Genomic DNA, 144,179 nt, shown 5'->3' with positions numbered 1-144,179 from the left:
CGCGAGTTGCAATCCTTCACTTCCAAATACATCATATCCCAAAATCCGTGCAAATCCGTACAAGTTACCGGCACGTCAGCATCACCTTTTTCGCAGATCAGTATTAAACCGTGAAATTGTGAAAATTTCTTCTTTATTAACAAAGTCGTTTGTCCCACTGCTTGATTGATACGACATCGAATGTCTTCTTTAATGTTATCTCCCGATTGCATTTCCATCCAATGCTCGCAATGTTTCTGAAGCCTATCTTTTTCCTTGTACAACAGATGTTTAAAGTATTCGATGTTCTGTTCCTTTTCTTCCGTTGACACCTCAATGTTTTTCGTCGTAGAATTCGTTGGAAATTCATTACTCGAACATGCCTGACAAAGATCATAATTGTTTAGTTTATTATTTTTTTTTAATACATCATCTTCGTCATTATTTAAATATTCTAAATGAAATGAAAATGTGAGATTTTGTTGTTGTTTTATATTGATTTTTTTTATCGAATTTATTTGCTGCTGTCGCGAAAAATCAGCAGTTTCTTGGTTTATTAGAGTTTTTGATTTCGATGCTTTTAAATTAATAGAATCGATAGACTAATAATAAAGCAAGTTTTAGAGAAATTATGATTCTAGCAATTCGAAGCAATTAAACTGATATTTATATAGAAAATTGTGCAGAAAATCTAATAGCTTCTTCACTCAATCCAGAATATTTGAACAATGCTGAAGATGATTGTTAAAATGCAAAAAAACTGTAGTGATTGTTGTAAAATTATACTAACTGGAACAATTGCTGGAGACTTTATTGCGCGCGCAATTGTAGGCGATATTTGTGTTGCTATTTTAATTGTTGTTTTCTTCGTAATGGTGAGTGGCTTTTTAGTCGTTATCGGAGAAAAATAACGATGATGAACAATGCCGACAACAAAAGGAGGCTTTTTATTTTGAGATTGTTGCTCCTTTTTTTTCTCTCGCTCCGCTTTCCACTCTAATAATTGTCTTTTAGTTTTATCTGTAATATTAATATATACATTAATTAAATTACATATATAATTTATATATACAATATATATAATACGATTATTACGTAATTGATTTTTAAATCAAAATGTTTTTACCTCAAATAATTTTCAGCGAAATTTTATTGACAAAAATAATTACATAATATTTATTATTTATAATAATAATAATAATTGCAATAATTATCATATTATATATTTTACATTGATAAGAAACTTACTTGTTTGCGAATTTGTAGAAAAATTCGATGGTTTTTTCTCTCGATTTTCTTCAAAATTATTTCTTCTTCGCTGTTTTCGTCTTTCTTTTTGTTTGAGAGCAAGATCGTTTTTAATTTTCTTCACATTGCCAAAAGTTGTCGGCGGTTTCTTATATTGTTTCTTCAGGTCCGGCATTATTTCTTTTCACTTTAAAACTTTTCTCTCGAGATCGAATAAATTTTCAACAGTTCAACGATTACGATTCGCCAATGTTTACAAATGTGTTCGACTTAGCTGAGAGAGAGAGAGAGTTTCACTCTTATTAAACTCTTATTATATTAAAAGCATGTAAAGTCAAAGTCGAAAGTATCAAAGTTTATTGTGATTTTTTTTTATTAACACGATTAGTTATCTTTCTCGTTTATTTCGTGAGCTGTCATTAAAATTGCGTACTTCGACAATTTGACGAGAATAATAATTTTATTCGTTTAAATGCACATAAATTTAATACTTTTGAGAAGAGTGAAGAAAATTATAATATATATATACATATATATTTTTTTTTCTCGTTCTAATTTTACTATTTTATTTATTTTATTTATTATAAATTTTATATCAAATGTATCGTCTTAAAACACAAAAAACGTAATATACTTTTTTTAAAATTAATATATTAATATATTAATATATTAAACTATATGTATAATTGCATAAATTAAATGACATAGGTTTATATTCAAACGTGCAATATATATTATCAGTATATATATTTATGTGTGCAAAGATATTTATTTCTTTTAATTTTGAAGTTTTTTAATTAGAAATTTATCTTAGATGCATAATTATTAAATAATATATTTGTTAAATAATATATGTCGTAAAAAAATTAGTTTTTGTGACGCGCGCTTTGTAATATATTCATATTTCGAAGTGATGTCGTGACGCGTCGAATTTCAGTGTTGCCAATTTAAATTCGCTACACTGAACGTAGTCATTTTGACAGATCGAACGCGACTAGGTGCATCCAGCACGCAACAACCGCTCGCTGAGCGCTCAGTAAGCGGCTGATCGTGATTAGTCTAATAAAGTCTAAAGTCTGCCAATCACGATCAGTCGCTCACTGAGCGCTCTGTGAGCGGTTGTTGTACTGGATGCACCCACTGATGGACACTTTCAGATTCGACCAATCATTTTCATTCGCCATTCGAAGAACCGCTCATCCATTGGCTGGCGATAAATAAGGCTGGAGTCCCACGGACTGATATTTTCCGTGTAACGCTACCGCGTAACCAATCAGAGCCGTTCGGCGTTTTCTTTATGCGGAATTGAATGTTCTGATTGGTTACTACGCATTATGGCTTCTGCAGCCAGCGCGAATGTGCGAAGCGCGATATCCAATGAGCGTACAGCTTTTTCGAGAAAGCTGTACGCTCATTGAATATCGCGCTGGGCTACAGAAACCATAATGCGTATCGCGTAACCAATCAGAACATTCAATTTTGCCTAAAGAAAACGCCGAACGGCTCTGATTGGTTACGCGGAAAATATCAGCCCGAGACTCCAGCCTTATTTTATAAAAAGATCGCGAATCAAACATATGATAAGATAATAATTGTCAAAAAAATTTGTCCTTCTTTCCCAGGAATGTCAAGAGTGAAAGGCATTAAATATTGATTGATTTCAGCATTCGCGGAGTTTCGCGCTATGAGACAATCTTTTTTTTTTCTTCATTCTCCTAACCTAAGTTTTACGCGCCAGTCTTGCAATCGATAGCTCTCTGCTCTCTGCTTGCATCACGACGGAGGTCATCCGGTAGGTCAAACCTCATTCCTCGTCAAACTGTCCGTGGGAATTGTCACGCGTGACACATTAGGTGAGTATCACCTCAGCAACACCCGATATATCCGCGGAAAATCGTCGTGGAGATTTTCTTCCGCTTAAATTCGCGTGAGTGCATTTCCTTTTTTCTCTCTCGCACAGTTGAGCTCTCTCGGATAAACGCAAGTGCATCGATTGCATCGTCTTGATATTCATCTATTACGTAGTCGTTAACAATCGCGATCTTGCGAATAAGTATGACTTGTCGACATAAAATGTTGCCCTTAATGCAAATTGAAATACGTTTCTCCTTGAACGACGATTTTTTCGTAGACCGGGCGGGTCAGACTATGACCTTGACAAGGTCGACGTGAAGCTGATCAATCCGTCATGATTAACGATGTTTAATGTTATTCTGTCGATGCAGCGTTAATTCTTAGATATTATTTGCAAGATTGTTCTTTCCAAAAATACTTGATCATTTTTATTGTCGCTTTTTCTCTAAATATTCTGTTATCGCACTATGTAATGTTCTTGAACTCGAGTTCTCTTTCTCTATTCAAGGATTTTCATTACTAATCGATATTTTGTCTAAATTTATTGCATTTCTCTGCCATAACGATGGTTGCGAATTAAATTACATCGACCGAGCTTCCGTATTTGGCGAACAATCATGTTACATCACAAGATCATTCGGTAATAATCGTGTACATTACAATCTATTTATTTATAGTACTACAATCATTTCTTGTAATATACAAAGAGCTTGACACAAAGAAAAAAACTATAGTGTTATAAATATATATATATATATATATATATATACAGCATACAATTTCATCATTTTTAATATATAAAATATTTTGCTTATATTATTGTATTGATTACAGTGTTTTAATCTCAGCAAGGCGCTTTTCCTCAGCAAGTAATTGCATCAAAATGCCCATACAAAGCATCAAGGCTCGTCAGATTTACGACTCTCGTGGAAACCCCACAGTAGAGGTAGCATATTGAATTTTAGAAAAATATATCTGTATTACTTTATTGAACATCCTTTTAATATTACATATGCTCTTAGGTTGATCTCGTCACTGAACTTGGTTCCTTCCGTGCAGCAGTGCCATCCGGTGCATCCACTGGAGTTCACGAAGCCCTGGAACTAAGGGATAATGATAAATCTAAATATCATGGAAAATCTGTTTTCAAAGCCATAGAGAATATTAATTCTATCATTGTTCCTGAATTGTTAAAGGTACGCTGCCTAAATAAGTGTATGAACGCAAAATATTTACGTAATAGTTACAAAATAGTTACGTAACATTTGACAATTATCAAGAATAGATAAAGAAAGAATAAAAAACTCTTGTTTTTAAGGCCAACTTGGAAGTTACGCAACAAACAGATATTGATAACTTCCTGCTGAAGCTGGACGGTACGCCAAATAAATCCAAACTTGGAGCAAATGCGATCTTAGGTGTCTCTTTAGCAGTTTGCAAGGCTGGTGCTGTTAAAAAGGGTCTGCCCTTGTATAAGTAAATATCTCCAATGCTAAATTTAAAAATATCTCTAATTATATTTACTACTCATGAAGACATTTTATACGTATATATATATTTGTATTACAGATATATCGCCGAGTTGGCTGGCAATAACGATATCATTTTGCCAGTGCCAGCATTTAATGTAATCAATGGTGGTTCTCATGCTGGTAACAAGCTGGCCATGCAGGAGTTCATGATCTTGCCTACCGGTGCAGCCAACTTTACCGAAGCCATGAGAATGGGCAGCGAGGTGTACCATCACTTGAAGGCAGGCATCAAGAAGAAGTTCGGTCTCGACGCCACTGCTGTTGGTGACGAAGGTGGATTCGCACCAAATATTTTGGAAAATAAGGAAGCTCTCAACTTGATTATAGATGCTATCAAGGTAAAGATGAGATTCGGTTATACATTATACTATTTTATAATAATTGTTAGCGTGCAATAATTTTGTTTTACGAATATTTGCAGACTGCCGGCTACGAAGGAAAGATCAAAATCGGCATGGACGTTGCTGCTTCCGAATTCCACAAGAATGGAAAGTACGACTTGGACTTCAAAAATGAAAAGTCTGATCCAAGCACATATCTGGAACCGGAAGCATTGAAGAACTTGTACTTGGAATTTATTAAAGATTTCCCGATCGTATCGATTGAAGATCCCTTCGACCAGGATGGTTGGGATTCCTGGACGGCTTTGACCGCGGCCACTCCCATTCAAATTGTCGGTGACGATCTTACCGTCACAAATCCTGTGAGGTAATACTTGAAATAAATGCTTGGTTTCATTGCTAAACTTATATATATCATATATCTTACTATACTATTTACTTATATATTCCAGAATCAAGACAGCCATCGAGAAGAAAGCATGCAACTGCTTGCTGTTAAAAGTCAATCAAATCGGTAGTGTAACCGAATCCATCAATGCGCACAAGCTCGCTAAGAGTAACGGCTGGGGTACAATGGTTTCTCATCGTTCCGGAGAGACGGAGGATACGTTCATCGCCGACTTGGTCGTCGGTCTCTCGACCGGCCAAATTAAAACCGGCGCGCCCTGTCGCTCGGAACGTCTGGCCAAGTATAACCAGATTCTGCGTATCGAAGAGGAGCTGGGCGCCGCCGCGAAATACGCTGGCGAGAAATTCCGCAACCCTCATGCTTAAATAAAATTGTAACATACCTGTAAGAGTACGTTATTACAGAGCCTTAGCTAGCTCTAATATTATGCGAACGAATCGTTTACTTTCGTGATCGCACTGGTGCGATCAGTAATGTAGTCTGAAGACTTATATTATTTTTGTAACCCCCTGATATACAATCGATGCACATTGTATAGAACAATAGAAAGCATGCTAAATACAGTTATCCCAATCAATTGAAAGGAAATTACAGATTTAAAAAAAATAAAGTTTAAAATATCATAGAATTTTATTTTCTTATTTTTATTAACATATTTCATTCTAAATTCGATAATTTTTATTTTTTATTTCCACGAGTTATATGTTACAGAGACTTGATAATATTATATAGAGAGTTATGTGTATATGTTACAAGCTCTATAAATTCAGCCTTTTTAAAAAAAATCTAAGCTTTTTATAAAACGTCGATTTACAAAGATTCGGTGTTTTATAAAAAAAACTGATTTTACAAGAAGTTTACAAAACATATGTACAAGGAAAAATAGAAAAGAGGTATAGTCCGAAAAAGATAATAAAATTCTATTCCAGTATAAGTCATAATATCACGTGTGAGAATCGATAATATAGACAATATCGATAGATAGATTGTATTAATAAACCCTACCGTTAAAAAATCATATCTGTAAAAGTAAAATAAATGGAAATACACGAGATGTTCGAGAATTTGAACATTAATGTATTATTTTGGCCGGCTTCTCTGTCACCCCAAGTTGGCACAATTAATTTATTAGACGATTATATTATATAATTAAATCGATTAGTTTCTATCAAAAAAGTTCCGTTTTATTCACAAATTTCAGTCGTAAAATTAGAATTTTTCTTCCCTATAGGTATAAACAATATATGTATATACGAATATAGCTATTATACGTAGTTTTTTTACTTACATAATTAATTGCATAATTTTAGACCGCTCGTCAACGTGATATGTTCACAGAGAAGACATCTTAAAATACTAACAAAATATAAAAGTAACAATAACAATTATTATTATATCTATAATAATATCGCAGTCGTGTATAAATTAAATATTATTCGTTTTTATTTACACATTCAAGATAGAGAAATTAAACGCTCAGGCAGAAGCACCGTTTACAAGCACGAATGCATCCCTCCTCATTCGTGTTCTAGTTATCCATAGGAGATTACTTTGCTGTAGAAACATAATTACGTTGAGTATGCTGTCTCCATGATTAATAAGCTTATCTAATTTCATAAGTTTTCTTACTTGGAAATAATCTTCGATCTCCTGAAGTGTACGATCCTTCGTTTCTGGTAGAACGAAGTAAATAAAAATAGCTTCCAAAAGAGCAGAGAGACCGAAAATAGCGAAGACTCCTGTTACGCCAACAGCATCATTTATCTTAAAGATTATTTAATATTTTTTAAAAAATATAGAAAATACGTAGGATATTTCAGAAACTTTCAAATACGCGCACGTATATGTGTATTCAGTAGAGTAGAAACAAAAGTATATCTCTTAAAATAATGAATCGAAAAGAGACTGTGATATATAAATACAAATTCAGGATGAAAAGAGCCAAGTACAGATATCAGCATTATTTTGTAATACTAGAACAAGTGCGCACCATTCCTCGATTTTATATAAATAAGAATGATATTATATAATATTATATAAAATTTGTTCAAACTCGAATAATATTTTTTTAAACATTTTAAATACATTTTTATAACACATTATTTTAAAATTTAATTAGCAAATTAACGCTTTATTAATATTTTTTGACAGAAATTGACTGATTAAAGCGTTAATTTGATAATTAATTTTTTAAATAAGAATAATATGTTGTAAAAATTAAAATAATAATATGATTTAAATAAAATGTTATAGTACTTTAAACTCGATTAACATTTTTTGACAGTTATCAGCTGATTTCTGTCAAAAAATATTAATCGCACATAAGGTATTATAACATATTATTTACAACATATTATTATTTTATATTTTATAACATATTATTTTAAAACTTAATGAGCAAATTATAACGCTTTATTAATATTTTTTATGAATATATTTTTGACAGAAATCAGCTGATTAAAACGTTAATTTAATAATTAAATTTTTAAATAATATTATGTTATAAAAATTAAAATAATAATGTTTTAAATGAAATGTTATAGTACTTTAAATTTGATTAATATTTTTTGACAGTTATCAGCTGATTTCTGTCAAAAATATTCAGCTGATCAACTGTCAAAAATATTAATCGAGTTTAAAGAGTTATGACATATTATTTATAACATATTATTATTTTAAAAATTAATTCGCACAAATTAACGCATTAATCAGCTGATTTCTGTCAAAAAATATTAATAAAGTGTTAATTAGCTAATTAAATTAAAAAATTTTTATACTTATTTATTACAAAATAAATATAGAAAAATTTAAAAATAATTTTATTGCACCTAATATTTGTATCTGGCTCTTATTAGCTTTTTCCATACCTGAATTTGTATTTAATTAATATCTTTTAAGATTTTCATCTCGCACATGCATTACAATTAATTGTTATAAATATTACAATGCGATATGTCATATATACCCATGGAAAGCACTTGGTGACGAAGAACATAAATAAATTGAAGACGAAGAAGTTGCATCCGCCGCCGATACCTCGGGCCCTGAGGGGCATCAGTTCACCGGACATCAATCCAGGAAGTGTCAACATACCCAGGGTGTTCGCACCGACGTAAAATAACAAACATACGGCTAACACGTAGATCTGAAATCGTCCGTAGTTAAATTTTAATGGAATCGGAGAACAAAGTAAAGTAAAATCAGGGGATATACTTACGTCCACGGAAGATCCCTCCTGCCTGGCGATCATATATCCTGCGAGGGTCAACGAAGCCAAGGACGTGCCCAGCGCCGAAATGATACCTAAGGGTCGTCTGCCCATTTTAAGTAGTAGAACGCAAGAGACAATGGAGAAGATAAATCTGATGGTCGCCGTCACGACGGCCGCCAAATAATTATCGACATCGCCGCCGCCTGCGAGATGAAGAGAGAGATATGCGATATAAGAGATGAGTTTCCGTCTCTTCAGCGCTTTGCTACATCTACTTTAAAGATTCAACTCGAACGGAAATTAAAGTTTTCGCCGGAAAATGAAATTGACACTCTTTCTTACCGATGTCCTTGATCATATTAACGGCGTAAAAGACGACAAGATAAGTTCCGCTGCACAATTGGAGAATATTGAATATGTTGATGATCATGAATGGTTTCAGCACACTCGGATCGCCCATCATGGACACCGCTGAGGAGATTCTTTGCTTCAGTGAGACATTTGCAGGGGTCTCAGTCTGCTCGGCTCTTATGTTCGCGTTCAGGACATTTATTTCCGCGTTCACCTAATTAATTAAAAACAGTTTAATCACATATCATTGTGCGATACTGTCGAGCCAATAGTTATAGTTTAGCTCGTTTAGCTTCTTTATATATATTTTTGAAATACGCAAGTTTACGAGGTTCTATACCTGATCTATATCGCCGCCTCTGAGCCATAAAAGGGCCTTCTTGGCTTTTTTAATCTTCTTCCGTCTAATGAGCCAGGCTGGACTTTCAGGCACCAAGAGGAGAGCGATAAAAGCCAGAATAGGAAGCACGATGCCGCAAAAGGCTACAACGTCCCAATTAAAAGAGGCGCCGAAAGCGTAAACCAACAGTATTCCGAAGCAGTACGAGGCGAAGGAGCCGACTATCAGAAAACCACGTAGGCCGGGATATGCCATTTCTGCTACCAGAACCTAGTGAATTTACAGAGCAAAGTGTGAGACTTAGAATAATTACACACTATATAGTTTACAGCCAAATATTATTTTAAACCACACAAAGTACTTCTTATAGATTTTTGGGTGCTGAAAACGATGCCATAAACCAAATTTTACTAGCACGTTAGATTTCCAAAATAATTAAGGTTTAATTTGTAAAAAATGGCTTTTTTGCGGTAGTTGAGATTTTTTTTGTACAAAAAAGTTAATGTTATATAGTCTGATCAAATATCATGAATGTCCTCTATAAAATGCATTTTTTTATTTCAATATTTTACTATTTAGCCATATGTTATGAAAGATTAAACCTGGAAACTACTCATATGGAGATGCTCTTGAGAAAAAAAGATTTTTTGGAAAAAAATTATTTTCCAAAATTAATTTTACCATTATTTGTCTTTCTTTATATCATATTTTTGTCTGGAACATTTTTTTGAAAATGCATTTGTTTCAAAAAATTCAAGGTGGGCAATTAAAATGAGACATCTTATATACAAATATACATTTAGTGAAATCTATCAGGATAGTTGTACTGTATGTGTATCGATAGCCCTAAACTTGAAATTATGAGTAAAATTATGACTTCATCATCATAAACGGAATATTTCCTATTTCAGCAAAACTCTGTATTTGTAAATCCTTTCTAATATGACTAAAAAGTAAGATATCGAAATAAAACAAAAATGCATTTTATAGGTGAACACATCATGAATACATTCATGACATAACGTTAATCTTTTTCACAAAAAAATCTCAAATATCGCAAAAAAGCCATTTTTTGCATATTCAATTATTTCGAAAACCTGACGTGCTGGCATGAAAATTGGCATCGTTTTCAACATTCAAAATTCTATAAGAAACACCTTGTTTTTAAAATAATGAAAAAAAATATTTGTATATAAACTAGTTTTTTTTTTCAAATAATATTAAATCATTTTTTAACAAGTTATATGTTATATAATGAAATAAATATAAAAATCATGTCGATAAAATCAGTAGCAAAACAGTTACACACGGACTAAATAGTAAAAACCCTTTATGGTCAGACCAAGAAGAATCTAAAGAATTTTTAAATCAGAAAAAATTTAATTAAAAAAAATATAACTTGGAAATATAATTTAATTAAAATATTATATATATATATATATATAACTACAAAGTATACTCTTTAATTAGAAAAAATATAAATAGATATTATAATAGATATTATAACGCAAAAACTGAGTCGACGAGTCGATTTAAGTATAATAATTTTTCGTTATAATGTTCAGCTTGAAGACTCGCGCGAAATTTATTTCGAAAACTTCCGCTGATGTTATACGTCATCATCAAGACATCATCAGAGAATAGAATACTGTACCTGTACGGGCACCGCCATTAATCCTACAGATAAACCGCAGACGAATCTTCCTATCAAAATAGCGGTCACGCATCTCGAGAAACCGATGATCAGCCAGCCTACGCAGATAGGAATTGCGCTCAATTGGAGACTACCTCGTCGGCCGATCACGTCTGACAACGGTCCAGATAAGAGCGAACCGATAGGACTGGCCAGACTATGAATGGAAGCTGCACAAGAAAAGACATTCACCGCTTTAATGCCATCAATCCATGTTCTACGAAGAAACGGAGGAGATCAGAATGTCTTTAACATCTCTCCTCTTTTAGACAATTCTGACTTCCCTAATATTGTTTAAGCAAGAAGATAACTTTTAAAGAGTCTTTTTTTTATTGTGAATCACGTGAAAGATGAACGGAACTGAAACCTGAAAGCGTTCCATGAAAAATGCAAATTTATACGTTTAATAAGCGTATCGAGCGATATATATAATATACATATGTTGACATATGTTAACAGTTCAACCGTAAAAACATTTCTCACAAGCATCTTCATTAAAGCATTGTTCATTAAGGCATCGTAGAAATAAGCAATTAACGATCTATTTACGATCACGTGTGTCTATATGTTATTATTGAACTGAGCGTAGGACGACGCTTTGTTTATAAATGTTAAAAGTTTAAATTGTTTAACGACACGATCATAATCGCATATCATCGCGTTTTATTGATATACGATGTATGTGTTTGCGCAGAAGAGAATCTTTAAACATTTCTACCGACTCGGTAGCAAAAAACTGTCGAAATTTCTGTCGCTCGATTAATTCGTCGACTTTCAACAGATAAGATTACAAGAATATCTCTCGCTGAATATTATATTAAATGCGGGGACGATTATCAGCATGAATAAAAATTTTGCGTTCTTTTCTTCCTTGAAAATGAGAAGAGAGCTCGCGTAAGAATTTACATTTTATAATTAAAAGAGTATCACGGAAAGCTTCCAAAGTAATAAACTATTTTAACTTGTCTTCTCGCGCGAGAAAAGAGAAACTTTTCAAATAACGCAATTATTACGTGTCGATGGTTGATTCTCGCTATTGATTCTTTATTATCAGTATCCAATGCATTAATTGCGAAATTGTAGAATGTTTGCGGTATCGCCTGAATGCAAATTGCGACTCCACTTTTTCTCTGTTTATCGACATTCCCGTTGCATCCATAGAGAGGAATGCAATCACAGTTCACATGCATCAATCTTGTTTTTTTTACATTGTTTTAATGAAAAGGATCAGCACACGCATAGCTCTGTTGGAAAGTTTTACGGATATCTAGGTTCAACACGCGAAATTAGGTAGAAATGAAATAATTCTTCTTCATGAGTTTTGGAAAAAAAATAATTCGAAGGAATATAAGAAGGAAAGCAAGAATTAATCTATAATTTATTTTATTATTCATCATAAAATATATATTTTTATATGTAAGATTTATTTAGAATTTATTATATACAATATTATACACTGAGAGAATTTTCTTTTAGAATTTACCCTGAAAGTCATGATAATTTTAAGAGAATCTCTCTGCGATTAATATTTATCACAATAAAAATAATAATATCTATCACAATAAAATATAAAACATGTTTGATTAATTATACTAAACTGCATAGTAATAAATATTAATAGAGAATTCTCATAAAATTCTTTCCATATCATATTTTTACGATTACCATGATTTTCAGGGTAAATTCTAAGAGAAAATTCTCTCTGCATACAAATTATAGATACTTAAATCATTTCTACCGTAAAACCTTCAATTAATTGATTCGTAAGTGTTGAGAAATATTCTTTACGACACATCGGGCCAGAGATACACGCGATTGGGACAAAATATTTCAATAATGTGATGACGTAACGAAACGTCGGATAATGAGATGCAGCGACTGATGATTGCGAATAATGATCCCTTAGGTATACTTAGAGAAACGGAACATCGATCACAATCGGATGCATGTCGACTGTCGGCCACATTAGTCACTCGTGATGCACAGCAAGATAAATCCCGGACCATAATGGTCCGAAATCAACCATGCGAGAACCAACCACGAAACTACGAACGGTTCACAGGATGTGAACCCGGTTTTTCGACCTCACGATATATCCCAATAAACTTTCAACACGTGCGTGACCCACATATTCTAAGGCTGGCTTCTCTAAGCTCATCCGATCGCCTCTTACGTCGTGGTCTTGTGGACAGAAGCGCGAAGAAGAAAGGGATTTCTGGTCGAGCATCCCGCTTTTTATTGTTCTGAATAATTGTGAAAAATGAAAATCCAACGAAACGCTAAATAATATCGTCGAATCGTTCACCCTCGTCTCTGCGCCACTTTTACTAGATTTGCGGTCTAATTTGTGGTCGAAATTCATGAATGCAATAGATATTATCTCTTCACACGATATTATTTTTCATGATAAAATTGACCTGAATCACGTATCGCGATTTCTACGTGAATTTATATGTATATAAATGCACGATCTTTAACAAGTTGCCACCTGCAAACCATAAAATATCTAATGTGCTGAGCGTCGTGAATTTTACGACATACTAAAACGTTGTATGTGGTACTAAAAGAAAAAAATAGAAAAAATGATAATTATCGCATGCTGACATTGTGATTTCGCCGTGTGCGCTGTCCGTTTAGGAAATGATAAATGTATGTGCAAGATACATAAGTGAAAATAAGCATAAAAGGAGCTATTTCGAAAGTTCGCATTATACAGACGGATAGATTTTTTTTTCGCCTCGGACGGATTTTTTAAAAGACCGATTTTAATTGGCACTTACGGAAGAGATTTGCGTTTTTTTTTTTACGGGACACGATTGGTTTAATTGCGGCCTCTTATCAAGGCTCTCGTATATAGGCTTTCAAACGGTATCCTTCGCGCGCGAACTTGGCCTTGATACTCATTGATAAAAATTATCCAATGAGACAGAGAATTATATAGGTCAGTTACTGCATTCAACGACGGACGCTTTATTTGCGCGAGGGTCAACACTAAATGCAATCTTGAACCTGCACGTCGGTTCTTGAACTCGCAACATCCGAGAGAGAGAGAGAGAGAGAGAGAAATAAAGGAGATCTATCTCAATTTCGCATATAAGCAACAATTCGTCTCTCTCGACTCGATATAAAGGACCTCGCACAAAATACATAGGATTTTGACTTTCGGTGGAATTGGCTGAATTTTTGATACGTTGGCGCAAATTTGGTGCGGAGTCCTTTGTTTCGCGATACGAATCGTTTTATTCATTTTTGAGAAGAGAAAGAAAAGAGTTCGTCAGAATAATTTGTATTAAAAAAATATCTTAAAAATTAAAAAAATCTATAATTTTTTAATATATTTTTCTTTATATATTATCAAGTAGATGTACGTGCATGTTCTTACCTATCCAGGAGCCGACTTCGTCGTTCACGTAGAAGGTACTGTTGTTTCTCGACAATTGCGGCAACAATACTGCACTGTAACCAATAGGCATTCCGCCACCCGCCGTTAACAATAATACTGCACCTGTTACCAAACACTGCAAACAATTCAACCGTTAATTATTTCGTTAATTGTGCTCGCTGTAATGGAATTGTTGCAGCAGAAAATTATTTCATTTAACTTAACGTGTGTGAAATAACAAAGAAGTGTACCTACAATTGCGATATAAAATTCGAGATCGATATTCCAATTATTGCCGAAATAATGCAGTCTTCAATGGTTGATTAATTTATTTAATATATGGAGGTACGAAAAATTGACAATTGTAAAATGCACGTTTTTTAATCAGAAAAAAAATGAGAGAAGAATTTCGCAGCAGAAAATTATTTCGAAATATTCGATTTAATTTAGTATGAAATAACAAAGAAACGATATACAATTTGAGATCGATATGTCAATTATATAATACAGCCTAAATACAGCCTTAAATTGCGTTGATTAATTTATGGAGGTTCGAAAAATCGATACAGATAAAAATTGACAATTGCTAAATACATTAAAGTATTTTAATCGCAAAAAAATTGCGAGAAGAATTTTGCAACAGTTTCCAGAGGTAGATAGAATAGGAATAATTGTGTACAAAAGCGTACAAGCTTGACCGAATTGAAAAGCGGATAAGAAACATGTGGTTGACATGTAGCCAAGATTTACTATCACTCCGCTGCATTCTTACTGTATAAAACTTGAACACAGCTATTATAGCATTTTTCTCGTTTCTGTTCCGCACAGATATACGGGCTTTAAGCTGCTGGAGGATATTTATATGCGAGGCAAAAAGGATACGCTTATAACAGAAATTTCCAGATACATGGATGGATATCTTCCGAGAAACGATAAATAACATCGAGAGGGAGAGATAAGTATACGCAAGTGTATATGAGTGCAATTTTACGCCAAAGGGGTTGTTCATTATGACGTAATGCAAATTGCATGTTGCAGATATGTATTTATAAACATATTTTACGCTCAACTTATCTTATTGAACGCTTTGCAGTTTATTAAAAAACGTGATATTTTTGCTGGTAATTTTATGTGCATATATATATATACTTTGCAATCCCCAGATTTTAGAAATAACATTTATCTTTTATACTTTACATATTTACGTTACTGCATATATACCGCATTACACATTTTCGCAGCGAAATAACAAGAAGAAAGCGCGATGAGAGATGGTAGGCGCTGCGTTTTGGCAGCTTTCTATCTATTTTTAAACAGAAAAATGTGTTCTGGCACTAATCCAGAATATATATCTCCGTCGCTCTCTCGCATCGTTGAACACGCGACTACAAGTTCCCTGTTTGCATGAAAGTTAGCAATTCACACGCTGAGTGATTGCGGCAAAAAAAAGAAAGAAATGTGTCATACACGCGATAAGAATAATTTTTGAAGTAAACGTTTCGAAAGATCCTCGATTTTTCTGTGTTTTTCATTGCGCGGATGTTTCGACAATATCGTAAAGATAACAGAGAAAATAATTGCGTGAGAAAAATCGCCTACGATTGTGTTAAAGGGAAACATACACCTACATTGAGAGAATTTTCTCTTAGAATTTACCCTGAAAATCATGGCAATTGTGGGACAATATGGTGTGAAAAGAATTTTATGAGAATTTCTCTGATTAATATTTATCACAATAAAAATAATAATATCTATTACAATAAAATATATAAAATATGTTTGATTAATTTTACTATGCAGTAAAATTAATCAAACATGTTTATTTTTATTGTGATAAATATATAAATCAGAGAAATTCTCATAAAATTCTTTCCATACCATATTATCCCACGATTACCATAATTTTCAGGGTAAATTTTAAGAGAAAATTCTCTCTGGTAGAGATACCAGAAATAGCTCTATATTCATGAATTTTTTTCCCAGAAAGTATTATAGGATTATCGAAGTGAGGTATCAGTCATATGTATTTATTAATATAAAGTAAAATTTTTATTGAAAAATATTAAAAATTTACGGCAGATTTACATATCTATATATACTAGATTTATCTGTATATTTTAAGAATTAATCGAGTTTTTTGTTTCACAATCAGATATAGATTACACATTGGGTATCGCAACAGCATCTGACGTCAGCAACAATATCTGCCGTATTTTTAAATATTTTTCAATAAAAAATTTACCTACCTATATTAATAAATATATATATAATAGACTGATCAAACCCCACTTTGATAATCCTAATACTTTTTGGGGAAAAAAATCATGAATATAGAGCTATTTTTTGATGGCTTTAGGTGTCCCTATTTAAGAATTAGATGAGAACAAGCGATTGTGTGCCTTTATTCACTATAAAAGATTTTTTTTTAATTTAGTATCTTACCTGTGCGAGCACTCCTCGTGCATTCGAATGTAGTATGGCCGTTTCTTCCCTATGCAAAGGGCCTTTTTCACTCTTGACATTGTTATTATTATTGTTATTCTCTTTGTCCAATGTATCCGTATAATTTGACGAACTGTAGTTCAACATCGGATGCACTGCCTCGTTTAAGTGTGACGATCTTAACAACAAGTATACATTTTCTGATTTTTTTTCATTTCTATCGGTATGATTTGACCGTCGTCCCGAATCAGTTGATACGTACCTCGATTCGAAAGCCATTTTCGTTTGACTGACTAATCGCTCTGTAGCTGCTATAAAATTCTCAAATGTCAATATGATAATCCGTAGTATCTAGGGTCACGAGATGACGTCTATATCGCTACATTTATCATTAACAAGTTCATTCGCATTTCATACTGACCGCTGCTGCTTTCGTACTGAGTTGTGTAATCGAAGACACTCTGTCTCTTGCTTTAATGGCCTTCACTCTTGGAATGCATAAGTACCTTCTAAAAAGAGTAGGATAATGTGTATCCACGTGAAATGCATACGTAAATCTGTTTCAAGTTAAGCTGTGATAATTTTCATAGTCACATAGAAAAATAAATGTAATTAAATAATTATATCCTTGTTGGCGCACATATAAAATAATTTTTCAATTTAGAGATGAAAAATAAAATTTAATATAAACATGTGAAAAAAACATATATTCCGTTTTATTGAAACGTTTTATTTGAAAAGGCAGATTGGACTAATTTGATTAAAACGGAGAGGTAATAAAAAAACTAGATATATTTTTATTCTAGCATCGTCCTTACAATTATTACAAATATTGATGTAAAGTAATTAACAATAATGAAAAGCAAGATGGACGCATCCATATAAAACATTGTTATTTATTTATCTCTACTGTTATTTTCCGAGAGTTCGCGGTATTTGACGATCACGTCGAATAATTTAGACTGAGGAAACAGATTTAAGATAAAGGCGATATGTATATTTTTTGCAGATTTATTTCGAGTAGACTGATCGATTTTGTTTAACACACAGTGCATATACATAAATCTTAAGTAATCACGAGAAACACGAGAAAAATACATTCGCGAATGCTTATGCAACCGTGAGAGACATCAGTTGTTAACAGACTGTCAGTTAGAAAAACTATCGCAAATACATGTGCTTTTGAGGGTCATCTTATCGAGAGATAGCAGATAGACACGATAAAATAAGATATCGAGTCGAAATAAGATGATAAAATACTTCAGAATTTAAAAATTTATAAAGGAATTTATAAAGGAATCTTCGGTAAACTTGTAGGAATTATTGAATTTACTAAACACATCTTAATTTACAAATAACTGCTATATTATTTATCTGCATATCTACATCTTGCTGCTAATTTATATCAGAATTTTTTCGTATTTAAATTTTATATTTATTTTTTTTTATATATAAATTTTTATTTTCGATTTTCTTTTATCAGTTTTATCTCAAGAAGAGGAACTTTGTCATCTTTTCATCGATTTTCAGAGTTTCTTAGCCAGATTATAAGTCGTTAAAAATATGTCTTATATTTCTGTAAGTCTTTAACTTTGACGTAATATACTCGCACGTGTCAGAAATTTACTATGCATTCTCGGGATTATCTTTCTTCTCGTGAATTATCGTATCGTTAAAACGTCGTTCTTTTACTTGACAGGTGTTTGCAATCATTATGCATATTTGCCTATCATAATAATCTTAAAGCTTCGATAAAATTAATGAAACTTACTTGACTCACTTTTATTATTTATAGTGTCTTATCGGAATATAATTTTATTCATATTTTTTTGTATATTAAACGGAATTGATAATTGTTGATAAGAAAAAATGTCGCGCAAAAATCTAAATATTATAATTTTTATCTCTTTTTATTGCATATTTTTGATCGCACGTAGTTTTTCACTGACAAAGATTATCTATATATGTATCTATGTATATAATTTTTATATTAAAAAAAAAGATAAAACAGGAAAAGAATAATTTTTAATTTAGCATTTATTTCTTACGTAGATATATGTAAAATGATTCTATACACTTTATATATAAAAAAAGTAATTACATAAGTGAACGTTATATCATGCGAGGAATGTCTGAAGGACTGCTAGAAAATAAAAAAAGGATACTTACCAACTACTTCGATCCGGCCGGACTTTCTCTCTGACGTTTCGATCTCTCGGTCGAGAATCGGAGTCACGTGGCGTCGCGAGTCAACTCATTCATCTCCTTGAAGAACATTGAACTTACGTCTGCGAATCGTCGTTCACGCCAGCACTCTCTCTCTCTCTCTCGTAGAAACTTGGACTCGTCTCGTCTGTCAGTCTCTCGCTACTTTTTGGAAGGCATCTGTCCGAAACACGAGACGTAATCCTTCGTCTCGTGTGTCTTTACGAGCCAAGTTCACGAAAACACAAACGACGAGAGATAAGCGGCAATTGGTTCTCTATCGTTACGATGACTAACTAAGCCGAATTAATAAAAGCGAATTAATTACGATTGCTCAAGTCTACCAAGTCCAAGTGTCTAGCGATCGATTATGGTTATTCGTTAAGGCAGAAAGAGAACCTGCAGCTCTCAGCCAACATGTGTTTCCAGCCGTAACACAGCCTTTTGAATAATCGATCAAGTCGGAAGCGCCTTCGGTAGCTGTCATCATATCTATACGCTGCTTAATGTATAGTCCGAGTAAATAGACTTTGAACGTTGATGACGGGAAAGAAATTCAATGCGCGCTTATGCCTCGGCGATAATCTAATTTACATACTAGGCAGATCCGGCTATTATAAGTTGCATATATGCGTCGTAAACATGTTTTAGAACGCGTTCTGCAAAAACGGACGATTGGACGCAGAAAATATATCCCGAAGACGAGAGTGATTCTGATTTTTTCACGCGCCGGCGAATCTTTTCAAATTCTAGCCGAGCTGGAGGATCTACGTGTATTATCACTATAATCCACCTTTACAGACGTGGGCTCAATTCCAAAGCCCCTCGTTTCTTTACGGATTTGTACACGCGCGAGCACTCGCACGATGACGAAATCTACATACTGATAGCCGGCTTTTACGTATTTCGTATCATTATAGCCAGCTTGCGGATCCTTGATGACGAGTGGCAGTTCTTGGTTTCGCCTCGATTCCACTTTTCCCACAATTTCTGCGACTTGGATATATCTTTCCCCGGCGCTTTCGAAATGTGCGATATAATCTTGCTCCAAAATATGTTCCAGATGTTGCGGATTATCGCCTCTTCGTCGCCAATAAAACACAGTCGGAGCACAAGACAGTTTCTTGAATCAGCTGATCGACAAGCGAGAATAGATAATCGCGCGCGATTGTCGCAAACTCGCGCCTTGGCTTATATCGCCGACTCTACTGAATGAGACGTCTGTCCGTGGCTCGCTCTTATAGGCCCCGCTCCCTTCGATTAGGCCCCTTTTTTCGACGACGACTGAGCCGGTGTCCACAACGTAGGCCGCGGGAACCTTGGCTCGCTCCGATCTCCGGGGGAAAAATGTCCAGGGACTCTCTTTCCTCAATGACGGCCTCAAGAGGAAACCGGCTCGAACGGAAGTCGGAGATATCTAATGGAGCGATGGATGCGCGAGATAAAAATAGCGCGATATTTCGATACACAAGCTTTATTCGAGGACAAATGAGAAAATTATTATCACGCGACCTTTATTATGTGGATAGTATTCTAATGAAGAGACTTACAATTAGTTCAATGCAGGGACCCGGACCGAACCGGAACCAAAACCGAAAACCGTTCCCTAATCGTTTTTTTTAGTAGAACCGAAACCGTAAATCGTATTGAAATTCTATTAAATTTATAACACCGGAATCATAACCGAACCGTTAAATTATTTTCGGTTTACGGTTCTTTTCGATATTTTTTTCTACTTTTGCGCAAATGACGGAAATGTCATGATAACTGCCTGCTTAAAGTGCAATACAATTAAAAATTAGTTATTTTTTAAATGTTCTGAAATACATGTATTCGCGATAACGATAGCTGTGAGGATAGTATGTTTTCATACAAGGTCTTCAAAATGGAAACTAAAATATTTCGTAAACAATGCATATTAAAAAAAAATGTTTCAAACAAGGTCAAGGTCAACTTAATTTTTTAAAATATAAAGTGTTGTTTATTTATATGTCATAAAAATTAATAATAATTGTTTAAAGTAATATAATTTAGAAATTAATTTAATTAGAAAAACGAAAAGTAAAAATTTTAAAAACCGGAACTGGAATCGAAAAAATCGTAATTTAAACGGTTTCCTTTATTTATCAAAAAACCGAAACTGGAACCGGAACAGTTATTAAATATTTTATTAAACCGTAACCGAAACCGAACCCTCTAATTTTGTTTCGGTCCGGATCCCTGATTCAATGTAAGGAAGAAATGCTGTAATAATTCTTATGTTAGAAAATTTGGTGTCTAAATATTTCTTTTTATTTTAATAGAAAATTCCATTTCTTTTTTGCTAAACTATGAATAGAATAGGACTTTAACATGACGGAAATAAAAGCTAACGATGTATATTAATTACGCTAATTGAAATATTTTTATTATAAATAGATCCCACATAGAGCTAATATTGAGTAAAAAAATTGACAAACAAATTTGATATAAAATAAGTCTTTTGCTGCTTTAACAAGAGCTTCGGCATTATTATATAGCGAGAAATACTTTTAACACAGTATAAATTTTATTTACTGAAAATAGATTTTTTCCTCGTTTTGATAATAAAATTTTTCTTCCATATGCAAAGATAAGTCTCTGATGAAGATTCAGATATTCCTATCTATATATATGTTATTACAGATATATATCTATCACATATTACTCTTGATAACTCGATAAATTACTTAATTAATTGTGTATGTGATATAAAATAAAGAAGTTTCAGAAATGATTTAATTTTATAATTATTTTCGAAACTTGAAATCTGATTTTATCTTATTTTCTCTTTATTTATCTTATCATGATTTTGTTTTATTTTATTTAATCTTTGTTTTTTCTTGTTTTGAATTACTAAAGTTAAAGATTAGACACAATACTATCCATCTTCCATAATATCTCTAACAATGTCGCGCATTCATAATTGATATACGTGATAAATTGGCGAATGCAATTTGCACGGTATACAATTAAGACTTACTATTAATAATATATACAAATCTCTCGTAACAATGATAAACTGCGCCAGTAGTTTCACATAATAAGGGAGATTAATGAAGGTCTTTCTCCTTATCAACGCTTGGGGCAACTTTAACGAGTCTAAGGTAAGGAGGGAGAGATCAATTATTTGAAATAATTAATGCTGGATTATCTATTTTTTCCGGATTATAGTGTCCTGATACAAAAGAGAAAGAGAATGAAAAAGAGAGGGAGAGGAGGAAGAAAAATTAATTAATCTCAGGCTTATATAATGTTGCAAAAGGTGCTTATATAAGGTTTAGCAAGGAATTACGCGCTGTATACTGATTGGACACCGAGGGATGTTGCATATTTCCCAGTTGCCACATCTATGCCGGAGGTGGGTCCACGGGTACTCTGTAATTATCCCTAATTGGCCGACGGCTATTTGGAAATTAATCGGGTCACTTGGGCTGCTCGCAGTGACAATCAATGTTATAGTTACGATTGCGAGTTTGATTATTTGCAAAAATTGTTCAGTTTTACCTTCTATGAACGAGATTTCCTCGAATCGAACAGAAGTGACTACTAATTCGCAAAAAACTTTGTTTCTTTTCTAAAGAAATATCTAAATGTGAAGAATCCAATTTTGTGGAAAGAAGAATGACAGAAAATGTATTGTTTTGGAAATAAATAAAACTTCTAACTAATAATTAATTTCTCTCTCTCTAACAATTCTAACATTTCTATGATAAATATATAGAGAACTTGTAACTTGAACTAAGGAGCGAGAGATCGTGTTTTGTGAGATGTACCGGAAAATGTAGTTAATTAAGGCTTCTTGTTTGGTCTATGTTTTAGTCAGATGTCGGTCTAAAAGGGGCTATGGAATTTCTAATCAACGTTAATTAACCGAGATGATTGAGTTGTTGGTGTAATAAAAAATGTGCGCTAATTAATTATACTGTGTAAATTTATAAAATTACAACCAAGCGAATCGGGTCGCTTTTAGTCGCTAACTATTATTTACAACAATGCGAAATTGCATTTATTTCGCAAAATTTCGTAAGGGGGGACGAACCACTGATGGGTCATTGCATTATTGTGTCCACATTAACGATGCTCATCGTACAGAGAGAGGATTCCCCGAATTCGGGTTAATCGATCGACGTTTCCGTGATCGACATTATTATCCAAATACCCATGTCGCTAATTATTTCCCGTTTACACGACTACTGAAATTGAATATCCCTCATGATGCGATATCCGCTTACTCTAATTATTAATTAAAATAAGGAATTACATGTCATCCACGTGCGAATGTGAATATACATGAAAGATCGTTTTTATCTTATAACATGATTTATAAAACACTTTTAAAGCGCCCTTTCAATCCTATTATTTCCGACTGCGGCGGATAAATGGATTTTCGAGCGAATGGCCCTCGGGTGACCGCTAGCTTCAATTGCAGAAACCGACACAGAAGGGCCGACACGAGGCGACGCTCGTTCGAGCCAAGTGTCGTCTTTATCGGTCATCAAGAATCAGCCAGCCGAACGTTCGCCCATTAACGTCTGCTAACCTTGACCCGATATTCAGATAACTCGTCGACAAGGCTAACGACTCAGCCTGACTGATTAGATTCAGAGAGAGAGAAGAGAGAACCGAATACATATACGTATGTACGATCATTTGTATACATGCACATTCGTTGATTCGCGGAGGGTCTGCCATCGGGCGCGCAGCCTCTTCCTAGATTTATGGTCCCGCAAAGTGGTCCAGGGTTGCGTCTATGCGCTGTTCGCTGATGCAGACGAAAATGAGAAGCCGCGATAACAATTACGACAATTTTATCGCAGCCTCCCTCAAGTACGAATCATGATCAAGTGCGAACGTAACTTTTCATTATTCATTTTAAGTTATACCTCGATGCCTCGGGGACGAGGCATCCCGTCCGCGAACTATTGAAGGAATATTTTTACCCGATAAAAATATAGAACCAGCAAGTGTCCCTTTATCGATTACATCCTTAATAATTTTTTAATAATTTAATTAATTTTTTTAATTATTATTTTTTTATTCTATCAATTTATTTTAAATATTTCTCCCAGTCTTTTTATTCGGATAATAAAATAATTTATATTCTCTGTATAAAGAATAAATCATTTTGCGAAATAAAATTAAATTCCTTTCATTTTCCGCAGACAATACATCCAAAATCACGACGGTAGAGTTGTTTGACGTGTCAGCTTTGTATTTTATATTTACGTACAATTTTCCAGGATGAGTCCGATCGTTATTTGTAACTGCTGAAGCTTAAAAGTTTAGATTAGACAGCAAAGGTAGCGTAGAAAATTGGAAGATCTTGCTTGTATATCCCTTACGACCGTATACTGGCGTATAAGATAGGATTGCTGCGTCAAGGACCGTCTTGTATAGAGTAATCTCTTGTAATCCGCTCTTGCAGCTCGTATTTTTTATTTTAACTCGCTCGCTCTAACAAACGACGTACTGCATCGGAGCTTTAATTTTTGCTTCCTTTCATTACACACAGAAAGTTGATGCTCGATCAAAGAGTTAAAAAATTGAAAGAGAAAAACATTTTTTATCAATTCTTTGTACACATATTTTCTCTGAAATATGGATGAAAAAGTTAGAGAATTTACTTCGTTTTATCATCGTCGGATTTTCATGTAATTAGCTATTATTATTTCTTATTGCGTGTTATACATGTTAAGCAGAATGATATATGCATTTTTCTGCTTGTCGAATTACATCATTTACAAACGATGTTTGTGAAGAACCTATCGTGTGAAGAATGATAAGGTATGTTTACTGAATTTTTCCGCTGATGTAACGATTTATATTTATCACAAGTCATATAAATTATACGAATTAATTGTATTCGTATTAAGAATGCTGATGGTAGAAAAACTTGTCGAAGGATACGTAGATTAAAGTCCTAGCTCATCTTGTACATACATATACATATACATATACATATCTATATCATGTAAAAGCAATGTATATAAAAGCAATCTACGATTGCGGGCAAACTGCCACGAGAGGAATTAATCCTGGGTCTACCGTTTCCTAAACTTCTACAATTTCGCAAGCGAAATATTATATTCACGTTTGTCATACATTTCCATAAACCATGAATAAATGCATGCGCATTAGTTTCTTACGCGACAAATACAGTTAGACTCCCTCGCAATTGCTGTATATTATATTGCGAAACAACATTAAATAGCGAAATAACATATAAAGACATTATTATCTTGTCAATTTTGAATTTTTATTATATTAAATAATAAAATTAATCGTAAATACATTTAATTGCAGTGTATATATTCTAATTAATAAAATAATTAGAAAATAATATCCATCTTACAATGCAACATATTAATCTCTATGCATTATTGAGAAACAAAGTTTGTAATAACATTATATTTACTCAATCATTAAGAAGATAATCATTTGCATTCATGAATTGATTAAGCAAAACAATATTGCATTATCTTCTTATTATAATTTATGCAAGATCATAAATTAATTTATCTGATGTACATATTATTACGTTCTCGTCTATTTATGTAATTAGATTAATCGTTTGCTTGTCCTCAAAACAAAATTTTTATACTTTGCAGAATATCTCGAATCGTAACTTTCTTTTTTTAACTACAAACACGTTTTTACATTTTATTAACTAAAAGCAAAGATAATGCGGTATGCAAATTGACATAATTGGTGTATTAAGAAACACGGTTTCTTATGTCAAGTCACGCATAACAACAGAAAGGTATATTTATCTACGCGAACCATCCAGTTGCAAGTATTTTAGACTTATTAGTATTTTAGATTATTTACTCTCTTAAAAGAAAAAAATCAGTTTGATAAACAAATCCTACACGCATTAAGAACTTCTGAAGAGTGTTTATTAAATTAAATTAAATTTAATTTAATCCGTTTATTAAATTAAATTAAATTAAATTAAATCTTTATTATGGAAGTTATCCTGCATTTAACATCAATTTATTTATATAAAAATATAACAATACAAAATATTTTATAACATTACAAATTAATTGTATTTAAAAAAAAAATTTTTGTAAAAGATCCATTTAAGCTAAAACCCTTATTAGATTTATATATATATATATATACATAATACAGTTTTACATAAGACTCTTACAAATTTTTTTGATGATAAGATAATACTTTTATTGATAATTATATACATTATATTTTTTACTCTTAATCGTTACTTTTATAGAAATTAAAATGACACTATTTTGTAGAACAGTTTTTGGCAACATTATTATTTCTTTTACAATTTTTATTTTAATTAAAATACTAAAATATTGTTCTACAGTGTTTTCTTACAACAGGCACGTGTGGACTTGGTGTCCCTTTTTTTACCTCTATTTGAAAAAGTATTACATCACGTTTCGTAGCGTATTTCACCTGCCCTACGTGTTCCGTCGTTTTATTTCTAGAATGCGCGTGGCACGAAGCCAATAGTAAGTGGCGAACAGTCCTATCGCTCGTAGAATATCAAATCATCCAGGTAAAATCTTCCTGCGACAAAACACGCGGTGAATCATGATGAAGAGAGCGAGTTGGAGAACGTGAGAGATCTCGACAGCGTCTGCGATCGTCTCGTATCGCGTTTAAAAACTACTCGCGCTCTAAACTACATATATACACGTGTCTCTCCGAATCTCTCCATACGGGAAAGACATCGTAAAGCGACACGTCGCCTATAAATCCATAACGCCAAGCATTTGTCCCCGCGAATCGCTCGTAAAGTCAGTCTAGCGTCCCGATAGATAAGGTGCATCCCCAGCGGCAACCTTGGGAACGTGTAGTCCATAAAACATAATGATCAACCCCAGGCAAGTAAGTGGCCGCACGAGATACCGTCATCCATCACGCGCGGCTGACAATGCGTAAGAAATACTCGGCGCGACGCGAGAGATTCAACCGAGGGGACGAGTCCGTTCAGAGAGATAAATGGACCCAAAGTTCACGACAAGGAGGAGGAAGAAGAGGAGCAGGAGGAAGATGTGTGCGGAAGAAGGGTTCGGATGCTCGGTGACATCTATCGAAAATCCGCGACCGTATTGTCGGAAAATGATAGCTTCTGCAACCTGGTCTCAAGGGGTTGCATACTTTTGTTGCGCACAAAAATGGCCTATTTTCGGGATTTTTTTTTCTCAGTAATGTAGTAATCAATACAGGATTTTTTTAGTTTATTTTATCTTTATCATATTTATTTTATAGTTATATATATTTAAGTATTATATCAATTTTTTAGTTATATATTCAAGTATTATATCAATTTTATACATAGAGAGAATTTTCTCTTAGAATCTACTAAACTACATAGTAAATTAATCAAACATTTTATATTTTATTATGACAGATATTATTATTTTTATTGTGATATATTAATCAGAGAAATTCTCATAAAATACCATTTATTGTAAATTTTAAGAGAAAATTCTTTCAGTGTAGTTATATATTTAAGTATTATATAAAAAGTTATAATTTTTTTTATGACAAGTTGCATTTGCATTAATAATGATTCCAGTGTCTGCATGATTTTGCACTGCAAATCTGAAAAATAAAAATATTTTCTTGTAAAGAAATGTTATAGTTATGAACTGTCGCCTTTACCAATTTTCTTGTTTTTTTTATAACAAATAGAACAACACAAGCGCGCGCTACGCGCGCGCCATTCTTCGGTTTTATGTTTATTAAAAAATAATATAAAATTTGTTTAAACTCGATTAATATTTTTTCATAGAAATCAACTGATTAAAGCGTTAATTTGGTAATTAAATTTTAAAATAATATGTTAAAATATTAAAATAGTAAAATGTTGTAAAATTGTAAATAATATGTTATAATATCTTATTCTCGATTAATATTTTTTGATGGAAATCAGCTGATAACTTTCAAAAATATTAATCCAGTTTAAAGTATTATAACATATTATTTAAAACTAATATTATTATTTTTTTAAATTTTATTTTAATAGTACATTGATTACAGAATTATTTGGTACCAAGCAGACACCAGCGTACAAATTTTTTAATATGATATACATAAAATAAGGATGCGTCGCGTAGGGTCAGCGGTAAAAAAGTATCGGTTTCTAATATTTTAAGACGAGCCAAAAATTCATCGATTATACATTTTAATTGTACATTGATTACAGAACCATTTGGTACCAAACAGACACCAGCGTACAAATTTTTTAACTTGATATAAATAAAATAAGGTTGCGTCGCATAGGGTCAGCGGTAAAAAAGTATCGATTTCTAATATTTTAAGAAGAGCCAAAAATTCATCGATTATACATTTTAATTGTACATTGATTATAGAATCTATTGGTACCAAACAGACACCAGCGTACAAATTTTTAACTTGATATACATAAAATAATGTTGCGTCGCATAGGGTCAGCGGTAAAAAAGTATCGATTTCTAATATTATAAGACGAGCCAAAAATTCATCGATTATACATTTTAATAGTACATTGATTATAGAATCTATTGGTACCAAACAGACACCAGCGTACAAATTTTTTAACTTGATATACATAAAATAATGTAGCGTCGCATAGGGTCAGCGGTAAAAAAGTATCGATTTCTAATATTTTAAGACGAGCCAAAAATTCATCGATTATACATTTTAATAGTACATTGATTACAGAATCATTTGGTACTAAACAGACACCAACGTACAAATTTTTTAACTTGATATACATAAAATAAGGTTGCGTCGCATAGGGTCAGCGGTAAAAAGTATCCATTTCTAATATTTTAAGACGAGCCAAAAATTCATCGATTATACATTTTAATAGTACATTGATTACAGAATCTTTTGGTACCATGCAGACACCAGCGTACAAATTTTTTAATACGATAAACATAAAATAAGGATGCGTCGCACAGGGTCCGCGTCAAAAAAGTATCAATTTCTACTATTTTAAGACGAGCCAAAAATTCATCGATTATACATTTTAATAGTACATTGATTACAGAATCATTTGGTACCAAACGGACACCAGCGTACAAATTTTTTAACTTGATATACATAAAATAAGGTTGCGTCGCACAGGGTCCGCGTCAAAAATGTATCGATTTCTAATATTTTAAGGCGAGCCAAAAATTCATCGATTATACATTTTAATAGTACATTGATTACAGAATCTTTCGGTACCATGCAGACACCAGCGTACAAATTTTTTAACTTGATATACATAAAATAAGATTGCGTCGCATGGGGTCAGCGGTAAAAAAGTATCGATTTCTAATATTGTAAGAAGAGCCAAAAATTCATCGATTATACATTTTAATAGTACATTGATTACAGAATTATTTGGTACCAAGCAGACACCAGCGTACAAATTTTTTAATATGATATACATAAAATAAGGATGCGTCGCATAGGGTCAGCGGTAAAAAAAGTATCGATTTCTAATATTTTAAGACGAGCCAAAAATTCATCGATTATACATTTTAATAGTACATTGATTATAGAATCTATTGGTACCAAACAGACACCAGCGTACAAATTTTTTAACTTGATATACATAAAATAAGGATGCGTCGCGTAGGGTCAGCGGTAAAAAAGTATCGGTTTCTAATATTTTGAGGCGAGCCAAAAATTCATCGATTATACATTTTAATAGTACATTGATTATAGAATCTATTGGTACCAAACAGACACAAGCGTACAAATTTTTTAACTTGATATACATAAAATAAGGATGCGTCGCGTAGGGTCAGCGGTAAAAAAGTATCGGTTTCTAATATTTTAAGGCGAGCCAAAAATTCATCGATTATACATTTTAATAGTACATTGATTACAGAATCTTTTGGTACCATGCAGACACCAGCGTACAAATTTTTTAATACGATAAACATAATATAAGGGTGCGTCGCATAGGGTCAGCGGTAAAAAAGTATCGATTTCTAATATTTTAAGACGAGCCAAAAATTCATCGATTATACATTTTAATAGTACATTGATTACAGAATCATTTGGTACTAAACAGACACCAACGTACAAATTTTTTAACTTGATATACATAAAATAAGGTTGCGTCGCATAGGGTCAGCGGTAAAAAGTATCCATTTCTAATATTTTAAGACGAGCCAAAAATTCATCGATTATACATTTTAATAGTACATTGATTACAGAATCTTTTGGTACCATGCAGACACCAGCGTACAAATTTTTTAATACGATAAACATAAAATAAGGATGCGTCGCACAGGGTCCGCGTCAAAAAAGTATCAATTTCTACTATTTTAAGACGAGCCAAAAATTCATCGATTATACATTTTAATAGTACATTGATTACAGAATCATTTGGTACCAAACGGACACCAGCGTACAAATTTTTTAACTTGATATACATAAAATAAGGTTGCGTCGCACAGGGTCCGCGTCAAAAAAGTATCGATTTCTAATATTTTAAGGCGAGCCAAAAATTCATCGATTATACATTTTAATAGTACATTGATTACAGAATCTTTTGGTACCATGCAGACACCAGCGTACAAATTTTTTAACTTGATATACATAAAATAAGATTGCGTCGCATGGGGTCAGCGGTAAAAAAGTATCGATTTCTAATATTTTAAGAAGAGCCAAAAATTCATCGATTATACATTTTAATAGTACATTGATTACAGAATTATTTGGTACCAAGCAGACACCAGCGTACAGATTTTTTAATATGATATACATAAAATAAGGATGCGTCGCATAGGGTCAGCGGTAAAAAAAGTATCGATTTCTAATATTTTAAGACGAGCCAAAAATTCATCGATTATACATTTTAATAGTACATTGATTATAGAATCTATTGGTACCAAACAGACGCCAGCGTACAAATTTTTTGACTTGATATACATAAAATAAGGATGCGTCGCGTAGGGTCAGCGGTAAAAAAGTATCGGTTTCTAATATTTTGAGGCGAGCCAAAAATTCATCGATTATACATTTTAATAGTACATTGATTATAGAATCTATTGGTACCAAACAGACACAAGCGTACAAATTTTTTAACTTGATATACATAAAATAAGGATGCGTCGCGTAGGGTCAGCGGTAAAAAAGTATCGGTTTCTAATATTTTAAGGCGAGCCAAAAATTCATCGATTATACATTTTAATAGTACATTGATTACAGAATCTTTTGGTACCATGCAGACACCAGCGTACAAATTTTTTAATACGATAAACATAACATAAGGGTGCGTCGCACAGGGTCCGCGTCAAAAAAGTATCTATTTCTAATATTTTAAGACGAGCCAAAAATTCATCGATTATACATTTTAATAGTACATTGATTACAGAATCTTTTGGTACCAAGCAGACAACAGCGTACAAACTTTTTCATTTGCTATACATAAATTAAGGATGCGTCGTATAGGGTCAGCGGCAAAAAAGTATCCATTTCTAATATTTTAAGACGAACCAAAAATTCATCGATTATACATTTTAATAGTACATTGATTACAGAATCTTTTGGTACCATGCAGACACCAGCGTACAAATTTTTTAATACGATAAACATAAAATAAGGATGCGTCGCACAGGGTCCGCGTCAAAAAAGTATCGATTTCTACTATTTTAAGACGAGCCAAAAATTCATCGATTATACATTTTAATAGTACATTGATTACAGAATCATTTGGTACCAAACGGACACCAGCGTACAAATTTTTTAACTTGATATACATAAAATAAGGTTGCGTCGCACAGGGTCCGCGTCAAAAATGTATCGATTTCTAATATTTTAAGGCGAGCCAAAAATTCATCGATTATACATTTTAATAGTACATTGATTACAGAATCTTTTGGTACCATGCAGACACCAGCGTACAAATTTTTTAACTTGATATACATAAAATAAGATTGCGTCGCATGGGGTCAGCGGTAAAAAAGTATCGATTTCTAATATTGTAAGAAGAGCCAAAAATTCATCGATTATACATTTTAATAGTACATTGATTACAGAATTATTTGGTACCAAGCAGACACCAGCGTACAAATTTTTTAATATGATATACATAAAATAAGGATGCGTCGCATAGGGTCAGCGGTAAAAAAAGTATCGATTTCTAATATTTTAAGACGAGCCAAAAATTCATCGATTATACATTTTAATAGTACATTGATTATAGAATCTATTGGTACCAAACAGACACCAGCGTACAAATTTTTTAACTTGATATACATAAAATAAGGATGCGTCGCGTAGGGTCAGCGGTAAAAAAGTATCGGTTTCTAATATTTTGAGGCGAGCCAAAAATTCATCGATTATACATTTTAATAGTACATTGATTATAGAATCTATTGGTACCAAACAGACACAAGCGTACAAATTTTTTAACTTGATATACATAAAATAAGGATGCGTCGCGTAGGGTCAGCGGTAAAAAAGTATCGGTTTCTAATATTTTAAGGCGAGCCAAAAATTCATCGATTATACATTTTAATAGTACATTGATTACAGAATCTTTTGGTACTATGCAGACACCAGCGTACAAATTTTTTAATACGATAAACATAATATAAGGGTGCGTCGCATAGGGTCAGCGGTAAAAAAGTATCGATTTCTAATATTTTAAGACGAGCCAAAAATTCATCGATTATACATTTTAATAGTACATTGATTACAGAATCATTTGGTACTAAACAGACACCAACGTACAAATTTTTTAACTTGATATACATAAAATAAGGTTGCGTCGCATAGGGTCAGCGGTAAAAAGTATCCATTTCTAATATTTTAAGACGAGCCAAAAATTCATCGATTATACATTTTAATAGTACATTGATTACAGAATCTTTTGGTACCATGCAGACACCAGCGTACAAATTTTTTAATACGATAAACATAAAATAAGGATGCGTCGCACAGGGTCCGCGTCAAAAAAGTATCAATTTCTACTATTTTAAGACGAGCCAAAAATTCATCGATTATACATTTTAATAGTACATTGATTACAGAATCATTTGGTACCAAACGGACACCAGCGTACAAATTTTTTAACTTGATATACATAAAATAAGGTTGCGTCGCACAGGGTCCGCGTCAAAAAAGTATCGATTTCTAATATTTTAAGGCGAGCCAAAAATTCATCGATTATACATTTTAATAGTACATTGATTACAGAATCTTTTGGTACCATGCAGACACCAGCGTACAAATTTTTTAACTTGATATACATAAAATAAGATTGCGTCGCATGGGGTCAGCGGTAAAAAAGTATCGATTTCTAATATTTTAAGAAGAGCCAAAAATTCATCGATTATACATTTTAATAGTACATTGATTACAGAATTATTTGGTACCAAGCAGACACCAGCGTACAGATTTTTTAATATGATATACATAAAATAAGGATGCGTCGCATAGGGTCAGCGGTAAAAAAAGTATCGATTTCTAATATTTTAAGACGAGCCAAAAATTCATCGATTATACATTTTAATAGTACATTGATTATAGAATCTATTGGTACCAAACAGACGCCAGCGTACAAATTTTTTAACTTGATATACATAAAATAAGGATGCGTCGCGTAGGGTCAGCGGTAAAAAAGTATCGGTTTCTAATATTTTGAGGCGAGCCAAAAATTCATCGATTATACATTTTAATAGTACATTGATTATAGAATCTATTGGTACCAAACAGACACAAGCGTACAAATTTTTTAACTTGATATACATAAAATAAGGATGCGTCGCGTAGGGTCAGCGGTAAAAAAGTATCGGTTTCTAATATTTTAAGGCGAGCCAAAAATTCATCGATTATACATTTTAATAGTACATTGATTACAGAATCTTTTGGTACCATGCAGACACCAGCGTACAAATTTTTTAATACGATAAACATAACATAAGGGTGCGTCGCACAGGGTCCGCGTCAAAAAAGTATCTATTTCTAATATTTTAAGACGAGCCAAAAATTCATCGATTATACATTTTAATAGTACATTGATTACAGAATCTTTTGGTACCAAGCAGACAACAGCGTACAAACTTTTTCATTTGCTATACATAAATTAAGGATGCGTCGCATAGGGTCAGCGGCAAAAAAGTATCCATTTCTAATATTTTAAGACGAGCCAAAAATTCATCGATTATACATTTTAATAGTACATTGATTACAGAATCTTTTGGTACCATGCAGACACCAGCGTACAAATTTTTTAATACGATAAACATAAAATAAGGATGCGTCGCACAGGGTCCGCGGTAAAAAAGTATCGATTTCTAATATTTTAAGAAGAGCCAAAAATTCATCGATTATACATTTTAATAGTACATTGATTATAGAATCTATTGGTACCAAACAGACACAAGCGTACAAATTTTTTAACTTGATATACATAAAATAAGGATGCGTCGCGTAGGGTCAGCGGTAAAAAAGTATCGGTTTCTAATATTTTAAGGCGAGCCAAAAATTCATCGATTATACATTTTAATAGTACATTGATTACAGAATCTTTTGGTACCATGCAGACACCAGCGTACAAATTTTTTAATACGATAAACATAACATAAGGGTGCGTCGCACAGGGTCCGCGTCAAAAAAGTATCTATTTCTAATATTTTAAGACGAGCCAAAAATTCATCGATTATACATTTTAATAGTACATTGATTACAGAATCTTTTGGTACCAAGCAGACAACAGCGTACAAACTTTTTCATTTGCTATACATAAATTAAGGATGCGTCGCATAGGGTCAGCGGCAAAAAAGTATCCATTTCTAATATTTTAAGACGAGCCAAAAATTCATCGATTATACATTTTAATAGTACATTGATTACAGAATCTTTTGGTACCATGCAGACACCAGCGTACAAATTTTTTAATACGATAAACATAAAATAAGGATGCGTCGCACAGGGTCCGCGGTAAAAAAGTATCGATTTCTAATATTTTAAGAAGAGCCAAAAATTCATCGATTATACATTTTAATAGTACATTGATTACAGAATTATTTGGTACCAAGCAGACACCAGCGTACAAATTTTTTAATATGATATACATAAAATAAGTATGCGTCGCATAGGGTCAGCGGTAAAAAAAGTATCGATTTATAATATTTTAAGACGAGCCAAAAATTCATCGATTATACATTTTAATAGTACATTGATTACAGTATCTTTTGGTACCCTGCAGACACCAGCGTACAAATTTTTTAATACGATAAACATAAAATAAGGATGCGTCGCACAGGGTCCGCGTCAAAAAAGTATCAATTTCTACTATTTTAAGACGAGCCAAAAATTCATCGATTATACATTTTAATAGTACATTGATTACAGAATCATTTGGTATCAAACAGACACCAGCGTACAAATTTTTTAACTTGATATACATAAAATAAGGTTGCGTCGCACAGGGTCCGCGTCAAAAAAGTATCGATTTCTAATATTTTAAGGCGAGCCAAAAATTCATCGATTATACATTTTAATAGTACATTGATTACAGAATCTTTTGGTACCATGCAGACACCAGCGTAAAATTTTTTAATACGATAAACATAATATAAGGGTGCGTCGCACAGGGTCCGCGTCAAAAAAGTATCTATTTCTAATATTTTAAGACGAGCCAAAAATTCATCGATTATACATTTTAATAGTACATTGATTACAGAATTATTTGGTACCAAGCAGACACCAGCGTACAAATTTTTTAATATGTTATACATAAAATAATGATGCGTCGCGTAGGGTCAGCGGTAAAAAAGTATCAGTTTCTAATATATTAAGGCGAGCCAAAAATTCATCAATTATACATTTTAATAGTACATTGATTACAGAATCTTTTGGTACCATGCAGACACCAGCGTACAAATTTTTTAACTTGATATTCATAAAATAAGATTGCGTCGCATGGGGTCAGCGGTAAAAAAGTATCGATTTCTAATATTTTAAGAAGAGCCAAAAATTCATCGATTATACATTTTAATAGTACATTGATTACAGAATTATTTGGTACCAAGCAGACACCAGCGTACAAATTTTTTAATATGATATACATAAAATAAGGATGCGTCGCATGGGGTCAGCGGTAAAAAAAGTATTGATTTCTAATATTTTAAGACGAGCCAAAAATTCATCGATTATACATTTTAATAGTACATTGATTATAGAATCTATTGGTACCAAACAGACACCAGCGTACAAATTTTTTAACTTGATATACATAAAATAAGGATGCGTCGCGTAGAGTCAGCGGTAAAAAAGTATCGGTTTCTAATATTTTAAGGCGAGCCAAAAATTCATCGATTATACATTTTAATAGTACATTGATTACAGAATCTTTTGGTACCATGCAGACACCAGCGTACAAATTTTTTAATACGATGAACATAATATAAGGGTGCGTCGCACAGGGTCCGCGTCAAAAAGTATGTATTTCTAATATTTTAAGACCAGCCAAAAATTCATCGATTATACATTTTAATAGTACATTGATTATAGAATCTATTGGTACCAAACAGACACCAGCGTACAAATTTTTTAACTTGATATACATAAAATAAGGATGCGTCGCGTAGGGTCAGCGATAAAAAAGTATCGGTTTCTAATATTTTAAGGCGAGCCAAAAATTCATCGATTATACATTTTAATAGTACATTTATTACAGAATCTTTTGGTACCATGCAGACACCAGCGTACAAATTTTTTAATACGATAAACATAATATAAGGGTGCGTCGCACAGGGTCCGCGTCAAAAAAGTATCTATTTCTAATATTTTAAGACGAGCCAAAAATTCATCGATTATACATTTTAATAGTACATTGATTACAGAATCTTTTGGTACCATGCAGACACCAGCCTACAAATTTTTTAATACGATAAACATAAAATAAGGATGCGTCGCACAGGGTCCGCGTCAAAAAAGTATCAATTTCTACTATTTTAAGACGAGCCAAAAATTCATCGATTATACATTTTAATAGTACATTGATTACAGAATCATTTGGTACCAAACAGACACCAGCGTACAAATTTTTTAACTTGATATACATAAAATAAAGTTGCGTCGCACAGGGTCCGCGTCAAAAAAGTATCGATTTCTAATATTTTAAGACGAGCCAAAAATTCATCGATTATACATTTTAATAGTACATTGATTACAGAATCTTTTGGTACCATGCAGACACCAGCGTACAAATTTTTTAATACGATAAACATAAAATAAGGATGCGTCGCACAGGGTCCGCGTCAAAAAAGTATCAATTTCTACTATTTTGAGACGAGCCAAAAATTCATCGATTATACATTTTAATAGTACATTGATTACAGAATCATTTGGTACCAAACAGACACCAGCGTACAAATTTTTTAACTTGATATACATAAAATAAGATTGCGTCGCATGGGGTCAGCGGTAAAAAAGTATCGATTTCTAATATTTTAAGACGAGCCAAAAATTCATCGATTATACATTTTAATAGTACATTGATTACAGAATCTTTTCGTACCATGCAGACACCAGTGTACAAATTTTTTAATATGATATACATAAAATAAGGATGCGTCGCGTAGGGTCAGCGGTAAAAAAGTATCGTTTTCTAATATTTTAAGACGAGCCAAAAATTCATCGATTATACATTTTAATTGTACATTGATTACAGTATCTTTTGGTATCATGCAGACACCAGCGTACAAATTTTTTAATACGATAAACATAATATAAGGGTGCGTCGCACAGGGTCCGCGTCAAAAAAGTATCGATTTCTAATATTTTAAGACGAGCCAAAAATTCATCGATTATACATTTTAATAGTACATTGATTACAGAATCATTTGGTACCAAACAGACACCAGCGTACAAATGTTTTAACTTTATATACATAGAATAAGATTGCGTCGCATAGAGTCAACTGTAAAAAAGTATCGATTTCTAATATTTTAAGGCGAGCCAAAAATTCATCGTACATATATTTCAATAGTGTATTTTTTGCAGATTATCTTTGTACCATAAGCATACCAGCGTACTACCTTTTTTTTCTAATATGCGTTATATAAATCTGCGCCCTATGGGATTTGCGGCTTAAAAATTTTAATTTTCGATATTTCAAAACTTGCAAAAAATTAATCTTATGTACATTTTAACAGTACATTGTCTGCACATTATTACGAATTATGCGTGACTGCATGCATATATCGCGGTAATATATGTCGAAACTCATTTCTACTGCGCATTCGGAATTCGAATTATATCAAGATTATCGAAAAGTGTCGGACGAAATATATTTGTGACTCTAATTAAGAAAATAATTTTTGTTTTAAAAATTATATCTACGAAACCTTAATTGTAAATTTGTATTCATGTCTCACTTCTATTCTTAACTTAATAAATATATTACTTCTTAATTAAATAAATATATTAGAAAATATTAATATAGTAAGGTAATTAAATTTTAAAATAGTAATATGTTATAAAAATTAAAATAGCAATATATTGTAAATAATATGTTGTAATATCTTATCCTCGATTAATATTTTTGTTACAGAAATCAGCTGATTAAAACGTTAATTTGCTAATTAATTTTTAAAATAAGAATATGTTATAACATTTAAAATAATATGTTTTAAATAATGTAATATATAATTCCTTAAACTCGATTAATATTTATAACAGCTATCAGCTGATTTCTGTCAAAAAATATTAATCTAATATTAATCTAATATTAATCTTTTTGGTCTAATATACGTAAAATGAATCCGCGCCGTATGGGGTTCGCGGGTAAAAAGTTTTAATTTTCAATATTTTAAAGCGAGCCAAAAATTAATCTTTCATATATTTCAACAGTACATTGCCTGCACATTATGATGGTACCATCACCATATCAGCCTACAAACTTTTTGGTCTAATATACGTAAAATAAATCCGCGCCGTATGGGGTCAGCGGCTTAAAATTTTAATTTTTAATATTATGCGTAACTATATACATATATCGCGGTAATAGATGTCGATACTCATTTCTACTGCGCATTCGCAATTCGAATTATATTAAGATTATCGAAAAGTGTCGGACGAAATATATTTATGACTCTAATTTAGGATATATTTGTCCTTAAAAATTGCTACGGAACCTTAATTGTTAATTTGGATTTATGTCTCACTTCTATTTTTAACTTAATAAGTATATTATTTTATAATTAAATGAATAAATTAAAAAATATTAATATAGCGAGCTAATTAAATATTAATATAGCGAGCTAATTAAATATTAATATAGCGAGCTAATTAAATTTTAAAATAATAATATGTTATAATAATTAAAATATATAGCAATATGTTGTGAATAATATGTTGTAATATTTTATTCTCGATTAATATTTTTGTTACAGAAATCAGCTGATTAAAACGTAAAATTGCTAATTAATTCTTAAAATAAGAATATGTTATATCATTTAAAATAATAATATGTTTTAAATAATGTATTATAATTCTAGGTATAACTGTAGACGACCCAACTGGCTTAATTGATTTTTATTAATTCGATGTCATATAAAAATACAGACATCGAATTATGACATCGAAATATGACATCGAATTAATAAAAATCAATTAAGCCAGTTGGGTCGTCTACAGTTATTCCTAATTTTATTCTTCACTGGCTATACAAAAATACTTGCTATGTATTATAATTCCTTAAATTCGATTAATATTTATAACAGCTATCAGTTGATTTCTGTCAAAAAATATTAATCGCACAGATAAGGCATTATAACATATTATTTATAACATTATTATATTAAATTTTATAACATATTTTTATGTTAAAATTTAATTAGCAATGTAATGCTTTAATCATCTGATTTCTATCAAAAAATATTAACCAAGTTTAAACAAACTTTATATAAAAACATTAATTTTTTATTTAAAATCGAGGAATGGCGTAACGCGCGCTTTTGTTATTCTAATCTTTTTCTAAAAAAGACATTAAGTCGATTCTCGCAAGTATTTTTGCCTTTTTTCCGCCAAAATATTAATCAAGTTTAAAGTATAATAACATATTATTTAAAACATTATTTTATTTTACTTTTTGGACTAACTGTCAAACTGCTAATTGCTAACCCTCGCGATGACAGCCTTTCGATGCTACGAATATAACACACAACGCGAATGTCAAAAATATTAATCAAGCTTAAAGTATTATCACATATTATTTAAAACATATTATTATTTTATTTAATTTTATTTTAGACTAACTGTCAAACTGCTAACTGCTAACCCTCGCGATGACAGCCTTTCGATGCTACGAATATAACACACAACGCGAATGTCAAAAATATTAATTAAGCTTAAACTATTATCACATATTATTTAAAACATTATTATTTTATTTTATTTTATTTTGGTCAAACTGCTAACTGTTAACCCTCGCGATGACAGTCTTTCGATGCTACGAATATAACACACAACGCGAATCGACAGAGAACCAATCAGCATTGCGGAAAAGAGGCAACAATACTTCGAGACTTTCGAGAATCGACTTAACATGCACTTTTTAGAAATGGAAAAAGTGGAAATATTTTGTGATAAAATTGTGACTTTTTTAGTGAATTTTTATAAATTAAAAAATCCCCTTTGACAGTTCGTAATTACAACATTTCTTTACAAGATAAATTTGTTATTTTTTAGATCAAACTAATCTACAGTGCAAAAGTTTCATAAAACTTAATAATTGTTTATACAGATACACAAAAATATATAACAAAAATGTTTAAAAAAAACTTTAATTACTATGTTATTTACTAAGAAAAAAATTTCCGAGAAGGCCATTTTTGTGGGCAAGAGAAATACGTAATCCCTTAAGCACTTAGCGAACGATAATGAGGTATCGTGAACGCGACAGAAGAAGTGCGCAAGGCGGAACAAGGTATCCGCCATCCGGAAAATGAGACGACGACGAAAATAAAGGGAGGACAGGTGGACGAGAAGAAAGAGGGAGGTAAAGAACGACTAGGGGATAACTTTTGCCGCGAGTCTGTTTGAAATTCCAGCGAGGGAATGCGATCCCAGATGGAGCATTTCCCGCGCACTTACGTGCCCCGGCTCGAAAATGGGTGCGCGAGAATAACGGGCTCGCTTCCTCATCCTCGCGTCAGAAAGACGACGAAATAGTCTTCTCGGTCGAGACAAGAAAAAAGAGAAGCGCGAGGGAAAGGAAGTGCAAGGAGAGAACGCTGATGGAGAGAGTAAACACTCTTCCGCAGGGTGTACTTAGCGAAGGCGGCAGCTCTTCGGAGAAAGCGGAGCATCAGTGGGCGGGAAAACTTCTCGTCGGGAAAGCTTCTCGAAGATGAAAAATCATGTTCATGCACAAATTACGTGATATTCCGCGGTCGGGGAGCAAATTAGACAACAATCTTCAGTAACTTGATGAAAGTGGAGATTTATTTTCGTTTATACGACGCAAAGGAAAAGAGAGAACGACCTACTTTATAACGCCGGTGTAAAAACTCTTCGTAAAAGCGTGCGATCCGAAAGAAAAAACGAATCTCAAATTGATGAATTTAACTGGTAAATCGAGTTATGCGCGAGGAGTTTTTCACCCGAGTTGGAGAACACCGCGTTGCGTAGACAGGGTTCGAGAAGCTCAAAGCCCCAAATAGAATCTCTAAATCGAGTCTTCAGAGAGGAAGGAACCTCTGGAAATTCGATTGCCACTCGAGTCTCGCTGATTGCACGGCGAAATTTCGTATATATGCATGCTTCTTTGCATAGGGCATGCAAATATAAATAACGCGTACGTTTATAACTAACATGTGTATAGTGGTAAATAATAAAATTTTCAATTCGCTGTATGTGGAAAAACGAATTGACAGAGAATATCCGAGAGAAATATATCCCCGTCTGACATTTCGATTGAATTTATTCAATATGCATACGTTCCCCGGGAACTTGCGGATGAGATTCATAGAACTTTTGCGAATCCTCGTCGTCGGACTTGTGTACGAGTTCGCTGATTGACTATTTCGAGGGCCAGTATAAGGGAATATTAACTTGCGCTGGGTTCGGACAAAGGGGATTTATTGGAGCCCCGCTGGTTGTCTATGTAAATGAAATTACTCGACTGAAAGTTATTGAAGTCTCCAGATGTAATAGAACTGGGATTTGAGAATTTTTAAATATATATAAAAGAGAAGGGAAATGAGAGGCGATAAAAAGGAATGTATCGAACGAATTAAAATAATGAAGATCGATTGCTCAGACCCAATCAATCATATTACGCTCTACCTTTTCTTGTTTTCATTATTTAATCCTTTGTTATTATCTGCTTGATTTAATCATCCATCGAAGAGCAAGACTTTATCCTAGATACAATATGTCAAGTCGTTGCGAAAAGCAGCTTAGTCAGAGATAATTCATGATCTTTCGTCATTTCGAACGATACAGTGCGATGATGGTGCAATTTCTGTTATTACCGTCTCGTATTCGATGACATTGCAAAATGTCGAATTTAAGATGACACAAAACATGCTGACGCACGAGAATGGAGATACGTACGTAATGAGTATCGAATCTGATAATAATCCAAGAATATTCTGGCTTTGCTTATCCGGAATTAGACTGCCGATAACGAGAAAATATACCTAATGTAATTCGCGGATAGAATTATAAATAAAATTATATATATAACGTGATAATTATGTATAAAATTATATATAAATTATACATATATTATTATATTCCGCGGCAGAAAATAAAATTGCGAGAAAATTATATATAACATTATATATATAAATTATATACAGATTAAGATAATATAATCGTTAAGGTAATTAAAGGTATAATCGTGTAATCACTTTAATCATTTTCATCGTTTTCATTATTTTGTTTATTTTGATCACTTGATTATTTTGATCATTTTGATTATTTTGATCGTTTTAACCATTTGACTAAACATATCTATATCTTTTCCATATTACAATAGAGATTTATTATATCAGGCACTCAAACACACGATAAACTACTAAGTTTACTGATCAGATTAATAGCTATTATAGATAATATAAAGTCAAGTTGTCGAATCTTTTACATTGTTGAATTATATATTTATTATTTTAATGTGTGAACTTTCTCAATAGTGAAGGATTACGCTTTAGCAAATTTAAAATGTTTATTGAGTTGTTATGTAACTTAAAATATCATTATGTGTACTCGTTTAATTTATTTTAATGTCCTCTACATTATACTATTAAAAAAAACACGGTAATTCTATTTTAAAAAGTCTAGGTGGTCTTGCTATTTTATTCAACAAAAAGTGTTCGGCAAATTTTTATTATTACAATTCGATTCAAAACTAATAAATTCTGTTCATGACATTTTTTGTCAGATTATCGTAAATGCCTTAAAAATCGTGGCAAGAACCACCCTATATAAAGCACGAGAAAATTATATATAAAATTATATATAATTTATATTAAATATATATTTCTTTAGCTTTATTTCTTTAGATATTAGATGATACATTAATATTTAATAGAGTGAGAAGTGTCTAATTAAAGGACGAATAACTTCAAAGCGAATATTCCTGCTTCGTTGTGAAAGAAGCGATTATATTTTTTCGGAAGCTAGCGCGTATCACATACTTTTGCATATCATTTATAACGGAATGTCATCGTGAGAAAGGAGAGAAGGCTTTTCCGGTGGTGCTCGGATTCCATGAGAGCTTGTTCCTTTGTTTCCGCCAGATTAGGTATCAAGGAGATGCAATCGTATGTTTTTACCTGCGTCGTATGTTAGACGATCCTGGATCCTTGGCTTTTTTTATCGACTACCTTTCCACCCTTGAAACTATCATGTAATGCTACCCCTTATCAAAGGAAAGGTCTCCCATCTCAACGATCGGATATAGCTAATTTTAGATTCGCGTCCGCTTTTAAATTAAATTTGTATACGTAAAATTATGCGAACTATATATTTCAAGAATAATTTTTAACAGTTACATAAACACAAAAAATTGTGATTATATCTTTAGAATTCAGAGAGAATAGTCCACCTAATACGTTTATAAAATTAATAATGATGAAAGTTTTCAAAGTTTAATAATTCTTTAAAACTTTAATTCTTAAAGTTTTTTTTTTTTAGACAAAAGTCTCTTTACCGTCTTTTATCGGATTTTCTGTGTCTCGTGATATTTTTTTATAATCAACACAGTTTTCTGTAGCTGAAGTTTTATCCTAGTTAGTAAAAGATGCTGCGAACTGCAAATAACGCGATGAGTAATAATAAATGTCATTGTAAATTAAGAATTTATCTGTTTTTTCAGTCATCCAGTGTTTAATATTAATTTACGATCAAAATAAGCTAACTATATGTGTAAGATGGATAATTAGATTGGAGGTACAACGCTTATTAATGTGGGAACATGTCCACGGAATATTTAATCAATTTAAATCCATTAACATTTTATATTATCTCTCTCTCCCTTCTATTTTAACCCGTGATATTTAGTCGCACAACGTGCTGCTGTATATATAATTAAAAGGGATTATACATTGCTACACTGTATAAAACACAGAGATGCGTACGCGTATATTATTTTCGCACTAATTATTTTCTACAGAAATTAATTTTTTAATATAACGAAACATAGAGAATTTTCTTCCTGATGTTACAACTGCGCGACCGAGAAAATATATAATATAATACTAATATATGTGTGCGAAAATCAGTAACTTTAAATAAGTAACTTTAAAGTTTGACTTCTTCTGTGTTATCGCTTTCCTCATTAATTATTCCAATCATTAGTCAGTCAGATTCCTTTTAAAGTTCTTTATTACTGATCCCTTTATCTGCTTTTTCTGACGAGAAAGAAGTTTCTTTCGGACGTCGGACGTCGAAGAAAAATTCGTAACTTTGAAAAATGAAACATGAAAAATGTCTGTTCAGAGAATACAATGGAGTGTTTTCTAGGGTTTATCAGGAGTTGTGTTAAAAATGTACACAAAGGTCAAACTTTTATAAAAAATGTTTCTCGCCACAATAGATTTGTCAGTACAAAAAGCTGACGGAAGCGATCAGTACACACTATCTCGAGCAAGCTTCTTTTCACAGAATAGCGGCCATAATTCACTCATCGTAGAGTATTACATAAAACCAGTTAACGTGCGCCTTGTAACGCTATTCCGCATCCTCGGGCCCATAAACTTTTAACAAGATATAAAGAACCAGCCAGCGAGTCTTGGAAGATGGATCTCTTCGTCGACTTCGCGCGTCGACTCAGAAACGACGGCATAATTCGGTTCATTCGCAGTCCCCTTTCGCCCACCAAGGGTAGAATTGTCATCTGCCGAGCAATTTACGGGCTACAAGTTCACGCGTCGTATAACTTCCAACGTGTCGAGACCAGAGCAGCACGAGCGAACTTACTTTGAAAGAATCGAAAGATCTCGATTCCCTCTTCGATCAAATCCAACAGTTTTCTCCCTCGTAGAAAAAAGAAACCATTATATATAATTATAAAGTATAATTTTATAATTTATAATTATATATAATTATAAAAGACATCATATTATTATATATATAATTATAAAATATATTATACAATATTATATAAAATTATAAAATATATTTTATAATTCTACATAATTATTATAATTATAAAAGAAACTTATTATAAAATTGTAAAATATAATTAAAATATATTATAATAGTTACAGACATATAAATCACTTTAAAATAAAATGATAAAATAGAAATGCAATATATAAGTGGATTAAGGTGTTTCTGGAGAGCGATAAACTGATTGCGCTCTTGAAAATGATATAATCATTGTAGTATTCTCGTTCTAAGAGGAACCAGTTGCCAAAGCAGATAAGAATCTCTGTTCTAAAATTGTCCGCAACTTAATTAAGAGTCTCTCTCTGCCGGAAGCCAAATGGAGCTGTCTGATGAAATTCGGAGCCTCGGTGGCTAACGAGCCAACATATAACGACGTGACGATTAAATGAAACAGTTTCACCAAATCAAGAATAAGTCACGTATACAAACTTTACGTTGGCCAAATTTTCAATTTGGACCACGAGAAGTGCAAAGTATACGAGATCTTTAATAACTCTTGACGAAAAATTGATTTTAATTTGATCGCCGAATATTTATGGAGTGTGTAATCCTTTATTTTGAGTAATCTGCATAAATGCAAATATACATATATAATTGACCTTTTTTTATCTCATTTCTATCTCGCTCCAACGCTGCTTTCTTTCTTTAAATAGTTAGAGTGCTATACTTAAAGCGGACTGAGGTTAATGAGACCAAGCGCCGAATGACGTCAAAAGAGCCTAACATAGCTCAATATAGCGAATTTCGCCTCAAAGTTGTGGTTCGCGAGCGAACATAAACTTGACATAAAAAAAGAGTCTATTATAGAAAATTATCTTGGTCGGAAAAAATTTCGTACACCGGGATCAAGCGCTGCGAAGGGTCAGCCTTCTTATTTATAAAGCCACGAGTATATATCCACTTAGATGTGATGGACTTTAATATTTATAGCCGAAAGCAAAGTATGCGCGCGCGTATATAGACAATTGGTATCTTCAATCCGTCCTTCGAGAAGTCGCGCAGATTTAACTCGGAATTTTATACTCCGTAGATAGGACTGAGAGTTAAGTATTTCGTGCATCGTAACCCGGGAATTTACGTCCTCCAGGTGATATCCCGTCGTCTTTTTACAGATCGTAAGAAAGCGAACCGGAGTCGAGCGAAGACGTCGTTGAGAACAGCTCGGCCCCTCCTTGAGTTGGGTGTGTTCGTCCATTTTCTCCTCTTCTTCTTTTTTTTCTTTCTTCCTTTTCTGGAAATTCTCCTGTCAGCAGCGCCTATATATATGTATTTCAGTCCCTTTCGAAAGCGAATCTTTTTGTTTTTCGGCCAAACATGCTCGGTATTTCGCGACCGTGAAAATAAACGTCATATAGGAATTTGCGGTGGAAAAACAGAAAGGTGGAAAAATGCAGGCGATTTCTAGCCGTAAAAGTAACAAGGGAACATATTTAAAATTATAATAAAATATTTTTAATTATATTTAATAAAAATTTTTTAAATTATATATTAAAAAAATATAGAAAAAAAATTGATGAATGCAACTAATAAAGTTTTGTTATTTTTAGTGTAATGTGATTTCTTATAATAATTATTAAACAATTATATTTTATTAAACTGAAAAGTTTATATAAACTAAAATAAAACAATAAATATACATAATAAAATTATTTATTATGTATATTTATTATGTTTTATTATATAAACTAAAATTTAAAAAATCATAGTAATAAACTCACAAAAATATAATTTGACATTAATCAGCTGTTTAACTGTCAGTTACATCATAGTATTCTCTCTTTCTCTCCCTCTTTCTCTTTCTCTGTCTTTCTCTTATTGGTTCGAATCTATATTGATTGTAAAATATTTTGTGACATTATGTAAGAATATCGGAAGCGATATAGTAAACTTGTACTATCGGATGTGAAATGATGTCAAGGTGAGGCGTCGTGTCCTTCAATCGAATCATCCTCAATAATCTTTAAAAGGAGGGCACTTCACCGTCACCGCCACCGTCGTAACTGTCCGACCTTCATAAATCATATCTATTTCATTGTCAAAAACAGAGCTTGAGATTGTTTCCTTCCATCATTCCCGCTAACTCGCCTAATTGCGTAATACAGCGCGCGAGGGGGGGTTATATATCTCTTCAGGTTAAATAAAGTCCACTTTATGATATTTATTCATGGCGATACAAATTTTATGAGAGCCCTACGCTTACTTTAATTTTATTGCTCTTTGACTGCCCTGAACGATTTAAATCACGAATAAAATATGCTTTGCGATATAAATCATAAGTAGCTATTATAATTTATTTACATTATCGCAGTAAGAAGAACTTGAAGTATTACATGTATCGCAAAGAAAACTCCTAAATTTTACCTTACTAAGGAAATAAAAATTCCTCATATTAATTAATTTCTTAAATTTGTTATCCAAAAAATTATATAAAAAGAGAAAAGGAAAAATTATAATAATTTTCAAGATATAAATTATAAATGAATCTTCTTTGAATTATAAATGAATATCTTTTCATAAAAGACAGCTACGAAAAAAATACTGAATAGATATTAATATTATGTGATTTTAATATAATTTATAAATTAAAAAGTTTCTACTACTTGAAAGTTCTCTCCACTTTTCCTTCAGGAGAGCTGCCAAGTTTAATAAAATGCATGACACATTTAACGAAAAACGTGACTTACCTTCCAAAAAAATTGAACATCTTCTGGGACACATCTTCTTTCCAGCGGTTGTTTTCTGTGCCCTGTCACAAAATGTCTCTGCGAAACTTTTGATAGCTGCCCGCGGACTTCTTCACTTCTTCACCGCATTTCTTCACGAGCCCCTCATCTCGCGAGTCCACCTGCCCCCGCTACGCCTAGGGCTTCGTTTTACTTTCTCCATCCCTTTTGACTGCACACCACAACAAAGAAATAGTTGCCCTAGTTTCCAGTTCGTCCGAAAACAGTCGGAAAAGGCAAACAGTCTTAAGTTGGAACGTGTCGATGCTGATTTTGCTAAGCCCACACAAAATCCTACTTTTTGCTTTCGATTCTTCCTAGGTCATGTGTGCTATTCGAAACCATTTTGATGTATGGAAATCTTGCAGCTGTTAAGAATCTGGGAAAGTTTTCTGGGAAGTCACTATAAAAAAATCGATTATCTTCACGAGACTTTTTTTTCAGTTTCGTAAGCTAATGACAAATTTAAGGCTCGCATAATTAATGAAATTTCTGAGGTACGTATATACTAAATTAATAAAATGCTTATAAGTAGTTTAAAAAAAGATAAAGTAAGAAAAGAATAAGGATTCTAAGTTACCGCGTATTTTTTACTAGGTAGTTTTGTTGCGCAAAGTTAAGTTATGAAATTCTTATAAGGCTATGCTCAGCGAGGAGAAATTTTCACGAGAAAACGTTAACTCTAATGATAATCACACAGCATGTTACCGCCAACCTGTGTAATGTCTTCGTCAAACACGGAATGTGAAATATTCGTAAAATTCCCGCGAGATAAATAAATAAAAGTTTTCAGATAAAACGGCTCCAGGCAACTAACGTTCTCATCCGAATGAGAAAACTTTAAGTTTAAAATTTAATTCAAATAAAAAATAGAGAAAAAGTCATTAAATTCCTCTGGCTACGCAATTTTTATTCGGTTTATTTTTAAGCATTAACCTTGTCCATTTTCAAATAGACCAAACGAATGCTTGAAAATAAATTAAATATAAAAATAATATTAATAAAATATAGTAAATATATTTCTTAAAAAAATGGTAAATATATTTCTAAATATATATATAAATTCCTCTGGCTACGTAATTTTTATTCGGTTTATTTTTAAGCATTAACCTTGTCCATTTTCACATAGACCAAACTAATGCTTGAAAATAAATTAAATAAAAAAATTATATTAATAAAATATAGTAAATATATTTCTAAAAAAATAGTAAATATATTTCTAAAAAAATAGTAAATATATATATAAATTCCTCTGGCTATGTAATTTTTATTCGGTTTATTTTTAAGCATTAACCTTGTCCATTTTGTCAAATAGACCAAAAACTAATGCTTGAAAATAAATTAAATAAAAAATAATATTAATAAAATATAGTAAATATATTTCTAAAAAATAGTAAATAAAATAAATAAAATAGTAAATATATTTTTAAATATATATATATATAAATTCCTCTCGCCACGTAATTTTTATTCGGTTTATTTTTAAGCATTAACCTTGTCCATTTTGTCAAATAGACCAAAAACTAATGCTTAAAAATAAATTAAATAAAAAATAATATTAATAAAATATAGTAAATATATTTCTAAAAAAATAGTAAATAAAATAGTAAATATATTTCTAAATATATATATAAATTCCTCTGGCTACGTAATTTTTATTCGGTTTATTTTTAAAGATCAACCCTGTCCATTTTGTCAAATAGACCAAACTAATGCTTGAAAATAAATTAAATAAAAAAATAATATTAATAAAATATAGTAGATGTATTTCTAATGTGTTCTCGTACCTTAAACGCTCACGTAACATTTCTGTCTTTCACGTTCTCTCTTTCATAGAATCGTAATTGCTTAATCGCGCGGAAATAACGAGCGTTTCGCAGACGGCAGAAAACCGCACCCTGGTAAACTACAGTTTTGTTTGCCGCGTACAATGATAAACATCGGGGATGTTATCTCTCGCGCAATAAAAGATAAAAGAAAATGTATGACGAATTGAAGGTATGGAAGAAAGATTAAATATTGTATGCATCGTTTAGCTATATATTGACGTTTCGTCGATAATATTGATAGGTCGTATTAAACACATACAGTTTGAGGCGTCTGTTTCCTTCGCGCTCAAATAGTTTACTGCAATCGTAAAGGTAATCCAGGCGTGGACGTCCAATCGATATCGAAATATCACGCTAACATAAGTGTAATACGGAGAGATAGTTCTGTTGCAATTCCAGTTTTCAGTCGAGTCTCCCGTTACATATGAATTAAAATCCAATCAGTTTGACATCAATAGTCTACAACTGTCATGACACAGATTTAAACTTTTAGAAATAAACGAGTTATAAAAAAATATAAGATAAAACAATGACTATTAAATAATATGCAATATAAACGCAAAGGGTCATCCCTAAATTATTACATGTAAGATTTTTTAAATGTTCTAATAAAAATTTTTTCGCCCAAAAATCATGAAAGTCCTCATTTTCATTTATTGATTAGTCGTTTTCAATTAATTTTAACTATTTTATAAAAATAATGAAAATGTAATTTGATATTTTGGAAAAAGATTTACTTTGTATAAGTGTATTCAAATTTTATATCACTTACATTTAACCAATTCTTTATTTCTAAAAAAGAGTTAAACTATTAAAAGAACCTTATTAGTAAAATTGTAAAATATTACATAAGATACAAGAGTAGGAGATTTTTCACAGAAAATCTAAAAAAATCTTACGTAATTTAGAGATGGCTTTCAAAATGTATATTCCTGAATTTTAAAGTTTGGAGAATTGGATGGAAAAGAGAGCTTTTTCACCCTTGCTTCGTTCGTGTCTCTTTAAAAATCCGGAGGCTTAGGGATAACGAGGCTCATAATCATTGTGCGACAGGCGAACTGCGGTCTGCCGGGATATTTTGAAATTGAGGGCTTTTAGGAAAATTTCCGGTCACCGAAAGAGTTCGCTGGTTCCTCGGCGAAGCCTTGTGCATTACTGCTGTTCCATTGTCGCACTTTATATCGCGAACGATGGCCGTCGGGCAATTTTTGCCCATCAGCTGTTCGCAAAGGCACGCGCGTTTTATCTCTGGCGTATCTCATTTTACGTTCTTCTGGAAATAACAACGAAGATAGAATAATCCGAATGATGGAATTAACTCATTAGCGACCGACGTTTAAAAATGGTTTCATTAATGACACGCGAGAGGGAAATTCTTTTATGTTCGAATTTCGAGAGAGACATTTCTTGTTTTCTTAAGAAAAAAACCCTTATTCCCGATATATCGTTTCAAATAATGTTTATTTGTAAAAAAGTCATATCCGTTGTAACATATTCATAAAATTATCCTTCCCTACAATCTAAAAGTTACACACTTACAAAAGTTGCTACAAAAGTTACGCAAATAGTTCGAACTAACGCATATAATAGTAAATTGTAGGAAATAAAAACCGATGATTAATATATATTGTATATCAATTAATCGGAGCTTTTCAATTATTTATAATTATCACCTTCATGCAATAAATACTTAAAAATTTGATATTATTAAATAAAATTAATTCGCCCAAAACACAGATTATAATATGATACATAAATTAATTATGTAATAAATACATTTTCATTCCGAATCTCGTTTATTCGGTCACTCTGGATAAATTGAGATTCTTCTTAATCATTTATGCTTTCATTCCAAGCATTATTCTCATTCATACATGATGCTTTGATATTATACTCTTTTTTAAAATCTTTATAGATTAAGATAAGAAAAGATTAAAAAAAGAAGAAATTAATTGCATAATAAAAACATGTAATAAAGTTTCGTAGAAATTTTCAAAAAATCTCAAGAGTGCAACATCAGAAATATTTCTATCATTATTTCTATAATTAAAATTATTTGGCAATCTCTATATTTTTAAAATAAATAAACTTTCTCACTTGTCAAAATAGAGGCTTAACAAAATTAACGCAACGCATTATTTTGCAATTTTTGTGAAAAAATGCATATATTAGTTTTACGTCTTAACACTTATTGGACTTATCTCTATGAAAAATACACGTATCCTTAGAATTCTTTTGATTGGAACAGTTTGACAATGAGTCGTTGAAAGTTTCAAGTAAGAACATTGCATTAGGACAGCTTTCGAAATGTGAAGTCACGAAAAGTAACGTAAAATCTATATAAATAGTCTCTTTATACTAATCTTTATATATAATATCGTATAGTCTAAAAATTTAAAGCTTATATTTGGTCTGAATGTGACTACATATGTATATATACCTCATTAATTATCTACGTCTCATTATTGACTAATTAGAAGGTTCCCTTGTTAATAAATTTCGATCTGAGGAAGCTAACTCTATTCGATAAAATTTAATAATATAAAGATAATACACGCGTTTCTTTTTCTCGCGAGTAATAGTATATATTTCATTTTACAAGAGCATATCATCTCTTCTCTAATTATAATTGATCGGTTTAAGACAACAACGTATTAAAATTGCTGTAAGCATGCTTTTCCTTCAATTATCTAATTGCTACAATTATGTCAGGGCCAAATTAACATCGGCAAAGGGAGATTCACACTCTCACGTTTACAAATATAAATTGCGCACGAGAATGTTACACAGTAATATATCTTGTTTTATTAAAGACTGTTTCCTCTGCGTTGCTTGGAATTAAACATGCTTACTTCTTTTCCTTTTTACACGATGACTTTGCTGCTGCAATCTTAATTAAATTGTCAGAGAGAGAAAGAGAAAGAGAGAGAGAGAGAGAGAGAGAGAGAAAGAGAGAAAGAGAGAGAGAGAGAGAAAGAGAGAAACGATAGTCTTTAATAAATGGAAAAACGTCCACATTAAGTCTAGATCTTTTATTTCTCTTTCAACTCTCTTTTAGCAGACTTTCAGGTTGAAAGGAGATAATATATATTTATATCAACGATTCAAGTGAGATCATCTCCTTAATTTCGCATTTGCTACAAACACTTGTATTATTAATCTTGCTAAGTAAGAACCCTCTCTAGCACCGGACGCGGATCTTGTACCATATATATATTCTCCGGTATCTCGAATAAACTATAAGTCTAAGTAATCTCATCAAGAGTGAAATGTTCGTTCCTTATCTTGACAGATAAAAATATGTAGGCCCTCCAAAAATATCTGACATTATAATTCCCGCGCATATATGTATGTATGGTATATATGTGCATATATTTCGTGTAAATCTATCATTTATTTAAAATATGTCATTTTGTTTCGTTATATATTCCGTACATAACTCGGATATTCGTGGATATGACGGGCGAGTATTATTAGTTTCTCTATTGCGTTCAGCGATGGCTTTATTAGAATAGGTATGTATATGGTTCAAACGATTTTGTACTTTACGAGTAGCATTAAATTGCGGAGAATTGTGACATTTCCGCGAAAACCGAAAGGGGCAGAATCGCAAACGTATTAAACGCAACAATAATATTTTAATGGCCCTGTTACGCTGTTAAACGTAAACATCAGCTCGCAACACGCGCGAAATACGTGTATCTCGCACATTTTAGCATATATATTGCGTTTCGCGCATTAATTCGGCTATAAAAACGCGATTAACGGATGCGCGTCAGGTATTAATCTGTATTCAATATACCCATTAAATTAATAGGCTCTGTGTTTATGCAACGACGTTTGACACGTTGACTGCCGAATATATAGAATGTAATTGAAAAAATATAGAGCACACCATCAGATTCTGTGGATTTGGAAACGATTTTTCCTCAGCGAAAATGTCGAGGAAGATCATTATTTTTTGTCATCATGTATCTTTGTAACTAAAAGTCTCTTAAATTAAAATTCTATTAAAGTAAACTCTATCTGAAATTAAATGAAAAATGTAGTTTTGTTAATATTTTAACTTTTAACTCCTCACAAAGTTTAGTGTTTACCTTCTTTTTCAATCACTTGTTATTTATTGGTGCTTCGACATTTTGATTAGAGAAAAATCGTCTCCAAATTGGCCAGAGAATTTATGTATGTTTGTTCAGTTACATCCTGTATACGAGTTAACTCATAGTCAGCTCGGCATGTTCAAAGAATTTTCTGCTCCATATTACAAGTTAACTCAATTAAAAAAAAAAAAAAATTTATTATAAGTTTCGATGAAAAATTGAAGTAACATGCTAATATGGTGTCAAAACAAAGTTAATTTTTACGGCGGCAATCAACGTGTAAATTGCGCGAAGAAGAACTGATCTGCGCTTCGTGATTCTATATAAAAATGACAGACTATATTCCCGAAGATTTTTAAATAATCCCTGAGCACATGTCGTTCTTTTCGTCGTATAGGTTTGATGCTCGATGACATTGACAAGTTTCGTAGATCGAACGAATTGAATTGCGCTATTGCGCGATTTCCGCTCTGCTTCGTGTGCAGACAATTTGCGAGAGCCTGTATATACATACACTGAGAGAATTTTCTCTTAGAATTTACCCTGAAAATCCTGGTAATCGTGGGACAATATGGTATGGAAAGAATTTTATGAAAATTTCTCTGATTAATAAACTAAACTGCATAGTAAAATTAATCAAACATGTTTTATATTTTATTGTAATATATATTATTATTATTATTGTGATAAAAATATTAATTATATTACCATGATTTTCAGAGTAAATTCTAAAAGAAAATTCTCTCTGTGTACGTTTAGGAGTAGAGAAGATGCGAAATCTTCGAAGAGAATAAAGTAATCTCTATATATATAAGGTTCGCGCTCCTACGACAGATTACATTTCGAGGAGAAGAAAGAGAAAGGAAGAAAATCTTCGTCTATAATTATGTCTTCAAGAATAAGGAGAAAGGGAGAGGAATGAAGAAAAAAATTGGTCAATTAATTTTAAAAGCTTCTTTCTCCCGTAGGACGAATTATAACTCATTAGGCTCTGCGAATTAAACATCCCAGGCCACCTCGAGAATCTCGTCGATCTCGCGATCGCGATAATTTCACGTATTTGCTTTTGCGGGAACAAATTACTACTCGCGGCTATTACGTTTCCCTTCGAAGTCTTTCATTATTCGGCGCAGAATTCTCGACAATATGTACGGTTAACGAATCGTCGAGTAACGAAGGAAAATTTAACGCCGTTTCCATATCCCCGGCGAATCCATCCCCGTCATGTATCATTCATGAAGCCGGGTAGAATCGAAGCGCGGTAGGTGGTTTCATTACTACGTGTGTGGCCCGCGGCGCAAAAAAAAACACAAAAATAAAAACACCCCTCGTTGTTCGCCTGTTTCGTCATCAGAAATTTTGCGCCAAGATTTTGCGGAAATGAGGGAAACCGACATTTCGAAAGCCATAACATCCTGTTGGAGAAGACTAGTTGCCGCACCCTACTTCGATAAGAGTTTTCGGGTATAAGGGCTGGTGATATACTCGGGTACTCTTTCTCATAAAGAATATAAGAAATATAGGCGACAAAGGTGTCGAGAGAGAGAAAGAGAGGCGAGGCGAGTAAGGACCAAAGGATTTTTTCACAGCCGTATTTCGTATTTCCAAAGTAGATCACTGGAGAGACCCAGTTGTCAGAGAGAAACCTTATTCAACCCCCGGACGTAGTTGGCGAATTAAACGCACGTTGCCTTATATCCGAGAACAACGTCGGGCGTTTTGCTACATGACGGACGATCAAAGTGGTGCACCGAGCTGTTCCTCTCTCTGATCGCGCTACATCTCGCCAGACTATCCTGGCGGCTGTCGAGCGCGTTGTTGGCGCTGCCGCGAAAGTCCCTGGGCGACAGGGATCTCCCGAGGGTCTCGATCTTATCAACGTTACTCACGCTCAGTCGTTGATCCCGCTGCAGCGGGTTCCTCCCGCACCCAGGCGGATCCTCGTACCTCTCCGGGAAGTTGCACACGCTGACGCGTCTCTCCCTCAGCAGAGATTTGCCTGGCGGGAACGTGGGTCTCGCAAGAACGTCCGTCCTGTCAAAGTGGCAGATGCTGTTGCCGCGATCGCGCTGCGGCCTCGCCGGAATGTCCGTCCTGTCAAAGTGACAGATGCTCATGCCGCGCTCGCGCTGCGGCGGCGTCGGCCTCGCCAGGACGTCCGTCCTGTCGAAGTGACAGATGCTCATGCCGCGGTCCCGCTGCAACGTCGGCCTCGCCAGAATCTCGGTTCGGTCGAACTGACAGATGCTCATGCCTCGTTCCCGCTGCAACGTCGATCTCGCCAGAACGTCCATTCGGTCGAACTGATTATAGGCGCTGCTGGGTCGACGCTCGCGCTGCATCAACCGCGACGTCTCGCCGATGCACCTGAGGGTCTTCAGGGTGTCACCGTCCCGCTCCTCCTCGTCCGCGCACTCCGCGTGCACCAGAGACTGCAGATCGAACGCGCTCTTGGCGCGTCTAGGGGTCTCCTGGCTGGCCAGCAGCAGCGACGCGCTCGAACCCACGAACACGCTGTTCTGCCGCAGCCTGGCGACCGGCCCGCCCGATGAAACGCAGCTCACCGGGTGCTCCATACAGTGGATGTTGAATTTCGAGTAGCTCCGATGCTGCGAACAGAAGCCCGAGCGAATCCTGACTGTCGCGATATCTCAAATAAGAGGATTATCATATCGTTATTTGTATTTAGCGAGTTATATTTCGAGCGTGAGACAGCCTGATAAGAATGAAACGCAATGCGGAATTATGTATAGATTAAAATTTTTATCTCAAACGATTTTAAGTTCCTTTTTTTATTGGAAATGTGTCCACACATATCTGGAATAAAATACATACAAATAGTAATTTAAAGTTTATATATAGACGTGTTCAGATTATTAAACTTAAACATTTTTACTGTTTTAATAATTTATTTATTGAGCAAGTAATCTTAATTATGACATTCGCAAAATTTTTTATATTTATATTTACAGCGAGTTATATTTAGAGCACTGGCGGATCCTGGGTGGGAAGGGGTTAAACCCCCCCCCTTGCAAATTAAAAGAAAACATATTACATAGATATAATATATATTATATATATATTATATAGATACAAAGAATTTCGCCTAATTATTTTTGTGCAAAGAAATTATCTCATCATTTCGTCCTATGTCTGACTTAATCTAAACTTAACTCCTTGAATGCGTAATGAGTATAATTTACAGTGTATCTTATACATACATATTGTATACATTATATATATATATATATATATATATATATATAAAGAATTTCGCCTAATTATTTTCGTGCATGAAATTATCTCATTATTTCGTCCTATGTCTGACTTAATCTAAACTTAACTCCTTGGATGCGTAATGAGTATTATTTACAGTGTATCTTATACTTTTATATATATATATATATGTTTTATATATATATTATATATATATAAAAGTATAAGATACACTGTAAATTATGCTTATTACGCATTCAAGGAGTTAAGTTTAGATTAAGTCAGACATACGACGAAATAATGAGATAATTTCGTTGCATGAAAATAATTAGGCGAAATTCTTTATATCTATATAATATATATATACATACTTATATATATATATATATATATATATATATATATATATAAAAGTATAAGATACACTGGAAATTATACTCATTACGCATTCAAGGAGTTAAGTTTAGATTAAGTCAGACATAGGACGAAATGATGAGATAATTTCGTTGCACGAAAATAATTAGGCGAAATTCTTTATATCTATATAATATATACAATATATATTTATAAGATACACTGTAAATTATACTCATTACGCATTCAAGGAGTTAAGTTTAGATTAAGTCAGACATAGGATGAAATGATGAGATAATTTCGTTGCATGAAAATAATTAGGCAAGAAATTTTTTATATCTATATTATATATATATACACTGGCGGATCATGGGGGGGGGGGGGGGTTAACCTTCCCTTGCAAATTAAAAAAAACAGTTTTGCTGAATTTGTTTAAAAAATATAAATAAAGAAAAACAAACATTAAAGAGCTATCGACATCGTTGATCCTGGAATAAAAGCTAATCATGAAACCAAAAATATTAAATAAAATAATTTTGCAAAACCTCCCCCATTATTGACGTCAGGATCCGCTAGTGATTTAGAGCATGAGAGTATTTAAAGAGCCTGATGTATAAGAATGCAATGGTATACGAAATTACGTATAGATTAAAATTTTTGTCTCAAACGATTTTTTAAATCCTTTTTTTTTTTAAGTGTCCACGCATATCTAAAATAAAACACATAACTAGTATTCAAATTCAGAATTATACATATACAGACGTGTTCGGATTATTAGACTCAAATATTTTTACTGTTTTATTAATTTATTTGACAAAGAATTTATTTATTTATTAGAATCATAATTATAACATACAGAATATTATATTTTAATATTTAGTAAACAAATCATTTTCCTTCTCCAAATCTTAAAATTTTCACGATTGTTTAAAAATATTATGTTATCAAACAACAATTATAATTCAATTAAAATAAGATAAATTATTTTTTATAGTGTATAAAATTGATCAAGTTTGTATAAAAATAAAACCAATCGATAGTAGCATAATATAAAAATAATAACATAAACATCTTTTTTTAGACAAACAATGTGCAGTAATTGTTTGTTGATGCAATATCGATTTTTATTATTAAAAAAGATGTTTGCGAATAATTTCCAGGTCAAAAAATTATAAAGAAATCTTCAATCTTTTATACAAAAAAGTAAAACTAATTTATTTTAAAAAGTAAATGTAATTATTAATAAACGCAAAAACGCATAACTGTAAAGTAATTTCAACTTAATAATATATTTAAATCTAATAATCTGAACATTTCTGTACATAGAGATGTAAATAGAAGAGAAATTAAATGTTTTTTGTGAGAAAAAACACGACAAACTCAATTTTTTTTCAAACGACGTATAATTTCGTGTATATTGCAATATAGTCATTATCATATCATAACTCTCTTAAATTAATCAGTAAAAATATTACTGATGAAATAGTCTTCAAAAAGATCAGTTATTTTCAATCAAAATACTCAGCTTTCCCATCATAATTTCACTGAATAAAAGACATTATAAGATTTCATTGAAAAATCAACCACTGTCACTAATTGATTTTTTTCAATGAGATTTTATTATAATTAAAATTTTTAATCAGTAATATAATACACTGATTCCATTAAGAAAGAAGATGACAAATTAATATAAAGTAACAATAAATCTCATCATATACATATATTTCACTATAAATATAGCATTATAAGCTTTCAAACTGAAAAATCAACCCTTATCACTAACTGATTTTTCTCAATGAGATTTTATTGTTTTCAATAAAACATACTTATTTATAACACTGAAACTACTGCTCATTAGTAATAATACACTGATTTAAAGAAAGGAGATGACAAATTTATAATGCAACGATAAAAATCATCGATAAATATTAAACATAATTAAACAAATTTGAAAAAAGCAAATTATAAATATTGCAATTAAACGGTTAAATGTCACAACTAGCATATTTACAATTATATTGATCGAAACAGGACCACGTGTAAACTCTGCTAAACATTTGTCTCGCTCAAAGCATACTAAAAAAAATTGTAAATTTCTTCTCCTAGCGCGATGTATGTACATACATTCTTCCAAATAATTTGTATGTATATTCATAACTAAAGCTGTGGACAGACTCGACGATGGTATTTCCGTAGAAATATCTCTACCAGGGATACGTATATGAATTACACGGCCGGGGTTGTCTCTCGGTGAAAATGTATTGGGCGGATGTGACCCGGAAACACGTGTGGTGTACATGTACCGGACGCGTTGACATGATTTTCCAGCAGACACCGCGCGCATCTATTTAACGATCGTGACAGTATTGTGTCTGATAACGAGAGGAAATTTGTAAAGCCGACCCCGGCTTAATATATTGTTCCTTCGTCGGAAAATGAGATTTTCCCCCGACAAAAGGATTCAGAGTTTCGACATCAAAACTAGACGCGAAATGGGTTAACGTCGTTTTATCGAATTCTATTATAACGCACGGAAAGGAGAGATTGCTTTAGAGAAGCTTTCCTCCGAGGGACGCAAAGAGGGCAACTTAAGAGTTCGGATTTTGCGCTATCGCTCGACTCTCTCTATGCAGCTCAACCGGAAACACTCTCGTATGCAACGTTATTCCGCAGACGCTGGCTGCGTAAAGTCGGTATATCGCGTCGCGTTTTATGAGAAAGAGGCGCGTTTGCATCTTGCCAGATTACGGGGACGGTGTCCCGAGACCCGTTGAGGGAGCAAGGATGATGCCTGCATTTACATGTATTATGCAAAAGCGGATGGGAACTTTGCGATACTCCAGTCAATTTAAGATCCTTTGCCTTCGAAGTAATTCGATGCAGGGCGCGTCAGACAAACAAAATTAAAATATGCCGATAAAACGTCGGGCTATGTAACGACGAAAGTCTCTTAAGCTCTCTTAAACTGGAAAATGTCACCGATCAAAGCGGTGATTTTACAAGCTTTCACCGAAGATCAGACCGATATTGAATGAAAACACTCCTGCATTCTATGTCCCACCAATTATGACAGCGAGATTTCACTGAAAAATTATTTGCAGAATGTTTTTTTAAACAATTTTTTTATTTATTTTGGATTGCTATTTTTTTGGAAAAAACATTCACACACACATACATCTGGAATGGAATAACTAGTATTCAAATTCAGAATCACACGTAGAAATGTAAATAGCAAAAAAACTAAATATTTTTTGTGAAAAATAATATGCTGCGCTTTTTTTAAATTTTTCAGATGTGTATTTAACATCTTTCTATTTTGATTATTACAAGTTGATTTTTCATTATTTTTTATTTTTTAAGTGAAAGATTTAAACTATATTTTTAAATGTCGCATTGAAATTGCCTACATGTAGGCAATTTATATTAAATTATTATTTTCAATTAGACAAGTTTTTTCAAACATAAAAATTGTATATAACATGGTATTTTTTATCGCAAAAGTCCCATTAATACATTACAATTACTTTCGAAAGATAAATTAAAAATATAAAAACTTTAATTTTTTTATTATATTATATAAAGAAATATAAAGAAAAATAATATTATATTTAAAAATAATTAAAAAAAACAAATCTGTTTTTTTTTTTCAACTCGAAAACATATTACTTTTATATTAATCAAACTCAGATATTTCTTTAACAGAATATTGCTATAAATTTATTTCATATAGTGATAATATATATATATATATATATATATATATATATATATGTATACATATATATATAATAAATTTTAAAATATCACCGCGATTAAAAAAAATACTATCTCTATCTTTCAGTGACATTTCACTGATTTGCCGCATTGCTATATTTAAAATTGAAACCATTATGATTATTCATTGCTTTTCAATGATAACATACTGATTCCATTAAAGAGAATAGGTCGGGATATACTATATAAAAATTTTATCTCGATCGATGAAGAGAAAATTTTTTTCCTATCATATAACTACATTGCGTTCGCAACCGTGCAGTGAAAACGAATTCGCCGAAACTAATTACTCAAATCCCGAATTACACGATCGAATGCTCGGAACGAATTCTCTCACATGCCTAATTATCGGAAAATGTTCGACCAGCATACGAGATTTTCAGATTCGGCAATGAAATGCCAAACACATCGAAAGCTTTTGAATATCTTCTGCGATATGTGGGGCAGGTCATCTGTCATTAACTTCGCGCGTCATTTTCAATCATTGTGCTATTCATAGAAGGAATGTACAGAGCATCGCTGTGAATTATTGCATAATCATGTCATTTATTGCAGTGACGCCAGAAATGCAGAAAGTTATGTCTCTTCGATTAATTAATTTATATCCACGATTTATTTCATCTCGACTTCTTTATCGTGCTGTTGCAGCACTAAACTTAGCAAGAAAATATCCACGCGAAATGGATTCCCTTGTATGATCGAAAGACACAGCGAGCCTATTATCCGCCTAGTTTCCCCATCAATCATGAAAAACTGCACGAGAGACAGCGATATCGCTTAATGCGGCTGCATCGGATTACGGATCTGAGGGTGCATCGGGTAGAAGACGAGATAATATTTTCTAAATGAAAGTTTGTATAATATATATACAATATATACAATATATATATAGTGCGACATTGTGCTGGCGCTTTGATGGAACGATGTAAATGCATATACACCTATATATATGTATGCGCTGAGAATGACAAATTGCACGTTTCGTACACAGGCGTATTTAGGATCTGGCACATTATACAGATGCTGCCTTGAATATTGCATGTAATATCGTACCATTATTCGCAGCATAATTGTCCTGCCTTACACAGGTAAGAGGAAGACTCGGACACGATCAACTATTGCTTCGACAGATTTAATTTTAGAATCTAAGAACTCTGTAAGGTGTTAAAAAAATGATAACACAATTTAATTTATTGTATAGACATCACATATTCATATACAAAGTGATTCTGAATAAGCGAAAAATTTTAGGAGATGATTCTTTGTCGAAAATTAAAGAAGGGTCTTTTTAAACGTATATACTTCTATATCTCTCTCTTAGGAATTACACTGTTCCAAAGAGGGAGGTAAAAATTAGATTTTTATTTTTTTTCTCAAATTTTGTTTTTGTTTCATCTTTTTCAATTTTTATTATAATTTTGTTTTGCCGGTTTTTTTTTAGTCTAACATTTAATTTCTCGTAACTCGAAATCTGTGCCATTTAGCATCGATCTGTGCATGAAAATGTATTTTAATTTTTCTCTTGCAAACTATTTTGATTTTACGAAAATAATAAAAAAAATAAAAAAATTTTTCTAAAGGAATCAAGCTTTCTATAAACGCATATTTTTAGATAATCCGATCCGTTAAAAAGTTTTAATAAAAAATTGAATAGGGGTTGCTAGTTTCATCCCCTTTTAACGATACGGGAGAATTAAAAAAATATTAATAAGTATCCTTTTTACTAGTAGAAAATGTCCATCAAATTTCATTTTTTTAACTTGTTCAACATTTAAGAAAAAAATAAAAATCATTTTATCTCCTCTTTAAAGGAGTGTAACTCCTTAGGGAAGGATATATAGGAGTATGTTTATACTCCCCCTTAATTTTCGACAAAGAATCATCTGCTAAAATTATTTGCACTAATTTAGTATCACCCTGTATATCTCTTAGTCGGTAAAAACATAAATTGTTACACTTCGATAATTACAAGATTCACGAATCTACCAACACGCGAAGGATCTGCGGGATTTATAGATGTATTCCGAAGTTTGCTTGATTGAGGTGGGGAAGATATTCGTTTGCACAGGGTGGAATATGTATATGACAAGTGGTCGTCCGAGGTGTTAATATGCCAGTCTGTGTGTACGCGACACGAAGTTGCCTCTAGAGCCTCCGATTGCGGATTGTAATCCCTCGAAAGCTCGCCGAGTACACTCGAACAATTTAGAGAGAACAATAGTAAATCCCATTCGCGCGCATATATATACATCCCGATATCGCAAACGAGCGATCAATTCTCCTTTGAGAATATTGAATGAATTGAATATCAGAAAGTTTCTTTCTCTCTCTCTCTCGACGGATTCTCATTTCGAGTTCGATGCCCAGAATCCCGATGTGAATACTTCGGTAATTTGTCCAGGGATCGACGACGTCCCGGACGCGTTCGAATACCCCGAACTGCAATTTAACGTCGCGTCGGGACGAAGTCTTACTAAACAAGGACATTCGAGACGATAGTTCGCAAACTCTGGAACAGTTTAATCGAATTACGTGAAGTGTGTATTTCGAGAGAAAGTTTCATTTAGTTTCAAAGTACCGGCAACTAATTGGCTCGTGAGCGACACTATGGCTTCAATTTTTTACGTCAACTAATTAATTTACGCGGGTTATTAAACTCATTGTTTGTCGATTGATCGATTGTTTGTTGAATTGTATCTCTACGACCTTACATTTTCACCGCATATCACGAGTTTTTAATATAAGTTCAAATGTGAAAATTTTAACTGAATTTTTTATACATATTCGCAAATGAGAAAATAAGTCAAAATCACACACACACACACACACATATACACATGCTTAACTTTCCTCGAATTTTGTCCGCAAACCGATTTTAAGATATCTCTCCGATTTAATAGAATCGCGATCAGCTGTTTCTGACATTTCAATGGAATCGAACGTTCCCACGATTGAATTACCATAGACATAGAAATACATATTGGCAAACGATGATTCCTATCTAAAAGTAATTGCTCGGGACTCACGGATGTGTGACACAATTGTTCGTATAACGTTGTGTATGTGCGTTTCTATCCACACAGAGAGAATTTTCTCTTAGAATTTATCCTAAAAATCATGGTAATCGTGGGACAATATGGTATGAAAAGAATTTTAAAAATATATTTTACCATACTTTTAGTACATTTTACTATACTTTTAGTAAATTTAATCAAACATATTTTATATTTTATTGTGATAGATATTATTATTTTTTATTGTGATAAATATTAATCAGAGAAATTCTCATAAAATCCTTTACGAACGAAAAATTCCCCCTCTATCAGAAATATTTTCCATATATTTTAAATATATTTTATATATATTTTAAACAAAGCCCCTAGGATTACTTTGCCGCTTTTATACACCGCTACCGATTGAAATTGACGCGATAAAAAATACAATGTAAATATTTTTACATATCGGAGAGATAAATCTTACGCGCAGGACAAATGGATGACGCCGCAACGAGTTTGTAATCCAATCGACGCATGCAACAACGGGATGATCGAGTTTCCCGTAAACCTCGTCGAGCATCCATTTTGTTGGACGTTTCCCATTCACATTGTGATTTGTATATTCCGCTGCACAGGTAAATCCAATATCGATACGAAAATGTTCGACGCACCCTACGCTTAAAAAGCCGATTCCAGACGTGACGTATTGTTCGCTCGCGAAAAATTTTCACTAAGCCGCGTCACATAAATAATAGAACGTATATGCGACAATAAAATACATTGTCTCAAAAAAATTGTGAATATATTTTATCATGATAATATATATTTAGTATACAGAAAGAGATCCACTAATTCTGTCCATCCAGAGATCTTTTTGCTTTGAACAATAGGAAAAAATTGAAGCTAGATGATTTTGCGATTTCGAAATATGTCATATAGTTTTTTTTTTTTTTAATAAAATGACAATTTTTGATGATAGAATTCCATAGAACGATAAATTCTAAAAGAAAAAGTATTAGTAAAAAAGAAAATTAAAAAAAATATTAAATTGTAGTGTATTCAATGGAATGCTATGCATATATAATAAAAAATGTTTGTAATGATGATCATTTGCATCGATACAGCAATCTTTGAATCACATGCGCGTGATTATTATTTTATTCTTGCAACACATATCACAATTCATTGCCTCGTATTTTTCGAGGTGGTCCGGTCTTTCTTGATATACCATGTCTTTTTTTAATGTTCCCTAGAGAGAAAGAGTCAAGTGTAATTAGATCGGGTGAAGATAAAGTGGCCACAAAATTAATCCTCCACGCCCTATTCGCCTATCAAGTTAAATGTCATTAAGAGCATTTCACGTGTTAACTTTATCGTCTGAATACGCAATTGTCGAGCAAATTAAAAGCATATAGTGACTAGAAAAAGTAAAGGTTGAATATTCTTGGAAAATATTAATTTTGATACACGTATTTTAACACTCTCTTTTTTTCTCAAAATGTTTTCGCTCTATAGAATTTCATCGTAAAAAATTGTTATTTTATTTAAAAAAATAAATTTGATTCTCAAATCTCTTTTATGCCTTCATTCACAACGAAACTTTCACCACCAAGTGACATGCAGCTCAAAACCGTAAAACTCACTATAGTTTCATTTTTTTTCTATTTAAAATTGCAGAAATATTTTTGATGGACAATGTTAGTAGACTACTCTGTATATGCATTGTATATGTTTGCTTTGAAAGCATAGATTTCAAAGCAAAATCGAAGCGTCCGATCCGGAGATTCGTGCTTATGAATAATCCGCCTCAAACGCGGATATCAATTATGCTGTTACCAAGTAGCAACGTAGCCGATCGAAGATGAAATAATCCCAGGGCGCTTTCAATGGTACATCGATCCATATTCGCGCATTGTTATCCTTTGTGTAATAAAATCATGAAACATAAAGGATGTTTCACTAATTCCGTTGTACATCATTTTCCAAGGAACTATGGAAGATCTCGATTTGAAATTTTTCTTAAATTTTATCGAATAAAGAGCTCTTTCATGTAATAAATAAATGTAATAAATAAAATTTTAAATTTATTGTGTAAGAGATTATTACTATTATTGCAAGAGACTATTAATTTATTTATTTCGATAAATGTTTAAAATAATTTCCATTAAGTTCTGAATATTTATTGACGCTAAATATATTTATTGACAATAATAAAAATAACACTTGAAATTTTTATAACTATCGATGTATCAGTTATTATTAAAAATTCTTCTAGTAAAAAATATTCTGAATAAAAGGTTTTTAAGAATGTATATGCTTGTTTATAAGAATTTAACCATGTTTTTATTTAAAATTTATTATTATTTTATAGTTGCTCTTCTTTTGCTCCTTTTACAACAGAAGAATTTAGAGAATTTTGTTTATTACATAATATAAAAAAGACTTTTTATTCGATAAAATTTAAAACAAAGTTTATATTAATATCTTCAATTGTTCCTTAGAAAATAGAGTTAATAAAACATCATGTATAGACATTTGAACGAGACCGAATGTCGTTATGAAACATATATTATCTGTGATCAAAGAAAAATACCCATTTCAGGAGAAAAAAAAGGAGAGAAAAGGAGAATATTGAAGGATATTTCACAAAAAACACACAGCGTATTAAATCTTTGCTTATTTCGCTGATCTTCCAATAAATCAGTCGACAGAAATGCAGTTTGGCTCGGTTCGCTAAAAAAACAATACAAGAGATTCAGGAAATTCCCAAAATACGCGAAATCGCGTATGCGAGAATTAATGATTCTGACGAATTTGAATTATTGCATCTGCATTCAATTTCATCAAAGGGTCACTGCTGACGTATACAAAGTACCTTTTGCGCAGAGATTCACTCAGCGTCCGTTTAAAAAGCAAAACTGATATTTTTCGGAGATAAAAATCTGACATTTTGCGAAGAAGTCAGAATCAATTTCAATTTTCATTCTTTTTTTTTTTATAATTCGTATCTCTCTTCTTATGACGCGATTGCGCGAAAAAGCACACCGTTTCGCGGCGATTCCGGACTCGATTCATATAAAAATGGCACGATCTATAGCTTGACATAGCATCGCCATAAGAACTCGATAAAAAAAGATACGAGTGAATTTACGCTCGTCTACATAGAACCGACCAGGTTTATCATCTACGTGACCTGGTGCATAGAAAACGCGTTATTCCTGGCGTTTGCTAGTGTCACGTCCGAGCTATTGCTTGCTTATACCGAGATATAGGGAACATCGTGTATGCATATTAGGTTGTAAAGCTCAGCCGGGGAGAGAATGTGTTCCATTCTTAACAAATTGGATGAAAAATCGCTAGCGCGACACTTCTCATCTTCCTCTAAAGGAATAGATCTCGTCAAATGATTCGGTATATCCGCGTTATTTCTACTGTAAAATGATATACATTTCGGAACACTCGGTATGTAACTGTTTCGGGTAGAAACAGGACATCTGGAAGACAGGAATCCTGGACAGATTTGCTATTCCGCTGGTCTCTCACGAGTTTGCGAATCTCCTCTAACGGTGGTTTAATCCTGGTTTGCCCTCCAGCGATGTGCTCCGTTATTTTGATAATTAAATGGGAAATAATCAGAGTGCTGTTACCTATATATCGGAAACTTTAATCTCCATCGTGCTAATTACGAAATTTGCTTCGCGGAATTCATCGCGTGATTTGCGTGTCACATAAATATTCTATAAACATACTTGATATTGAATTAATTAAATAATCCATAATAAGCTGTGTATAAAATTATATTGAGTACATGAAGAGGCGGTCGATGAGTAATCAAGAGGAAATTTATTAGATCAATCATGACGATTGTAGAAGTATCTTGCTAAAGTGAATTCTACTTTATTAATTAATACCGACGTAGATCTTTCTCCTATCAAAGCAGCATATTAAGTAATTATAATTCAAATTGTCAGACGCACATTTAAATGAAAACTGATTTATTCCTGCTTGCTCATTCATTAGTCTCTGATATCTCTCTAGCTAACATGTCCGTGTCTGATATACAGGGAAACTCTATATATATCGCGCGTTTGCTCAAATCATAATTATGCTAATCTGACAATGCAACGTGCACTTGGACTGTGTGTACCTACAGACATTCCGCATACTGACTATCCATGTGGAATAAAAGGGAGAGACAGATCAGCGAGCACGCAAAAGCGCACTTACCTGAAGTGGGGTTGGGTCGACTATGGTGCAGCTTTGTCTGTGTTGTTGCTGAAATTTCGGCTGATACGGCTCGAGCATGCGTATTTTGCCCCATCGATTGAAGAATAGAGCGATCGCAGCCACCCACAGAACCAGGACGAGGATGACGATCAGGGCCTCCTCGGCACGCACCACTACCGCACCTGTTCCTGTATGTATATAGAGGGAATTTTCTCTTATTGTTAGGATTTACTCTGAAAATCATGGTAATTGTGGGACAATATGGAAGAATATAGAGAATATATAGAAAGAATTTTATTAGAATTTCCTTGATTAATATTTATCACAATAAAAATAATAATATCTAATATCTATCAGAATAAAATATAAAATATATTTGATTAATTTTACCATGCAGTAAAATTATTCAAACATGTTTTATATTTTATTGTGATAGATATTATTCCCTTATTGTTAGAATTTACTCTGAAAATCATGATAATTGTGGGACAATATGGAAGAATATAGAGAATATATAGAAAGAATTTTATTAGAATTTCTTTGATTAATATTTATCACAATAAAAATAATATCTATTACAATATAAAATATAAAATATATTTGATTAATTTTACCATGCAGTAAAATTATTCAAACCTGTTTTATATTTTATTGTGATAGATATTATTATTTATTAAATACTGAGAGCCGATAAAAATATTTCTTAAATTTATTATTTTTATTGTGATAAATATTAATCAGAGAAATTCTCATAAAATCCTTTCCATACCATATTATCCCATGATTACCATGATTTTCAGAATAAATTCTAAGAGAAAATTCTCTCAGTGCATGATTAAATTCACTCTTTATCATTACTACGTAAAATTATTGATAAATCGTTACAAAGAGTAGCATCAAAATCCCCTCTTTGCAAAGAGAAATTGAATTAATTAAGATAGGAAGGTTTTCAAAAGTAGATCATTATTTGTGCAAATAAACCATTACATTACGACGTCTTATGTTTTCAGGATATCGTGTGGATCAAAGTTCCAGTTAAGTTGTCTAATTTGTAAATAGTATTTCTTTGAATAAAATGAAACATTTTTGTAATATTATTATTAGAGATGATATGACCGAGTATTTCCTTGACTCATCATTACGCAAATGATGTAAATCATTATAATGCAACAATCAACAATAGCGATAATATAAATCTTATCCAAAATTTTTATTTTATCAGTAAACACAAGTGGCATAAAAAAATACACCTTATTGTCATTTACAATTATCTTCAATATAAAAATTTTACAGAAACAATCAACTTAATAAAAGTTTAATAAAATAATAAATTTTATTGATTTGAAAAAAAAAAGATTCATGATAACATGATGAAAATATATATATTTGTAACGAATAAAAAATTAGCTTCAATCTAATATTTTTTTCATATTTTTATATTTCTGCTCAAAGAGGGGATTTTCTGGATGTTGCAATCTTTGCATTAAAAAAAAAATATATTAACAAGTAGTATTAAAGTAAAAGTGTACGCAAACATTTGCGATAAAATGTCGACTTTAAAGTCAACCCGATAATCGCGATATAACGTGACCTAATTTTTCATATGCTGTCCCATGATCTACGAGCCAACTGCACGAACGTGCCAGAGACCGACTGTACCTATATAGATATCGTGGAAAATAAACCCAAGAAATATATATCGCGCGCGCAGGAGTGCCGACACAATTCGATGCTCGGTCATACGTGAAGCTTTGTTGGCGACCCTTCAATGCCGTCTAACGATTTCACAGTACGCTCGCGCGACAAACGATCGAACTGATAAATTGATATTCGTCTCCCTATCCGGGATCGAACCTTTCGAAGCGAGAGAGAGCTCGCGGACGTAACATCATGTAGAGAATCGAAACGAAGAGAAGAACTCTCTCTCTCTCTCTCTAGACAGATTCCATTATGCAATGCTTGGCATAATACTCCTTCTCGATGGAGACCGTAGAATATACAGGTTTTTTTTTTTTTCTCAAGGCGACATTTTCTATACATAATTTATGTACTACTTTAAATCTCGCTTCCCATCTTGGTCGACAGGATTTTTTATACATTCTGAACTTTGCATATCCAGGAATTTAAAAGTCGATTAAAATAACTTTGAAAACATTACGTACAATACATTACATTACGAGAGAATTCCCGATATTCTCTCTCTCCAGTTTACGATATATCATTGCATCGATGACATATCGCGATTTCGCGAAATTTACGTGAAATTTTGTTTACCTTTCCTTTAAAAAATGATTGTGCAATCGATCTTTCATCAGCAACACGTTTTCTCTGGAATATCAACTGATAAATATCGTTGATAACTTCAATATAAATGTGTTCAAACTACATCGACTTAATAATCCAATGCTATTAGCGAAAATTGAAAAACGTGCTCGATGCATCGACTCGTTTCATAATAATGAATTATTTATCACACATATAATACATGTTTGCGCATTGAACCGTCTTAACTCGGTGCTCGCGAGCGTAAAGTTTCCGCGGGATTTTGACGGGATGTGTGAAATCAAGGGTTCTGAATAACATTTCCGCTGATTGATGAAGGTAAAATTGTGGAAAACTTGAAAAGTAAACACAGTTATCCCACGGGTCATTTTTTTCAGTTCGTCACGACGGGGAAGGGAAGAGAATCGTCAAAAGACGCGTCAAAAATTCACGACGAAAAAAGACACGAATCTGGATCCCCTCGGGATCCTTGGAAATTGAAACATCATATACGTGATCAATGTTTCAGACAACTTATCAAACTTTTGGTCACTTTTTTCCTCCCCAGTCGCGTTTCCCCTTGTTGAAGGATAATCCGATGCAAGAACTTCGTCTATATTCGAAGAACGATCGTATGACAAATATTAGTTTACTCGCTTCGTAGATGTAACAATTCTGCTCGTGGATATTTTTCAGAGTATACGATATTTCAGAGTATGGATATTTTTCAGGTCTCTCGGTTGTAAGGAAAGGAAAGAAGTGAAAAAATAAAAATTATGGAACATTATAAACCAGATCTCTGCCGTTAATTTCCATTATGTTTTTTAAAAGAGAAGGCAAAACGCCTCGGTACCTCTTGCTTAACAAGATTGGGTGGAGAATATCATGAAACACGATAAGGTCAGAAATAAACAAGGGTTACAGTCTCTCTTTCTGTCTCTCTCTTGTATTAAATGAAAGAGATATTAAACTCTCTTACCGTCGGGAAAGGTCGAATTGAGTTCGGTGGCAGGTTCCAATTCCGATGACATGGATCCGACGAGGACAGCATCCGGTGCCTCCCTGAGCTCCACCTCGATCTTTGTCACGTTATCTGTTAAGCGAAAGTATCGAGAAATTTCACGGGCCTCGTTAATCATCGAGCCGGCACACTAGCGGATTCTGACGTCGATAATGAGGGGGGTTTTGCAAAATTATTTTATTTAATATTTTTGGTTTCATGATTAGCTTTTATTCCAGGATCAACGACATCGATAGCTCTTTAACGTTTGTTTTTCTTTACTTATTTATTTTATATTTTTATTATATATTTTTTAAACAAATTCAGCAAAACTGTTTCTTTTAATTTGCAAGGGGGGGAGGGTTAACCCCCTCCCCCCAGGATCCGTTAGTGAGCCGGCATAATTAAATGCCAATATTAGCAGTAATTAAAACTTTTTAATTAAATTTTTACATTCTAATTAAATTTGTACATATTGCGCTTTTAACGTTTCTCTACTCTCATATATTATACACACACACTTAGATACATACCGCTTCCATTAACGTCGTGACGTTTGCTCGACGTAACATGCCCATGTCGTCTTGGTCGATCGCTTCCCTCCACAATGATATACTCTTTGCCGTAACAATCTATAATCCGATAAACGAACGTTGATAAAAATATATGACGCTGTAATTAAAATTGCATTATAAATTCATTTTTCAGAGCGAGATTCGATCTTAATAAAATACCTAAATATAAAAAAATGACTCGTTTTACTAGCAATTCAGCTGTCTCTCCGAGAGAAAAATTCGATTTCGCAAAGCTGAAGATAATGCAATGAAAGATACTCTCAGAGAGGCAGACGCATCTATTACCTGGGACAGGCGGATTTATCGTGAAAAATATCGCGTTGCGTTTTCGCGAGACACAAAGAAAAACAGCGATGCATGCATCTCGCGGAATGTAAAAAAGAAAGCGTTAGTGATGCTGAAAAAATATGCCTCTCTCTCTCTTATGCATTATTCAGGAATCCATGCGTTATATACACATATATAAATATACTATGTTACAGGATGTAACTAAACTTCTGCATTTCCTTTTCAATGACAGATTCTTTGGTCAATTTGGAGACGATCGAGGGAGATCATCAGTTATTTTGCAAATTCCCAATTTTTATTATTATATATTTCTCTTTGTAATTAAGCCTTAAATTAAAATTTTATTAAAATAAACTCTATCTAAAATTAACCGAAAAATGTAGCTTTGTTAATATTTTAGCTCCACAAAGTTTAGTTCATCCATCTTTTTCAACCATTTACAACTCGAAAATTATTTATCGGTGCCTCGACATTTTCATTGAGGAAAAATCGTCTCCAAAATTGGCCAGAGAATCCCTTACTGGAAAGGAAAGACAGAAGTCTTTAGTTACACCCTGTATATATCTCAAATATATTTCTCCTTTCACGGTTCCATCGAGGAGCGAACGGTAACATTCGTTTGCACTTTCGCCGATGTGCAGTTACATTGCATTCTAGTTCAACGCGGATGCGTTAAATCTCCCGAAACCGCGTTTCCCCGATAAAGCGACTTCGAAATCCGCTTAAGTCCCGCACCGAGCGCGTGACATAAATCACGCATTACCGCACGCTTATTAGACTTGAATAACGCGCGATTAAAGAGCCATTGATCATCGCTTCTGTCTCATAAACTCTCGTCATTCTCCTAGAAATCATCGCATCATCCTGAAAATTACGCGCGTAAGTTTCGCGAATATATTTTTCAAACGCGTTAATAATGAAAAAGCGGACGTATCGGACCGCGACTGCATCTACTTAAATAAATAATGAACGGGACTAATATACAGTGTTGTGCTTAAATGATTTTAAAATTAGCTAGATGAAATTAAAATATGTACATTCATCTTTGATAAGATGAAGATGATTTTGTTTTAAATATATCTAAATATAGAAGATAAAATTATATGGCGATTTATCTAGATAACTTCTAGATAATATTATTTTTAAGACCGTTTATGTAAACACAGTTATAAAAAAAATATAAATTATAAAAGGGATATAAAAATATATTCATACTTTTATTTATAAGTTTTTATCGCTTACTGCTTAAGTTCTACTACTTAAGTATTTTATTTTTATGTGCTATATGACTCTAAACCAAATTATCTGAACATTATTCTAAATAATTTAGTAAAGATAACACTTTTTTTCATCTAAGATACATCTATTGATAATACATATTTTTATTATTTATATAAAGATAAGATGATGCCAAAATTTCATCTATATAATTTTATATTTTATTTAGATATAACAGCAAACACTGCTAATATATAATCATACGCTAGATATAAATTTATTAAGGCGATTGCGCGCGAGAAGAAGACATCTGTACATCCTTGAGAGATGCTTAAACGCCGTCGTAAAGAGCCCTTAAAAGTCACCGCGAACGCTAAATAAATTTAAGTGAAACGAGTCGATGCTTGAGTCCGACTTCTCGTAAAGGACGACTTTTGCGACTTTCCCGCGATAAGCAGCCACTTGCAGGGGGGAAAAAAATCTTGGATGAATCTGGGGTCTCGTATTTCAGAGTGGAGAGACTCGTTTACCGCTAAAAGCTCGGATAGACAGTGGATAAGGGGTGAGAAAGTTGTACCGATGACACGAAAGGGCGGGGGTTGCTTGCGCGCGGGAGTAATTACATCTGGGAGATTCTCCTCTTTCTCTCTCTCTTTATCTCCGCTCGTCTTCTCGTAGGATCTCATGCTTTATTCTCCCATCGGGCGACGGTGACAACGGAAGACGAGATAATCGCGACGCTTAAGCGAAGCGCGAGATTTAATGGAGCCACAAAGTAGCGCGCGCCGTGTTTTTTGTTACTTGCGTTGTCTTCTTTCAAAAAAGAAAAAATTACAACCTTGAAATGATATAGTACACGAGCGATAAAAAACTTGAAAGATCACACAACGCGCGTATTTATTCGTATATTATAATTATCTCTTGGCTCTTTTACATACATGTAATATTATTACACTATATGGCACTTTTATTCTTGTATCGTGTTATTTCCAGGATGCGATTATGATATAATTTTGATCGCGCCTACTTCGATTGAAAATATAATCTGCTAGATAAATTTATTATATGCTACTAGCTCAATTTCACTATGCAAAATCGATCGGTATATAAGTAGATTAGATAACAGATAATAAGCAAGAGAAAAAGAAAGCGAGGCCGGCTTTCAAGCATACATACTTGTAGTGCTTCAAACCAAAATTGTCTTCCTTGTCTATCAATGATCGATAAAATAACCAATCACTACTATAATTCTCCGCATAAAGCAATCTTTTCCATCGCAATATATTTGTTCTTAAGAATTTTTATTATTATAAATATATATATATATATATATATAATTTAATATTATTATTTAATAAGATTATTTAATTAATATTATTATTTAATAATAATATTATTTAATAAGATAAATAAATAAATATATATATATTTTTTTTATCAATAATAAGAAATTTTTAATAAAATATATATATTTATTTATTATATTAAAAATCTCTTATTATTAAAATATGTATGTAAAATCTGATATGTATTGCAAAACTCGATCGGCGTCTATTTTAATATTATTAATATTATTTCAGAAAATTACATATTTATATGTAAACCCCGTTGTCTCTCGCTATTTTCATTCCATTATTATATATGTAGCTCGAGAGCAGAGAGAAGCACAGAGAAAACTGCAAATTGGGATGCTTCCAGGTAGATTCTAGCCGCGGAACGTGCATAACACTTAAAAGTGTAGAAATCCTATAGAACAAATATATATATATATATATATATATATATATATATACATATATAATACATATGTATACATATATGGAACAAAAAACTTCTAGAGAGCTGCTTCTAGAATTCTAGAGAGATTGTTCCATTTGACAGAAAACGTAATTTTTCATATAAATAAAAGACAACGATAAATTTTCTTCAACGAACGTTGAAGACGCAGATTTTTTTCGAGAAGATTTAGATCTTAAAACGTGATAGTCAAGTAATTTAAAGATTGCTGACATATTCTTGCGTATCTTTGGTCCATAAGATCTATCATAAAAAGGAACGGAAACATTTTATGGAGCACATCTCTTTTTCTTACGATCATTTATTCGTCTTATCTTTTAGAATAGAGATCATACGTATAATAATGCAAAAAGTAGCGACACTATTAGCAGAAAAAAAACTCTGACATATTTTTGTGCAGGAAAAAGTGTTGACCTACATATACTAAGATTTGTTTTTTCCTTTGATGAGTATTATTCCACATTTATACTGACAGTTTCTCAATACTTCACCACGAAGAGAATCTTGAGAAATTACCGTTTTGCCCCAGGCGTTTTCCACTTCAGGCTTATCCCGAAGAACAGTAAAGAATGTGTGATCATGATCGCCAGAGCTAAAAAGACCGACTGCAAGTCTTATTTTATTGGAATACTTGTAATGAAGAGTTACACGCAATAAAGTATCGTATAAAATCAACATTACATTGCCTTGTTCTTTAATCAAGAGAGCGTTCTTTTCACGAAACCGAGAAATACTCTCTTATTTCACGGGAAGAACATATAGTCATTGGACTCGTTGAACAATGGAGCTTAAGAAGAATTATATGACTTCCTAGTACAACGTTATTATCAATTCTCCTTCATTCGCAATGGCAAGATCCGCTAAGCATACAGCTGGACATTAAAGAAGAAGCGGTAAGAGGATTATTGCTTTTTAAGTCTAATCTAATTAAGTGACATTTAAAATATATATATATATATATTTTTAAAATTATTTATATATAAATATATATATTTAATATATATATTTTTTTCAAATACTTCCTAAGAAGAAATGCATTTCTTTATTTTTCTTAGGAAACTTAATTTTCTTTAATTATTTAATATTATCAATTATTTAATATTATTTAAAATTCAATATATTTAATTTCTTTCTATATTATAATTTTACAATTTTATAATCTCAATTGTGCATTCAAATTAATTAAAGCCGTGTTATTGAAGCGCTGCCTTCCATTATATAACTTTATTCACGTTCAATAGTTGATAATCTACAGAATGATGCATACATTACGACAATTTCCTCTGTTCGGTGAAATGCAGCGCTTTAATGCGAGAATTTATGAGAATAAACTGGACGAAAGTTTAAGCCGGTGCGACTAACTTAGCAGGGAAGTGTGAACATATAACAAATATCGAAGTTTAATGGGGTGCGGCGTACATTCCAGGGTTATCACAAAGTTTGCCACCACAGCGTGCTCCGATCACAGATACGATGGGTGTGTCTTGTGGTAAAGTACAAACATTGCTGCCCTTGGGAAACGTGCAGCTGACTAGCAACTCTCATAATTTCGCAGTATTATTACGGAGAGATAATGCAATTTTCAAACAAATTGCCTGACCACGAATCAATCAAACGCGAAAGAAGAAATTAATCATGCGATTGCTTAATTAATTTTTTTAATTTGCCTTTTAATCCTTTGTATTAATACATTAGAGCCTTCTCTCCATAATTTATTTTTTTTCAATTATATACAATATTTAATATTATATATAATAGTATTTAAAATATTAAAATTAATTAATTAATAATATTTAATAATTCGTGATCAGCCAATTTTTATTTGAAAATTTATTACAAATTATATATTTAATTATTATATTATATAATATTATTACATAATTACTTTTATTACTTGTTTTTTTTTTTTATTATTATTACGTTATCACTTTTAGGTTTTTCAATAATAGTTTAAACTTGGATCGAAGTTTAAACTATGCGGACATGTGTTCTGTGGAGAGTTTAAACTTCGATCTAACTTTAAACTATTATTGAAAAACCGGCCTTTAATGAGAGTTTGCGAGAAGATCTAAGTAAGTGTATAAAAAAACTTGGCTATACGCGTTCACCAAGATCTAAATCTTTTCGCAAGAAATCTGCATCTTATTCTTAATACAAAAAATGATTATTATTTTTAATTTGTATAAAATCATATTTTACATTATTTATGTATGAATTTTCTCAATATATAAGCTCCATTAGTTTTATTCAAAATAACATTTTAGATAATGTTTGTAGAGTGAAAGTAGATCGCGTCGCTTCACTTCGAGCTCCAATATTTAGTTACCCGACATGACGTCTAAAATAAAGCTGAAAGATTTTTGATCCATTTTCTGAAAATGAAATTGTCTCAATTTTATTTTCAGCGTTTTTATATCTGCATGTTTTCTCTATATCTCTTTAGTTAACATTTATTTATTATAAATAAAAGATGAATAAGAGATGACCGATGTCAAAGTTTCCACATATTGTAATTGAATGACAATTATTTCAGTTAAATATCACGTTAAAAGAGAATTAATTAATTTATAAATTCTTTTCAAAGCTGCAGTTTCACGAATTTCCGAGAGTGAAACGGAATTACTCCGAGTTTTCCACTGATATAGTACGATATTAAAATTGTTATTTCAAGCATGAGACGAAGCGCACAACATAATATGATTCATGCCAGAATCATTTGTTCTTTTGTGATAATAATTTGCTAAATAACAGTCGCTGTGTAATTTACAGAAGATCGCAACTGCAGATTATAAAAAAAAGGATAAAAAAAAATATCTATAGAGAAAAAGAGAGAGAAAGTTTTCAAAGATACATATTATTTGCAAAATAAAAGGGAAAAGAGCTTCAAAAGCATTACGTAAGATTGCATTTCTCTCGAATATATGTATTATATGCGAGCTTCCGTGAATGCGTTTCAAATTATTCCCAACAAAGATTTTTTCTCTGTCCCTCTATAATTACAAATCCGTCACGATATTTTCATGTAATATAATGTGTGATGACAACGACGATGAGAAATCCAGTCTATTGGATCGTGCGCCCTCATTCTTTGAAAACAATACCCCTGGGATGGAATATATTCTACTCTCAAAAAACAATGGATATCATTCTGTAGCATCGATTCAGATATTACCAAAGAAAAAAAAAACACATCACCTTATCTCCGCGTCGTCGTTCGGAATCTTTCAGCTTTATTTCAGGTCACATCAAGTAACTAATTATTGAAATTCGAAGAGAAGCGACGAGATCTATTTTCATCCTCGATATTCTCTACAATGTCACTTTGAACAAACTTCTCTAATAGAGTTATATCGAGAAAACATTCGCGCATTAATTATAGTATATAATAATATTTATTATAAATTGTTTTTTCTATTACATCTTATTTTATTATTTATATAAATTATTATTATTATTTATATAAGATTGTTTGCATCTAATATAACGTTCCCACATTTTCCGAGAAATGTGCGGTGATAAAAATCGCAGATAGAAGGCGCCTTGAACTATTCCGCACTTACGTTACCTCTATATCCACCGGGTTGGTTTACAAATAGAACGGAAAGAGATAGCGGGTGGTTGGAGGAGCTAGCGTTCTTCTTTTCAATTTCAGAAAGAAAGTGGTGCGCAGAAAACGGGTTGCCTGCAACTGCGAGAAACGAAGGAAGGGAATCGCGAGAAACAAGCAATCCGGATATAAAACGACGCATACGAGAGATACATATAATTTTTTCTTTACTATCCTATCGGTCAATCCCGAGAATCCGTGAAAATAGAGGCGAGAGATCTTCGATAAAAGTGCACCCTCTTCGCACTTCGCCACTGTGGTACCATATTTTTCGTAACACACTTTCGTGCGAGAACGATCGATTTATCCAGAAAATACCGCTAAGGACATTTGCGTTGCAGATGAAATAAATTATTATAATCCATCTATTTGATATGCATATCTTTTAATTATATTTTTAGTGTAATTATTATTTGTAAAATTAGCATAAGGTTAATATGCATATCTTTTAATTATATTTTTAGTGTAATTATTATTTGTAAAATTAGCATAAGGTTAATATATTATCGATAAAAAACAATCTTTATATCTTTGTCTCCGATAAACTAACTAACTCTTACTCTGTCTCTGAATCATTTTTCTGTTATGCATACCGATCTTATATAAATTATAGTATTTGTTAAACTAAAGGGGCTCGTCCTCGTTACATAAATAAATAAAAAAAAAATATATATATATATACACACAGAGAGAATTTTCTCTTAGAATTTACCCTGAAAATCATGGTAATCGCGGGACAATGTGGTATGGAAAGAATTTTATGAGAATTTCTTTGATTAATATTTATCACAATAAAAAATAATAATATCTATCACAATAAAATATAAAATATGTTTGATTAATTTTACTAAAAGTATAGTACAATTTACTAAAAGTATGGTAAAATTTAAAAAATTGTTTTCATACCATATATTGTCCCAAGATTACCATGATTTTCAGGGTAAATTCTAAGAGAAAATTCTCTCATTGTCAGTGTAGGAATCATAGTTGAGATTCTTTAAAAAGGAAATAAATAAGGAAGACTACTGAAGGAAAGTTTTAACAATAGACATTGTATCGTTACACTAAATCTCCAATATATATACATATATATACATATATATAATTTCTCAATCTTTTTTATGTAAATGACCATTAAAGTTTCATCATTTTAGAGGAAACGTCAATATTTGCATCAACCCTGTACTCGCTTCTTAAACTCGCGATTCTATATGCACCGACGTCTTATATTTTTTGCTGTCGTTCTCTACATGAGATTTCATCAATCGCAAAACATTTCGCAGACTTCTGTCGTCCTAAAATAGCAGAGATATATGGATCCCTATTTCCACAAACCTTATGTGATATATCTATACTGTTTGCGATACTTATGAGCTAATAAAATCGACTTCTCGTTAAATGCTAATGAAAATTCCGAGAAAACTTAATGAGCCTGCTTTATCGAGTGATCTCCGAAATCATCTCTCGAGAAAGATCGAAGATGCAAATCTTTCGATTGCCTATAGTATTAGCTTTCCGCATAATTAATTCGCGCCTCACGGGAGGTAATTAATCAAGAGCGAATTTTTATTGATCAAGAGGAAGTGCGAATTTTCGCTCTATACACACAATTATATGTATCATAAAGATTTTTTTTTATATACACAGACACACTTTACGACTCCTATAAATAACATAAAAACGTTGGTATATAGGTCTATTGAAAACGCGTATCGCAAAATAAAACTATACGACTGCGATAAATGTGCAATATAACAGGCGATTAATGGCGATACCCGACGTCGACAGGAAAAAGCGGAAAAAAAATTAGAGGAAGAGTTACTCTGCGTTTAAGGCGAGCGGGGTTTTTTCTTTTTCTTTTCTTACCGAAGGCAGGCGAAGAAAGTCACGGTAGACAATAATTGATGGAAACCGATTACGCTTGAGGGTATTCCGAATCTTTTCTCTTCCTTTTTCGGTGGTAAAGAGAAAGGAATGTCAGGTCAGATTCTTCTTCCCTCGCTGATTCGATCCTAATGACAGGAGAAGGAAACGCGAACAATCTTACATTAATACCCGCAATTAATAGATCGAGATTTAGTAAATTGGGTCGAAAATTAATAAGACTCTGTTTCTGTAATTAAATCGTTCTGATCAAGTCTTTAGGAATATAGTCTTCGGGAGGAAAATCGATACCGCGAAATCTACCGTCGATGAGAAATTTATGAGATCTCGCAGGTTAATCCATGCCCGGAGATAACGAAGATGAGGAACTTAAGTCCGACCAAGGAAGAGAGAGCTATATATATATACATATATATACCTAACTGAACTGAATCCCTCTCGTAATTACATTGAATTTGATTTTGCATTACAGCGCGCGATTTCGCGCTCAAAATCATGCACTTGTAATTAGCGACAATTGCACGAGTAATTTATTGCAAGGAAATGAATCGAGGCATTAATTAAAGCGTTTGAATCGGGAAATTGCGATTTAAAACGAATGAAATTTTGAGTCTAATTTCGCACGGTTTCGTAAAGAACTTTGAATTAACGTAAAAATCAACGTTGTAATATTTGCATTAATAATCGCGACCGAAAGTTGGTTTCTCAATCTTGCCTTTAAATAAAGGCGCGTCATACAGATATGAAACACGTAAAATTAAGCAATATTGATTGCATGATGTGTCTTTATACAATACTTGGTTGAGCAACGAGGGCTAATAATAGCTCCTTCGGAAAAGGTTGTAAGGTCTGAAGAACGGGTGAAATTAAAACGATAAAGTATCTACTGCAAAACGAGAGCGGGACAACCTGAAACCCCATGAGACGGATTCTTTGATGGTGAATTTAAGTAGCAGCGTGAAAAGCGTCCCATCTAACGACCCTCCATGTCTCCCTTTTTTCCGTTTCTTATCATTAGAGCAGCTGGCTGCTCTGAAAACTTCGTTTTATCCAAACAAAGTTTCATCTTATCCATTTGCGTGGAGCTGCGTCACAGTTTTCCCATGACGCAAATCTTTTTCCGTGGGAAAAAAATCGAATATATTCCGCTGTTTATACAGAATGACTTGGTGATTCGAATAAAATCGACAATACAATTTTTCAGTAAATTTGCAAAAGGACGAGAGAGAGAAAAAGTGAAAAAAAAAATTATAATACTAACAATAAATTAAAAATTTATATTTGAGTTATCTGTACAATTTTTTTCTTGCTGCCATTATTGGAAAACAATGACGGCTAAAGTATTTACGTTCATTCAATTTTAAATCTGAAAGTTTTGAGACGGTAATATTGTCGTGAAACGCTGTCGGGTTGGACCGATGTAGTTATTCTCCGGGATACTAACAAACTTGTTACGAGAAAATGCACTTTTAGTGGCTTCCACTTTACTCGGCGCCTCTCTTTCTCTCTTTCCCTTTTTGCTTTAAAACCCAGCCATTAACGAATCTGAAGCGATGCGAAGCATGCGGTTTCTTTTGCATTCGCGAAAACAGATCTCGATCTTTCGAATTCGAAGAACAAATAAATTCTTTAATGCTCGTTATATCTGTCGGTCCGGAGAGAGAAGCGTTTTCGGGAAGAAAGAAATTTCGAATCGCAAAAAATTTCAATTTATTAGCAATATTCTCTCTCGTAGAATCGACAAAAGAGCAAGATGTAATACAATGGAAATGTCTTTCATTTTTAGCTACTTTGGAGGAGAGAGACAGAGAATTAATGTGCGCTCATTCCTTTTTATTTTAAAAGTCCCACCATTGGAAATTCGAGAATAAGTGAGATTAATGTCCACGATTTACCGATTAAATTACACAAGTCGACAAAAAAAATTTTTGTAAAATAACTCTGATTAAAGTAGGTGTTTCTTATAGATTTTTGGCTACAAAAACAATGCCGGTGTCCAAACTGCTCCACCACATCAGGTGTTAAAATTATTTTGAATTTTAAGATGAGAAATTAGCGATTTAGGGGAAAAAAATATATAATATAATAAATATATTCTCATTAACTATATATAAACACATTTTTGCTATTAAAATGTCAAAATCTTAATGTGACTTATTAAAACAAAAAATTTTTTCAAATATTTTCTCATATTGGAATTTAATAAAACTTCTTTGATTTTGAAAAATGTGTTTCAGTTATTTTAGAATTGTATTTTTTTAAACATTTTTAATAAAATTAGGATATTTTATTAGGGAAGAGAACGGGACCTAATAACATTGAAATCCGACTATTCGTTTTCACTAATCTTGCCAAACATGAAATATATGCCTGCTATTCTATTCACTATATTCTTGACATGCAAACATTTTTGCTATTTGTGAAACAATTTTATATTCTTTGCTAATGAGGAATCAATGTGTAAATCGAACATTTTCCTACTTTTATTATTTTAGTGACAGTTAATGATTTATTATACATTTTTTTCCTATAAATCGCTAATTTCTCAAATCCTTAAAATTCAAAATAACTTTAAAACCTGACAGGATGAAGCAATTTAGACAGCGACATTGTTTTTTGTAGCCGAAAATCTCTAAAAAAAACACCTAATCTGATTAGAATTACTTGACAAAAATTTATTTTTGTCGACCTGTGTTATTTTCGAGCTGCGATGCAATTTGCTAAAATTCCAAAAGATTCCGAATAAGATAAACTTCTCTCAGACGTGCAAATATGACGTGTAAGTATAGTATCGCGACACGGCAGATAATTCGATCGCGCTCTGCACTATGACATGTAAACAATCGGTCGTGGTATTTATTATTTCCGAGGCAATCGATGGCCGATCAATCGGCATCGACGTAATAAATCACATATGACAGAAGTTGACACACTTTTTTAACGACCTGTCGCATCAAGGGTAATAAAAAATAGATTTCGTGTTTGACGATCGATTGATTATACAATATAGGGACTGAAAATGTGTGAAAAAATGTATTAATCGCGCGAATCCTTCGAACCCCTTAATTTTCAATGTTGCAAGATAGAGTAAATATTATCCCTTTATTCCCCGACTCTCGTTCTCTTCTACCACAATTAAATATAGAGTTTATTCGCGACGAACGGGTTGGGTTTTGTTGAATTTGCCTGTTTTAACCCTTGCCTGAAGCGCCCTTATTTCCGCGGAAAAATCGAACGCGTTTACGTCATATCGGTCATAGTAGCCGGACTCATAACATTGTCTCTCCGGACTGATCGAAAGCTACCCCGCGCACCGTTCTGCGAAATTGCGGTTCGAGTGTATTTTTTATGAGACGCGAAGTTCAATACCTCTTCGTCTAGCGACCTAAGCGAAGTTTCATACATATATGCGTCGCGAAGTTTCGCGGGGGCCAATTCTCTTCAAAGAGCGCCCGCGCTTCGGAGGTATTAACAAGGACTCGGGATCCTACAAAAGGACTTCGGTATCAAAGCGGATGTACACTTCATCCGTGAGTGGTTCCGCGTTAACACAGGCGAGATAAAAAATTTATCTAATGGCGCGCACGATTGTGCGAAATATCAACTCTGCTCTTCTCTTGATGCCTCTTTCAATCCTCCGTACATTTAAAATGCATATTATAAAAATATATATTTTTAATAGTGTCTCAAAAATATTTTACTTTTTTAATGACAGATCTCCGACCAATTTGAAATCGATTTCTCCTTAGCGAAAATGTCAATCTTTTTTTTTATTTTGCAAATTTTCGATTTTGTGCGTCATATATTTTTGTAACTATAAACGAATTAAAAGCAAAGTAAACCTGAGATTAATTAAAGAATGTAGTTATTTTTACAAAATTTAGTTTTGCGAAAAGCTGACTTTCTTTTTCAATGATTTTTAACTCGAAAATTATTGATGCTGATGAAATGACATTTTCGCTAAGGAAAAGTCATTAAATTGGCTAAAGAATTGACTAGACCATCAAAAAAACATCTTTATATTTTATATATAACATTTTTATATATAAATCATTTTCTTTTTCTTTTCAGAAGAATTTTGTATACTTCATATCTTAAAAAATATATGAGTATATACATAAAAGATTTCTCAAAAGCATAAAATGTTTATCATTTGTTACAAAAATGTCATTTTTCTATAAACAATTTATATTAATTTTTATATAAAAAGAAAAAATTGAAAAAGAAGAAATGTATACGTAAAAATGTTTATATAAAAATTGATATAATTTGTATGTATAAATTTTTTCTTTTACAATTATTTTTTCTTTTATTTTTTTTTTCATTTTACACTCGTGATAATCGAGATTGATCTCTTTGTACGCTCATGTCACAGAGATTCGAAACAATCGATGGATTGCAACACCCTTGACGTTTCGCCGATCAGGTTCGTTAATCTCTATCGGAGATCAGAGATCACCGCAAAAGGATCGGGGGCGTCGAATATCTTGTCCACCCACATCTCGTTGCATCATCAGATTTCCTAATAAAGCACCGAAATATCTAGCTTGCGTTCGCAGTTTATGGATTAAACTACTTGTCGCAAATTTTGATAGATGTTACTTTAACAAAAACTCAATCTCGATGATTTCGAAAATTTCGTAAATGACATTTTTTTAACAAATGATATGTACTTATATAAATAATGATTATTATATATTAACATATGATTATTGACATATGAGTGACATTTGCAATTATATATTGACACATTGACATTTTCTTATTTTTAATTTATTTCTATTAATTAAAATGTGTCATTTTTCTCTCTGATTGTGAGAAACTATTTCGATCATCAGTAACCCTAGACATTTTCAACGAAACACGCTATAATTACACGTAAATTGGAGAGATCAAAGAGATTTGGTTACGTAAACAGAAGAGAAAATGTCGAAAACTTTGACGAGTGCTCGTAAACATTTTCTCATGACACGAATCCAGCGAAACATGCTCGCATATGTGAAGCGCAAAGGAAAAGTTCCTTTGCCTGTTCCTTTTCGCTCGTGTTTGATTCGAGTTTCAATGTTATTCGACCCATGTAAAAAAGCAATTTTGTTTTCTTACAAAGCGGAGTTTATCATCACGATATCGAGGAATATATATTGATGGTAATATACTGTATATATATCTTTCTCTCTTTTCTCTCGCGGGGTTGTGCTGCAAATATCGCGTTGACGAAATCGAAATTTTTGGATTGGTTCATTAAACATGCCATTTCAAAATCACGTAATATGTCATATGTCGTATCGTTTGTATGCATCGTTTATTCACGATATTAATTGCATGTTAGGGAAAGTAACAAGCTGGAATATAAATCAGCTATGCAACACGTATCAGTTATAATTGATTAATTGAGAAGTAAAACTAGTAAATATAACTCTGATATGTGCAATATATAATCCAAAAAAGAAATCACCGGTGTATTTCGATACTTTGTAAATTTCCGTATTATGAGAGAAACAACGAGAAATTTTCTAACCGATTAAATTTGTGATTAATTAGTAATCAAATTTTAATAGAAGAATTGGAAAAGCATAAATTGACGTGGGAGGGCATTTTAATCTTAAAATTTGCATAATATATATAAAAATATTCTAAATTTTCCAAATGTTTACATATTTTAATTATATGTACACTAAAATTGAATAACAAATTATAGAATTAAATAAAGGATGATAAAATTAAATATAGAATAATAAAATATAATGTAAATGTAGGATATAGACTTGTGTTATGACTTTAACATATCAAATGCATAAGGAACTTTTTTTATAGGCTTCTCTTCAAAGAGATGTAATGAGATTCGACGAAACGAAGTTGTTGGCATAAAGGTCGACTAGTTTATATCGCTATGAGAAGCTTCTTAAAATATCATCTACTCATGGAATAAACCACCATCCGAGAGACTTAGATACGGTGCCTCCTAAGAAGAGTAAATGACAGTCCACTTCCGGAGAAGAGAGAGAGAGAGAGAGAAATAGTATATAAGAATCGCCCATTTTTTTCCCCTAGAATATTTTTAAAAACCTTCAGCTCCCAGATACAATCTTTAAACTAAAACGCAATATTTGGAAATAAATGCAAATCGTCTACTTTTACAATTTGCATATATAAATTTTTATAATGTCCACAGAGAAAGACAGAATTTTTCGCCTGATAATTTTCACATGTAATATCGAATCGACTTTTTCTGCGAATATCTCGCTAAAGACCACGTACATATGTATTAAAATTTCAATTCTCTCTGCGCGTTTTTAATTAAAAAACCTTGCAAAATAAGACGTGTAATATTATAGGTAAGACAGGTTTTTCCCTTTAATTTTTCGCGTCATTTCAATTATAATTTCGCGTCACGTCCGTAATTTCTCTTTTACGGTCGCAGAAGATACGGCAGATTGTACGCTCGGAATATCTAAACTAGTATTATAAAAAATATAAAGTCTCCAACTATATAAAAAAGTTAACGCAATTTTTGCAACGAGCAATCTTTAGATTAAAAAAAAATGCGTAAAGAGTATAAGCGACACGACGTGTCTTTCTGTAGATGGTTTATATCAATCTACGAGGAGTAGACTCTGCCGTCAGCCGTCAGGTAAGCACATCGATGCATATTGTATTATTCAATGCAGAGCAACTAAGTATCATCGGACACTGAGACTGACTGTACCCAGGTAGATATATATTACTCCAAATGTAGACACTCTATGTTGTACGATATCGACCGTATATGTGTCTACTTTCGCGATATGTTCTCGCCCCCTTCAAGATGATAACGCACTTATATCAAGTGACGTATCATCATCGTGCGATTAAATTCTATTGTTGAAATGAAATTAATTGTTGCCGCAAATTACACAATCACGGCTAATTGCAAGATTTTTCTTCAATCGCGTGCAATAAAAGAAAAATTTCGTACTTTACCTCGGGCGTTTTAAAAAGATGCGCGCTGATCAGCTGATGAATGAACGATCCTATTCTCTCGATGAGGGTCCTTTCACACGTTAAGGAAGTGTCGTAATGTATCGAGGGAAAAAAGAAGGCCGAGAGACAAGGGAGTGCGATCCGTACCCGCGAAAGTTCACCACGTGACTGGCGGGAATAGGTGTATTCGCCGCTGCCGGGAAAAGCCAAACAGAAATCTCCCGCAATGCGCAGACTCGTTAGCGGATGGAGCATGTCAAAATAAAATGAGACATACGCTCTCTTAGATCTCTGTCCATCTTAGCTGCGCTTTATCTGAAAATTTCCGTTTAAGTTAATTTTAAAAAATATAGCAAATACAGAGTACACGACAAGCACACATACACACGCATACATAGACACGTTATGGTATGGAAAGAATTTTATGAGAATTTCTCTGATTAATATTTATCACAATAAAAATTAATAATATCTATCACAATAAAATATAAAACATGTTTGATTAATTTTACTAAACTGTATATAGTATATAAAAGTAATCAAACATATTTTATATTTTATTGTGATAGATATTATTATTTTTATTGTAATAAATATTAATCAGAGAAATTCTCATAAAATTCTTTCTATACCATGATTTTCAGAGTATATTCTAAGAGAAAATTCTCTTAGTTATATAAACAATAAACTACACATATATATTATTTTTGTGAGACCAGAAAGGATTAAATCAGTTATTTTCGAAAAAAATATTACTCTAAAATTCTTATTTTCTTCAGGAAATACAGAGAAACATTCAAATCAACTTATTGTTATTATACATATATAAAGATTTTTTTTTTTAATTTAAATGATTTTTAAATTATTTTATTTTGTCGTATCTTTATATATATATATATATATATATATATATATATATATATATATATTACATTGCATCATACGAATGTTGATTTCTGATAACTTATTTGTCAAACAATTTATTTTTTGTTTTTTAAAAAAATAAAAACTCTCCAATTTAGATAAATTCGAAACAACATCAAAATAAATAATGAAAAATGCAATGATTTAAAAAATGTTTTAATTTTAATTTTAATCACATTACAAAATTATATTAATAAATAATCATTATAAAATTATAATTAAAACAATAAGAGAGAATATATTTTTATTATTTAAACCGATACCACGATCTATATTTAGAAAAGGTATTTAAAAAATGAGTAAATAATATAATTTTAATTCATAAATTCAATAGGTTAATATTCCACTCGTCAACATGTAATAAATCATTATTTTTATTCAAAAGTTATAATTTTAGTTATGCATATATTTCAAAAGTTTAATATTCAACTCGTTAACACACATGTAATAAATTATTATTATTTATGCAAAAATATATTATAATGTACAATGTACAGAAAAATATGTATCTCAGAGAGAAGAGAAAGACTGAATTAAATGATATTATCGTTTCATTTCTTTACTATACACAACGCGATGTATTAAATTCGATGACCATAATAAGTTGCATTATTTAATATTATTTATATATTTAGGTTTACAACTTAAAGTAATCGGTAAAATATATCTCGACACTTTCAGCGAAAAAAAATTCGTTTGTGGCGCATTTGTTGACGAGCGACACAAAAAATGCAATTTTAAAAATGCGTAAACGCGAAGTATTAAAAATGTCAAAAATTTTCTTAACAAAATATACTAAAACTTGTCACAGTTTAAAACAAAATTTTACTAGTAAAAATTCATGTCTCTTTTCTCTTTCTCTCTCTCCTTCTCTATAGACATTTTTATATACACTAAAAAAAAATTTGTTAACTTGACTAAACCTCTTTCAACTAAATATTATTTTGTTAATTAAATAGAAATATTAAATTAAATATGACATATATAATCTAACAAAACGTATATTTGACTTAAATACTAATATACATATATATGTTCAATTAACAAAATAGTAATTTTAGTCAAGTTAACAAATTTTTTTTCAGTGTACTTATTTAATTAAATTAAAGAAATGAGTTTCTTAAAAAAGGGTCTATATATAATATAAATGTGTTTTCTATTTTTGTGACTTCTGTGTAAATAATAAACATTATGTAATTTTTTCAAGATAATTTAAATTCTTTAAAATATCTACGTACAATATTATGAAATATTAAATAGAAAGCTTACTAAAGAATAAAAGTAGCTTTAGAAGGAAAGCTATTAAACTTAGAGTTTTTTAAAAAATAAAATCGAGTGGTATTACTTATTTTATTAAATAAAAATAAAAGGATATAAAACGATAGAATAATTGATAAAGTGCAATAAAATATAAAATAGATTCTATCAGAGATACTTAATTGTAGACAAGAACTTGATTGAGAAGTAAGAGAAATGTAAAAAATGGTATTATTTTAGAAAGGATTTTTATACACTTAATTAAACAAAAATTTGAAATATATATATATATACATATGTTACTCTTATTAAAAATAATTCTAATTATTAGAATCTTTTTCATACAGATATATATATATATATATATATATATATATATATATATATTATTTATATATTTTTATTGGAATATTTTTATGCATTAGAGATTAGAGTATCAGTGCATGCATTTCAGTATTATGCATTTCAGCGTATATTATATATATATATATATATATATATATATATATATATATATATCATATTATTATACATTACATATTATTTTATCTTGAAAACAGGTGAAAAAAGGTTCTAATTTCGCTTCGCAATAATGTGATATTTTGAATTGAATAATCGAGACTATCATTTTACATAAACAAATTACAAATATATAAAATTGATTTTTATGATAAGGCGTGCTGTTATATTACTGAGAAAATTGTGTTAGAAAAAGAAATAAAGATTATAATGTTTCATATGTAGCAAGAATCTATTGTCATATATTTTTCAATCAAAAGAAAAGAAAATATATATTCTTCGTTATTGCACGATTTTTTTTGGCACATTTTCGCATAAATTTTATTACGTTTTCTCACATATATATATATATATATATATATATATATATATATATAGATATATATATATATATATATAGATATATATTCTAAAATAAAACACGTTTTTGTTTATTATAATTTGTATAGATTAGTATTCTAAAAATATTAATTAAATTATTATTTGTTAATGTATTATATTGCTCTCTCTCTCTTATTCTAATTTTTGTTATATGTTCTCTTCGTTTTTCAAAATCATATATCTTTACAAAAAGATACTAGAATATTATATAGTTCATTTATTTATAAAATGTACACGTAATATAACCTGTATATAAACATTTTAAAGTATAAATCAATTAAACGTTTGATGTATCACCTTACCTTAATAAGAATTATGTGCAAAGAGAGGTTCGAAGACACACGACACACGACACACGACACACGACATTATAATAAATTATTAACGGACACAGTCCTACCAACCAACAATTTTAGCAACAAAAATATTACTAATTTCAGCCTTTAGAGAGAGAGAGAGAGAGAGAGAGAGAGAGAGAGAGAGAGAGAGAGAGAGAGAGAGAGAGAAGAAGAGAGTACAGATGTAGATGACAGCACTGAACTTGACTTGACATGTGTCCCCGAGAAATGGCGGGAATTGCTCTTAGGTTAAAGGTTTAGGGTTCCTTTCTGTTAGCATAAAGTGCAAAGTATGATAAACTGTGCAAGGATTGATTAAGATGGATTACAAGACACGCAGACGTCATACTGTCGCGGATACGAACGGTCGCGAAAATGATTATCCTCATGACATTCAAATGTACGATTTACCCCCGGTAGGTGAAATGTCATTGGAAGAGTTTCAAGAATTGGGGTTTGATAGATTGAAAGGTGACTATATTTTTCACACGTGCAAACTATCAGGATAATAAAGCTTAATTGCTAAATAAACTGTCAACTTTGTTGCAGCATTACGATTGGTCGAGACAACAAACTGTAGAAGTGATCTGAAAACTGTGGAAGATCGCAAGAAAGCACTGTGCGATTCTTTGAAATCTGATGGACTGAAGTACTACGCAAATCTCTTGTACGCTGATGGATCTAATCCACAGTTGGAGGATCATTTGCAGTCTAGGAGGAAAGATCACACCTCCCATTTTATTTTGAGACTTGTGTATTGTCATAATGTGGAGCAAACTAAATGGTTCATTAATCAGGAGGTTGAATTCTTTAAGTTAAGATTTAGCTCCTTAGACAAGAAGGGCATCGAACATCTATTGGGTATTAGTAACATGGATTGCGTACCTGTATGTTTTATTTATGCATTTTTCATAATGTATTATAATGTAATATATATTCTAATTTAGTCATTAATATTCTTTAAGATTTCACAAAATGAAAAACTGGAGCTTAAAGAAGAACTCGTCTTATCATCTGGGAAAGTTAGCAACATAGATATCGCAGATATTTATAAAGTGCCTTTTGAGAAAGTCATTGATTTAGTCAGAGGACGTAAGGTATATCTCAGAGCAGGGATGGCATACGTCACTCATTTGGATCTGAGTTCAGTATTCATCAGTTATTTCAGAGAGAATCTGATCGCAGGATTAGAGGTATATAAGCATTCTTTTTCTATAATATTTAATTTCAAAGAAAGATTATATTCAATTAATTTGTATTGTATATTTTTGCAGAGCGCAAAGATCCTTTACAATAATATATCTGATGATGAAAGACTGACCAGATACTTAACGGGTCTTCCTTCAGCTTTCTCTGGAATGGCACGTGTTGTGTGGTCGACTACAGCTACACCCATCGATAAACTGCACGATGTATGTATCAATCATCATTTGATTTAAAAATATAATTTCCTTGAATTTGCTTAATTTTTTATATACATGTATATTATAAAAATTCCAGTTGTCCAAAACGTCGTATCCATTATGCATGAGAACACTTCATGATTCACTTTACACCAATAACCACTTGAAAAACTCAGGACGTATGCAATACGGGTTATTTCTGAAAGGTATAGGTGTGAGTTTGGAAGATGCTCTACGTTTCTGGAGAGATGCATTTTCGAAAAAGACAGACGGAGGTGCATTTGACAAAAAATATGCATATTCTATTAGGCACTACTTCGGTAAAGAGGGAAGGCAGACGAATTACACGCCGTACGGCTGCCAGAAAATTATATCTAGCTCTGTCGGGCCTGGAGAATATCATGGATGTCCTTTCAGACATATGGATCGTGATTCGTTGTGCCAAAAGTTAACTAGTTACGGTGTATATGCCTCTAGTAAGAATCTTTATTTTTTTTTCTACTGTACGACATTCTTACACGTTCAAAAAATGTGTTATAACATTACTGTATTTTAGATATGACCGAAATATTGGACTTGGCCAAGGATGGACAATATCATTTAGCATGTGCCAAATATTTTGAAGTTACGCACAACAAACCAGCAAGCAAACCACTTCTACATCCAAACGCATACTTTGCCGAAAGTCGTGCAATTTTAACTGAAGACGATAGTAATGGCACAGGTAAAAAAATTAGAAAAAAATTGTATGATTAAAATGTTCTTATAACATTTTATTTGCAGATTTCGACAACAAAGATAAATTCTCTCAAAATACAGTTGGAACTCCTGGAGGTCTATCTTCGAGAAAAAGTGATAGATTTTCTACGCCTTCTAGAAATTCGGATTTCACTGGCACGCCAAAGAGAAACGACAAATTCAGTACACCTTCGAGAAACGTAGATACAATCGACACACCTTTGAGAAAAGTCCAGAAAACAAATTACTGTACGCCTTCGAAGAAGACTAAAATGACTCCAGTAAATATCGCGGAAATGCTAAATGATGATGATTTTACAGATTTTATGGATGTAGATCTGGATCAAAAGAGTTAGCAAATATCTATTCTGTATAAATTCATTTATACATATTCTTTGGATCCACTTTGCAGAATTTCTCCAAATATATCTTTTATCATATTTATCAATATTTTTATCAATAATTATTTAACTATGTCGACCTTGTAATAAATACTGCGCTTATAATTTATGTAATATAGAGATACATCAAATGTGCGTACGTGTTTTGATTCTTACACAATTAACAGCATTAACTATTGACTTCTTTCGACCAGAATTTCAGTAGTCGGGTTCATGATAAAGTTCGTGTGCACAAATCGAAAGAAGTCAATAGCTACTTATAAGCTTGTACAATTATACATAGCTATTGACTTCTTTCAATCGGTGTTTCGGTAGAAAATTCGTGCTAACGTCTCGCACCATCGATTTCACCAGCCTCTGTAAATCGTATTTATGTCGCCAGCCCCAATCCCTTCGCGCTTCGCTGTCGTCGAAAACTTGCGGCCAATTTTCGGCTGAAATCACGCGTCACAAAATATATAATGAAATTTGTAAACATTTAAATATCTCTTTACACACATGCTCTACATACGTACCAATACATTGTCGTTTATCTGGCTTATAAGTAATCTTTAAATCTGGTATGTACTTGAAGAGCTCGTTGAACAGCTCCTCGGGAGTGAAGCTCATGGCTGTGACGTTATAAACTCGTCTACGGAGTAATTCGTCAGGTGTATTCAAGAACTGAAAGAGCGCCGACAGGCAATCTTCAATGTATATCATCGGCAGTCTAGTATGAGGCTCCAAATAGCACTCGTACCTCTTGTTCAACAGTCCTTCGTGAAATACCGCGACAGCGTAATCTGTGAAAGGTATAAAAAAACAAGGGAAGATTTATTATCGAGTGGTTCAAAAAATTTATAAAATGCGATGCTTATTAAAAAATGAAAAAAAAGAACGAGGAATGTAAAACTTCAGACTAGATGTTTCCAAAATTTCAAGTTGCTACTAGAATGTAGAACAACACAAGCACGCGCCATTCCTCAATTTTATAGAAAAAAGAATGATATTTTTATAAAAAGTTTGTTTAAACTTGATTAATATTTTTTGACATATTATTTATAACATTATTATCATTTTAATTTTTATAACATATTTTTATTTTAAAATTTAATTAGCAAATAAACGCTTTATTATTAATATTTTTTGACAGAATAAATCAGCTGATTAAAGCATTAATTTGCTAATTAAATTTTAAAATAATAATATATAAATAATAATATGTTATATAATATGTTAGAAAAATTAAAATAATAATATGTTTTAAATAATATGTCATAATTCTTTAAATTCGATTAATATTTTTGACAGTTATCAGCTGATTCCGCGGCTACAAAGTATCGATATTTAATATTCTAAAAAGAGCCAAAAATTCATCTCTTGTTTTTTTTTTTCAATAGTACATTGTATGCAGATTACTTTTATACCAAACAGACAATCCTGCAAATTTTTTTATTTAATATACATAATATATAAGTGCACATTTTATAGGCTCCGTGGCTGTATAAAGAATCGATTTTTAATATTCGAAGAAGAGCCAAAAATTAATAAAAATTAATATTCGATTCCGGTTCATATAAGATTTTCATATAAGATTTTTAAAGAAACTTGCAGTCGCTCTCTCTCTCTCTCTCTCTCTCTCTCTCTCTCTGAATGGAATTCACGTTTTTTTTTTTTTCTTAACGATAAAGACTTCGATCGATTTGCAAAGAGTAGAAAAGAAGGTGGACGATCGAATAAAGAATAAATGATGTGTTTTTATATAAAAACATGTTTTTACATTATCTCGTCTCGAACGTTAATGTGCGAATGCTGAATCTTTTATGCATCGGAAATTAAGGAAAACGGAAAAAACGATTTCACGAACCAGAGATCGAGACTCGATGCATTATTTATATGAGTATATGCATTGTCCTTGAGAAACGATACACGTACAGACATACACATATACAATTCATCATCATGCAGTTAACTTAATCGCGATTAATGCTCTAGTTCTTCACTAAAGAAGGTAAAAGCCACCATCAATTTTCAGTTATCAGCCTGTTTTATATGCGATATTAAGCGTTCCTTAAGCATGAACACGATTATCTGACTGCGATTCGAAAAACTTGAACACGCAAAAGCATCGCGACGCTCTCTTTAGTTGAAAAACATCTCATTTCAATATTACAGTGTAAAAACATGTAAAATCGTTCGATAAAAAAAACTCGTATAAGACGCGACAACGTTTTCTTTAATCTTTTATGCATAAATAATTACTGTACATTCATACGTTAATTAATACTAAGGCAAAAGAATAAAAACATGTTTGTGATGCAAAAACGTATTATTTATTTAATCATCCATCTATAAGATTCACGCCGCGCATTTATTAACATTGTCTTTGATAATTAGATTAAGATTATATATGTTTTGAAAAATAATTCCAATTTTTTTTCGTGTTTTTTAATTTTATACGTCGAAGTCGAGATTACACATAAAATGGGCGATAATTTATATTGTTACTTTCTTAATGCATGATAAAATAAAAGATGCGAATATAATTATGTGTATTTAATCAATTAGATAATATTAATTCATCAAAAGCAAGTTTATTTGCGGACCCAAATTGATTAAGACTTTTCGACTTGTTTTTGGCATATTAAGTCCCCTTAAAATATTTTACCTTTTTTTTCAACATCCTGTACATTATTTAAATGAAGGAGAAGCAGCATTCTCTTACCTGTGGTTCCACCGCCGGGTGGATCAGAGCTGATCACGCCGGGGAATCGAAGGCACCGAAAGTCGAGGCCGAACCGATGATGATAATACTCTCCCAGAAGTTCGGCATGGACCTTGCTGACCCCGTAGATCGTGCGTGGTCGTTGCACCGTGACATTTGGAGTCGGATTCCTCGGCGAATCTGGACCAAACGCGCCGATCGTCGACGGTATGAAGATCCTCAGCTTGTATTGTTTCGCCAACTCGATGACGTTGTGCATTCCTATATCGCAAGGGGACAAAATAATTCTTTAAAATAGAAAGATTAAAAAAATATATACAGATACACCGATATTTTGAATATTTTTAAAGGACATATTTATATATATAATTGTAATGATTTTATATTGATTATAAAAGAGTCGATTTTTTTTGCTTCAGGTATATCTACGAGTCGCAAAGGAATACGCGATACCATCTATCACGTTTCGACTACTGCTCGTCTCCTCGCTTTCTCTCCCGGAGAACTTTCTTCCCTTCGTATTAGAATTATTACCGTAATGACAAAATTCACTCGTCGGCACAACATTCCATTTCACTCGGACGCAGTGCGCGGAAAGTTATTTCACGCGTACGAGGAAAATTCACGTCTTCTATTAAATGGAGTGAAAAAACATAATTACATAGTCCTCTATTTAATTAATAATCAAATACCGAGGACACAGATTTTTGTGCACAAACCTATGTCTTAAATTTATTTCTAAAATATTTTTATTTCAAGCACTACTAAACTTCGAGTTTCGAAGCTTCTGCTGCTCGTCTAGATATACAGGTAGATGATCATTTAGATCATCTCACCTTCGATATTAACTCTGACGGCTAGAGGTACGTTTTGTTCGCCGACAGCGCTAAGAAGAGCGCTGAAGTGGATGAGCCAGTCGATCCTGTAGTCGACGACGATTTTTTGCAGACCCTTGAAGTCGAGGATATCCGCAAAAATAAAGGGTCCGTTCTCCAGACTCTCCTCCGTAGGCTTGATAATGTCCGTCAGTATGACGCTCTCATTACCATAATTCCGACGAAGCAACTTTGCGCATTCCGTCCCTAATTGTCCGAGACCCCCTGAAAAATTGTATTCCCTTGATAAAGGATATTGCATTTTTTTTTATTTTAAAAACAAATAGAGTGTGATATTATTTTGTCCCTGTAGACTACACTTTTCGATAAAATCTCAAGTTATGAAGAAGAAAACAAGCATGTAATTTGATTTATGAAATATTTTTTTTACTTGGACAAATCATATCCAATAATGAATCAATTAATTAATGCCATAAACTTCGTTACTCTTACTTTCTTAATGCATGGTAAAATAAAAAATGCAAATATAATCGCGTGTATTTTATCGTTCAATCATAGCATCAATTAGAGTCGAATTATGTAAATTTACTGATAAATTAATTAATCGAAAGCAAGTATATGTATGTATATATATTATTTAATCATATCGTGCCATAAACTTCATTAAATAATATCCGTTACTTTCTTTATGCATGATAAAATAAAAGATACACGAATATAATCGAGTGCATTTGATCGTTCAATCATAGTATCAATTAGAGAAATTTGTCGAATTATGTAAATTTGATAGATTAATTGTTAGATTAATTCATCGAAAGCACGTATATATTATTTAATTTGCATCGTGCTTACCTGTTATCAGTATCCTCGGCGGTTTAACTGTCTTATTTGTGTTAATGCACTTGGCTCCATCGGTTTCTTCGTGATTAAGATTGCCGGACACGTGGAAACTTCTGCGAATGCTTTTCGCGAAGGAATACGAGACTCGAATAATACTTTTGCACAACATTATTTTATAAAATGATACAGCACGATTTTCAAAAGATAACAGATCTTTTATTAATTATTTTCCACGACAAATTTTTATTTGAGGAACGAGAAAGATATTATATAAAAAAATGTCATTCACAGAGTATTACAAAGTGTATCAAGAGCGAATATTTTTTTAGAAAATTTTGTAAAGAGCAGAAGGATTTATTCCTCCTTCGTTGGTGGTTGATAAACAACTGGTAGAGCCTTGAGCAATAATATCACATTATATCACAGCCCGTTTCAAAACCGGTATAGATTTTATCGTGTCATATTGATAAATTAACATAAATTAACAGATAACATATATTTTTACTAATAAATTAACATATCTATTAGTTCAATTAAATATCTGTTGTCAAGTACAGTTAGTTTTTTGTTGAGAAATCGAGTTAAAATTTAAATTCAGAATATCGTTTATGTCATTTACTTCTCTATGGCGTTTGTTTGCATTTAATTGATGGAGGCTTGGGCAATACGAACCAATAACGAGACAATCTTTTCCTCGTACGAGTCTCGAGACTTTTTAATCTTTTTAATCTTAATAGTCATTTTTTGTAAGCTTTATATAATTCTCATGACTGAAATTTAAATACTAGATCATCCCGCGTCGCATAGCGGTAAATGAAAGAACTAATGATTACTGAATATTGTTATTTTTGGAATATTGCTGTAACATTTCTCATAAAATATTACATATGTTATGTAATATTAAAGTAATGTTAATGTAGCATTTGTTATATAACGTGTAATATTTCAGTTATATTGCTGTTATACTGTTATAACCAGTAAATAACAAAGAAATATAACCGTTTTAAAACACAATTATATTGCAGTTACAAAAAAAAATTATGTAACATAAATATTAATAATGTATAACTCGTGTTATATTGCGTGTTACTTCTAGATTATATAATAGTTATATTCTGTGTTTGCTGGGTCTAAACCGGGTATTGCCATAAGTTTCACATCTAGAAAACCAAACGCCAGAGTATTACAAAAAAATCATGCGTAAATGCTATATAAATATTAAGATACGAAGGTCGACAGGAAAAATGAAAAGAAGATTGAAAGGAATTTTTATAATAACATATTGTTCATCTTTTATAGATATGCAGGATATAAATTCTTAAATTAAATTAAATTGAATAAAATTAAAAGTTAAATTTATACTTACAGGTGAAATAATGATATAGATTTAAATATGATATAAATTAAATAAATTAAAGATAATAATGATGTAGATTAAATAAATTAAAGTAATGCGTGATAAAATTAACAAAGCGCAGATTTTTTTTCTTTTAATGAAAATTTATTGATTAATTTTTTAAATATATATTTCGATTCCTGTTTTAGACCATCATCAGCAAATGAATCAAGATAAAGAATGTCTACGACTTTCAATAATCTATCTAATCATTCTCTAATCATTCCCGATGGTTGATTGCAACAAATCTCTCTCCGGAAAGAATTACCTGGCCACGGTTGCTCAAAAGCATTAAACACACAATGTTTGACAATTCCAAACATTTGACAGTTCATCGCCTAAAGAACTATCAGTTGAATATATATAAGTAATCCTGAAGCAACATTGCACTAAATTTTATTATGAGTTGGAATAAGACATCAACATCAATTTCTAAGTCAATCACATCAATATTGAGTTTAAACTTTCAACAAATTTTTCACCACCGAGATAAGCGTGCAGACTTTTCTTGTCATTCTGGAGGTGATTTTTGTCTCTTAATGAATATCATCTCCGACATCAATCGATTTCTATGGATAAGTTCCTTGTTCAAGATTTCTACATCGCATACGTACTTGTAATTAGTTAAACTGTGGTCCGTAATGACAAAACGCTGTTATATTTCTATTAATGTGATTACGATACTTTCCCAGTCGTGTTTTCGAAAGTCCACTTGTCTGACAAGTGATATGAAGTATCGCAATTTCTACAGGGGATTTTATATCACTACATTGTTCCTACATTGTTCATTCGGCAGATTATCTTTACGTATAAGGATAAAACAATCGCAATTTATATTCATCTCTATTGCATGTATGATATTTTTGTGTTTAAATTGCAGACCACAAGCTAAAATTTTTGCTGAGCTTTTCGACTCTCCCACTCGAGATTCCACCAAAAAAATCTGGAATTTGTGGTGAAAACATTATTGAGTAACGAATGCCCGCTCTCTCAAATGATATTGTATATACTCATGTTTTGCTATCCTCTATATCACTATTTTAAAAAAACACGGTGATGTCATTTAAAAAATCAAGGTAATCTTGCTTTTTTATCAAACAAAAAATCCAGCAATTTATCTGTAGATTGCAATAATTAACTAGTAATTGACTTTACAATTCTTGAAAATTTCTTCCTTTTCTCAGATTTCGATCTATATGATCTATACGATTGGGGGGTGCGTTCAATTTTAGCAGATGCTTTATCAGGTGTGCGAGGGGGAAAACGAAAGAAAGGAGATTTTTCAGCGATGCCGAATTGCATTCAGCGATCGGTGATATTCGTGGGGAAAGGGAAGAATTTCCTGGAAGCGTGTCTTCACGGTGGCTGGACACGCGCTTCGCAATTCTCCTCGGGTCCCTCCCGCCGTCATCTTCTTCCCTCGAGTTTGTGCAGACCACCACGCTTTTGCGAACAGCCTCTTCGGTGCATTTAGTGTGCGCCCGTAACGAGATCACGAAGAGACCGCACTCGCGAGACTCGGGAGACAGTGTTTAATAAAACGAAGTGGTGAAATAAAAGTTAAGCATCGCTCTGAAAATAAAACACTTCGACGCACGAAAAGATTGAGTGGAAATACATTTCTTCTTCTTCGTGATTTTTTTTTACTGAAAAAAAAATTACGTAGGATTCTTCAGGATTTTGCAGAAGCGAGGCATTTTGGCGAACAACGCTAATATAGAAGGTAAACATCTTGTAGACGCGAAAGTACAGAATTTTATATTAAATTTGACATTTTTTAAAATTAATTTTGATGGAAAAGTCGGTCCAAACACATTCTCTCGTCATTTGGCTCTAATCAATTTTGATAACATAGTGATAAAAATTTATTTAGAATAAGTCCTCTGTATAAATCAAAGGATTTTTTAAAAGAACAAATTAAGATATTTTTCGCAAAACTTAATTAGAGATCCATTACTTGATTGACTTAATTAAAGTTTTCGTACTGTTTTCGAGACATTCGCATATTGCATTCAATGGTTGCATCTTCGTAAAAAAATGCACAATCTTTTTCGTGCAATTACATAACGACGCGAAATTATCATTCAGAAAATAAGAAATACACTCGGGGGTCAATGACGGCAAAATATCGAGGAAGTGGGAATCACTTTCACTAAAATTGCCTCTCATTGTGCCTTATTGTTTGATCGAAATTCGTAATTACAATGATAACGATGGAACTGGAGAACAATTAATTGCACAATTATCAGAATGTATTTTTCAAAAGTAGTAAAATGCAATGTTTTTTTTTTTTAATAAATATCATATATATAAACCAATAATAAGTCAATTACCTTTCTTATCGTGCATTAAAAAAGTTTTGTATAAATATAAATCGGAGCAAAATAATTAACAGCGACTTTCAATACTCAGTTTTATAGATTTTCAGATTTATCCTCAGATTTTCCATTCCACTCATAATGCAAACTATGCGCTTATCTCGATGAGAATGATTTCTTTGCAACTGCAGCATGCAATTGATTTTTATTTTATCATCTAAGCCTGAAAGATACTCGCGGATGATCTCGAAATGCGGAAGCAAATGCGTCAGAGACGGCTCTTTCTACTGATGCAACAAGACTCGATCTCGAATTCGTATATCGCGCATCGCGCTATATCGACGTTTTTCACGTGCGAATGACTTTTCAGGCCGTCCGATTGTTTTGCCTCTTCTTCAAGACTGGCGTATTACGAAATCCTCGCGTTTCCTCGTGACAAGATCTCCTCTCTGGTGAACGTCTTTATCTTTCTACACACACAGACTCACGCCAAATTGCAATCTTTCTCACCTTAATCGCGACTTACTCTTCTCACTTCTGACGATTATGCAAAATATTATAGTAAATATTATCCCAAAGTATTAGTATAAGTTTCACTATAAATAATTATTGAATATTACTTCTTCTGAGAAATCATAAATTTTTAAGACGAAATTAATTAATCACAGCAGATGTATGCGTGCAGCAACTGCATCAGTGAACACAAGACAAATTGCAAAAAAGTGACTAGCTCTCATCAATCGCAAACATGTAATTTTGCTACACGACAACGTCTGACCAACATGCAACTAAAATAATCCAGGAAAAAATTCTGGAGCTTTCGTGGTCACTTCTATCTCATCCTCTTTATTCCCTGCACCCTGGACCTTTTCTCTCTGTTCACTCCAAGATTCATTAAATGGAAAAAATTCTTATATCAATAATGCTGAAATTGATGAATTCTTAAAAAGTTTTTTGCATCAAAATTTCCAAAATTCTTTGAGAAAGAAAATTAGCATCTAAATGGGACCAAGTTGTACTTAATATTGGAGAACACATAACAGATCAAAATTGCAAATAATTTAAAACAGATAAATTCAGTTTGTTAAGCAAAACAAAACTTATATATGAATCAACTCGATATATTCTTTGCTAATAAACAAAGTAGAGGAAGCAGAGTGAAATGTTATCCGATAATTCTTCAACTCTTTATTACAACTTCATGGTTTTATTCTCGATACGTGTTTTTTCGATAATTCATTAAGCGAACGAGCGCTGCGTGTTTAATAAAGTACGCACACGATCTCTCCGACTTTCTTTTTCCTCGAGGTGCGAATTTTGAAATAAACGAGACGCGTTCTGCAGTTCTCCATTCGTCGTTACTATATAGACACATCAAGAGCGAGCTCGCGCGACGGCAATTATTACGGACGACGATTGTCCTAGCGGTCTTTAACTTTGCTTACGGTACGGGGCATCAATTTTGTCGTCTACGACCGTGACTTCTGTACAACACGCGTATGTATGTACACAGGTGCGTGAGTCGTCGCGCCCAGGATACAGAGCCATACCGTGACGTGCCCGTGAAGGGCTCTTAACGCCTAAAATCCGATAATCATCGGTTGTTTCGTCTCGCCAACGAGATTTCTCTATCCAACTTGGCTTCTCCGTAGACGAAGAAGCGCCATAATTACTCTTATACAGGTGTCGAAACGCGACACTCGTTCCTTCTACTTTTCTAATGGTCTTTTGGCAATAAATTAATAAATTAAGTAGCTTCTTGATGTCGAAGAACATGAAGAAATCTCGTATTGTGCTACTTAATATAGAAAATAATGAGAAAGAAGAGTTTTGAATACAAAATTCAGTCATCCAATTTTAAAACGTATGATCCATAATTGACATTTCAAGAGATTGATTTATTTTACCATTCGGTTTCTTCAATTCGTATTCGTTTGCGTGCGAATGCATGTTCCAGAAAATGAGGAACTGCTGCTCGTAGACTACGGTCCAAATGCGCGATGGTCAGGCCTTCGGAAGGCGGTGGATTTCTGATAGTCGGCTGGCTTCTGGCACTCCGTTCCATCGGTGCCGGTGCCCAGTTAGATCCCGATTACGGATGCCCGCCTCAGGAAAGGATCCTGCCCTGCAGATGCTCGACGCGCGACATGGAGATTCAGATATGGCAAGTCGATGAGAGGATAACTTATTAATCCCGAAATTAAGAAAGATCTCTCAAGCCTTATTAGACAAAATGTACTGAACAAATTCGCGCATAGGTGCAGCCATAGCGAGTTGCCGAAGGTACTGGAAGGTCTGAACGCGGTAAGTCACTACGTGGACCAACCGGTAGACGAACTGATCTTGGAGAACAACAACTTACCTAGTCTACCCGGCAAGGTGTTCGCGACTCTGCAAGTTTTGCGCCTGATGCTGCGGAACAATCGGCTCGAGAGGGTGTCGTCCGGCTGGCTAGAGGGTCTGCACGATTCCCTGCTGGAACTGTTCCTCGTCGAGCCCGATCTGCGATCCCTGCCCGTGGACAGTCTGGAGAATCTGCAGGGTCTCGAGGCGGTGACGTTGCAAAGTCGCGTGATGAAGCGATTGCCCAAGTTCACTGGTTTGCCGAAGCTGAGATACCTGCAGATCAACTCCCCGGCCTTGCTGGAACTCGCCCCGAGGAACTTTCGCGACGTTCCCAATCTGGAGCAGCTGCACGTATTCGGCAGCCCGAGGCTGACTAGGCTGGAAGCTGGTCTCCTACGTGGTCTGCCCCGGCTTGAACTGATCAACGTCACCGATTCCGGGATCCACTGGATTCATCCGCGGGCCGCGATCGATCTGCCGGAGCTCAGGGAGATATCGCTGGTCGGAAACGCGATCGTCGACGCCGGTATGGTCGGTCGGGCGTGCATGGATCTCCCGTCGTTGTCGGTGATACGTCTGGATCGGAATCGCATCAATCGCCTCGGCGAGGACTCCTTCGTTGACCTGCCCGTCTTATCGCGCCTTTCTCTGTCGCGCAATCACATCACGGAGATATTCGCCGGGGCCTTTCAACGAGTGCCGGCGCTCAAGTCCGTGGACCTGAATCACAACCTGATCTACCGCATCCATCCGGAATTCTTTCCGCATCGAACGGGAAACGCGTTGGAAGAGATATGGCTGATCAACAATGACCTTAGCCACGTGGCTGAGATACGATCGGTGCTGGAGGCTCTTCCAAGGTTGAAGTTTTTAGACGCCAGCCACAATCAGCTAGAGGAAATACCCTTCGGTGCTCTAAGAGGCCATCCCACTTTGGAGAGACTTCATCTGAACCATAACAGGCTGGCATTTTTGCAGAGAGAGACGTTTACGGCGATGCCGGCGCTCAGGGAGCTCAGACTGAAGAACAATTCCTTGTCGAATCTCCTGGAGGCTCCTTTCTGGAATCTGCCAGCGTTAAAAGTAAAGATTTTATTAAATTAAACATTATGGAAGAGCAAAAGTTGAACATACATATTTTGCATCTTTTATAAGCAATTTTAAATAAAATTTTAATTCCTAGAAATCGTTCTTTGATCGAAATTGAATATCTGACATGTCTGATTCCAGGGTCTGGATCTTTCGGAGAACTACTTCCGTCACATAGAGCCGCGTTTGTTCGACAATCTACCGAATCTCAGACGGCTGGATCTCAGCGGAAACGCCATCGGACTCATAGAACCTGAGTCCTTCCTCGGCACACCTGCGCTGGAGCACGTCAACGTCTCCAGGAACGCCTTGTCCGTCCTTCATCCCTTGACCTTTCGACATCTGACGAATCTGTACGAGCTGGACGTCAGCTGGAATCGTATGCTGGAGATGGTTCCTGGTCTACCGAAAGACATCGAGCACCTTCACATTCATGTGAATCGTATCGTCGCTCTGCCGGTCGTGTCCTCTCAGGATCTAGCTCTGCCAGCTCTACGATCGTTGGATCTAAGTGCGAATAAAATCGAGAGAATTCCACCCGGCACGCTGGTCCATCTGTCGAACTTGAGAAAATTGAGTCTAGGCTATAATACTCTGAGACTCTTAGACGATGGTGTTTTCGACGGACTCTCGAGACTGGAGCAACTGGACCTGAAGCACAATCGACTGGTTACGTTGCACGGACGAAGCTTTCGATCTTTGAAATCGCTGATGGATGTGAATCTTCGGCGTAATCGAGTGGAAGTTCTACGGCCGGATATATTTCAGGAGAATACGCGATTGCAGAGGATTGATCTAAGCAGAAATAATCTCGCTCAAATCCCTCACGCTACCTTCGCCAATACCAGGTAAGAGCTTTAATAATTTTCTAATAATATAAAGAATTTATATATTATAATTTATATTATATAATATGCAATACAATATATATTTAAACTTTATATATTATATTTATAATATATATTTAAATTTATATATTATATAATATATAATATAATATATTTAAAATATTTATATTTAAAAAAATTACTAGTATAATATAATATTTAAATTATATATCATAATTTAAATATATAATTTAAATTATAAAAAATTTATAGCAAAATATATATTTGCAATTTATTTTTAAACGTGTTGACAATTTATTATTATGGTATTTATTATTTATTTTGTATTTGTTTTTTGCACAAACATTTTTGCATATAAAGTCACGTAAAAAATATCAAATAATTTATATTTCCATTTTGTGATCCATAAAATTTAATATATAGTGACAGTAATGTATAGTATTAACAATGGAGGCGATGGAAATTCCCCTCCTTTGTTACCTCGTGCTCTCGTATTCTAGTGGAAAAGCAGTTTCACTCGTGGTTCTTTGATTGCATCACTCTTAAATTGGTACCTAGAAAGTTCTTCGTGCACACGCTAATATCTCTTTCTTGTCGTTGTGTAGCATCGGCCTGGCGTGTCGACTAATTTGGCAGTAACTTGGTTCACTTTTATACGTAATTTTATTTAATCTCGTCCATCAAGTTTAACTTTATTGCAAATATACTTTTTCAAAGGCGTACTTTAATATAATACATTTTAATTGAATTTAAACGATCTAAAAAAAAACACGAATGAGGCATAAATAACAAATCTAATTACACTAATTGTAAATTTTGCGATTTTACAATAAACCTCTTTTCGTCGAAGATATTCCGAATAACGTTCTCAAGAAAAATTGAAAAGACATTCCAATCTTTTACATATATCTTTGAAAGTCTTCTTCGGGAAAAAATAGATTGTTTAATTTTTTTATTTTGCGTCCAAAATAAAACAAGGCTCGATTGCAGAGATCTTCGTGAACTATACGCCTCGCACAACACTTTGACCGAGTTACCCGGATCGCTGCACGGCTTAACGGCTCTTCGGGTCCTCGACTTGAGCTTCAACAAGCTGAACATTCTATCGCCGGAAACGTTAAGCAGTCTCTCGTCCTTGCTCGAGCTAAAACTCGTTAGAAATCGCATACGAGAATTACGGGAGGGCGCGTTCGACGGATTACCGCGGCTGTCTCTGATCGATCTCGAGGATAACGATCTTAGGGTGATCGAGAGGAACGCGATCAGAGCTTTACCGGAGCTGCAGGCTGTCAGACTCGGCAGGAATCGATTGCAGGTATAATAACGAATCGTATAGTTTATCAAGATCTCATTTAATGAAATTAAAATAATTTGTCTGATTTTTATATAAAAAATATTTTGGATATTTGATGTTAAACAAGTTGGGGGTTTGATACGTAATTTTGCAGTCTATTCCAAGCGGCGCTTTCACCGAGCTACCGCTGCTGCAGAGCGCGGAACTACAGGAAAATCGGATCCAGGAAATCGCCAGTAATGCCTTCATTAACGTGCCACACTTGCTATTCCTTAATCTAAGTCATAATAATCTACCGGGATTGGAATACGTCGGCTTGGAGAGTCTTCGCTCGTTGGAGGTCCTCGATCTCAGCTACAATCATCTATCGAGAGTTTCGAGCGACAGTCTGGCAGCTATGGAGTGGCTAGTAGAATTAAAGGTATATATAAAAAAAATAAAAATTTCACCACCTAAATTTTCAAACATTAAATATATCTCACGCTAATAATATATTCTCTCTAATAATAATCTCGCTCTAATAATATATATTCGTTACTCTTAAAATATTTGTGTGCGATTATGTGTGTGTGTAAAGCAATTCTTCGCGTAATTAATTGTGAAAAAATTAATTTCGTGCACGAGGAGCAATCTGTAAAAAATTACAAATAAAATGGCTAGAGCGCGAGAAGCGTTTCGCTAATAAAGGAGAGAATACTTTCTCGTCGAGAGTGAAACTCCTGCGTGAACCATGGTGCGAGACGAGCAGCCGTTCTGCTGGCGGAACAATTATTATTCGTATATACTTGCATCGTTAATTAGGGGAGATAGTCGAGGCCGCGTTTTACATAGGCCATTTTTTTTCTCTGCGTGCAGATGGACAACAATCGGATTTGCGCCGTGTACGGCTCGCCTTTCGACGATATGCCGAGATTACGAGTGCTGAGTCTGCGAAGCAATCGGATGACCGCGGTTTCCGAAAATGCTTTCAAGAGACTGAGATCGAACATCGCCGTCTTGGATATCGACGGTAATATTAACTAAATCGATAAAAACATTTTTTTTATTTTTAATCAAATTATTTTTAATTTATTTTAGAATTATTTTTCAAATCAATTATTATTTATCAAATCAATTTATTCATCAAATCAATTATTTTTAATTAATTTTAGAATTATTTTTAAATTAATTATTTAAGATGAAATATATTAATTCGCGTCGGGTTTCTTCGAAATAAAAGCACTAATTCAATATTTGCATACTTTGCCATACGTCATTGTATTTATATCTTCCTCTTATTTCCGAGAAAGGAAATCCATTGTCCTGTTCTTGCGGCATGCTTTGGCTACGAGGATGGCTGCAGCAGGCTTCCTCGGAGGGTCCTAGATGCGCCGATGGTTCTCTCTTCAGGGAACTCAGATTGTCACGTCAGGATTGCCAGCGTGAGAGATATGTCGAGCCAGTCCATCCAGGATGCGAGTCCGAAATGATTAACGTCGCAACGCCTTCGGTTTCTTCATCTGGTAAATCACTGATAGCCGAAATAAAAAAGAAATTAATAACACAGTAAATTCAAAAAAATTAAATGAACTATTTTAAATTTATAATTCAATTAATTCTCATCATTTTTTTTATAAATCTATAGCAGATAATAATTATTAAATTACAATGAAACTTGTCAGCGTTTGGAGTTACAGAAACGGTGCCGCTGTGGATGAACCTGAAGGACTCGTCGACGCAGAAGCCTTCCGTTTCCCAGGATTCCGATTACGTGTCCGAAGACATGGACTATCAGGACAACGGAAGCGACACGAGCACATTCCTGTCGCCGTCAAATCCACCTACCATCAGCGTACCACCCACTCAGCCCGTAAAGATCATTCATCCGCCATCGCAAACGCAGAAGTACCAGAACCAGAGGAATAACGAAACGTCACCGGTGAAGAAGAACCCTATGATGCCACCGTCGCCCAGCAGCTCCGGCTTCACCTTCTTCGGTCTACCTCTGCCGAGCATGAACTTCGGTCTCTGGGGAAATTCGAAGAGGAAAGCCGAGAGGAAGGAGTCCTCGTCGTCTTCGACGTCGGACAGACCTAATCGGGGACGCTACAGATCCTTCCCGCCCACGGAACCGGAAATTCACAGGGGTGGCTTCGTGCCGCTGCCGCGTGCTCAGAGCGGATTCGTGCCGATCACCGATCCTAGATTGATGTACGAGAAGCAGGAGGCAAAGCGCGAGAACATCTCGAAGTCATTAAATGCGAGCGATGCGCAGATACGGGAGGAACGACCGAGGAAGAACAGGAACAACACCGTCACCAGGGTGGAAAAGATCGTCTCCAGGACCGGGAAACCTCGGACGAGTCCCCGGGAACGAGAGGAGTTAACCACCAAATCGACATTCGACCGATCGACCGCTTCAAGCAACTCTAACCCTCGGAAGATTCCGCTCGACATTAATAAGATCAAGTAAGTGGAATCTGTGTGATCCAAATTTTTCTTGCAATATTCTAAATTTTATTTAAAAATTTGTATTTTACATTATAAATTAATACATTATGAATTATGAATTAAATTATAAATTTTTATTATAATAAATTTAATTAATAACATATAATCCGAAAAAGAATATTTTTCAGACTCTTTAGTCGTCTCTTAATTACGATCCTTTTAATTAATTCTCATTAATTATTAAAGCTTTAATCAACTGATATATGTTCAAAAATATATTAATAAAGCGTTAATTTGCTAATTAAATTTTAAAATAATAATATGTTAAAAATATTAAAATAGCAATATGTTGTAAATAATATGTTATAATGCCTTATCTGAATTAATATTTTTTGACAAAAATCAGCTGATAACTGTCAAAAATTTTAATCGAGTTTAAAGAATTATAACATATTATTTTAAAACATATTATTTTAATTTTTATAACATATTCTTATTTTAAAATTTAATTAATAAATTAATGCTTTAATCTTTAATCAGCTGATTTCTGTCAAGAAATATTATTAAAGCGTTAACTTGCTAATACAATTTCAAAGTAATAATATATTATAAAAATTAAAATAGTAGTATATGTTTTAAAATAATATGTAACTAATACGTTATACTTTATCCTTGATTAATATTTTCTGACAGAAATCAGCTGATAACTGTCAAAAATATTAACCACGTTTAAAATAGCTAATTTCTATCAAAAAATATTAATAAATATATATATATATATATAAATCTTTTCGTCAATAAAATCTTAATTAGTCTCGATGTTGTAATTATCTCGATTATCAAAAGATTCTTCATTATAATTATTAACGCTTTAATCAGCTAAATTTTGTGAAAAAATATTAATAAAGCGTTAATTTACTAATTAAATTTCATAGTAATAATATGTTATAAAAATATTGAAACAGTAATATGTTGTAAATAATATGTTATAATACTTTATTTATCACGCTGCACATCTCGCACGAGACTGACCGCAAGACTGAGCAGCGGTATCGCCAAGCGCAGCCCCCACGTCCGCCACGCTGCGCGTCTCACGCGAGACTGATTCTCGAGATTCGAGATATTGCGATTGCGAGACTGATCGTCAGTCTCGCGCGAGACGCGCAGCGTGGTGGATGTATAGGTTGCGTTTGGCAATATCGCTGCTCAGAGTCTTGCGGTCAGACTCGCGCGAGACATGCAGCGTGGTGGATGTGTACAGACACGCAAATCTAATAGAAGCGTAAATATTTTGATTAAAAAATTCTTGTAAAAAATTCTATTTTTTTTGTTCTCTGTTAAAGATTTAAATGAATTTTTATACATTGCATAATTAATTCACATATTTTTATACATGCCTTAAACTCAATTAGTGTTTTTGACAGTTATCAACTGATTTTTGTCAAAAAATATTATATTCGAGTTAAACAAGCTTTTTATAAAAATATCATTCTTTTTTATATAAAATTGAGGAATGGCGCGCGCGTAGCGCGCGCTTGTGTTGTTCTAATATAATTAATTAATTAATAATTATATATAATTATATATTATAATTAATAATATAATATAATTATAATTAATAATTAATAATATATAATTATAATTATAATAAATCTAATTAATAACATATAATCCGACGAAAAAGAATATTTTCCAGACTCTTTAGTCGACTTCTTAGTCACGATTCTTTTAATTAATTCTCATTAATGATTTATAATTAAAAAAATACTACATACAGGATGTTTCAGACCACCTGACCCCTTTTATTATGAAAAGGGCTGGTGCTGGGAAGTTAGGACAAACATATTTATCATAAAAGCCTATCTGTAGTTTCTGATGATGAACTTTTGCTTGAAAAAATTTAATATTACTTAGCATTATCAAGAAATAATGCTTGAAATTATTTTGACGTTCAAACTTCTCAACCTCTTGCCTTAAAATATTAAATCTGACTCGTAATACAAATTACAGACCAAATATAAACAAGGACGATTTGTCTTGGTGTGCGAATGATTTTGTGTATGTATCTATTTTTTATGTATGTGTCTACATTTGACATTTTTGGAAGTTCAATTTTAAACTGCTTAAACTTGCTGTTGTTCGATATTCGTTATATAATTCCTTCGTTAATTTTCTTTGTTTATTGTTAGTTCTGACGCGTCAAATGCAACGAAAAGTATTGCACCGATAATTGTAGAGGAGTCATCGCAAGAAACGTCAGTCTCCACCGAGATTTATGACAGTGAGAGTCTAGAAATAGACTCGGAAGAAGCTAAATTTATTGAGAAACCGCAAATCGCCAGTAGGATAATTTGGACCACACCTAAGGCGATAATGACGGAAATGAGAAAAGCTACAATTACCAAGAATATTGTAACGGCAGGGATGGAGATTGCACCGTCTCCAGAAAGCAGTACCAAAGATTGGGACATCGAGATATCCGAATATGAAAAGAATTCAACTCGATTGAGCATCACAACTGAATCTTACGATGAATCTGGTATGCTTCTTGATTTTAATTAATATTATATTAATATTAAAAATGATTGATACTTAATATCGGTATTTCGTCATTATATCGTTTGACAGATAAGTAATCGTTTACTTATCTGTCAAACGTTTTAATTTTAATTTAAATTTTAGTAAACTTAAATGTTCACAAACCAATAGCAAAATTGTCTCTTGTTTGCTAATTAAAAAATTGAAATTTTAATTTAACAATTTAATTAATTGATTAAATCAACAATTTTAATTAATTAAATTAACATATTTTAATTAATTATATTAATTAAATTAATAATATTGGTTTGCAAACATTTAATCCCAATTAACTAGAAAATTTATGGCAAGAATCCATAAATGGAAATTTATTTAGATCAAAAACCGATTAAATTATAAAATATGTATAAAATTGCGACTGATACCTCGTGTGTTGTAACAAATTTTCGTTTATTGCAGACACTCCACAAGTGGCAAAAACAGATGTGCCACACTTCTCGGTTTCGACATCCTCCACGTCGAATCCTCCGCGTCCACGAGAAACCACTACTGCGACTCCCCGGGGAGCGGAACCGTCTGCTTTGTCCGCGTTGCTGATCCCAGGGGGTCAGCTACCGTCTTCGGGGCCCGTAGGGAATCTGCGTCCGCTCGGTAGGTCCACGATAACAAAGGTCCCTTCGCCGTATCTCAATCACAATGCCGAGCAATTGCGGGAGAAGCAGAAGTCGGTCGCCGCCCAAAGAAGCGCCGAGATCGTCGATCACACGACGACTGAAATCCAGAACGAGGCGTTCGTCATCGACGAAGAGGCCAAAGTGATAGACGACAGTCCTTTCAACTGGTACTTCCAACATTACAATGATACAAATTTGGAACCTTACGTAGGTATAGCTTACAGCGGTGCCGTAAAGATCGATGCGTATCGATGGTTACTTTTGCTCGCTCTTAGAATCTTAATATAGAGATTTTTTTATATTTTGTAGAAAGAAAAGTAGATGGTTTTTATAAATAGACAAATTTACATCGCTAAAGAGAGATAAAGCGGAAAGAGAGTTCATGAGAGATAACATATACATTGTAATATCTCTTAATGAATCTCTTAATGAATCGCTCTATGAAAGTATCTCTCAGATCACAAATTATACATATACAGGGGCATGCTGTATAACGAATAATCTCGTGCGATGTATGTACACAGTTGAATTACATATGTATCTATATATATTTTGTCCGAGAACCATTTATGTACAAAGATCATGCTCGTAAGTGTATTTGTTTTTATATATTTTTAGTAAGTTTTATATAATATATATATATATATATATATATATATATATATATATATGTATATATCATTTATATGACAAATTAATAAAGCAATCTATCAAATCTAAGCAAATAATCATTGTATTAAAAACGTAATATTTTCGCTTTTTTTAATGGGACTACTTGTATATTTCTTAAGAAATATGTTATCCATATCTAATGCTGTTAACTAAAATAAATTTTAAATTGTCTCAGCATAGCTGAAACAATTTAAAAGGACACTTCTTTAACATCAATTATATTTGAATCTAATCATTAAAATAATTGATTGAATGAATGATATTGAAAACAGATATGAAAAGTTGTCTCTCATTTTTTATAGAGTATTATTGTTTATATATCAATAGATTGTTAATTAAAACACGAAAATATTATGATTAGAATAATATTCTGTAAAAATGTCTTAATTCTAAATTTTTCGGTATATTTACTACACCATTCATTACATTCAAATTATGAAAATGTTAAGTTTTCTATTCTTCTTTGTGCCTAATATTTTGGAAATTCACAGAATTATGCTGAATTAATTAAGAAATCACAATGTTTGTAATACATACTTAAACTGTCATCATTATTTATAAATGGGATGTAATTCTGTACAAATTGCGAATAGACTTACTTATTACACACAGAATATTGATAATTGTCCTCAACTTTAACAGTTTTAATCTCGCAACTGAGCGAAATGTTCCAATCACTGATTTTTAGCTTTCGCCTTTTCCTCTCCTTTCTTTTCCTCTTCTTTCTTCTCTTCCTTTTTTGTGTCCTTCTTTCCATCCGTTTCTTTTTTCTCAGCATCACGATTAGTCAGCTTGTTGTTGATTAAATTGTGTAACGCCACTATGGACCTAACCAGAGCTGCTAGATATACGACCAGCATTTGATCATTTGTCTTTACATATAACGAATCAACGAAGCTACTTTGAGTCATATCTGGTAATAAATTAAATATATCCTGAAGCTGGTAGACAATTTGATGATTTATAGGTAATTTTCCATTGCCAACCTACAAAAATAATTAATTTCCGAATATAAACAGATAATAAAATAATTAATAACTGACTGAATTATATCTTCTTCCAGAAATCAATATATATATATATATACCTGAAGCAGATAATCTCTAATTTCGCGGATTTGTTCATGAAGACCTTTCAAGCCAAGTAATTGATTTGTGATTCTTTGACTGAGTGTACCAACTGTGGTATCTTTAATGTCTCGCAATAAATGCTCCACTCCTACCTCTTCTGCTTCTTCGGCTCCGATTTCACTTGGGATGTGCTCAAAGGTCTTTGAGGTAGGGGAACCATCCTGTGGACAGAAGTTTTATTATATATCTTTTTTAAAACAGACACCTAGTTAATGTATATATATATATATACATATATATATATATATGAACGTACATCGTGTACTTCTTCAACTGCTTGATATGCCTCCGTAGGAAGTCCAAGATCCTTTGGTTTGGCATCGATAATCACCAAGACTGAATTAGCACAGTATCTTCTTATTAGTTCGTTGATGGCGACATCATTTTGATGTAACTTGGGTCCGGTGTGATACCAGCCCACCACCTTCTCGCGAGCTAAAAACCCACATACGAAATTGTAATTAAAAATAATTTAAAAAATTCTTATTTCGCATAAATTACATAGAACTTATTCGCAAGTCTTTACCATTGACTTTCTTGAACATTCCGTACATATTTTCCAGATAATCGTGGTCAAGGAACCATACACTTTTATCCTTGTCATCCTCATCGAAAGGTACTGAAACGCAGAAACTTATTTTGCAATATTGTAAATTTTACAAACACTTTCAATTTTCGATACATTTTTAAGATTGTCCTATATTGCGCATGTGAGATATTTATAGAAATATTGTAGATTATTTGTGGAAATCCTAACCTGCAAAACTGTTTGATACATCCAGGATTCCCTTGGCCCTCCAGCAGCCCAAAAGTACGCCGACCACTCTCTTTTGGTTTCCGATTTTTCCCATACGATTAAAATGATCCACCACGCTCAACAGCACCAGCGGGTGGACCACAACTTTCGTTGTTACAACCTCTTGACTCGGCATTTTTAGAAGCTAGGAGCAACTCTGAAAAACGATATACACACATACACAACTAGCCACCAGTGCAAAACTGACAAGAGCGGCATGTTTTACTGTCAAATTTCTCGAAAAGCGCCATACACGGCTGAAGGAAAAAATATATATCTATATTGTTTTTTTTTTTTTAAAGAAGATGACAATTTCTTACATGCGAAAACACGATATATTTTATATTTAATATATTATTTCTCATTAATTTATAAATCTATTTGATTAATTGCGAGTGGACACTCGTCCTTCGCGTCTCTCGTCTTTCGTTTAAAGATGTTGGTAAGCGTGAACGAGAGAACAACGCGTTACAGCGTTTCCGACAGGTTAGGAGTGACAACAAGTTTTAACGAAACGTGTCTCAATTAATGAGGTAAATACCTTTTTGTCACGTATCACGAAATATACACTTAGCAGAAGTAGTTAATTATTTGGAACATATATGTTTACGTATTCTGATACAATTAATTTATTAAAAAGATATTTGACAAGTCAGATCCTACAGTAGTAAAGGTGCCTTTTCATGCTGACGCTCGACGCTCATTTTTAGCGTCAAAAGACGTCACGTGACCAAAATTGACGAATTGGTATCTTTATTTTTGGTCACGTGACGTCTTTTGACGCTAAAAATGAGCGTCGAGCGTCAGCATGAAAAGGCACCTTAAGTCGTCACTAGACGAATTCAAGTGATGTCAACCTCTGAAAAGCGCGCGAGATTGAAAAGATGTATAAACTGCAAAGATAAGATTTGCAAAAAACTATGTAATGATTACACGAGTAAAATATATAAAAATGTTATTATAACGTAATTATACATAATCAGTAATTTATATATAATATATAATATATAAATATATAATATTATATACCTATAAATAAATAATATAATATATAAATATATATAATATATATAATATATATAATATATAAATATATACAATATAATATATATATATATATATATAATAGAATTTTTTTAAGAATATTTAATAAATTGGAAATATTTAATAAATCGATATAGATTTTTTATACATGTAATAATATAGATTTCTTTCTTTTATTCTATATAATAAATTATATCACATAAAGAATAATTATAATTCTCTAATTATATGTTTTTTATAATATATGTTTTTTAAAAAATATGTTTTTTTTAACTTTGATGATATTATAATTATATCTATTATCAGCAAAGTAAGGCTTAATCCTAGAGTAAACTTTTTTAATATATAATTACTCTACTTAAAGAATTTTTAATTGAGATGATACTTATTAATTGCAGGATGTCGAAACCCATAGTGTTCGTGACGGGCAACGCGAAGAAGCTGGAGGAATTTACCGCCATTCTAGGAAAGAATTTTCCTCGACAGATAACGAGCAGGAAGATCGATCTGCCTGAGTATCAGGGCGAGATAGACGACATATGTCGAAATAAATGTCAGACCGCAACGAACTTGGTAAATGGTCCGGTGATCATCGAGGATACGTGTCTCTGTTTTAACGCATTGAAGGGGCTTCCGGGACCCTACATCAAATGGTTTCTCGAAAAACTCGGTCCGGAGGGTCTCTACAGGATGCTCAACGGATGGGAAGATAAATCGGCAGAGGCAATTTGCACGTTCGCCTATTGTTCCGGCGAGACTGACGCCGAGGTCCTTCTATTCCAAGGTCGAACTCAGGGCACCATCGTCAGTCCACGTGGTCCCCGGGATTTCGGCTGGGATCCCTGTTTTCAGCCGCAGGATTATGACATGACCTACGCGGAATTGCCGAAGGAAAGCAAGAACAAGATTTCTCATCGCCAGAAGGCGCTAGAAGTATTGAGAGATTATTTTATGAACAATGCATAAGTTAATTTATTGACGTATAATAAAATTACTCTACTTTCAGTATAATAGAATTACTTTCTTTTTCTTATATATTATCGTTTTCAAGTTTTTTTTTCTTCCGAAAATGTCTTTCTAATTCATCTCGTGCTTATATGAATTTTTTAAGAGAGGGAGAATTTTCTTGACTTTATTTTACAGCTCTGCAATTATTACATAATTAATTATGAAGGCATATGATTTCACATCTTATGTAAGATTTATTTACTACATTATAATCTAGATGATTGAACGGCGTTTATTATAAACTCTTAATTCTGAGCGGAGCAAGTGTTGTTTTGTCTTTACTTTTATAACTTGTGCTCTGACCTATAATGTTAACGTTCGATATCCATTTCATTTATCAAAGGTGATTTTCTTCACCGAAAACAACACAACGTGCGGATTTCAATGTCTCGTTATGACGATATATAGTCGTCTGATCATACCGGAAACATATGGAACGACTTGCTGGTGACCTTGAAACTACTATGACACAATGTGACCGAAGATCTGATAATTTTAATCTCGATTAATCACGTAATGTTAATCAAACTTCCATCTTGCAAATCTTAAATTATGTGTGACGCAATAAATTGAAATATGAAGTCATAAATAAATATATATATGTATATACATATACATATATATATATATATATATATATATATATATATATATATATATTTTGCAATCAACGCTCGGGAAGATATTGTTAATCATACAAACTGATACCTCTCGTATGCAAGTACTCATATAATTAGAATTGCAAATCGCGTGTACAATAATAACCGCCGGGAATCATCGTCACTGTTTAATTGCTTTATTTACTTATATAAATAACGCTTACGATTACCATATTTATACGCATTGTGTAAATAGTATTTCAGATAAATGCGTGGAAAGAAAAAAAAGTAAGCCTTTATCAAGAAGATACATTGGAAAAATGTAATATGACATAATATTATTGCTTAGAGAACATCGATTAATAGATTTTTATAAAATAATATATGAGATATTAATAGATTTTTCAATTATTAACAAATAATGCTAAAATAAACGAAATTTTTTAATTGAATGACATTTTTACGACAAATCTATTAAAAAACGCCACATGTATGTGACAGATTTGTCATTAAAAAATGTTATTCAGTTAAAAGATTTGTGTATCTGTACGTTGTTGAGGAAGTTAAACTGGCTGCTAGTGATTAGTACCAATGCAAAAATATATCAGCCAAATATATCAGCTGATCGTTAAACCTTCAAGAATGATGTTCTCCGAGCGAAACCGCGATAGACGATAGAAAACCGATAATGTATAATGACAATGTAAATATCTATAAATTGATAATGTATAATGACAATGTAAATATCTATAAATTGATAATGTATAATGACAATGTAAATATCTATAAATGTTTAAAAATGTATAATTTAATAAGTTTCCGATAGTAACACGTCACTTGAAAATTATACAATCCAAAGAAACTAAAAATATATATTTAAAAATTCCGCAAAAACAAGATTATATATATTTAGCCGACAAACTAGCCAGATAAGGCGAAATGAAAATAATTTTGCTTTTCAGCATAATTATTGTCTAATAAGACGAACAGCGAATGCTTACGAGTGCGAAATCACACATTTTGATGAGATAAGCCTAAAATGTATATTATATACATAATGACAAGACAACAGATAAATGTACTTTAGTGTGTTGTTACGTGAAAGCATAAACTGGTAAACATGCAATCGTAGTTCGTTTTCTTTGTTTTATGCATCAGCCTGCCCGATAATTGCTTAATTTATATCCGATTAATGGAAAAATTGTTCATTTAATTTGCTGACCGTAATTACTCGCGGTTACATTATCTTTTAATGCAGAAATACATCGTAAAAAAAAAAGAGAACAACTCTCTCTCTTCAAGTTATTGAATCGCTAAAGTGTATTGAAAAAATTGACAGAAAATATATGTATAATGTGTGATAATTAAGACGAGGAAACGAGTAAATTATTGCTCATAAACCTAATCCTCTCTGCCTTGTTCGTCTTTTCCTTTTATGCAAACAAAAGACATATAATTATACCGCGTGTATCTTACGTAAAATCGCAATTAATGGTGCTAATGATTTTAATAGCACAACTCGCGCTATTAAAATCAACAAATGCCAAGAAAAACACAAATCTTTCTACCGAGGCAGACTGCAATCTCTTGTGCACTTTCATCTCGGCTATTCATATCTCGCTTCTTATTTTCGCCAAGTTGATCTCTTTTCGACATATTGCTCTTCGTAATATCGCATCCAGTTTGTGTATTTGCATCTCGTACGATTATCTCGATGATCGTCGAGACATAATCGATTCTTCTTTTTCGCTGCATATGAATCACAGATGATGCGATTACGTACGTAATCTATAAGATCTCTAAGCTATATCTCGAGTGGAAAAAAAAGAAAAAGAAATAAAAATAAAGTTTTACCTACGAAGAAGACGATTAAAGAATCGCGACATAGATACTCAGGTCCGATTACGAATTCTTGACATAAACGCGAATTTTTATATGTTAATATATATGTATATATATATATATATATATATATATATATATATACAAGCGCAACATTTGCAGAGAGCTCGATGCCCGAAAGGGGTTATCTCCTTGATTATACCGGGATAATCTTTTTTTTCTCTCTCTCTCTCTCTTTTTTTTTTATATGTGCGCCAACACCCCCCCGTTGCCGGGTTATCAGCTGCGCTTTTGCATTTTACCGGCAATTGCAAAACTTCGCGCCTTATAAAAGCGAGAGAATCGCGCGTACGCTACCAGTTTCGCGACAGGGGCCAAGCTATGATGAATGCCCTTACCGGTAAGAAAAAAAAAATTGCGATAAGTGTCTTCATGAAAAAAATATCCATTTGGTGAATTTCGCTAATTTTCGCAAAGAAAGAACTAAGAAAGTTGCTTAAATCTTCGTACAACTCATTCGAATAAATAAAACCAAAAAAATTGTAATTAGTCAGTGAAGATGTCATTTCAATAGAAATTTTATACTTCTTTTGCAATTTTTTTAAAGAGAATATTTTATATGTTTCTAGTGCACAATAGATTATATAAATTATATTTAATTACAGGATTGCTGCTGTGCCTAGCGGCCGCATGTGCGGTGCCAGGTAAATTATTTTATATTTTAATTTTATGAAATGTTAAAAGCAAGATGCTCACAAATAAATGAATTTTACATTCAGTGATATTACATTATTTTATTTCTTAAAAAATATACGATTTCTATATATGCATAAAATGATTTACAAACTATAAAGAGAGTCAATATTTAATTGTACACAAATTATTAATATGCTTATACAGGAAATTTATTTTTTGCAAGCTTTGTCTTATCATTATGCATTACAGTACATTTTTTCTTGTCATGAAATTTAATGGAAAAACTTGTGTAAATATCATGGCTGGATATATAGAAATCTTTTTCTAGGAAAGCTCAATCATTCCCGCGAATTAATTCACTGCGTCATAAATTGTAGTCTTTTATAAAATGTAATTATTATATACATAATACAATAATAATAATCGTTCAATACATGCTTTATAAAACGACTTACTAAATGCAATATTAATTTGAAATATTTCTCAATATCGCAGATATTACAAATTATTTAATAATACTCAATAAACTGCAGCTTGCTTTAATTAATAAATAACTTTAATTAAAAAATATGTAGACGTAGAATCACGATACGTTAAAGTTTGTAAAATCTCATAACATTTTAGTGCACTTCCCTGCTGAGAAAACGGTGATCTACAATTATTATGCCGATGTAAAAGCCGGGATTATCGAGCCAGCACAATACGTCTCTCAGTTCACTCTCGCCGGACAACTTCACATAAAGAAGGACGTCAGTGATCCGACCTTGAACAATGCCTACTACGTTAAATTGAACAACATCAAGTATGGCATGTTCAACGGTATGGTCGAACATCATCAGCCGATCGAGGTGGTTCACGAACTCGGAGAATCCACGCAGCAAATCCAAGAACCGTTCGTGGTTGTCTACGACGATCATGGCAAAGTAATTTTTAAGGCAACAATCTTATAGAAAAAAATGTCATTGTGCACAAACGATTGAACGGTTCCATATTCTTCATTTCAGTTCCAAGGCATCAAAATGATGGAAAGCGAGAGCGGTTGGTCCAAGAACATGAAGCAGAGTATCGCCTCGATGCTGCAACTGGATTTAGCTCACATCAAAATGCAAACCCCGATGAAGCCGCACAGTTTCGTAACTCATGAGGTAGGTAACGACTGATGGGAACATCCAGCGACACGGGTTTAATGTTCTCTTTGGTTGTTACCACTAGAACACCATCCACGGAACCTGCCAAGTCGCCTACAATGTTCACTCGACGAACCCGATGAATCCGGAAACCACCGATTTTGTGGTCACAAAACTGCACGACCTGCAAAACTGCACCCACTTTGTTCAGCGCGTTTTTGATCACGTGGAATGCGAGAAATGTCACGTCGAATCTATGGTAATTTCCTTGTCCTTTGAGAACTCTGTTCAACCATAAATTAAATTCTGGTTGATCATGATTAATTTATATCTTTCCTTTTGAAAATTTCAGGATGATATGACCACCGCTGCCAAAAGAGTTTTCCACATCGGAAAGCAAGACAATGACATTCTCATCAAACGCATGACTGCTCATTCAATCATCAATTACTTCCCCTTTAATGCTCAATCCGAAGCTCACTATCTCTTAACCAAGTAATTATACGATTAATTATTATTGCACGCGTTATATTAATCGCAGAGGTCGTGCTATATTAATTTTATTTGCTACTTCAGCGTTACTCTAGATCTGCAGTCTGTGATGTCAACGATGGAAACACCTATGACGACGACCATGAATTTCCAAACTGTGCCTATGATTCGCGACGTCACCTTCAACAAACCTATGGGAAATTATGCTCTTCATGCCGCCGAGGATCTCACTCATGGTCGACATATCGTCAAATTGGACGCGCTCATTCCCAAACTGAAGAAAATGTTGGTCGAAGCCGCTGATTACCTTGAGGAGAATCATCTGGAGGCCAAAGAACCCGAATGGAAGCACGGACAAACTATAAACAGGCTACAACATACCATGAGTTATATGGATCTGGGTTCACTGGAACAAGTTTACAACGTTATTCAAGATGCAAAGACACCAAAAGAAGTCACGATGAAGTAAGTAGGATGCGCTCATCTTTTATGTTATAAAGAAAATCAATCAAAATTAAAGATATTGAAAGTTAATAATTTGTTATGATAAACGAATCTGTTATTTATAATTTTATATAACTATAATTTTAATACAATAAAAATAAATATTATATAATCTTATATAAAAAATATTTAAATAAAATTTAATCTTTTATATGTATAATATAATATTTAATCTTATATAATATTTAAATGAAAAGTGGTAATTTTAATCAATATTGTAATTTTAAAGGAACATCTTCCTACGAATGGTCCCAACCGTGGGGACGACTGCTGCCTGTCACTTCACGCGAAATGTCATCCGCAAGCACAAAGTGACCGATGCGACTGCAATCTCAATGCTGGCAAAATTGCCGATGCATGTCAAAGTACCATCCGAAAGATTGCTCTTGGAAATGGAAGACCTGTTGAAATTGGGCAACACCGTGTCGTCCCACGTCCAGAAAGCCAGCATCTTCTGCTTCTCGATTTTGATTCGCAAAACATTCATGCATCAGCAAAGCGAAGTCGTCAATAATCCTCTTCTTGATAGATACCTTCATCGTTTCCTCGATCATATTAAGAGTAAGTATTGCATTAGCTTTGATTAGTTGCTGAAGAGAAACATTTATAATGTAAAAATGGATTGTTTAAGTTATAAAATTTGCATTATAGACAATATGCAATATTTATAGATATTAATTTTATTTAATTAATTATTAAATTTAATTTGATTTGATTTAATTATTTAAATTTTATAAAAATTATATATACATAATATATATAAAGCGCGTGGCCTTTTTTTGCAAATTTTTCAGACGACCAATCATACGATATGAAAATGGTGTATTTGATGGCAATGAAGAACGTCCAAGTGGGCAACATCGAGAAGCTTCTGGAGCCGATCATTCGCGGTGAAGTTATGATATCCGAGAATCCACATCACATTCGCGTCCAGGCAATCTGGGCCATCAAGAAGGCAGTCGCCGATAAAGTCGAATATACTCACAACCTGCTCTGGCCGATTTTTGTTGATGTCACTCAACCGCTTCCCATGAGAATCGTCGCTTATGACACTTTGATGAGCCAGATGCCGAACATGCAACGACTCATGAACATCTACTGGCAGATGATCCACGAACAAAATAATCATCTGTACAACTATCATTATACTACTCTGAAAGGTCTCGCCAATTCCGTGGATCCTTGCCTCACGCCAGTTCGCGAGATGGTCAGAAAGGTCTTGCGCTTTACAAAGATCAGACCGACGACTACCAAACTTTCGTCCAAATATTTCATCGACTACACAGATCCCATATACGAACATGGCGAATCCTTGAACACCGCCTGGGTTCTCGATGAATTGACCGGTCTGCCACATACTGGATTCATCGAACATCGTGTGTCAGTCGCTCGTAAATCCGTCGAAAAAGTCGGCGTAAGTAATATTCATGAAACATTAATCTTCCCTCGTAAGTCTTCAAAAATGAAAGAAAAACTTGAGTCTTTATGATTAAATATGTTTTATAGAATTTAAAAATAGTATAATTTCGTATGCACAGTTTGTATTATATTTTTATAAATTCTCTGGCTTAGATCTATTGGAATGCCTTTGGTCTGGACGAGATCATGAAGGTAGTCAAGAAAGAATTGATGGGCACCACGGTGGAAAATCTCACCAACAAGAACGTGCAAAACGTCTTGATGCGCGCTGCGCAAGATATGCCGGTGAAGAGACCCATTCAAATCGACATCTGCATCACGCTGAACGGTCACGTGATCGTCGCCAATCACTACGATCAGAATACCTTCAGAAACATGTTCGACCACATGATGCAGACGAAGCAGACGATGGCCGGCAACTTCCAGGAGGTCACATACGACACCCTCTACGAGATGCAAGTGCCAATTGACATGGGTCTGCAGGGAGTTTTCACCACTAAGATGCCTCATCTGTGGTCGCTCAAGTTCAACAATATCCATACCGAGGTCAAGAAGCCGTCCGTCAACATAAAGGCCGAGGTCGACGCTCGCCTCTGGAGACACGGCGAATACGTCATGTCGATTTACAATCCCATCGCCGACGTTTGGCACTCAGTTCGTCGGGCATCCGTTCAGGACGTCGTCTTGCCCGTGGAGATGAACTTCGGTTACAATCACGAGACGAAGAGTCTCAAGGTCACCATGCCGAGATTACCGATGACCAAGTTGTCGCACACTGGTGTACGATATCACGCGAAGAACCTGGTGACCATCACCGAAGACGAGCAGGACATTCTCAAGACCTGCTGCGCTACCTGCCAACATCACACAGTCGTCAGCACCGGCGAGAAAATGAACTATCACGTCGCCACGGATTCCAAGGACATGGGCCTCAAGTACAGCATGACAATCTTTGATTGCGAGAACAATAAGCTCACTCCGTCGACCAACCTTGAGGAATGGCATCGTGCGATGTCTCCGGAACACAAAAATACTTGGTAAATACCAAGCTAGAATAATAAGAATTAAATCAGATTAATTTTATAATAATTATCGAAATAAGTTATCATATAATTTATTTGTTAGGGACTCGAAGATCGTTCAATACTTTATGGGTACCCGTCAGAAACAGTTCAACGACTACATTTCACCCGCAGTGGGTACTTGCGGAATGGTCAAGAAGATGGAACCGAGCATCGTTTATCCTACGTCACACGTGAGTAATCAAGAATCCTGATCTACGAAGGAAGAAAAATGATTTCGGCGTTCTTATTCTCCTTCATCTTGTTCTCCAGGTCGATCTGAATATAAGAGTCAACGTAGACGATATCGATCACATTCACGAGAAGATACATACTTTCAACAGCAACAAGATCAACGTACGAGGTACCCTCGACGCCAAGGCAGCTTCCACGAGCGAATCCATTCGCACGTGGGATATGAACATGAACATTGACATGTCTCAAGGACACACGGTCAACAACATCAAGATTCAAATGACGAGAGAGACGCCAGGAGAGAATAAGAAATTAAAGGTACGTTTAGTTAATCAAATAATAGATGAGAGATCTAACAAGTTTTTTTTTTAATGTCATTGATTATAAATCATGATTGCTTTCTACTTCTAGATCTGCGTAGACGCTCAGAAGAACTACCCGGTTACCGAGACAGATCCCTTGAAAGTCGACACCACGAAGGAAGAAACCAGCTCCAAGATGACCATTACTGCAGGATTCACGGACGACGACAAATGTATCCACGATGAGATGCTGATTGCGATGACTGTCAAGGGTGAAATGACGGAGGAGCAGAAGAAGCAGATGACGCACGACAGCATGCATGGTTCTTGTATGAAAGATATCCAAAATCCGCAATTCCAGACTCAACAAGGTCACATTCCCAAGACTATGAACTGCATTCGCGAAACTGTGCAATACACGACCATGAAGAAATACACCGTCAACATGTCATACAAGAAGGTAAGAAGATAGAATATATATCTCAAAATCTTATATCTTCGAGTAGCTATTTTTCAATTATTTTTCAACACTTTCCTCTCTAGGCATTGTCTCTATTATACACTACTTAAAAAAAATAGGGAACACTTTTCCTATCCTAAAAATTATGCTATTTTCAAATCGCTGGAACTCGGCGAAAAATCATCGTAGACTAAAAATTGAAAACGCATTTTAAAACTTATTGAAGTGTCAACTTTAACGCGCTGTCGGTGATTTTACAAAATGTTTTTATTTTCCTTTTTCTGAAAAATACAGCTTTAGTTATAAAATTGTGTAACTCGGTCAAAAAAAATCGTAGGAAAATTTTAAAAAAGCATTTTGTAGGCAAAATATTGTAGTTTATGAGACTTTAGTAGAATTTTTCAAGAAAAATTTTTTTATAGAGATTCAGAGTGTCAAAGATATGTTATTTTAAGGAACAAAACAATGTGTCCTTTTGAAAATAGCATAATTTTTAGGATGGGAAAAATGTTCTCAATTTTTTTTTGAGTAGTGTACTTAACTTATTTACTTGAAGGATATAAACATAATTTCTTTTATATTATAAACATAAATAGGTTGTGTGTGTGAGGTCCAGATATTAATATATCACGGATAAGAAAATAAAAAATCTCTCGCAAATGAAAAAATACATGTGACTTCAGGTACCTGTATCTGTGCTCTCGCAACTCGCCATGGTCGAAGATTCCATCCGCGCAGCATATTTGTCGCACGTGAAATACATCACGGATCGTGCTGAGAGCGGCAACGCGAAAATGATGATCGAGTTTTCCTCCGATATGGACCACATCAATGCAACCGTCGTCACTCCTGTCAGCGGATACGAGTACGTCCAAGTTCCTCTACATCAAGAAGTTTTCGACGGCATGACGATGGATGAACCGGTGGTGATGTCGCAGCCAGACTGGCACGTCGTCATGGACAATACTCGGTTCTCCGTAGCATCACTGCACAAAATGATGCAAGGCCAATCCAGTAAGTCCTTTTTACTACTATAATATACTTAAACATCGCTCGAAAATTTTCATTCTTACTTCATCGAGTGCTTCTCTTGCAGAAATCTGCACCGTCTACCCTCAAACCATGATCACCTTGGACGAGGGCGTGATTCCGTTCGTGATGTCCGACAAATGGACTCTGGTATCCGGCGACTACGTCGACCAGACATACGGCATTTTCGTGAAATCCGTGCAAGGTGACAAGCTAGCTGTCAAGATGTTCGTTGCCGATCACGAGATGAAGATCATGCCGGACGAACATCGTACCATGGTCATCGTTGATGGCAACGTGATGGAGCAACACGAGAAAGGTGTCGTGGTGCCAAAGGACGAGCCAAAGTCTTACGCGATGAAGTAAGTACAATAAATGATCGCTCGATCGATTGATCACCGAGTTCGCGATAAAATGTATGTATTTATCTCTCGTAGACTCACCGAGAACAACGAGCATCTCGTGGTCCAGTCTCAACGAGTCCCGATGATGATGATGTGGACTCCCAACAGCGTGACCGTGATGCTCGACAAAGTACTTCAAGGTCAAGTGACCGGCATGTGCGGATACATGGACGACACGCATAAAGAGAAACTTCCCAAGATTTACACTGCGAATCTTTAATTCATAATATAACATTTGTACAATCTATGTACTTTTTTTTCGTCATCAAAAATCAAATCCAGTAAATTACTATTTTTAATGTATCGACATAATTAGAGTACGATTTTTATTCGATAATAAGATGCGAAGTAGGATGATAGAAGCAGAAAGAGAAACAATAAATAATCTTTATTTTTCATTTATCTGTGTTAATGTTTGATTCTTCCTTCGACCTGGTGAAATAACTAACTGTAAAACATTTTTTCATCAGAATAGAAGAAACAGACTAATTAAGAATCAGGCGCAATAATTGACGAGCAAATTCTTTTTTTTCAAATATTATTTCATATTTAGTTCCATCATCAGAGTAACTCAAAAAAATAAGTAAATAAAACAGTAAAGCATGAATTATAAAAAAATAAAATTCACAATACATACTACTCTTTTATAACAATCAATGTCGTATTAGTAATTTCTACCTCGATGTTTAATATTGTTTTAAAAATATTCATCTAACTTTACACGAGATTGTAGCTCATAAAGAAAAAAGAATAAATAACTGACTGAATTTTCTCGTAACAATGATTTTAAAAGACTATGATAAATGATTTCTCAAAATAGACTTTCCGATTCTCACTTAATTTTTTATACCACATAAAAAATCTTCAATGCATAGTATATACGTTAAATATTCAATCTTATTCATATTTCACATATACTACAACAATATCTAAATACACAACTGAAACACATAACAAAAAAAACGACAATATGTTAATATATTCATTACAATGGAGGTAAATTTTTTATGAAAATAAACTCAATAACGTTCAAAAAAATAATTAAAATAATTAAAATAATACTACATAATTTATTTAAATTATATAAACAATAAAAAATAACACGCACTTTATATATAGTAATTTTATTATGCGCAAAATATTGGAAATTAAAATTTTAAACCGCGGGCCACATACGGCGCGGATTCATTTTACGTATATTTGATCAAAAAGCTGGAATGCTGATGGTACCATCATATTGTGCAGATAATGTACTGTTGAAATATATAAATTACGGCGCAAATTCTATAACGAAGAATTATACCATGTGTATTAAACGAAAAAATTTGTACGCTCGGATTTGTTTGATATAAAAGTTATCTGCATAAAATGTACTATTAAAAAAACAAGCGATGAATTCTATGCATTTTTTAGAATAGTTAATGATGAAACTTTGTAGCCGCGAACCCAACACTGCGCGGACTTATATTATGTATATTATATAAAATAATTTGCATGCTCGTATTTATTTAATATAAAGAGCCAGTAATTTATCGCTTGTTTTTTTCAAAAGCACGTTGTTTGCAGATTATTTTTATACCAAATAGATACGAGCGAGCAAATTCTTCTATTTGATATACATAATAAAAGTTTACGCCATATAGGATCCGCTGCTACAAAGTATCGATTTTTAATATTCAAAATTTATTGCTTGTATATTTCAATAGTACATTGTATTATCCATTTCTAAAAAGTGCATGTTAAGTCGATTCTCGAAAGTCTCGAAGTATTGTTGCCTCTTTTCCGCAATGCTGATTGGTTCTCTGTCGATTCGCGTTGTGTGTTATATTCGTAGCATCGAAAGACTGTCATCGCGAGGGTTAACAGTTAGCAGTTTGACCAAAATAAAATAAAATAAAATAATAATGTTTTAAATAATATGTGATAATACTTTAAGCTTAATTAATATTTTTGACATTCGCGTTGTGTGTTATATTCGTAGCATCGAAAGGCTGTCATCGCGAGGGTTAGCAGTTAGCAGTTTGACAGTTAGTCTAAAATAAAATTAAATAAAATAATAATATGTTTTAAATAATATGTGATAATACTTTAAGCTTGATTAATATTTTTGACATTCGCGTTGTGTGTTATATTCGTAGCATCGAAAGGCTGTCATCGCGAGGGTTAGCAATTAGCAGTTTGACAGTTAGTCCAAAAAGTAAAATAAAATAATGTTTTAAATAATATGTTATTATACTTTAAACTTGATTAATATTTTGGCGGAAAAAAGGCAAAAATACTTGCGAGAATCGACTTAATGTCTTTTTTAGAAAAAGATTAGAATAACAAAAGCGCGCGTTACGCCATTCCTCGATTTTAAATAAAAAATTAATATTTTTATATAAAGTTTGTTTAAACTTGGTTAATATTTTTTGATAGAAATCAGATGATTAAAGCATTACATTGCTAATTAAATTTTAACATAAAAATATGTTATAAAATTTAATATAATAATGTTATAAATAATATGTTATAATGCCTTATCTGTGCGATTAATATTTTTTGACAGAAATCAACTGATAGCTGTTATAAATATTAATCGAATTTAAGGAATTATAATACATTATTTAAAACATATTATTATTTTAAATGTTATAACATATTCTTATTTTAAGAATTAATTAGCAATTTTACGTTTTAATCAGCTGATTTCTGTAACAAAAATATTAATCGAGGATAAAATATTACAACATATTATTCACAACATATTGCTATATATTTTAATTATTATAACATATTATTATTTTAAAATTTAATTAGCTCGCTTAATTAATATTTTTTAATTTATTCATTTAATTATAAAGTAATATATTTATAACAAAATGTAAGATGTGATTGCCAGTCGAATTTTAAAAACAAGGTTAAGAGTATTTTATTGACCAACACTGGCTAAAGCAATAATTCTTTTATTACGACGTTTCGACCCTAAATTGGGTCCTCTTCAGGCTACAAAAATTGATCACAATACAGAGTCGTTAATACATTTAGATAACACTTTTGATTTATAATAGTAATATTGTAATTAGTAATACCTATTCTTTAATGTAACGTGGTAAACCCTATACGCACATGATGTTATGTTAGAATGTGAGTTAAAATTGACAGAATCATAGTCAGTATCAAACTGAGATATGGTGTTTATTTTTGACGTGTATAACTAACAGTAAGTCAGAGACATTGTTTTGAGAGCATTAAAAGTCAAATAATTAAAATAGAAATAAACACAATTACAATAATAAAGCTAAATATACTGTTCCTAACAGACTAGACAAATTAATTAAGAAAGGGAAAGACCAACTTCATCCCTATAAGAGAACTAATGTCGTATATGGGATCTCTTGTAAGAATTGCACTTCCTGTTATATTGGGCAAACCAAACGTCATTTGGAAACGTGCATAAAAGAACATAACTCTAACATCAAAAAACATGAAAGTAATTATTCGGTGATTAGTAAACATAGATCGTCGCTTAATCATGATTTCGATTGGTCTAATGTATCGATCCTACATAATGAAGCTAACTTGAAAAAGAGAGAAATAAGCGAAATGATTTTTATTAAAAAGCAAAAGAATTCTATAAATTCGCAAAGGGACACGGAAAATTTAAATTCAATTTATGACACTATTCTCAAATTATTTTAGTCCCATCCAACGCATTTTTTAATTATATTTTTAATTAAAATTACCTTTAATTATTCAATTTTAATATTACTTATAATTCTTTCGATACATATCCTATTATGGGTTTATAGAGTCCTTTAGCTTTATTATTGTAATTGTGTTTATTTCTATTTTAATTATTTGACTTTTAATGCTCTCAAAACAATGTCTCTGACTTACTGTTAGTTATACACGTCAAAAATAAACACCATATCTCAGTTTGATACTGACTATGATTCTGTCAATTTTAACTCACATTCTAACATAACATCATGTGCGTATAGGGTTTACCACGTTACATTAAAGAATAGGTATTACTAATTACAATATTACTATTATAAATCAAAAGTGTTATCTAAATGTATTAACGACTCTGTATTGTGATCAATTTTTGTAGCCTGAAGAGGACCCAATTTAGGGTCGAAACGTCGTAATAAAAGAATTATTGCTTTAGCCAGTGTTGGTCAATAAAATACTCTTAACCTTGTTTTTAATATATTTATAGTTAAAAATAGAAGTGAGACATAAATCCAAATTAACAATTAAGGTTCCGTAGCAATTTTTAAGGACAAATATTTCCTAAATTAGAGTCATAAATATATTTCGTCAGACACTTTTCGATAATCTTAATATAATTCGAATTGCGAATGCGCAGTAGAAATGAGTATCGACATCTATTACCGCGATATATGTATATAGTTACGCATAATATTAAAAATTAAAATTTTAAGCCGCTGACCCCATACGGCGCGGATTTATTTTACGTATATTAGACCAAAAAGTTTGTAGGCTGATATGGTGATGGTACCATCATAATGTGCAGGCAATGTACTGTTGAAATATATGAAAGATTAATTTTTGGCTCGCTTTAAAATATTGAAAATTAAAACTTTTTACCCGCGAACCCCATACGGCGCGGATTCATTTTACGTATATTAGACCAAAAAGATTAATATTAGATTAATATTTTTTGACAGAAATCAGCTGATAGCTGTTATAAATATTAATCGAGTTTAAGGAATTATATATTACATTATTTAAAACATATTATTTTAAATGTTATAACATATTCTTATTTTAAAAATTAATTAGCAAATTAACGTTTTAATTAGCTGATTTCTGTAACAAAAATATTAATCGAGGATAAGATATTACAACATATTATTCACAATGTATTGCTATTTTAATTTTTATAACATATTACTATTTTAAAATTTAATTACCCTACTATATTAATATTTTCTAATATATTTATTTAATTAAAAAGTAGTATATTTATTAAGTTAAGAATAGAAGTGAGACATGAATACAAATTTACAATTAAGGTTTCGTAGATATAATTTTTAAAATAAAAATTATTTTCTTAATTAGAGTCAAAAATATATTTCGTCCGACACTTTTCGATAATCTTGATATAATTCGAAATCCGAATGCACAGTAGAAATGAGTTTCGACATATATTACCGCGATATATGCATGCAGTCACGCATAATTCGTAATAATGTGCAGACAATGTACCGTTAAAATGTATATAAGATTAATTTTTTGCACGTTTTGAAATATCGAAAATTAAAATTTTTAAGCCGCAAATCCCATACGGCGCAGATTTATATAACGTATATTAGACCAAAAAGGTAGTACGCTGGTATGCTTATGGTACAAAGATAATCTGCAAACAATACACTATTGAAATATATATACGATGAATTTTTGGCTCGCCTTAAAATATTAGAAATCGATACTTTTTCACCGCTGACCCTATGCGACGCAACCTTATTTTATGTATATCAAGTTAAAAAATTTGTACGCTGGTGTCTGTTTGGTACCAAACGATTCTGTAATCAATGTACTATTAAAATGTATAATCGATGAATTTTTGGCTCTTCTTAAAATATTAGAAATTGATACTTTTTTGACGCGGACCCTGTGCGACGCAACCTTATTTTATGTTTATCGTATTAAAAAATTTGTACGCTGGTGTCTGCATGGTACGAAAAGATTCTGTAATCAATGTACTAATAAAATGTATAATCGATGAATTTTTGGCTCGTCTCAAAATATTGGAAATCGATACTTTTTACCGCTGACCCTATGCGACGCAACCTTATTTTATGTAAATCAATTTAAAAAATTTGTACGCTGGTGTCTGTTTGGTACCAAATGATTCTGTAATCAATGTACTATTAAAATGTATAATCGATGAATTTTTGGCTCTTCTTAAAATATTAGAAATTGATACTTTTTTGACGCGGACCCTGTGCGACGCAACCTTATTTTTGTTTATCGTATTAACAAATTTGTACGCTGGTGTCTGTTTGGTACCAAATGATTCTGTAATCAATGTACTATTAAAATGTATAATCGATGAATTTTTGGCTCGTCTCAAAATATTAGAAATCGATACTTTTTACCGCTGACCCTATGCGACGCAACCTTATTTTATGTATATCAAGTTAAAAAATTTGTACGCTGGTGTCTGTTTGGTACCAAATGATTCTGTAATCAAAGTGCTATTAAAATGTATAATCGATGAATTTTTGGCTCGTCTTAAAATATTGGAAATCGATACCTTTTACCGCTGACCCTATGCGACGCAAGCTTATTTTATGTATATCAAGTTAAAAAATTTGTACGCTGGTGTCTGTTTGGTATCAAATGATTCTGTAATCAATGTACTATTGAAATGTATAAACGATGAATTTTTGGCTCGTCTTAAAATATTAGAAATCGATACTTTTTTGACGCGGACCCTGTGCGACGCATCCTTATTTTATGTTTACCGTATTAAAAAATTTGTACGCTGGTGTCTGTTTGGTACCAAATGATTCTGTAATCAAAGTACTATTAAAATGTATAATCGATGAATTTTTGGCTCGTCTTAAAATATTGGAAATCGATACCTTTTACCGCTGACCCTATGCGACGCAAGCTTATTTTATGTATATCAAGTTAAAAAATTTGTACGCTGGTGTCTGTTTGGTATCAAATGATTCTGTAATCAATGTACTATTAAAATGTATAATCGATGAATTTTTGGCTCGTCTTAAAATATTGGAAATCGATACCTTTTACCGCTGACCCTATGCGACGCAAGCTTAGTTTATGTATATCAAGTTAAAAAATTTGTACGCTGGTGTCTGTTTGGTATCAAATGATTCTGTATTCAATGTACTATTAAAATGTATAATCGATGAATTTTTGGCTCGTCTTAAAATATTGGAAATCGATACCTTTTACCGCTGACCCTATGCGACGCAAGCTTAGTTTATGTATATCAAGTTAAAAAATTTGTACGCTGGTGTCTGTTTGGTATCAAATGATTCTGTATTCAATGTACTATTAAAATGTATAATCGATGAATTTTTGGCTCGTCTTAAAATATTGGAATTCGATAATATTTACCGCTGACCCTATGCGACGCAACCTTATTTTACGTATATCAAGTTAAAAAATTTGTACGCTGGTGTCTGTTTGGTACCAAATGATTCTGTAATCAAAGTGCTATTAAAATGTATAATCGATGAATTTTTGGCTGGTTTCAAAATATGGGAAATCGATACTTTTTACCGCTGACCCTATGCGACGCAACCTTATTTTATGTATATCAAGTTAAAAAATTTGTACGCTGGTGTCTGTTTGGTACCAAATGATTCTGTAATCAAAGTGCTATTAAAAAGTATAATCGACGAATTTTTGGCTCGTCTTAAAATATTGGAAATCGATACCTTTTACCGCTGACCCTATGCGACGCAAGCTTATTTTATGTATATCAAGTTAAAAAATTTGTACGCTGGTGTCTGTTTGGTATCAAATGATTCTGTAATCAATGTACTATTAAAATGTATAATCGATGAATTTTTGGCTCGTCTCAAAATATTAGAAATTGATACATTTATGCCGCTGACCCTATGCGACGCATCCTTAATTTATGTATAGCAAATGAAAAAGTTTGTACGCTGTTGTCTGCTTGGTACCAAAAGATACTGTAATCAATGTACTAATAAAATGTATAATCGATGAATTTTTGGTTCGTCTCAAAATATTGGAAATCGATACTTTTTACCGCTGACCCTATGCGACGCAACCTTATTTTATGTATATCAAGTTAAAAAATATGTACGCTGGTGTCTGTTTGGTACCAAATGATTCTGTAATCAATGTACTATTAAAATGTATAATCGATGAATTTTTGGCTCGTCTTAAAATATTAGAAATCGTTACTTTTTTGACGCGGAACCTGTGCGACGCATACTTATTTTATGATTATCGTATTAAAAAATTTGTACGCTGGTGTCTGTTTGCTATCAAATGATTCTGTAATCAATGTAATATTAAAATGTATATTCGATGAATTTTTGGCTCGTCTTAAAATATTAGAAATCGATACTTTTTACCGCTGACCCTATGCGACGCAACCTTATTTTATGTATATCAATTTAAAAAATTTGTACGCTGGTGTCTGTTTGGTACCAAATAATTCTGTAATCAATGTACTATTAAAATGTATAATCGATGAATTTTTGGCTCTTCTTAAAATATTAGAAATTGATACTTTTTTGACGCGGACCCTGTGCGACGCAACCTTATTTTTGTATATTGTATTAACAAATTTGTACGCTGGTGTCTGTTTGGTACCAAATGATTCTGTAATCAATCTACTATTAAAATGTATAATCGATGAATTTTTGGCTCGTCTCAAAATATTAGAAATCGATACTTTTTACCGCTGACCCTATGCGACGCAACCTTATTATACATATATCAAGTTAAAAAATTTGTACGCTGGTGTCTGCTTGGTACCAAAAGATTCTGTAATCAATGTACTATTGAAATGTATAATCGATGAATTTTTGGCTCGTCTTAAAATATTAGAAATCGATACTTTTTTGACGCGGACCCTGTGCGACGCATCCTTATTTTATGTTTATCTTATTAAAAAATTTGTACGCTGGTGTCTGCGTGGTACCAAAAGATTCTGTAATCAATGTACTATTAAAATGTATAATCGATGAATTTTTGGCTCGTCTTAAAATATTAGAAATCGATACTTTTTTGATGCGGACCCTGTGCGAAGCATCCTTATTTTATGTTTACCGTATTAAAAAATTTGTACGCTGGTGTCTGTTTGGTACCAAATGATTCTGTAATCAATGTACTATTAAAATGTATTATCGATGAAATTTTGGCTGGTCTTATAATATTGGTAATCGATACTTTTTACCGCTGACCCTATGCGACGCAACCTTATTTTATGTATATCAAGTTAAAAAATTTGTACGCTGGTGTCTGTTTGGTACCAAATGATTCTGTAATCAAAGTACTATTAAAATGTATAATCGATGAATTTTTGGCTCGTCTTAAAATATTGGAAATCGATACCTTTTACCGCTGACCCTATGCGACGCAAGCTTATTTTATGTATATCAAGTTAAAAAATTTGTACGCTGGTGTCTGTTTGGTATCAAATGATTCTGTAATCAATGTACTATTGAAATGTATAAACGATGAATTTTTGGCTCGTCTTAAAATATTAGAAATCGATACTTTTTTGACGCGGACCCTGTGGGACGCATCCTTATTTTATGTTTACCGTATTAAAAAATTTGTACGCTGGTGTCTGTTTGGTACCAAATGATTCTGTAATCAAAGTACTATTAAAATGTATAATCGATGAATTTTTGGCTCGTCTTAAAATATTGGAAATCGATACCTTTTACCGCTGACCATATGCGACGCAAGCTTATTTTATGTATATCAAGTTAAAAAATTTGTACGCTGGTGTCTGTTTGGTATCAAATGATTCTGTAATCAATGTACTATTGAAATGTATAAACGATGAATTTTTGGCTCGTCTTAAAATATTAGAAATCGATACTTTTTTGACGCGACCCTGTGCGACGCATCCTTATTTTATGTATACCGTATTAAAAAATTTGTACGCTGGTGTCTGTTTGGTACCAAATGATTCTGTAATCAAAGTACTATTAAAATGTATAATCGATGAATTTTTGGCTCGTCTTAAAATATTGGAAATCGATACCTTTTACCGCTGACCCTATGCGACGCAAGCTTATTTTATGTATATCAAGTTAAAAAATTTGTACGCTGGTGTCTGTTTGGTATCAAATGATTCTGTAATCAATGTACTATAAAAATGTATAATCGATGAATTTTTGGCTCGTCTCAAAATATTAGAAATTGAAACATTTATGCCGCTGACCCTATGCGACGCATCCTTAATTTATGAATAGCAAATGAAAAAGTTTGTACGCTGTTGTCTGCTTGGTACCAAAAGATTGTGTAATCTATGTACTATTAAAATGTATAATCGATGAATTTTTGGCTCGTCTTAAAATATTGGGATTCGATAATTTTTACCGCTGACCCTATGCGACGCAACCTTATTTTATGTATATCATGTTAAAAAATTTGTACGCTGGTGTCTGTTTGCTATCAAATGATTCTGTAATCAATGTAATATTAAAATGTATATTCGATGAATTTTTGGCTCGTCTTAAAATATTAGAAATTGATACATTTATGCCGCTGACCCTATGCGACGCTTCCTTAATTTATGTATAGCAAATGAAAAACTTTGTACGCTGTTGTCTGCTTGGTACCAAAAGATTCTGTAATCAATGTACTATTGAAATGTATAATCGATGAATTTTTGGCTCGTCTTAAAATATTAGAAATCGATACTTTTTTGACGCGGACCCTGTGCGACGCATCCTTATTTTATGTTTATCGTATTAAAAAATTTGTACGCTGGTGTCTGTTTGGTACCAAAAGATTCTGTAATCAATGTACTATTAAAATGTATAATCGATGAATTTTTGGCTCGTCTTAAAATATTGGAAATCGATACTTTTTACCGCTGACCCTATGCGACGCAACCTTATTTTATGTATATCAAGTTAAAAAATTTGTACGCTGGTGTCTGTTTGGTATCAAATGATTCTGTAATCAATGTACTATTAAAATGTATAATCGATGAATTTTTGGCTCGTCTTAAAATATTAGAAATTGATACATTTATGCCGCTGACCCTATGCGACGCATCCTTAATTTATGTATAGCAAATGAAAAACTTTGTACGCTGTTGTCTGCTTGGTACCAAAAGATTCTGTAATCAATGTACTATTGAAATGTATAATCGATGAATTTTTGGCTCGTCTTAAAATATTAGAAATCGATACTTTTTTGACGCGGACCCTGTGCGACGCATCCTTATTTTATGTTTATCGTATTAAAAAATTTGTACGCTGGTGTCTGTTTGGTACCAAAAGATTCTGTAATCAATGTACTATGAAAATGTATAATCGATGAATTTTTGGCTCGTCTTAAAATATTGGAAATCGATACTTTTTACCGCTGACCCTATGCGACGCAACCTTATTTTATGTATATCAAGTTAAAAAATTTGTACGCTGGTGTCTGTTTGGTATCAAATGATTCTGTAATCAATGTACTATTAAAATGTATAATCGATGAATTTTTGGCTCGTCTTAAAATATTAGAAATTGATACATTTATGCCGCTGACCCTATGCGACGCATCCTTAATTTATGTATAGCAAATGAAAAACTTTGTACGCTGTTGTCTGCTTGGTACCAAAAGATTCTGTAATCAATGTACTATTGAAATGTATAATCGATGAATTTTTGGCTCGTCTTAAAATATTAGAAATCGATACTTTTTTGACGCGGACCCTGTGCGACGCATCCTTATTTTATGTTTATCGTATTAAAAAATTTGTACGCTGGTGTCTGCGTGGTACCAAAAGATTCTGTAATCAATGTACTATTAAAATGTATAATCGATGAATTTTTGGCTCGTCTTAAAATATTAGAAATCGATACTTTTTTGACGCGAACCCTGTGCGACGCATCCTTATTTTATGTTTACCGTATTAAAAAATTTGTACGCTGGTGTCTGTTTGGTACCAAATGATTCTGTAATCAAAGTGCTATTAAAATGTATAATCGATGAATTTTTGGCTCGTCTTAAAATATTGGAAATCGATACCTTTTACCGCTGACCCTATGCGACGCAAGCTTATTTTATGTATATCAAGTTAAAAAATTTGTACGCTGGTGTCTGCGTGGTACCAAAAGATTCTGTAATCAATGTACTATTAAAATGTATCATCGATGAATTTTTGGCTGGTTTCAAAATATTGGAAATCGATACTTTTTACCGCTGACCCTATGCGACGCAACCTTATTTTATGTATATCAAGTTAAAAAATTTGTACGCTGGTGTCTGTTTGGTACCAAATGATTCTGTAATCAAAGTGCTATTAAAATGTATAATCGATGAATTTTTGGCTCGTCTTAAAATATTGGAAATCGATACCTTTTACCGCTGACCCTATGCGACGCAAGCTTATTTTATGTATATCAAGTTAAAAAATTTGTACGCTGGTGTCTGTTTGGTATCAAATGATTCTGTAATCAATGTACTATTAAAATGTATAATCGATGAATTTTTGGCTCGTCTCAAAATATTAGAAATTGATACATTTATGCCGCTGACCCTATGCGACGCATCCTTAATTTATGTATAGCAAATGAAAAAGGTTGTACGCTGTTGTCTGCTTGGTACCAAATGATTCTGTAATCAATGTACTATTAAAATGTATAATCGATGAATTTTTGGCTCGTCTTAAAATATTAGAAATCGTTACTTTTTTGACGCGGAACCTGTGCGACGCATACTTATTTTATGATTATCGTATTAAAAAATTTGTACGCTGGTGTCTGTTTGCTATCAAATGATTCTGTAATCAATGTAATATTAAAATGTATATTCGATGAATTTTTGGCTCGTCTTAAAATATTAGAAATCGATACTTTTTACCGCTGACCCTATGCGACGCAACCTTATTTTATGTATATCAATTTAAAAAATTTGTACGCTGGTGTCTGTTTGGTACCAAATAATTCTGTAATCAATGTACTATTAAAATGTATAATCGATGAATTTTTGGCTCTTCTTAAAATATTAGAAATTGATACTTTTTTGACGCGGACCCTGTGCGACGCAACCTTATTTTTGTATATTGTATTAACAAATTTGTACGCTGGTGTCTGTTTGGTACCAAATGATTCTGTAATCAATGTACTATTAAAATGTATAATCGATGAATTTTTGGCTCGTCTCAAAATATTAGAAATCGATACTTTTTACCGCTGACCCTATGCGACGCAACCTTATTATACATATATCAAGTTAAAAAATTTGTACGCTGGTGTCTGCTTGGTACCAAAAGATTCTGTAATCAATGTACTATTGAAATGTATAATCGATGAATTTTTGGCTCGTCTTAAAATATTAGAAATCGATACTTTTTTGACGCGGACCCTGTGCGACGCATCCTTATTTTATGTTTATCTTATTAAAAAATTTGTACGCTGGTGTCTGCGTGGTACCAAAAGATTCTGTAATCAATGTACTATTAAAATCTATAATCGATGAATTTTTGGCTCGTCTTAAAATATTAGAAATCGATACTTTTTTGACGCGGACCCTGTGGGACGCATCCTTATTTTATGTTTACCGTATTAAAAAATTTGTACGCTGGTGTCTGTTTGGTACCAAATGATTCTGTAATCAAAGTACTATTAAAATGTATAATCGATGAATTTTTGGCTCGTCTTAAAATATTGGAAATCGATACCTTTTACCGCTGACCATATGCGACGCAAGCTTATTTTATGTATATCAAGTTAAAAAATTTGTACGCTGGTGTCTGTTTGGTATCAAATGATTCTGTAATCAATGTACTATTGAAATGTATAAACGATGAATTTTTGGCTCGTCTTAAAATATTAGAAATCGATACTTTTTTGACGCGACCCTGTGCGACGCATCCTTATTTTATGTATACCGTATTAAAAAATTTGTACGCTGGTGTCTGTTTGGTACCAAATGATTCTGTAATCAAAGTACTATTAAAATGTATAATCGATGAATTTTTGGCTCGTCTTAAAATATTGGAAATCGATACCTTTTACCGCTGACCCTATGCGACGCAAGCTTATTTTATGTATATCAAGTTAAAAAATTTGTACGCTGGTGTCTGTTTGGTATCAAATGATTCTGTAATCAATGTACTATAAAAATGTATAATCGATGAATTTTTGGCTCGTCTCAAAATATTAGAAATTGAAACATTTATGCCGCTGACCCTATGCGACGCATCCTTAATTTATGAATAGCAAATGAAAAAGTTTGTACGCTGTTGTCTGCTTGGTACCAAAAGATTGTGTAATCTATGTACTATTAAAATGTATAATCGATGAATTTTTGGCTCGTCTTAAAATATTAGAAATTGATACATTTATGCCGCTGACCCTATGCGACGCATCCTTAATTTATGTATAGCAAATGAAAAACTTTGTACGCTGTTGTCTGCTTGGTACCAAAAGATTCTGTAATCAATGTACTATTGAAATGTATAATCGATGAATTTTTGGCTCGTCTTAAAATATTAGAAATCGATACTTTTTTGACGCGGACCCTGTGCGACGCATCCTTATTTTATGTTTATCGTATTAAAAAATTTGTACGCTGGTGTCTGTTTGGTACCAAAAGATTCTGTAATCAATGTACTATGAAAATGTATAATCGATGAATTTTTGGCTCGTCTTAAAATATTGGAAATCGATACTTTTTACCGCTGACCCTATGCGACGCAACCTTATTTTATGTATATCAAGTTAAAAAATTTGTACGCTGGTGTCTGTTTGGTATCAAATGATTCTGTAATCAATGTACTATTAAAATGTATAATCGATGAATTTTTGGCTCGTCTTAAAATATTAGAAATTGATACATTTATGCCGCTGACCCTATGCGACGCATCCTTAATTTATGTATAGCAAATGAAAAAGGTTGTACGCTGTTGTCTGCTTGGTACCAAATGATTCTGTAATCAATGTACTATTAAAATGTATAATCGATGAATTTTTGGCTCGTCTTAAAATATTAGAAATCGTTACTTTTTTGACGCGGAACCTGTGCGACGCATACTTATTTTATGATTATCGTATTAAAAAATTTGTACGCTGGTGTCTGTTTGCTATCAAATGATTCTGTAATCAATGTAATATTAAAATGTATATTCGATGAATTTTTGGCTCGTCTTAAAATATTAGAAATCGATACTTTTTACCGCTGACCCTATGCGACGCAACCTTATTTTATGTATATCAATTTAAAAAATTTGTACGCTGGTGTCTGTTTGGTACCAAATAATTCTGTAATCAATGTACTATTAAAATGTATAATCGATGAATTTTTGGCTCTTCTTAAAATATTAGAAATTGATACTTTTTTGACGCGGACCCTGTGCGACGCAACCTTATTTTTGTATATTGTATAAACAAATTTGTACGCTGGTGTCTGTTTGGTACCAAATGATTCTGTAATCAATGTACTATTAAAATGTATAATCGATGAATTTTTGGCTCGTCTCAAAATATTAGAAATCGATACTTTTTACCGCTGACCCTATGCGACGCAACCTTATTATACATATATCAAGTTAAAAAATTTGTACGCTGGTGTCTGCTTGGTACCAAAAGATTCTGTAATCAATGTACTATTGAAATGTATAATCGATGAATTTTTGGCTCGTCTTAAAATATTAGAAATCGATACTTTTTTGACGCGGACCCTGTGCGACGCATCCTTATTTTATGTTTATCTTATTAAAAAATTTGTACGCTGGTGTCTGCGTGGTACCAAAAGATTCTGTAATCAATGTACTATTAAAATGTATAATCGATGAATTTTTGGCTCGTCTTAAAATATTAGAAATCGATACTTTTTTGATGCGGACCCTGTGCGAAGCATCCTTATTTTATGTTTACCGTATTAAAAAATTTGTACGCTGGTGTCTGTTTGGTACCAAATGATTCTGTAATCAATGTACTATTAAAATGTATTATCGATGAAATTTTGGCTGGTCTTATAATATTGGTAATCGATACTTTTTACCGCTGAC

The 144,179-nt window shown here is 32.8% G+C and overlaps 10 protein-coding genes across 19 annotated transcripts in view; 5 read left to right on the top strand and 5 right to left on the bottom strand.

Annotated features, from left to right (window-relative positions):
• The window catches only part of LOC145932904 (uncharacterized), a 2,409-nt gene extending 826 nt beyond the window's left edge, over positions 1 to 1,583 (bottom strand). The window contains exons 1-3 of the mRNA XM_083032132.1: positions 1,228 to 1,583; positions 770 to 999; positions 1 to 362 (exon numbers count right to left, since the gene is read on the bottom strand). The exon at positions 1 to 362 is cut by the window's left edge and continues 826 nt beyond it. Coding sequence (XP_082888258.1) covers positions 1 to 362; positions 770 to 999; positions 1,228 to 1,402 — 767 coding nt within the window. The 5' untranslated portion in view covers positions 1,403 to 1,583. The remainder of the gene's footprint in view (positions 363 to 769; positions 1,000 to 1,227) is intronic.
• Positions 1,584 to 2,795: 1,212 nt separating this feature from the next.
• Eno (alpha-enolase) lies at positions 2,796 to 5,992 on the top strand. 2 transcript variants are annotated; one of them, XM_083058489.1, is made up of 7 exons: positions 2,796 to 3,154; positions 3,916 to 4,027; positions 4,104 to 4,277; positions 4,400 to 4,557; positions 4,651 to 4,951; positions 5,035 to 5,321; positions 5,407 to 5,992. In XM_083058489.1, exons 2-7 carry the CDS (start codon positions 3,965 to 3,967, stop codon positions 5,726 to 5,728), a joined length of 1,305 nt encoding a protein of 434 aa, XP_082914615.1. In that variant the 5' UTR covers positions 2,796 to 3,154; positions 3,916 to 3,964; the 3' UTR covers positions 5,729 to 5,992. The 2 variants fall into 2 exon arrangements, with proteins under 2 accessions (XP_082914615.1, XP_082914614.1); XM_083058488.1 differs by having other exon boundaries at positions 2,797 to 3,080.
• Positions 5,993 to 6,038: 46 nt separating this feature from the next.
• On the bottom strand, positions 6,039 to 20,268 carry LOC145948903 (facilitated trehalose transporter Tret1-2 homolog). Of its 8 annotated transcripts, none has more exons than XM_083058481.1 (12): positions 18,952 to 20,268; positions 17,204 to 17,291; positions 17,045 to 17,153; positions 16,783 to 16,960; positions 14,341 to 14,476; positions 10,920 to 11,128; positions 9,266 to 9,535; positions 8,917 to 9,139; positions 8,581 to 8,777; positions 8,329 to 8,508; positions 6,993 to 7,127; positions 6,039 to 6,917 (listed from the first exon to the last, which is right to left on the bottom strand). In XM_083058481.1, the coding sequence occupies exons 3-12, from the start codon at positions 17,059 to 17,061 to the stop codon at positions 6,840 to 6,842; spliced, it is 1,623 nt and encodes a 540-aa protein (XP_082914607.1). In that variant the 5' UTR covers positions 17,062 to 17,153; positions 17,204 to 17,291; positions 18,952 to 20,268; the 3' UTR covers positions 6,039 to 6,839. The 8 variants fall into 8 exon arrangements, with proteins under 8 accessions (XP_082914607.1, XP_082914606.1, XP_082914611.1 ...); XM_083058480.1 differs by having other exon boundaries at positions 17,045 to 17,133; XM_083058485.1 differs by having other exon boundaries at positions 17,045 to 17,093.
• Positions 20,269 to 53,851: 33,583 nt separating this feature from the next.
• Positions 53,852 to 91,852, bottom strand: LOC145948905 (uncharacterized). The gene is made up of 6 exons (XM_083058490.1): positions 91,797 to 91,852; positions 88,414 to 88,728; positions 72,618 to 72,716; positions 72,064 to 72,177; positions 68,823 to 69,010; positions 53,852 to 56,864 (listed from the first exon to the last, which is right to left on the bottom strand). The coding sequence occupies exons 4-6, from the start codon at positions 72,113 to 72,115 to the stop codon at positions 55,932 to 55,934; spliced, it is 1,173 nt and encodes a 390-aa protein (XP_082914616.1). The 5' UTR covers positions 72,116 to 72,177; positions 72,618 to 72,716; positions 88,414 to 88,728; positions 91,797 to 91,852; the 3' UTR covers positions 53,852 to 55,931.
• Positions 91,853 to 92,050: 198 nt separating this feature from the next.
• LOC145948946 (DNA primase large subunit) lies at positions 92,051 to 94,329 on the top strand. The gene is made up of 7 exons (XM_083058555.1): positions 92,051 to 92,303; positions 92,382 to 92,719; positions 92,798 to 93,025; positions 93,107 to 93,244; positions 93,333 to 93,711; positions 93,792 to 93,959; positions 94,019 to 94,329. The coding sequence occupies exons 1-7, from the start codon at positions 92,153 to 92,155 to the stop codon at positions 94,327 to 94,329; spliced, it is 1,713 nt and encodes a 570-aa protein (XP_082914681.1). The 5' UTR covers positions 92,051 to 92,152.
• An 89-nt stretch (positions 94,330 to 94,418) lies between these two features.
• Positions 94,419 to 99,128, bottom strand: Tdh (L-threonine dehydrogenase). The gene is made up of 5 exons (XM_083058557.1): positions 98,767 to 99,128; positions 97,915 to 98,178; positions 97,079 to 97,339; positions 94,890 to 95,156; positions 94,419 to 94,808 (listed from the first exon to the last, which is right to left on the bottom strand). The coding sequence occupies exons 1-5, from the start codon at positions 98,921 to 98,923 to the stop codon at positions 94,648 to 94,650; spliced, it is 1,110 nt and encodes a 369-aa protein (XP_082914683.1). The 5' UTR covers positions 98,924 to 99,128; the 3' UTR covers positions 94,419 to 94,647.
• Positions 99,129 to 104,411: 5,283 nt separating this feature from the next.
• On the top strand, positions 104,412 to 114,316 carry Atk (artichoke). 2 transcript variants are annotated; one of them, XM_083058575.1, is made up of 10 exons: positions 104,412 to 104,632; positions 104,727 to 105,897; positions 106,045 to 106,751; positions 107,742 to 108,066; positions 108,200 to 108,466; positions 108,901 to 109,054; positions 109,335 to 109,547; positions 109,707 to 110,493; positions 112,665 to 113,014; positions 113,473 to 114,316. In XM_083058575.1, the coding sequence occupies exons 1-10, from the start codon at positions 104,469 to 104,471 to the stop codon at positions 113,973 to 113,975; spliced, it is 4,641 nt and encodes a 1,546-aa protein (XP_082914701.1). In that variant the 5' UTR covers positions 104,412 to 104,468; the 3' UTR covers positions 113,976 to 114,316. The 2 variants fall into 2 exon arrangements, with proteins under 2 accessions (XP_082914701.1, XP_082914700.1); XM_083058574.1 differs by lacking the exon at positions 104,412 to 104,632 and having other exon boundaries at positions 105,043 to 105,897; positions 109,722 to 110,493.
• Positions 114,317 to 114,657: 341 nt separating this feature from the next.
• Positions 114,658 to 116,490, bottom strand: Rpn8 (regulatory particle non-ATPase 8). The gene is made up of 5 exons (XM_083058584.1): positions 116,247 to 116,490; positions 116,016 to 116,108; positions 115,746 to 115,924; positions 115,447 to 115,650; positions 114,658 to 115,345 (listed from the first exon to the last, which is right to left on the bottom strand). Exons 1-5 carry the CDS (start codon positions 116,419 to 116,421, stop codon positions 115,034 to 115,036), a joined length of 963 nt encoding a protein of 320 aa, XP_082914710.1. The 5' UTR covers positions 116,422 to 116,490; the 3' UTR covers positions 114,658 to 115,033.
• A 218-nt stretch (positions 116,491 to 116,708) lies between these two features.
• On the top strand, positions 116,709 to 120,283 carry LOC145948960 (inosine triphosphate pyrophosphatase). The gene is made up of 2 exons (XM_083058592.1): positions 116,709 to 116,818; positions 117,728 to 120,283. The coding sequence occupies exons 1-2, from the start codon at positions 116,814 to 116,816 to the stop codon at positions 118,293 to 118,295; spliced, it is 573 nt and encodes a 190-aa protein (XP_082914718.1). The 5' UTR covers positions 116,709 to 116,813; the 3' UTR covers positions 118,296 to 120,283.
• An 856-nt stretch (positions 120,284 to 121,139) lies between these two features.
• Vhdl (larval-specific very high density lipoprotein) lies at positions 121,140 to 128,867 on the top strand. The gene is made up of 16 exons (XM_083058573.1): positions 121,140 to 121,178; positions 121,444 to 121,482; positions 122,099 to 122,397; positions 122,479 to 122,619; positions 122,687 to 122,860; positions 122,954 to 123,096; positions 123,178 to 123,558; positions 123,827 to 124,158; positions 124,392 to 125,011; positions 125,170 to 126,053; positions 126,142 to 126,271; positions 126,351 to 126,590; positions 126,684 to 127,034; positions 127,718 to 128,048; positions 128,131 to 128,425; positions 128,501 to 128,867. Exons 1-16 carry the CDS (start codon positions 121,160 to 121,162, stop codon positions 128,685 to 128,687), a joined length of 4,566 nt encoding a protein of 1,521 aa, XP_082914699.1. The 5' UTR covers positions 121,140 to 121,159; the 3' UTR covers positions 128,688 to 128,867.
• The last annotated feature ends 15,312 nt before the right edge of the window (positions 128,868 to 144,179 follow it).

Source organism: Prenolepis imparis, unplaced genomic scaffold (assembly GCF_030444845.1).
Source record: "Prenolepis imparis isolate NDT839.2.m4 unplaced genomic scaffold, iyPreImpa1.0 SCAF_2, whole genome shotgun sequence".
Classification (NCBI taxonomy): domain Eukaryota; kingdom Metazoa; phylum Arthropoda; class Insecta; order Hymenoptera; family Formicidae; genus Prenolepis; species Prenolepis imparis.
Note: the sequence above shows the minus strand (reverse complement) of the source record. Positions and strands in the feature narration are given on the sequence as shown.

What these genes read in the sequence shown, in the direction of transcription:
- Eno (XM_083058489.1), top strand. Translation starts at nt 3,965, where the DNA reads ATGCCCATACAAAGCATCAAGGCTCGTCAGATTTACGACTCTCGTGGA. An exon ending in TTGTTCCTGAATTGTTAAAG is followed by an intron (nt 4,278 to 4,399) that starts GTACGCTGCCTA and finishes CTTGTTTTTAAG; the next exon opens with GCCAACTTGGAAGTTACGCA. An exon ending in AAGGGTCTGCCCTTGTATAA is followed by an intron (nt 4,558 to 4,650) that starts GTAAATATCTCC and finishes TTTGTATTACAG; the next exon opens with ATATATCGCCGAGTTGGCTG.
- LOC145948903 (XM_083058481.1), bottom strand. An exon ending in TCACCAAGTGCTTTCCATGG is followed by an intron (nt 7,128 to 8,328) that starts GTATATATGACA and finishes ATAATCTTTAAG; the next exon opens with ATAAATGATGCTGTTGGCGT. An exon ending in AGATCGAAGATTATTTCCAA is followed by an intron (nt 6,918 to 6,992) that starts GTAAGAAAACTT and finishes ATGTTTCTACAG; the next exon opens with CAAAGTAATCTCCTATGGAT.
- LOC145948905 (XM_083058490.1), bottom strand. Translation starts at nt 72,115, where the DNA reads ATGTCATCGGAATTGGAACCTGCCACCGAACTCAATTCGACCTTTCCC. An exon ending in CAATTCGACCTTTCCCGACG is followed by an intron (nt 69,011 to 72,063) that starts GTAAGAGAGTTT and finishes ATATACATACAG; the next exon opens with GAACAGGTGCGGTAGTGGTG. An exon ending in TCGACCCAACCCCACTTCAG is followed by an intron (nt 56,865 to 68,822) that starts GTAAGTGCGCTT and finishes TTCTGTTCGCAG; the next exon opens with CATCGGAGCTACTCGAAATT.
- LOC145948946 (XM_083058555.1), top strand. Translation starts at nt 92,153, where the DNA reads ATGGATTACAAGACACGCAGACGTCATACTGTCGCGGATACGAACGGT. An exon ending in GTAACATGGATTGCGTACCT is followed by an intron (nt 92,720 to 92,797) that starts GTATGTTTTATT and finishes ATATTCTTTAAG; the next exon opens with ATTTCACAAAATGAAAAACT. An exon ending in TTACGGTGTATATGCCTCTA is followed by an intron (nt 93,712 to 93,791) that starts GTAAGAATCTTT and finishes ACTGTATTTTAG; the next exon opens with ATATGACCGAAATATTGGAC.
- Tdh (XM_083058557.1), bottom strand. Translation starts at nt 98,923, where the DNA reads ATGTTGTGCAAAAGTATTATTCGAGTCTCGTATTCCTTCGCGAAAAGC. An exon ending in CGTCAGAGTTAATATCGAAG is followed by an intron (nt 97,340 to 97,914) that starts GTGAGATGATCT and finishes CTTGCGATATAG; the next exon opens with GAATGCACAACGTCATCGAG. An exon ending in ACCCGGCGGTGGAACCACAG is followed by an intron (nt 95,157 to 97,078) that starts GTAAGAGAATGC and finishes TACCTTTCACAG; the next exon opens with ATTACGCTGTCGCGGTATTT.
- Atk (XM_083058575.1), top strand. Translation starts at nt 104,469, where the DNA reads ATGGTCAGGCCTTCGGAAGGCGGTGGATTTCTGATAGTCGGCTGGCTT. An exon ending in AGTGGCTAGTAGAATTAAAG is followed by an intron (nt 108,467 to 108,900) that starts GTATATATAAAA and finishes CTCTGCGTGCAG; the next exon opens with ATGGACAACAATCGGATTTG. An exon ending in CGCCGTCTTGGATATCGACG is followed by an intron (nt 109,055 to 109,334) that starts GTAATATTAACT and finishes TTTCCGAGAAAG; the next exon opens with GAAATCCATTGTCCTGTTCT.
- Rpn8 (XM_083058584.1), bottom strand. Translation starts at nt 116,421, where the DNA reads ATGCCGAGTCAAGAGGTTGTAACAACGAAAGTTGTGGTCCACCCGCTG. An exon ending in TGTATCAAACAGTTTTGCAG is followed by an intron (nt 116,109 to 116,246) that starts GTTAGGATTTCC and finishes TCTGCGTTTCAG; the next exon opens with TACCTTTCGATGAGGATGAC. An exon ending in TTAGAGATTATCTGCTTCAG is followed by an intron (nt 115,346 to 115,446) that starts GTATATATATAT and finishes TTATTTTTGTAG; the next exon opens with GTTGGCAATGGAAAATTACC.
- Vhdl (XM_083058573.1), top strand. An exon ending in GAGAGAATAAGAAATTAAAG is followed by an intron (nt 126,591 to 126,683) that starts GTACGTTTAGTT and finishes TTCTACTTCTAG; the next exon opens with ATCTGCGTAGACGCTCAGAA. An exon ending in CCAAAGTCTTACGCGATGAA is followed by an intron (nt 128,426 to 128,500) that starts GTAAGTACAATA and finishes TATCTCTCGTAG; the next exon opens with ACTCACCGAGAACAACGAGC.